Source organism: Haliotis asinina, chromosome 9 (genome assembly GCF_037392515.1).
Source record: "Haliotis asinina isolate JCU_RB_2024 chromosome 9, JCU_Hal_asi_v2, whole genome shotgun sequence".
NCBI classification, from domain to species: domain Eukaryota; kingdom Metazoa; phylum Mollusca; class Gastropoda; order Lepetellida; family Haliotidae; genus Haliotis; species Haliotis asinina.
This window is the reverse complement of record NC_090288.1, coordinates 46338542-46476267: the sequence shown is the minus strand read 5'-3', so window position 1 is coordinate 46476267 and position 137726 is coordinate 46338542. Positions and strand designations below refer to the sequence as shown.

General features: G+C 39.4%; 4 protein-coding genes and 1 pseudogene across 4 annotated transcripts; 2 read left to right on the top strand and 3 right to left on the bottom strand.

Moving 5' to 3' along the window:
- Nucleotides 1-18050: 18050 nt before the first annotated feature.
- On the bottom strand, nt 18051-37954 carry LOC137297292 (receptor-type tyrosine-protein phosphatase epsilon-like). Its single transcript, XM_067829303.1, has 26 exons — nt 37900-37954; nt 37620-37739; nt 37319-37540; nt 34180-34365; nt 33571-33708; nt 32473-32610; nt 31322-31459; nt 29672-29809; nt 29418-29486; nt 28183-28323; nt 24864-25096; nt 24299-24386; nt 23880-23941; nt 23575-23614; nt 22930-23027; nt 22685-22810; nt 22443-22582; nt 22088-22223; nt 21709-21855; nt 21458-21557; nt 21059-21132; nt 20738-20860; nt 20436-20567; nt 19568-19704; nt 18985-19120; nt 18051-18713 (listed from the first exon to the last, which is right to left on the bottom strand). Exons 1-26 carry the CDS (start codon nt 37952-37954, stop codon nt 18642-18644), a joined length of 3189 nt encoding a protein of 1062 aa, XP_067685404.1. The 3' UTR covers nt 18051-18641.
- On the top strand, nt 30470-31106 carry LOC137296452 (uncharacterized; annotated as a pseudogene).
- A 31681-nt stretch (nt 37955-69635) lies between the features above and the next one.
- LOC137296863 (receptor-type tyrosine-protein phosphatase epsilon-like) lies at nt 69636-91020 on the bottom strand. Its single transcript, XM_067828740.1, has 24 exons — nt 90812-91020; nt 90201-90338; nt 82782-82919; nt 82454-82594; nt 81277-81417; nt 78830-78976; nt 77729-77828; nt 77401-77471; nt 77000-77232; nt 76501-76588; nt 76081-76142; nt 75781-75823; nt 75123-75220; nt 74878-75003; nt 74636-74775; nt 74275-74410; nt 73887-74033; nt 73636-73735; nt 73215-73288; nt 72892-73014; nt 72590-72721; nt 71613-71749; nt 71049-71184; nt 69636-70797 (listed from the first exon to the last, which is right to left on the bottom strand). Exons 1-24 carry the CDS (start codon nt 90975-90977, stop codon nt 70726-70728), a joined length of 2889 nt encoding a protein of 962 aa, XP_067684841.1. The 5' UTR covers nt 90978-91020; the 3' UTR covers nt 69636-70725.
- A 14317-nt stretch (nt 91021-105337) lies between these two features.
- LOC137297291 (nuclear apoptosis-inducing factor 1-like) lies at nt 105338-107015 on the top strand. The gene is made up of 4 exons (XM_067829301.1): nt 105338-105490; nt 106011-106143; nt 106554-106704; nt 106901-107015. The coding sequence occupies exons 1-4, from the start codon at nt 105338-105340 to the stop codon at nt 107013-107015; spliced, it is 552 nt and encodes a 183-aa protein (XP_067685402.1).
- On the bottom strand, nt 106887-137315 carry LOC137296868 (putative nuclease HARBI1). The gene is made up of 8 exons (XM_067828745.1): nt 137307-137315; nt 133967-134030; nt 133684-133803; nt 133371-133598; nt 116597-116816; nt 109132-109240; nt 108811-108991; nt 106887-107019 (listed from the first exon to the last, which is right to left on the bottom strand). Coding segments are annotated over exons 1-8 (927 nt in total). The 5' UTR covers nt 137310-137315; the 3' UTR covers nt 106887-107017.
- Nucleotides 137316-137726: the final 411 nt, after the last annotated feature.

The window sequence follows — 137726 nt, the reverse complement described above, 5'->3', positions numbered from 1 at the left end:
TTCTCATGTTCCTTTTGTTGCTGGAACCTTTGTCTTCTCGTGCAGTTTCATCATGAAGATGGTTGACTGCATTGTAGTAGGGCGTGGCACTGTCGATATGTTCGTATGTACTTTCCATTGCTGTTGTCTTTGTCTTCTCATCAAGTGTCACATAGTGTTCCTCTCTCATCTTGGTCTTCAAGATCTCCAGTTGTTTCAGCAATCTGACGTGAAAATAGTTTTTGTTATCTTGTAGAGTACAACTGAAAGATTGCTGTAAAGTAAACGCAGCGTTTGGACTTGGTGAACAAAATGGTTATTTGATGATTATTACACGGGAGTTTGTAAGGCGGACATCTGCTATCAAGGCTTGTACTATCTTGGCATTGTATAAATGGAAAAGGGATGCGTAATCATGTCATCACACCAAGTTTGTTTAATCATGTTTACTCTCTTAATCCCGACATGCAACATAAAAATCGAAGCAGTATTTTGGGAGCTATGGTCTGCGGATGCTCGAAAAATGGTGATATTTTTTTTTCTATTTCGAGCCACTATCCCAGCTTCTAATTTGGATCGCTAATATTACCATACACACAAACGATGTTCACCAAAACATGTTGGCACCCGTTAGCGTGAACATGATTTAATTCGTCTTTAAAAGAACTTGCTGCGTGGACCTCGTTACACACATATCCTTTTATATAGTGGCAAGACCCCGTTAGTGACAGTACATACCTTGACGGCAAATTATTAGTGAATGATATCAAATCATCAACATGCCTGAAGCTGAAGTCAAACGTCCTGATACATACTACGATTTAAGAAAGAATATGAAATCATAACACAATCAGTAATCAGGTAATTACCTTCCCGTTAAAATTCTATTTGCACATACAACGTGAAGAGAACTTATGTTTACTGAATAACTGGCGGATAAAGAATGAAAAAAACATTCGTCAGTGTTAAAAAACCTACGACTATTGGTAAAAGGAGATAAAATGTGCAACCGTCTGATGTATAGTGTTCCCTCAGTCACTGTGCAGATCAGCAACACACCAAGGACAGATGCCACTGGGATTCCCCAGTTGGAACCCTCCTCTATAGGGAACAACAGACAGAATGTGAACCCCATCATGCACATAGACACTGCATGCACATCTGCTGGAAGCCCGGAGATACATTGTGCATCTTATACTTTCAGCGCTAATGTGCATTTGCACTTTTATGACATAAATCTAATACAAATAGTGTTAAATTGACCATCGTTCCAAACCCATGAAATACAAAGGAAGTACAGCTTGGTAGGTCGAATCGTTCCATTGAGTATCGATCATACTGTATCGTCTCACCACTATCAGTGTCACTGAACTTGCAGTCCTTACATCCACAATCTGTTGTACAGTTAATCCTGTACGTTCCTATAGCACATTCTGGAGGAAACGATAAGATATCGTTTTAAGTACAAATCTCGTGTCTCATATGAGATGTCTGTACATCAGGTGTCCATCATATCATTGTTTGAATCCAAGAATTTCACGACAGTATATTAAATTATACCTTTCATGTATTAATAAATGCCTGTTTTTTCATGCCAATGTCCTAGGATAAAAGCGTATTTCTCAATATGGCTCTCGAATGCCGTTGACTTTGCTTCATGCTATGGGTTGTAATAGTCGTAATAAGTCTGGCACTAGTTGCCAAACGACCATTGTGTCTCGTAATGTGAAGTGATTATCAAGTTTGACAGCAGTCAGTTCCAACAATGCAATGTTAACTATATCAAAAACAAAGTTAATGGTCTGTGAACAATGCTTGTCACACACTGACGTTTCCCGTAACTTATTTAACAGTACAAAGGCTAACATGAATCTTGAAGATAAACTCCATCTGGACATATTACCACAGTATGAAACGCCCATACAAGGCAGGTAATGGATTTAATGTTTATCACTGAACAGTTCATGAACTGATTGAAATGAAAGCAAAAAGTAGCTAACAAGTTGAATTTCCCTTCATTAACCTAATTGACAACATGTCTCTATATCTAATTTTATGAAGAATGAAAACTTAAAAGACGACGTACTGTTTATAGTGGTGTGTTCTTACCTTAATATTTAAAAGTGTCTTCGCTCAATATACTGATATACCAGGTACACGTCCTATAACAGTATAGTGCAATATAGTAACTATAACTCATATATTATACATGTATTAGAGCATACATGTCGTTGCAAACAAGGTCAGATATGTCATTGTTTGATGTGTTATGTCAACATCCAGTTAATGATGATAAAATGCTCCCGGTAACCATGCAGGTAAAACAAGTCACGTATGTACCACTCAAATACTGCCATGAACACAGCATATGAAATAATTTGTGCCTGTATATTTACGCAATTTCCGCATATGAGCACGGATCAAACACACTTCACGTGGTATAAAATGTATTTGTCAGGTGTGGTGCTGAACAACAGTATACCAGATAACAACTCTTTCATTTGTGTGTACAGTGGAGGGTTTTTGTAGTTCTCTATGGAACATAAGTTGTCAGGGACGATTCTAGACATGTCACTGCCATCTACTTTGAAATACACTGGTTATAGCCACCCAGACCAATGTTAGACCACCCCGCTGGGGACCATGGGGACGAACGGGTGGGTCACCAGTTATTGACAAATGCAAAAATCGTTTCAGTATTGATCTTAACCATGTGACTGAAACTTTCTTGATTGGCATTGATGAATATATTACACTGAAACGTGAAATATACTTGTATGTATTATGGAAAAAATACAAACTATAAATCGGACTATAACGAGTGCTTAAAGAAATATAGTCAGTTAAACCAGGTAAAAAAACAGAAAAAGCACATGTGACTCCATTTACGTATAATTTAACAATGTCAGTTAAGTAAGTTGATATACAGTAGTCCCAAACACAGAAGAAATATTCCTTCATTTTTGTTCAAATTGCTTGTAAGGTAAGCATTCACTATTCGAAAAATAAGCAGAAACGAAATCTACAGGAAATTCCGTGAAATTTTTAATATGATTACGTGATTGATGTTTAGTTGCAAATACAGTTCTTATATTCACTTGTAAATCATATAAATGCCAGGTATCAAACAGGTATTCCTGAACAGTGTCTCTGTACAAATTTGTTCCTGTATGCATCTATTTATCAGGTATTTCAATTGTAGATCACTTATTTAAACATTATTTCAGTAAATGTATATATATTATGGAGAAAACTGAACTGTTTTGAATGTACAGCGACTTCATCACATATGTGCATTACTACACACAATGTCAATGACACTTTCTATTATTTCACGCCTGAATACAAAGACATGAGGCATACTGAAGATGATAATGCAGGAAAAAATTATTTATTCGAAGCCGCACTATTAAATGCATGATTAACGTGTATGTATTTTGTGATATGTGAGACCAAGTTAACTGACCATGGAAAGTAATGGAATTACGTATTTCGAATGCTGATGATTACGAATGTGCGCTAGATATAACATCATTGTTTTTTGTAAAATGTGTTTAATTTTGTCAGTTGCACTTCATAGCAAGAAACATTATGACTCATAAACTTCTTCATGGCGCACGTTCATGATGTTCGTAATCATCGGCACGACTTCGATGTTCAGATGTAAACAATCTCCAGGGGCATGACTTCTGACACTCTTCTAGAGTGACAATCTTTTCCTAAAAACATAAGCTGTTGCCCCGACACCACTTCAAACCTAAACGCATTCAACACGGATGGTCAAAGATGGATAAGTATAAAAATGTAATAGTAGGAACTAAAACAAAACTCACCGAGACGGGTGCTTCTTCCAACGACGCCAATGTTTTGCTGCGTGACTTTCCGCTCGCGACCGAAAAATCTCCGAAGATGGCCGAACGTGTTTCCAGTATTACCGACATTGCTTCCGATAGGGCCGATGTGTTTCTGTTATTACCGCTAAACTACCGATATCGTTGCAATTGTTTCGCGAGTGGGCTGCGTTTGTTTACATTTGAGATGCAATTCCTTCAAATTTGCTGTAATTCCTTCAATTACTTAGGGGGGCCTGAATAAGTTCAATTCTAACACGTACGGCTAGAGAATAGAGACAGGTACAAATATCTTGTTTTGTGTCTGTCTTGACTCTTTATCAACCAGATGGAGTAATTAAAACCGTTCATTACTATCAACAAATAAGCGACGCCCTTAGGTATATAGCTGAGTAGCGAAAATTGCTGAGGTCTGTGGCGCTTGTTCGATAAAGGACGACAGGTTTGGACAATGAAGGGTTAGTGTTGATCGGACGGTACTGTCCATATATGGCTAACAAAGCTTTGCATTATGGTTTGGAACTGCGTAATGCACTTAAGTAGAAATGGTGCTATATTTAGGATGGGGTATCCCAGTTTTCATCAAGACCTGTTGGCTTAGCCATCTCATCGACAGTATACGTACAACGTTTAAGGATGTGATGCCACTTGCTTCTCTTTTCGTGAGTTTTAATCTCCGCGTCCTTTGAAATATATTTAAGGAGCAGACACTTGTTTTTCCAGTAGAAGAAGTTCCCATTTCAATGCATGCGGGTGAAAATTGCTGTAGCGATCGGCAAATTGAGTAAACAATACGGAAATGGAAATGTTCGGTAATATCCGCTTGTTCTGTAATACCCGACACACCGTTCTATGACTTCTAAAGATGAATCTGGCATATGTTTAAAGTGTTCGTAGCACGATTCAGCGACACCAGGAGATGTATTCATGCCTTTTGACATTGCAGATTTTAATTCTCCCAGGTGGAAGGATAAATCATATTCAGGAAAAGGTTGTAATAAAGAATCTGAAATTTTAGGGATAATCTCATTCTCTAAATATGTGACTTCGTTTTTTAAATTGATTAGAAAAGTTTTCATAGCTGCTAACAGCATCAAACTGATCTGCTAAAAGAGTAGGTTTCTCTTCACGTGAAATAGCACTTTGCTCCAAAACAGGAATGGGGAATCTATTGTGGTTCCCACTAATCCTTTTAACTTTGGCCCAAATAGAAGACAAGGAAGTATGCCTATTTATTGAAGACATATATGAACGCCAACTGCAGCGCTTTAAAGATAGTACAAGACGTTGGAATTCAGCCCGTTTTGCCGAAAATCATCTAAGTCAGCCGGGAAAGGGGGTCCTGCGAAGTCGGTTATAGGCCTTTTGTCGATCTTTATCAGCTTTGTCACAATCCTTATTCCATTAATACTGAGTATTTCGAGTATTTGACTTTCCGGAAGTTTTACCAATAGCTCTTGCGGACATTTTAATCAGACAGAAAGTTTGATTATAATTTGAACTTTCAATGTCATCTGTAAGCAGGTCACACGTTATTTCATTTGAACAAAGTTCAACAAATTTATGCCAATTTGCAAATATAAATCTCCATCTAGAAATTCCTAGTACAGGTGTTCGAGGAGGTTTAAATGATATTTCAGTGAAAACTGGAAAGTGATCACTCCCCAGACTGTCATTTTGATAAACACCCCATTGACATTTGTGTGATAATATAGGCGAAACAAGGGTAAGATCCAATGCTGAGAAAGTAAAGTTACCAGTATTTACACGGGTCATTTCGCCAGAGTTTAGCACTATCAAACCTGTGTCATCCAAAAGATTTTCTACAACCTGACCAGCATGATTTGTATGCCTGCTGCACCACAGTGCATTATGACTATTAAAATCACCACATATCAAAACTGGTGTAGTTACAGAAGTTGTCAGCATTTTATAATCATCTAAAGATGTCGTACCATTGCTGTACATATTAACAGTGGTTAGGTATTGTCTCTCGTCTGAGACAATTTCCACAGCATTTGCCTCAAAATTAAGTTTCGGCAAAGTATGGCTATTACATGCTAAAATTAACAAAGAATAGGACAACCGCCACGTTTGGGATTTCTAGTCTTAGGATCATATTCAATGCGGCCTTTCCGCATGCAAACATAATCATTAACTTTGAACTGACACTCAGGCCACAGAAACGTTTCTTGAATGCATATTACATCCAGTTTGAATTTTAGTTTTCCAAGAAACGCCTTGAGATGAGGACCGTGTGCTTCTAAACTCTCTGCATTCCACCGCAGAATAGTTAGTAGCAAGATGGTGCTATCCATCATGATTTATCAGTGGAAAAGGAACGGAAGATATCTTGAGATATATCAATGTGAAGATGATGCACCGGACATAATACGATATATTTGGTCATCACGGTTTGTAGCACCACAACTGACTGTGATAACATCCAACAGGAATGCAACGAGATTTTCAGTTGAATGTTCAAGTCGGGATGTGCTGCGTTCGCCAGATAGATGTGTAGCCTGTGAATGATCCAACGATCTATCACCATTGATAGGACACTGACAAGAGCATTTATTTGCTCTGTTCGAACCCTAAGTGGCCTTTATATGCAATATTAATGCAATCTTCGAACGCGTGCAACCTCATGTCAAGAATCAACCCCAAGACAATCAACATCCCCGCTGTGTTTCACAACTTGTGAGATACGACTCTCACTTGATCATGCACGCTATTTCGAAGGTAGACGGTAACTTGACGTACATACCCAGCAACATGGAGAGATACTGAACGGCTTGAGGTTCATCGATTCGGCACAGTTCCTCCTGTCGTCACACGACAATCTGGTCAAAGCTAACGACACCTTCCCTTTCACCGATCGATACACAAACGTCGAGACACGACCACTGCTGACGAGGAAGGGTGTGTACCCCTACGAGTACATGGATAGCTGGTCCAAATTCGCCGACACGTGGTTACCTCCAATTGACCGATTTTACAGCAAGCTGTCTGACGCGTCTGTCCCGCATGACGATTACTCGCACGCGATTAACGTATTGAATAAACTGGGCTGTAAGAATCTGGGCGAATACCACGATGTATATTTGAAAACGGACTTGTTATTGCTGGCTGACGTATTCGAGATATTCAGAAATGCGTGTTCGAAGCAATATGGCCTGGATCCAACATGGTATAATTCATCATCTGGTCTTGTGTTCACCGATGACATGCATCTGTTTATCGAGAAAAGGTTACACGGTGTTACTTCCATGGCCTCCAAACGTGCCAATAACATATATATGGACGGCTAGGACTCTAGTAAACCTACCAAACACCTACTCTATCTTAATGTTAATAACCTGTATGGCTGGAAAATGAGTCAGTATCTACCGACGGGCAGATTTGAATGGTGTCTTCCAGGCGGGAAATTAGGCTGTCCGGATGAGGTCATGAGCATCGCGCCGGATTCGAACAAAGGCTTTATTCTCGAAGTGGATTTGCAATACCACAAGGAGTTACACGATTCTCACAACAGCTACTCCCTGACTTCCGAACGTTTCAGGGTTAACTCAGATTGGATGTTTGAGTACCAACATAACTTGCTGAGGGGTGAGCGGCTGGTAATCGTTGAAAACCTGGTGCCGAATCTGATGAACAAAACAAAGTATATCGTTCACTCTCGTAATTTGCAGCTGTATCTATCGCTGGGTATGAAGCTGACTAAAGTACATAAAATGTTGAAGTTCAATCAAAACCCGTGGATGGACCCATGCATCTGAATGAACACTGATAGCAAGATATTCACCGACGACACTGGTGGCCCTGCACGTGAACAAAAGTCACATCAAATTCAACCGGCCTGTTTATGTGGGGATGAGTATCCCCGATCTATCCAAACACCTGATGTACGACACTTACTACAACGAACTTAAGAGGCAATATAGTGATAGATGCGAGGTGTTGTACACTGACATGGATTCCTGCTGGTGGAGATTCGAACCGAGGACGTGTACGAGGACATGAAAAACCGTATACATCTGTATGACACCAGCGACTACCCCAAGGGCCATGCCATGCACAGCACTGTAAACGAAAAAGTGCTTCGGCAAGATGGAGGACGAATGTGCCGGCGCGCCAATAGCTGAGAACGTCGGACTGAGGCCCAAGATGTACACCGTCCTGAAGGCCGATAACGGGGAGATACGAAAGGCGAAGGGTGTCAAGAAGTATGTGGTGAAACAACACATCAAACACACCATATTCAAGGAAGCACTGTTCAAGTCCCGCACCTTCAGGAATCAAAAGAAAAACATTCTAATTAGCGACGGGCACATGATATACGGACTGAAGATAAACAAGACGTCCCTGTTGCCAGTGGACACTAAACGTTGGATAGCCATGAACGGGATAAACACCTACTCGTACGGACATGAGAAAATTGAACGAGGAACATAAGTATCTCTATACGATTTGAAAATTTGAGGCTATGAACTACATCCCGCGCGGGTACTGGAAAGGAGCTAGCGCCGTACATAAGCTGGCCACAATAGCGCGAGTACGTTTGGACGAGGCCAAACCTTGGTTACAAAAACAAGCGATATTGCACATCTACCTGCCGGCACCCAAATATATACCGAGGAGAAAATTCGGCATTCATACGCCTTATCAAGTTCACCAGGCCGACCTGTTGCTGCTACCGCACGACAGTGTGAGAGGTAAAACATACAAGTACGCTCTGACCGTCGGGCCATTATTTGTGAAATAAAGCTTTCCATCGGGCTTTCTTGAACAGGGTCCCAAACCGCTACCGCATATATACTATTCCACATGATAATTGTGCGCTACTTATTGCCTACACCTGTTTCGAGAGTGTCTGTTTGTCTGTCATAAACGTTCCTGAAGGCACCATGTGATGAACTGTTCGTGGCGTGTAGTCGACCTCTCGTACCGACCATAAACAGCTGTCAGTGTAAACATTTGGTGTTGGCGATGACCTTACAGTTGCAATGGTGATATCGGAGCATAATTGCCGTCTTAAGGATGCTGTGATGCTTTGAGACATTCACATTTGCAATATCCAAGCTTTCTGACACAACAGAAGGACGACTGCTAGTATCCAAAACACGAATCAATTGTCACGAATCAATTGTTTACACGGTTCACAGCGTGGCTCATCTCCGCCTTACTTCAACGATTTGTCTTCATCAAAGTCCATATACTAGTTCTGTGTTACCTTAGTAGAGTTATAGGTTCCAGTCCTAACTCTGTAACAAGTACTCTCCACATATTGACTGCCTATCGTTCAATACAATTCTACTTTGTCCATGGCTCTGTAACCAAATGGAAATTTACGAAAAACACTATTTCTTTACTAAAGTCAGTATTAATGTAGATTTGATAGGGAATGAAACACATGTCAGTCTATCTCGCCCCGAACAGAACATTTTAATTTTCTCAAGCCAAGAGCATGTGATGTATAACTACGCATTTGTGCACTTTTTCATTGTAATACAGAAATGCAAATGTAGTCACAGTACTAACCAAAAACCTATCAAGTGTAAATGAATCGATCAGCAAACTTGCATGACCATGTTGTGTAAAATAATGGCCTAGAATCCAACGCGATGCTGTTCTCTGGCGTTACAGTATTACCCTGACGGAATTTTACTTTTAAAGCTGCTACTAAAGGTCCTTGCATCCACTTCTAAGGTACCCATTTTTAAACCAGCTGGGTGGGCTGAGTGCCTTGCCCTGGGACAAAACACAGTAAGAGGCCCAGGTCACAACAAATGTTTTGTGTTTCCACTGGGATTCGACCCCGGGCCTTTGGTGTGAGAGGTCAGCATGCTAACCACTACACCACTGTGCTCCAAAATGTCATTCTATATCATGCAAGGAAAAGTTAATTGGCGATAAAGAAATCCTTGTTTGACTCCAACATTACAATCACATTTCCAACACATCCGTTTTGATACCATTAGTCACATAATTCGCAAGTATATTTACACATACACTTATCGAACAACAAGTGATATCAAGCAACGTTCTGCATGGTATTAAAGTCTATTTTGAATACCTGGAAAACATAACACTGATTTCAGATGAGTGAAGAGGAAAGTTGAAGTCTTACCTGAGCGTCTCCGGCGTGTCTATCAGTGTCTACTACACCGGTAACCAGTGGCTAGCTTACGAATGGGCTTCTCGGGGAAAGCTTTTCATTTCCCGGAAATTCAAACTCTAGACGGATTGTATCATACATGGGAAGTTCATGCAAAAATGCCACCCCAGTGTGAGCACAAACAGGGTGGTAGTACAATGTACAGTGCTCTGACCCGTTAGTCACGTGCACAATTTACATCCTGATGACAAACGATTTACAATTCAAAATGCGTTGAGGCTTTTCAGTCGGTCATGTCGAAATGACTTTTGCTATCTAACCTCATATGCAGGATAAAACTGAAATAGTGAATATTACATCCAAATGAAAGCGGCAATATTTCAGCCATATCGTGACGAGCACAAGTAATACATAATAATCAATAGTACATTATGAAAAAAAAGTGTCAACGAAGTACAGTAAAATAACTAGATTATCAAACATACGTAATTTAAAACTAGTAATTAAATCTAAAACGATTTAACTAGAAGTGGCTATACAATATAAGAACAGGCTGCAACAACTGAAGATATATTAGAACTGATGACACGTCGGTTATTAACGTAAACATTTAGGTTCTGGATATTCTGTGCGCACATGTGTCCGTTACGTACGCAAGCGTATTGGGGCTACGGTGAAACATTTTGGGGTGTGACTATCTCCTACGTAATACTTAATATCTCCTATGTAGGAGATACTATCTGCCACGTGGTACTTAATATATCCTTTTAAATGTTCGGATTATGAAATGTGGTTATTAAATCGAGAAATGTTTGGTTATGAAGGATGCTAGATGGTAGATATACACGTCAATGCATATTTATGACAGTAACGCAGTGGCAGTGTTACTACGCAGTACTACTAGTGTTGTTGTGTGTGTGAACCTTGATCTGATTGCAGTTATGGGTAGTCTCTCTCTCACTCTGTCTCCCCCTCCTCCCCCTACACACACGCACTCACGCACGCACACACACACAGAGGAGGGGGGAAGTTACTGATAATATGAACTTCTCGTCATGACACGTCCTCCTAAAGTTTCGCTTGTCTTCATATGAGGCTAGGTTGGATTACATATAACGCTCGTTGACTTGACTCGGGTGGAAAAGTGTTGAATGCGGCGTAAAGGAATACGGAATTAAAGATTTCCGTATAAATGTAAGGACATAAGTACGCACAGATTGCCACCGATAGACACGTCTGTGCACGCAGATTAAGACTAAAGTGCCACGACCTCTGAAATATCAAGCACATAATAGAAAAATGTAACGAAGTGCATTATGTAACAATGAACTAACTGCAACGCGCAACAATATGGCAAGTAGGTAGTAAAGTACAACAGTCGGTCCAACACATGAAAGTAATATGCAACAAATATACTACCCATCAAAAGTCTAGACTCACTTAAAACACCCGCTATATGTTAAATATGTGTGTATACATGGTTCAACGAAGATGAATTTCTCCATCAGCTTGGGGGAAACAGCTGCAAACCCTATGCAGAATAATTGCACGAGGATGATTCATCAAGTTGCTGAGAAGCATGTGCAAGTATCGTGCGTGTGAACTGCTGCGTTTTGGTGTAAAGTTTAGATAAGAATTTGCCACCAAGTTTAATCATTTGTTGAACACATGATAATAATCTTGTCAACGTTACGAATTTGTTTTATTATACATCTGTTCATGTATAAACAGTACCTCTAAACAGTATGGAATATTTTGCGAAATCTGTTTTAGAGCAGTTGCTTGGACTATGCGGCTACATTTACACTAGTGAGCCTACACTTGTGATGGGTAGTGTAGTTGAACACACGAGTCTAATGATGAAGGAAATAGTAGATTCTTAGATTAAATGAAACCCATGATAGAATACTCCAATGGTAAATATAACACATAACTTTAGACTCTAAACGTAAATGAAACACATGGCTAGTTGTTAACTCTAAAACAGTGATTAAACAGTCACAAAGGAAATGGTTTCCGTGTCTGGGGAACTAGGATGACCATTTCAGATTAATGTATATTAAGATATATCGAGCATCTCCAATAGGAGGTACTAAGTCCTACGTAGGTGTTAGTAAGTCCTACGTAGGAGATAGTAAGTTCTAAGTAGGTGATAATAAGTACTACGTAGGAGATAGTAAGAATTGATAAGTCATACGGATGACTTAGTTCTACGTAGGAGATAGTAAGTGCTACGTAGGATATATGAGATACTAAGTCCCACGTAGGGGATACTAAGTAGTAAGTCCTACACAGGAGATACTAACTCCTACGTAGAAGTTATTATCCCCTGCGTAGTACTTAGTATCTCCTACGTAGACAATAATGAGATTAAAATTATTTTTCACCGTGGCCCTAATACGCTTCCGTAGTTAAAATACAACAAACATGAAAGACATGTATCCTACTTGGGTTTACACTTTCTCGGCAAGGTGAGTCCTATCTGAGATTCGATTCCACACTCTCAAAGTCCGGCACCCTAATCGTCAGCGCACAATGGGAAAGTGTCATTCTATATATCTAACATAAGTTGCATTGAACCAAAATGCATTATTACATATTCAGGAACATGGTCGTTTCTCCAAACCGGTAATTCTAACACATTATTTTGGAAAGTATGGTTGTTGTTTTATCTCACATTGCCGTAGACATTTGAAGCACAGTTGGGTTCCTTCAGCACCTTATAGCACAGTTTGAATTGAACCTGCAGAGAATGCCAATCTTTGAGATATATTATAGTATGTGTTTCAAACCTTAGAGTAGCAATTAATACGATATGGACAGTCTGTTTGGATGTTTGGTGTGATGAAGATGTAAATGGGCACCCAAATAGATTATCCGTACATCTATTGATCATGGTCATGTACAAGAACTGCCTTATATTAATAATGTGAGAATGAATTGGGTGCTAATCAGATCCACATTTCTTATGTTTCATTGATCCATTGATGTAATTGATGAACACACGGCTTGAAACGTTTGCGTACTTTGAAATCCAAAAGGTCAATTGCAAAACCAACTTTTATCCATAGTCGTTACGTCTAAAGCGAAACAGTTGCACTCAAAAGTGACAGACCCAGAGGACTAAGTAACTGTGGTCTGAAACGCTGCAGTTCCCTGATAGTGAGGAAGACGTCCAGCCTCAGTCTACTGATGATGTTCAGGACAGAACACATCGCTCACTCCAGCACTGTCACTTGTTCGTAGAAACCATCATGTCATCCACATTGCATATCGCACAACGTCAAACGTCACTGAATCTTATCTTACCTCACACCTAAAGGTTGTTTTCTGATTGGCTAAGCGCTCTTCTATTATTTTCAGTGTTCCTTGCTTACAATCCACGCTTGCCATAAAAGTTGACTATGCTTGTCGTAAGTGGCGACTAACGGGATCGGGTGGTCAGGCTCGCTGCCTTGGTTGACACATCTCATCGGTTCCCAATTTCGCAGATCGATGCCCATTCTGTTGATCATTGGATTGTCTGGTCCAGACTCGATTATTTACAGACCACCGCCGTATAGCTGGAATATTACTGAGTGCGGCGAGAAACTGAACTCACGCACTCACTTTCATAAGATTGTTTTGTTTAGGTTTGCTTTAAAGTTGGGAAAGCTGGTTAAGAAGGACGAACATATTAGAGCATTGTGTAGATACAGAATGACTTGAAAAAACAATGATACATGGATAATCTCTGGTCACGAGGGAACATAGGTTGATGTACCCTGTTTATTTTTGTTCATGTTATCTGAGCCCGAAAGGTGCATCAACTCATGGACTCCGAGGGACCAGTGAACAATGCATTTGTCTTACCGAGCATCTCAATGTTAAATTTGAACTGTTTGAAGCATGACTTTTTGTGCATCTGAACGTACACTTCAGCCAGCTTTTCTACACTGCCCAGAACATTTGACATCATAAGAACTTACTACACTACTTACAATATGTACAACCGGAAAATATATATCTAGGAAAACAGTAACCTAGATTCCTATACAAGGAAGTGGAATCATTTATCTGCTTTATCTGCTGCTCTACGACTAAGCACTGAAGCGCTCTTATAATATCAGCTGATGTTTTCATTCTCCTCCCAATCCATTCCAACTAGTCAGCCTTGTTTCTTCAATCTTATACACCCTCTATAGAAACTGTCATGATATATATGCCGTTCATGCCATAGGTAATATATCTGAGAGTGGAGAGAGAACAAATACAGTTTCAGTGTCATTTCATTATGATGTCATAGAAACCGACGATGCCAGAATATTCTACAGAGCATTTACTGCGATTTCTATATCCTTGGTGTCAGACAACCAATTAAAATCATACGTTAATAGTACGGGCCGACAGTACATTTACCGATACAGATTCCACTGGGTGTAAAAGCTTGAATAATTGTGAATATTATACCAAACTGACTACCAGAACCTCCATTACAAAAGACGTATTATAGGAGGTAGTATATTAAAATGGAGATACATAGACCAGACCTGTACGACCCTCATGGGAAAGGAAAATGAAATGATTTTGTGCTATGTGATATATGACATATGACATATGAGTTGCCATATCGCTATAAGCAATCTCACAAGGTTGTGTCTAAGCTGAAGAACTTAAGAACATAGGTTTTCCTACGGTCAATACAGCTGCAAATGAATTATTTCATCAGGAAGGCGTACAGATCAAGCTTTAGCTTTGAGAAAACCGTAACACACGTTATGAACATCACGGCGTGTTTTGTACCTCTACGCCAGGCTTTTACAGGCTTGTGTGCTCACATATTTTCTGTAAGCATTCGGGTGTTATGGGTCAGTGTGTGAAAAGAAGGCTTTACGAATATAAGCGATCTTTCATGATATAATATAATATAGATATAACATGAAGCCGTTGATTCTTATATACCGTCATTTAGCTGGAATATTAGTGCGTGCGGCTTTAAACATGCTTTTTAACATGTTTCAATGACCCATTTACTGAACTTAGCCTTTTTCATGTGACACGACTTAAATGCGCGATTCATTATGCATTATGAACCAGTATATTGCCCTTGCATTGGCATCATCAAATATTCATTAAAACATGTAACGAGTAACAACTGTCAACACTCCTAGATAAATGCACGTTTGGATTGCAATTTAACTTTAGTTCCAAATCTTTGAATTGAATATTTGTAGCATTCTGTCATATTTGTATGTCTTTTTTGTCAAAACGTGTACACGAGTAACAATTGTCATCACATATTTTTATGTTCATATGGTGCATATTTGTATGTTCTTTTTCTATTATATTTGTATGTGTCTGGTGAGAGTTCGTGTGTTTGATGGTTTGTTTTGCGTAGCAATAACTATTGCAGGGGAGTATAAGGCCCCCACACAGGACATGTATTACATCTGTTAAGTACTACACTTTATAGCCACCATCGTACCCCTTAAAGGAATATCTGTTTTGGTCGTGATTGTGTCACTTTGCTTGACAAAACAGATGATACAATTGTAGAAGCGCCTACAAAAGTCCCTGTCTTCCGTGTTATGATGTTTGTCTTTCTTTTCAGTGCAGTATAAGGAAAAACGTGAACATCGCATCTAGTCTGTGTACATGGCTTGTCCTGTATGACAATGAATGTCAATAAATAATATAATGCGATCATGGACACGAACGTTACATGCAGGATGTTTATAAAGGGCTCAGAGTGTAAACATAGCCCTGTTTGCAGACAGTATTTACATTTCGCAAGCCTGTTTGACAAGTACGCAAATACCATTATGTATATACCACAATTTGTTTGAAACATGAGATGATTAACCATCCATCAGTAAAAAGTATCTGTTCCCGGTGGACTTCAACAAGGAAGATGGCGATGGTAAGACGTGTTCAGTCTCATGTGATAATAACTTGGTGCACTTAGTGTCTTAAATTATTGAACAGACATGTCCCTGGCTCCATTATGCAAGAGGCGAGTTAGAAATTGTGTACGTTTTGATGATCACATCAGCCTTCTGTGGTGAGTTAATATCAGCAGTATTTCATATTGGCAGTATTTCAGCCATATCGTGACGAAGAAAATTGCAAATTTATAAATTAATAAAAAAAACAAAGCTAAATATTCTAGCTGCCTGTCTGCTAAGGACAGTAAAATAACTACATTATTACACTAATACATTTAAAACTTGTAATTAAAGAGCTACCAGTCATCAAGAAATATTTCCGTTACAAGTCACCATTGCCCACAACACACATGGTCTGAAAAGCCACCGGCCCATGAAGGTCCCGGGATAGAATAGACCTTTAGCAACCATGCTTGCCATAAAAGGCGACTATGCTTATCGTAAGAGGCAATTAACGGGATCGGGTGGTCAGGCTCGCTGACTTAGTTGACACATGTCATCGGTTCACAACTTCGCAGATCGATGCTCCTGTTGTTGATCATTGGATTGTCTGGAGCAGACTCGATTATTTACAGACCACCGCCATATAGCTGGAATAATGTTGAGTGCGGTGTAAAATAACTCACTCACTCACTGACAATCACTCACTGAACCATCCTGTCAATATCTGTTTTCTTGTTTTTAGTCGCGAAAATATAATAGATAACAAACACACACATAGATGTGTGTGTGTGTGTGTATTTGCGTATTTGTGCCTGCGTGGGTGGGTGCGTGCGTGTACTTGTAAATGTCTGTGTGTTTGTCCATGTGCTGTTATACTGTTCGAGACATACACATGTACTTTTCTGGGTCGAGTAACGCTCGGCGGCAGGCCATATATTTTGCAAATCATCTATAAAAAGTCACCCCTCCACATAAAATATTGTCGTTGAGCGTATGGGTCACTTGTGTACTCCCAGACATCAACAGAAAGTTAAACCATGGTACATCTGGAGTGAGTTAAAATTTTACGAGACACTGGCAATATTTTATATCGTGACGACAAAACTTACTTACTCAGAATAAATGTAGTTATACATTTTTACAAACCTGTCAGCGAAAGACATTCTAACGACTAGATTATCCCAAATTAATTAAAACTGGTTTGAGTTCAAGGAAAAATGCTAATTTATATCATTTGAACACAACACAATATAAAATGAATATAGATCGCCACCAATTGTACGTACGTAGTTGTACATCAGCTTGTAAGAGACCATGGGAACTTACATTACTCTTGCTACCTTCATGGACACTAGCTGGATTAGTACAAGTCATGCATAGTCTTGCATGTGGAGGGATAGTAAGTGTGAAATATTTGTCGACATTTAGCAAATGAAAACTGTAAATTTCTGATAATGATATGACCCAGTTAAACTGTTGGACAAACTACACCGATTTGTTGTTAAACAATCTTTGTTTAGAAAGGTGAATAGATATCTTCACATTGTCTACACATTGTGTCGATCACACACATCCAAATCTGAATTAAACCGTCTGAGCGTATTTAATATAGTTACCAGCGACGAGAGTGTTCCTGTGATCTGAATATTAAACAGCCTTACGTGAGGTGGTCTGTGGGTACCAGTCTGTGATATCCAGATGCATCATCGTACACAATACTTGATAGCCCTTCTGCACGTAAAGCATTTAGATAAGACATAATTTCTGACTAAGGCTTTGTCCTTCAAGAAGAGTTTGATAGGCTACCACCAATGCCTACGTGACGGTTGGGGACCGTGTTCTTTTATATAATGTATCCTTTCACCTTTTATGAACTATTGTTAAAGGGCGGGTATATACACATATGTATTTGATAGGTCTTCATTAATCCATGCTTGTCGTAAGACGCAACTAACAAAATCGGGCGGTCAGGCTTTCTGACTTGGCTGACACATGTCACAGTATCTCAGTTGCGTAAATCGGTGCTCATGTTGTTGGTCATTGGATTGTCTGGACCAGACTCAATCATTTACAGGCCGCCATATAGCTAGAATAATGCAGACTGCGGCGTAAACTAACTCACTCACTTAAAGCCTATACATGCTTTACCTTCCCAACCATTCGAACACTGTTTGCTGAGTCTGCTGGCAAATTACTAAGTTTCCGCAGCATATGTTGGAAAGAAGAAAAAATGTCTTAGATTCGTCTTTATTAGAAGCTAATGGCAGTAAACTGTAAGCAGCAATGCAACATACGATGACACTTAAGCAATCGAATTTTCCACAAATGGCATAAACAAAAACTATGGAGTTAAGAAACAGACAAAACCATGTGATTATATATTGTTGGTGCAAAAGAATACCTACTCTTACTACAGAGTAAAAGTAAATTTAAAATTAGTTAAAATTGGTTAAAATTAGTCTACCTGAGATTGACATCCAGTGATCGAGTGAAGAATACCTGCGCCTTGAGCATGCACTAGTGCATGGATGTGTAATCTGGTCTATCTATCTATCTATCTATCTATCTATCTATCTATCTCTGACGTCATTCTAAGCCTCGAACAGACACCCATTGGATATAAGGTGGCAATCATAATGAATTTACAAGTTAAATGTTGATGTACATTGGTTTCAGTCGTACAAATTCAGTTTCGAGTCCGAGAAAGTTTTTTCGAATATATGCTTCATCAAGTCACCACGAACAAGAACGTTTCTCAAATTAGGAATATTTCGGACATTATCCGTGGACCATATCTGACCACAGTACTTGGTTGCTATTTCTTTATCACATATTAGCATAGACGTTTGAAGTACGGTTATACTCCTTCACCATTTTGTAGCAAAGCTTGAACTGATCCTGAAAGAAACAAAAACAAATGTCCAATGTTTACGATATAAAAATATCAGAAAAAACAGAGATAAAAACTTTAAGATTAATATCTACCATATATCAGTGAATACATATATGTTTTACACATTTAACAATGCTTTCCGCACCTTTCAGACGTAAACTTAGACTAAATGCATGACAGGTTAAGGGTTAGGGTTAAATCTATTACAACGTGGACAACCAAACCGTTATTTCGTTTGGTTACTTGCTTGGTAAACGAAACTGCCTTAGAACTCACATAGGACTGTATAAACTGTGGTCTGATACGCTGTAGTTCCCTGATGGTGAGGAAGATGTCCACTTCTCTGTCCAGCCTCTGTCTGCTGATGATGTTCAGGACACTGCAGAACACGCCGCTCACATTGGCTCCGTCACTGATTCATAGAAATGCATTACTACGTATGCAAGCTGTACATCACTCAAGCATCAGCGTCTCTGGATGTCATATACACGTGTTTCAGTTTGTAAATGAATTGTTTCAATCATAAATTACTTGTTTTGAAATAGATATAACTGTCCAAATGAAATGTTCATTTGGTACTGGAGTCGTACGGGTTTCAGTTTGAACATGCTTTGTCATACATTACAGGTAACATATTATTTATAGAAATCATTTCTATCCTAAGCATCGTCAAGACGTCGTGAGAACCTTCTTCAAACCACGACACCGCCACCATGTGGATTTAATTATTATTAATAATGTAATACATGTATTGCCAACGTACGGCGTTGAACAATAAACAACGCCTTCACATGGCTCTTACCTTTGGTTTTCGTTTCATATTTTGTTGATTTTTAAAGAAAAAAAACAAAGAACATACTGGCAGTGAATGAGGATCTGCTGGTCACCAGAGCTGATGATACTCTCCACCTCGTTGACCAGCTTCAGCAGTGATGAAGTGTTGGAGATCAAGCTTGGTGATCGGATGTGGAAAACTGTGACTGAAAGCTCACTGTCCTGTAGAGAATTGAAACACGCCCAAAATTCTTATGATCAGCAGATATCCAATGTACACAATGTGCCTACATATATGTTTCACGATTTATCACAATTCAAAGTTTTATCAATACTAGTCATGCTTTCTCAGTTTTTCAGTTTCAACCTTTTATTTGAAACAATATCACTAAAGGACTTTCCGTCGTGATAAACTGAAGTACTAATCATGTACGCTTGTTTCTCACGGTCAGGACATCTCTAATAAACAGCACTTCTTCAGCGTAATCAACCAAGCATTCGGTTTCCAATCCAATTCTAATCAAATTGTCAGAACATAATGACAGATCTTCTGTCGAGATTAGTAAGAGTTGTTATAATCAGTGAGTGTGTGAATGAGTTAATATTCAACGCCACATCGGCGATGTTTCAGCCATATCGTGATAAGTGCAATTTTGACGTTGATAAAGAATATGTTTAGATTATAAAACCTGTCGTCAAAGGACACAAAAGCAACTAGACTATCGCAGTTAAAATTACAACTAGTAAGTTACGTTAAAACAAAGGATACTTTGGGACAATTCAGCACAGAAAAAGCGGGCTATAGATCGGGAGCAACTGAAGGTGGAACAGTTGTTACATTTCAACATAAGGTAAAGCCGGGCGTTACGGGTCATCCGATCACAGTTAACGTTAACCAATTGCTTAACCTACAGGCTAGTCAAAATCAACTGAAAATGAAGGAAAGAACCAACCTCCTTGTCATATACAAGCCTTAACTTCCTCTCGCTGTAGCATGTCCCATTCGATTTGGTTTCCTCATGTATTACACTGAATGGTCCAATTTGTAATGTCTTGCTATCTTTGGGGTACACTTCTTCTGTCTCCTGGATTGAAATGAAATGCCCATGCATTTTGATGACAAAACAGGATAACAATAACATATTTCTTAGTGACAGTATATGGTCTGATCATTCTAGTATGTGAATCTTGAGAACAGATAGAAAATCCTTGTCGTCATTCATATGCGTCTGTCTGTGAGTAAAAAACATTTCACCTGGGAGTCATCCAGACAGACGATTGTGAAGCAGTCATGGTCGTAGACCAATCGCCAGAAGTCTACCACAGTGTCTGGTAGAGGGGTCTGGGTGACTATCATGGTCGATGGTCGAAGGATGGACTGAAACATTTGAAGGTAATCATTTAGGTAGCTACACGTCCTCTGTCTGAATCACATAGTTATGTCATTTTAAAGTTTGGCAATATTTCTACCAATCTTTAGTTCCACAAGATATGACAAAAGGAGGATTTAAATGATACAGCGTAACTGTCATTCATTTCTGATTTTGCGGTTTGACCTTACATCAAACCACCTTACCGGCAGGCACACTGCATTGATGTAGTCATTCCGACTCGCAACTGGGGTACACAGGTAGGGTCTGGACCTGTTTCCTACAACGAAGAATAACGTGATGCTGTATCATATTGAGTTCATTGCATCGCACGAGGTGAGTTGATCATCTTGGCCATTGTGCCAATAGACAAAAATCTCTGTAATGTGAAAATAAAAACTATATTTATTGTTCTTTACTTGCAAATGAAATCGGTTTCTATTTTTACTGCATAGAGTGAGTAAATTTAATTTTATGCCTCACTAAGCAATATTTTAGCTATATGGCGGCAGTCTGTAAACAAGCGACTAACAACATGATGATTGCACTGAAGTTGTGCTTTTATCACTTCAGCTTGACTGTACATTTTTTCAAGACGTTTATACCCGGGAGAATAAGCTGGTTTCTATTTTTGCTCGAGTTCTCTGGCAGCAATGCTTGTGAGGTGACATCTTCTTCCAGACGTGATGTTTGTTGTTGGAGTAACTGAAGAAAACAAAGCAACCGTTACGCATATGTGTTTATCAAACATTGTTCGCATCACGAATATTGTTTTATTGTTTCATAAGCAACACAGGAAAGAAAATAATCAACATTTCCAGGAAAAGTTCCTTGGAAAGACGTCAAAGCCACTTACCTTAAACTGCTCTTTCAGCATATTCTCTTGGGACGTTGTTAACGTGTCGCCATCACCAAACGTTTTGTCAAACTCGGACGAGGTGTACAATGTCCTTCGACTATTGAAAGCCTCCATGACCACATCATGCACAAACTCGTACTGTCTCTGAATCGAACAAAACGTATGTCCAATCACATCATTATTCACACGTCAGATATTATTCTTTGTACTTATAGGATATATTATATTCAGTAGTTCAGACATCTTTTCTGATTCAATAATGAGATCAGTCTACTGATATAAGGTGGAAAATAACTATACATGAAGTTGAGGACCGATTGTTACGTTGACTGCTGGAATCTAAGAAATAAGATACACTTCAGATTCAAGAACTCACCACTGTCTGGACCATGTTCATCCTGTTCAGTCTCATTTTGCCAACACACATGTAGACGTTGATGCTGTGTTTACTCTCAGCTTCATCCATCAAGCAGTCCAGGGCAATGAATGCCCCTGTTCGGCCAACACCCGCGCTACAATACCACCAAAGGAAAACACCCGTCAGTCAGAAATCCGTGTGAGTTGTTTTAGTTTTCGTGTACAAATCAGTATATTCGCTTTCATGGTTAATTTATCTATTTGTACGACTGGGGAGGTGCATAGGTCTACAGGTAATTTCCAACTTTAGGCATTGTTTTGCCCAGTAATTTGAAAAATAGGGCACTCCGAACATGTATAAACTTCTACGTTACCTGCAGTGCACCATCATGGGTCCTCTCTGCTTGTCTCCTTGTTTGACCAGTCTCCAGAAGCTGACTAGGGCAGGAGCAGAAGGAACGCCATGGTCAGGCCAAGATGTGAAGTGGTAGTGCGTCACAGTTCTCTCGACACCCTGTAAACACCGGACTTACAACTGTAACAGTATAAGTTGTCATACGTTCAGGTAGTCAAATGTGGTTTACGAAATACTTTGACTTCATGAATATTTACTTACCGAGTTTTCTACAAGAAACGTTGAGACTGTGTAGTCAGCCCTAGTTGACACATTTTTATTAGTAACTTTACAGCTTCCGTAGGTTTCAGATTTACCTCCATCGGGCCAGTATTGTTCACACTTTTTCTGAAAACATACACAAATTATGTACTTTTAGGACGAAATAATTCTCAGTTGAATGTGCTAACGAAGCAGAATGTATTAATCTTTTCCACAGCAATTTAATTACCCCTGACTGATCCTACCTTGTTCATCTCCATCAGCCTCGTCAGCATGACTATCTGTGTGACGTCCTCCTGCCACACCATCCGCCAGAAGTCAAGGACGGTACCCGGCTTGGGTCCTTGGTGCAAACAATACGCATTACACACTGCTCCTCATACTGTTCATTCAACATAATCATTTTATGAACACACTTATTATAGATATATAACATATGTAATAATGCATATTGTAAACCAAAAGTCATTGTGTTCTGTAAATTGATTGGTTGAAAAACATGATCAAATGGTAGTAGATTCCCGGAAACTGCAACACTATTCACTGCGTAGTAACACGTAGAAACACTGCAAACAATTGATTTGTTGTCATCAACAGTGGTGGCGTCATTCAAATCATATTGTGACGTAAAGTTAGAATGACGTCACAAATGAGAAACTCCAAATGCTACAATGGGAACCAGCTGTAACGGCCTGCTGATGACACTTCACTGCTATACCCGTACTCGATGTAAACGAGTGTGGAAGGTAAAACCCTTTGGTTTATTTTTTTGTTGACAATGTCGATAAACATCACGTGTTGGCCAGTTTCCGGGTATGATTGAGCATTTGAAGCAAGGGAATATTTCAGGAAACTAGTCAACAGATGGTGTTTATCTCCTTAGTACCTACCTTGTGTTGCTATGTACTGTGCATCATCATCATCATATCCCTGCGATAAAATACACAGTGCTGATACCAGTAACTAGAACATGTGACCGTATGAAAATTGTATGGATGTGATATTTATCTAAATTTATATAAAACAGTTAATCTGTAGCTAAATACTACTCCATTTATTGAACATTAATTGATCTCAACTTTAATGTTAAAGATGATCAGATAAAAAATAAATATTGGATAGTTGATACCAATATTTTCGTTATTGCTATTTCGCCATTGTGTAGAAGCAGTTAACAAAGATTTATCCAACTCACCGCGATATAATTAGCATTAATGTAATCCTCTCCATTCGCTAGCACAACCCTCGAAGCATCATCTGATTCAAGATATAAACGTTATGGGAATATGACATGATTTCTGACTTCCTAACATATCCAATTTGCAGAAGTGAGATCATTTGTCTCAAGAGGGTATAAACTTTGATGACAGTATTATTTTTATGACTTCATTTCCGACCTGAATGTGTTCACGCAAGCGTCACCATAGTACTGGATTGTTTCAAAGGAATAGGTTATATCCGTAACTTATTACTTTATTGCTTAGTTTCAAACAAGGATCAAACAGAAATTTGCTTGGATCAATTAGCCTAGTTTTAATTAATGTCTTCATTAAGGAATATAAACTATCCTAGAGAAAATGTTTATCTTTTTAGTAATGTCATCAGTGTACTTACATGCATACAGAGCCAGGAAACGATTCTTTGGTATGTTCTCAGGTTTGATTGCGACTACATGCGGGTGTCGTGCGCCATATGGGATTGTCTGTGGTACATATGAGTATACATATGTAGTACAAGATAATTCAGGGGACATGCACAAAGAACGGATTCACACTCGGAATTACACATTGTACCGTACTGTTTACTGTACATGTCTTGCCGTTTCTGTTCTTTGGTGAATACAACCACATATTGCTGTGTTCCCTGCATCTGTCGGCACAGAGAAAATGACAGTCAAATGGACCAAGCGTACGGACGATTCATTTGTAGAAACTATTGCTAAATGACTCCTAGCTGTGCTGGTACGCTGCCATGTTGTTAAAAATACCTTTTATTTGTACTGTTTGTCCATTTTTTTGTCTGGGAAGTTAAAAAAATAAAATGACAATTTGAAAATAGATAAAGAAAATTCCTGACGAATTCTTAAGAATCACACTTGAATCCCGTTTTCTGAATACTAAAAGAAGGCTTAACACGTCATCCATATTAGCATGGCAAAACTATGAATTGACATACAAACCTGAAATTCGCTTTCAAATGAGGCCTTTTTCTTTTTCTCAGATATACACTGTTTCAGGTTATCCAACCGCATGTGAGGTGGCACCCAGTTGTAGTAGGTGGCGGCAGCATCGTTGCTTCCGTCAATTTCAGCCTCAACAGAAAACACAGCATCCTCATCTTCCTCCAGTGCAGATGGTGGCTTCGGGGCAGATTTACTGGATGATGGCTTATCTGAAAGGTGCCTATGGTTTTCTGAAAAAAGAAGTATGAATGTGAATGAAATAAAAGCAAACAGGCAGCATTGTCAAGTTACTAATGGTTGTCCCTTTCTCAATAACGTTTTTCGTTAAATAATAATTACGTATTGGAAACGTCATCTCCGTTATCGAACAACAACAACGACAACAACAACAACAACGACAACAGCAACAACAACAACAACAAATAAACATATTACCAAACCATGTTTCTCTAAACACAACCAAAGGTGGTTAGCTTGCTTTACCTCTATTTTCTGGAATTTCGTCCAGTTGAACGGGTTCGCTCTCGTTTTCGTCTTTCCGTCTACTTCTACAAAAAAGGATTTTATTAACCCTCGTGCGGGTTAAATTATCAAATGTGTGTGTGGTATTAGGAATATACACCATCCGAAAACATAAGAACAGCAAACAAAATTTATTAATACCTAACATAAATGTTATTTCAGTGAATACACTGTTCTTTGATCAAAAGAACTGCAAACACAAAGAACGATTATTGGGCATGAAATCTTATTTCTAGCAATTCATGAGCGTCAGCAGACTTCATGAACGTCACTGAGCAGTTACCGTTTCCTGAAAATGAGAATGGCCACGGCAACTGCTACTACTACCACAGCTGCAATGACGCCTCCAACGATTCCTGCTGGGGACCCGTCATCAGCAAGACCTTTCAAGAACAAGAAGTAATCGTTAACCAAGATATTGTAACACACTGTAAGTTCATAACGAATGATCTACGAACTGTTCTGAGAGTATTAAACCTTATACTTCAAGAAGGCGAAATTAAAGCTGCTCAGGCATAAGGTGTCAGTTTATAAAAGCAAAGACAAGAGACGGAATGTCTGTTACGACGCAAATTGTAATAACGTGGTAAAATGTAATAAACTGCGGCAAATTTTAATATCACCGCGGCAAATTGTGTAATAAAAAGTGGGGAAAAATATAATAACTGCCCAGTGGTAAATTGTAATAAAAAATCACTTTGTATTTCATACGTATTGTCATTTGCTGTTATGTGCAAATGTCTGCAGAAATAATATTTAATGCAGTATGTATGTTGTTTATGTGACAGGGTAAGAAAGAAAAATGCAGAATCAAGCATGATCATGTATGCAAATGAACCGCGTTTTCAGCTGACATTGACTATTGGGCATCTTGGGATAGTAGTTTAGATCTCATACACACTTTAAACTAAATGTATGAAATATATTTGAAAGGGGTGGAAGCGGGAAGCCAAAACCACAGCTCCTATCACAGAATGTCTAAATTCCTAAACAAAACCAAACCTTAACCAAACAATACGATGATTGCTTGACATTAGCTGTGAACTATACCCGATGTCATTTCCAATGGTGATATACTATCTAATATCCCCTGTGTGTATTTGCCTTAAAAGCTGTTACAAGGTTTGTCTACATAATGTTAAACATTCAGTAGCGTTTGTCTTCGGTTACACTTGGTCATTGGTACAAAAAGAGCCACTTCTATCAGTTGACAGATAAACAGTAAACAAAGTCACAGCGCATTTATGGCTTGACCATTCAGTCTTCCTTTCCGCATGCATTATTCCTATATCATATTAGATACAACATTTAGCACTCCGTGCCGAGAATGTTGTTGTTGCCTAATGACAAAATATTAGTTTCGTATGCCAAATCTCACTTTGACCTGGCAATTGCAAATATTTGATAATAGCGGAAGTTTTACCTTTAGATAATAAACATAGGAGAATACCCATATATGAAAACATGTTGTCAAATACATATTAAATATTCATCTTAACTTTCAAAATTTCATTACGTACGTTGTACACATAACAACAACAACAACAGAATACTCATATATGAGAACATATTGCCAAATACACTCGGTAACCATTTGTCTTTCAAAACTTTCAAAACTTAGGATCTCTAAGTACGTTGTACACACAACATTGTGTCATCATTCATCCATCCTGCTGCACATCCTTTAGGGCATGTTCCATTTGTTTTTGCACAGATGGCACCATCTAGACAGTTTCCACAGAGAGCGGCGCAGTTGTCACCGTGGAAACCGTTTGGACATGCTGAAAATGTTATGTAGTAATAACATCAACTTGTGTACAGAAGGAATACGATTAGATTTCAAGATCGACTTCTTTGATACTCCCTGATAGGCCATGAGGATCTAATACTTGATTCTAATATTTACATTGTCTGCAAGTGTTACGTTCATTGGATATTCGAAATGACGTATTCTCTTGCGTAGACGTTTTGCATGAATAGTTTTGTTATGTGATAAGGTGCACGGCTAGGTACTGAACAATAGTAAAAATGAAATATAGGTATATTAATAAAAACTACTACTAGAGTAGCATAATTACTTACGTTGAAGACATAACGCTTTTGCTTTATAATTTGCTAATTACGTATTAATTTTGTGTGAATATTTACTGATTAGCTTGATTTGAGTCAAATTTTGTAATAATGGATACAGTTTCAACTCGTAACACAGTCTCAGAAAGACATTTGACTTTAACTTTCAGAAAGAGATTTGACTTTATTATCACTCGTATATATATATATATATATATATATATATATATATATATATATATATATATATATATATATATACGAGTGATAATATATATATATATATATATATATATATACAGTGTGAGGACTCTCAGCTTTCAGCGAGTGAAGCAAGGTCTAGTAAAATTGCGACATCGGCATTAGCATTGTGACGTCACAACGTTAAACCATTTTGACGTTATACGTCAAGCGGTATTACACTAGTCCAATATTGCCTTAAAAATATTACACTACAGTGTCTTCAACGGGCGAGTAATAAATATCATGATCACTCATCCATCCTGCTGTACACACTCAGGACAGGACAGCTCACCCCGTCAAGACAGTTTCCACACTGGTGGGAACAGTTCATGCCATAAGAACCATTTTGACATGCTGCACAAACAAATACAGAAGTTTGGGTCATAGAATAGCATCATAACTTACGCTGGAGACACAGCACTGGGTTGGACATGTTCTGTTTGTCGTATCATTAGATTCATATACCCTCATACATATTCACCTTGATTACATTTGTCGTCATTAACCCATCCTGCTGCACATCCATCAGGGCATGTCCCCGTGGCCTTATCGCAGCTGACGCCATACATACAGTTTCCACACTCGGAGGAGCAGTTAATACCATATGAACCATTGTTGCATGCTGCATAAACAAAGGCGGATATAGAGAATACAGCACGATATTTGTATGTATTAAACTGACAAAATAGCATATATTTGCAATTTTATGGTTTCCTACCGAAACCGGTTTCAGAAAGACGTTGCAGAAGAATGTTCTACTGTTGTACACTTTTAACATGACGTCACACTGTAGTATAATGACGTTATTACGTCTGCCGATCGAAAAACCGTCGTAACGATTCATGTCAGTGGTCATCGCCTCGTACAGCCTTCTACTCTAAACTACGCTTTTGCACCCCGTTTCTTTGTTTGCAGTTGCTTCATTCAGCTAACATCAGTGGTGGAAACATTGCGTTTATGTTTTTCGACGGATATAGAGTCTCAATTCGATTCACAATTAAACAGCGACACGGCAATGTTCACAATGTTTGCATATAAGTTGTAGAAAGAATGGATTCACGTGTTTGCTATGAATGGGAAAATCGTTCAGTCACAACGTAACTGAGAAGTCATTGGTTATCCAACCAAATCGTTAGAATCGAGATTAGTATGCAACTACCAATACGTTGACCTTGTGGGTAATATGAATCAATATCACACAATATTTAATGAATATGTTGACTTTACAAATACGTGTTGCTTTTGAGTGTGTTAACAATATTATTGTACCACCTGATATTCATTTCATATGATTGCGACTCATGTTTAAGACACATCCAAAAAGATATAATTGCCTTCCACAGATGTCAGTTTACACATTAGGAGGTACAGTCGCTGCTATAGAGACCATCTGACATGGTGAATAGCTACCGGCCAAAAGACAAACATGACCTTCTTTCTGCACCATTCATTCATACGATGACATCAGCACTCACTTTGTTTGTGCCGCCATTCAGCCATTATGCTGTACATCCGTGTGTGGACAAGTTCCATTTTCCTTAACACGACTGTCACAAATTAGGTAATTTCCACACTTGTACGTTTGACACACTGCCTATATATTAAAGACGTATATCACTCGTGGACATCAACATATTGACTCACGTTGCAGACAAAAGATATCATTTATCCATCCTGGTGCACATCCGTTAAGACAGATTCCGTTTGTCTTCTCACAGCTTACACTATCCAGACATTTTCCACACTGTAAGGAACAGTTAGTGCCATAGGAACCATCTGGACATGCTGCAAACACATGAACATAAAGAACGCACGTCGTCATCACTTACCCCATCCAATGATTTATGATCACATACTAGTCAATTGATGTCATGACACGTAGTCACTCGCACTGTAGACAAATATCCTCTTTGTGTAAACGTATTTTATACGACTTTTCACTTATCATACTTAAATTCATACAAACCTACCCTGCATACATGTACTGTTCATCCACCCTGCTTCACATCCTCCAGGACAGGTTCCGTTTGTCTTGTCACAGATGTCCTCACTGAGACAGTTGCCGCATTTGGAGGAACAGTTGTTACCATATGTACCATTAGGACACACTGCACAAAGAAACGTACAATTTAATACAGCTTTCGGAACAAGATATCGTCAACTGCCAGCAGACAAACGTGACCTTTTTTCTGCACCTTTCAGTCATATGATGGCATCAGCACACACGTTCCTCACTTGAGGTTTTGTTGCCATTCAGCCATTATAACACGCTCCGTGAAGAAAGTCGTCAAGAATGGAGTTAAGGAAGGTAAGAATATAAAAAATAGGTGTATGTAATAATCATACGAGTTCTAATCTTCTTTTGTATCGTCTGCTAGCTGATGATGTTTGTCAACATTACATCACGTGACTTCTGACGTGGGATGTCGCTCGATTAAAAACTACGGACACATTATTAGAGCCATCCTTATCCAATTGTCAGTAACGTTAAAGAATTTCTTACACGTTTTCCCTGCATCCTTTCAAACAAATATAACCGTGCGTGGTCCGCTTAGATCAAATTACAACACAGATGACCTATACACTGTTTATCGACTGGTGGTAGAAGAAACTGTGTCCGAACAGACAGCAGCAGCTAGGTGGGGGTTCCGGTTTCTACTCTTACGGATCTTTTGTTGTTCAATATCAGCGTAGATACAGTAAAGTCGGGTCCCATGCCGCTGTTTTCCTCGCAAGAAGACTCCATTCTAGTGAACCATATCGGAGTTATGGGGGAGATTGTCTATGGTTATACCCATCAGGAGACCATTAATCTTGGTCAATCACTGACGTAGAGACTGAGATCATCCTTTACGTCTCCGATAGCTCTACAGTTTCTAAGATAGATGGCCGGAACTTAAAGTACAGAAACCGAGGAAACTTGTAGCAGCAAGGGCGAGATCAAAGTTCACCTCTGGCTAATTTCTTCATCGATGTAAAGGGACTATCGACTGATGTAACACCACCCAAAGTCGTCGCCGGGATACATTGCAAACCAAAGACAGTGACATCTTTGAAATCACAAACGGTAAAGATGGTTGCCGCTGTTAATGCAACTGGTGGCAGTGTCCAGTGTCCTTCTCCCCCTGCTTTGTATTTTCTGGTCATCGTATGAGAGATGAGCTATTATCAGGAGCCAAAGCCGGTACAGGTGGCACAGTTTCAGAGACAGGGTGGTCTAATACGGAAGTACTCAGCATGTACATGAAAATGCACCTGGCCGGACATTTACCATCACGCAGTGCCGAGTCTCACGTTCTAATCCGCTACGACATTACGATCATTGCGGCCTTACTCAACCGTCGAAGCAGAGAGAATCATGAAAACATTTTGACTAACGTACTTTGTCTTGAATGTAAAAATTAGAATTAATTATATTATTTTCATGGTTACATATGCAACGCGATTCTGTGCTACGTCGCCGAAAACAGGTGAAACTGGGATACATTTATCATCATATCCAAGTCAATTGATGTCATGATACGAAGTCACTCACACTGTAGACAAATATTGGCTTTGTGTAAACGTGTTTTATACGAGTTTTTTAATATTCTTTTTCACTAAGATTCATACAAACCTACCCTGCATACATGTACTGTTCAGCCACCCTGCTTCACATCCTCCAGGACAGGTTCCGTTTGTCTTGTCACAGATGTCCTCACTGAGACAGTTGCCGCACTTGGAGGAACAGTTGTTACCATATGTACCATTAGGACACACTGCACAAAGAAACGTACAATTTAATACAGCTTTCGGAACAAGATATCGTCAACTGCCAGCAGACAAACGTGACCTTTTTTCTGCACCTTTCAGTCATATGATGGCATCAACACTCGCATTGTTCCCTTGAGTTTTTGTCTCCATTCAACCATTATAACACGCTCCGTGAAGAAAGTCGTCAAGAATGGAGTTAAGGAAGGTAAGAATAACCAAAAATAGGTGTATGTAATAATCACATGAATCTTCTTAATACTTTATTTTACCTCATTGGAAAAGCTATGTACACAAGGTAAATGAACCGAGTTTCCATCTTCGTTTGCATCATCTGCTAGACCATTAATCTTGGTCAATCACTGACATAGAGACTGAGATCATCCCTTAAGTCTCCGATAGCTCTACAGTTTCTTAGATAGATGGCCAGAACTTAAAGTACAGAAACCGAGGAAACGTGAAGCAGCAAGGGCGAGATGAAAGTTCACCCTAGGTTATTTTCAACATCGATGAAAAAGGACTATCGACTGATGTAACACCACCCAAAGTCGTCGCCGGGATACATTGCAAACCAAAGACAGTGACATCTTTGAAATTACAAATGGTAATGACGATTGCCGTTGTTAACACAGCTGGTGGCAGTGTGCCTATCACCTCACTTTGCATTTTCTGGTCATCGTATGAGAGATGGGCTGTTGTCAGGAGCTACACACGGTACAGGTGGCACAGTTTCTGAGACAGGGTGGTCTAATACGGAAGTATTCAGCATGTGCATGAAAACGCACCTGGCCCGACATTTACCATCACGCAGTGCCGACTCTCACGTTCTAATCCGCAATGACATTACCGTCGAAGCCGAAAGAATCATGAGAAAGTACAAGGAAACATCTTGACTAACGTACTGGGATTCATTTATCATCATATCCAAGTCAATTGAAGTCATGACTCACAGTCACTCACACTGTAGACAAATATCCTCTTTGTGTAAACGTTGTTTGCACTGAGAATCATACAGACCCACCCTGCGTACATGTACTGTTCAGCCACCCTGCTTCACATCCTCCAGGACAGGTTCCGTTTTTCTTGTCACAGATGTCTCCATTGAGACAGTTGCCGCACTTGGAGGAACAGTTGTTACCATATGTACCATTAGGACACACTGCACAAAGAAACGTACAATTTAATACAGCTTTCATAATCAGATATCGTCATCTGACTAGTTTACAGGTTGTAATGAAAACATGTTACACCTCACACCATAAGACTAAAGTCCTCCACGAAGTAAGTAACTGTTTCCTATTGTAGAGAATAGTGGACAAAGAGGCAGGATACAAGCACGAACCACAGATGTATCTCGCGTACAAACAACACAATTGTAATTACATTATGTATGACAAGTTGAAGGGCATCGCCGATTAACTGCTCATGGCAATGGTACATATACGAATATCAATGTTAGATATCTACGTAGAGTGTTTAAGCGGGAATGCAACAGTCGATATCTGTGCATTAAGAATATCTTAACATCAAATCAATTTCTTTTTGTGACATTTTACAATTTACCATTTCGTCAAGAATTATGTAAATTTGTTTTCGAATGTCACCATCGGAAAACCTTATATCCTGAATGAAAGATACACGCATGCCCATGTGCAAGAGTAAATATTTCGTTTATATTCCTCTCCGCAAAGGCTAACCAAGCACAATCATTGTACTCTCAATCTTGGGTCTCTAGTCAGGTGTCCCCAATTGACATATCATGGCGTAAAATTGGGATTTACACCGCGTTATTGTCTCATTTGCGACATGTGCATACTACCGTTATGTCTGTCATTGTCTTATCACCTAACTAAACAAGCAAGATCCCTAATGCCGTTAGATCAGGGCTCGGGTAAGTGACACCTCTCCACTATAAAGAAAGTGTAGTGTCAGTGCTTTTAGCACTCAGATGTTATGGCTAAAGACCAGTGTCCTGCTGGTATTGATCATACTTGTGTCTTTCAGTTTTTAACACAGTATTCACAACAAGTATGGCGTCAATTCACTGATGTGCATATACAGAAATAATACCTATTTACCTGTTATGTGTGCGGTCCTCATACAAAGTTTCATGCCATACCTGTTTGGCAGTCGGTACCATTGTATCCGGGAAAACATCCACTAGAACAGTGACCGGTGATCTTGTCACACACATCAGTACTGTTAAGGCACCGGCACTGTTTGTCACATTCTTCAGAAAACCACCCGTTACTGCAAACTGAACAGCATTGAACAATAGTCATCATTATTTCATAATATAAATAAAAACTGCTATTGTTGTAAAACTTTACTGGTGGTTGAGTGTGTAAAAATAATAAAGTAAATAACTCCTGGAGATCCGGGGTAGAATAGGCCATCAGCAACCCATGCTCACCATAAGGGGCGACTAAGCTTGTCGTAGGAAGCGACTAACGGGATCAGGTGGTCAGGCTCGCTGACTTTGCTGACACAAGTCATCGGTTCCCAATTGCGCACATCGATGTTCATGCTATTGATCACAGGATTGTCTGGTCCAGACTCGATTGTTACAGGCCGCCGCCACATAGCTGAAATATTGCTGAGCGAGGCGTAAAACTAAATTCACTCACTCACTCAAAATCTATACTTGGGGTTGAATAGTAAAATCTCTGCGTCACTATCAGTTGATAGACTTTCCAAATATCAACAATCAGCTACTTTGATAGCATACCAAATATCTGCACCTCACACAAGGTCAGATATTTCTGTTGACCAGGTATCCGTATAGTAACGGTGGTTCCTGTCAGTGGCTGGCGGCAGGTGACGTTAGCTATAGGAGGAGGATGTTCAGTTGATGACCAGTTGTAGCACATCTGGTTGCCCACAATTATCTCCATGCCGTTACTCCTCTCTTGGACTGTACACAAATAGATGCAGAACGTGATGAGTACTTATTGTTTTCTGTCTGTTAAATGTTACATGGATAAAACTCTCGGTATGAAACATTATCTACTCATATTCTGTTGAACTAGTCTTGGTATGAACCATGGTAAAGCGAACATATGACTTTAAATCCTTACGAATAAAAAAAGTATCGTGTACAGAATAAAAACATATAAAGAGAATCGCATGTGGCTGTCAGTTAATATAGCAAACATCAACACAAATGCATGTTTTAAAGTATGAAGCTTGGCATCAGATGCATCACTATGAGTGACAAATGTGCTTGTCAAAGGCTGTGATCAATCGACTCGTTGTTATGTATGGCATTATCAGGTCCTCAGTTTTGATTCCAGCGAAACGATACACATATAATTTCATGTTACATTGTCAGTAACATTTGTTTTGTTGGACTCTCAGAAATTATTTTGTGGATAGATCTCCCGTTTAACCTACTTGAGCTATTTGTAACAATATTGAATACATTACAAATAACTGGACGTACGACAAAGGGAGTACACTTTCAATGGCGGAATGTAATATACCAGCATTGGTAACATAGTAAGTGGTGATAATTTGTCACAATGGGCTTGCTCCAAAGTAGGCCCAGTTTTAATCTGCTTAGACCTATGATCTCCACACCCATTGTGATGTAACGTAAAGGCATGTGTTAGCCCACTTACGTAGTCCTAGCATTTGGAATTGCCTGTACCATAATGGATTACCCTAGGCTACTTAAGAGCATCCAACATTGTTTTGAAACTTCTACATATCTGCTGATATAAGACAGTAATTCCAGCTGGGGCCCATGCTGTAAATCTTATACAGAATCTGTGGAATCACGGCGCTTTCACTGTACTTCGATGACAGGTTTATATGGTATATATTTATTTTGACTTGATTTATAGATTGTTCTCGCCACGATATGGCTGAAATACTGCCGATGTGACTTTAAATATTACCTCACGCACTCAGACAGACATACATTCCTGACAACCAATGTTGGTTGTCAGAAACAATGTCATTAAATCTTGATAGAAAGAATGTTATACAATTACGACATCACCTTAACAGGAATTTTATATGGAAATATTAACTTCTGCTTAACTATTGAATGGGACTGCAAGAAAATAATCAGGGAATATGTCAGTACTTGCAGAGGAGAGCGTCCAACAACAGTAGTTTTAAATGCATGTGTCATAATGGGTGGGTCACCTTTAACCATTTAAGGCTCTCTTGATTACACAGTCTACCTGAAAAGAGACAGGCCCACTCTGATATGCTATCTTCTTTAAATAGTTACTAGTGCAGCATGTCTCAGTGGAAACAGAAGCGAGAAAACGATGGCCACATCTATGGGAAATCTCTGCTGAAGGCACAATCGACTGTACAATCACGACTGTATCATAAGATTATGATTACAGAATATAGCAAGCGCCCAACAATTAACAGTACACTTTAATTTGAAATTGTTGTGCCTATTGATGCACGTGCAAGATGCACTGGAGTTTATGTTATCACATCCAATACTTAACATTAAAGAGTGTAATTTAAAGATGTTTGAAATGTACAAAACGATCGCAATTTCAGTGATCTCTCAGAAATCTGCTTTATCCCCATGATATATGTACGTTGTCATGTTGGAATAAATTACGTTGTAGGTAAATGACTTCACTGATTATAGCAAGCGCCCAATAAATAACAGCACACTTTAATTTGAAATTGCTACGCCTGTTGATGTACGAGTAAAGTGCACTTTATGTAGAGTTTATTATTTAGTTTATTAGCCCTTATTTAGAGTTAATGTTATCACATTCAATACTTAACATTAAAGAGTTCGTGTTTAATTTAAAAATGTTTGAATTGTACAAAACGGTCACAATGTCAGTGATCTCTACATTAACTTTGTAGGTTACTGACCTTTACTGAAAACGTGAAGTAATTCTACATCGTATGTAAAATACCCTGTTTCAGCTCATTTCATCGAAATCAATGGCCTCTGTTAAATCTCAGCACTATTGATAACACAATCGATTAGCATGCCCTGTATATAATCAGCGTAAGGAAGATAGAAGAGGATCTAGAAATTGCTTTACTCTTCCTTCCACTTACATAAACCGCTCTTACTTTGGATACAGATCTTTCTGGACAGGATTCGTATCAGTGAACATGTAATTATTCACTTTGATTTTGAAGTGTGTCGTTAACTGTTTGACAATTACTACACTGATTATCTGTATTACAAGATATGTTGGCACGTTGATCGATAATCAGTTATAGTGTGAATGAAGACGGAAAATGTTACCATTTGTTCTTGATCCTGTTCACATTTCAACATAGGAACGAACTGTTTTAGACTTCATTTTATATTACTGACGCATTATTGTATGATTTGAATAAATTTGCAGTACCCATGTAGCCTTATACACTTAGCTGTAACTACACCTAAACATCTGTTAGCTTGTTTTGCCAAACCTCAAATTATATTTGCAGTCCCAACATTGAAGTTAGTAAGTCATTCGGCTGCACTTTGCGTTCGTCTCACACAGTCTCATATATATTAGGCTGTCAGAGATGCAGTAAATATTATCATTCCCTCAACGTTCCATTTCTGACAGCAACACATTTGCAATTCAGCAAAATACCTTCCTGTATTGTCCCCTCTGTCGCTCATTCTGAGACCCATACATATAGTTTTTCCCTGTAGTAAGACAGTTGTGAGTTGATATTTAACGTCACCTCGGCAATAAGTATGATAGTAGATACCGCAGGTAAGACCATTCAGTTTTCGAAAATTATTTCACAGGTATCTCGGCTTAAGGCTTAAGGCCATCTCGCTTAATGAAAGAAGGATGGTACCAAGATTATTCTAGAGTTAATCGGAACAACAACGTGACATCAGCCCATCATGAAACAGTGTATGTACTCACCCAGTTCACGAATATAGAGTCTGATGTGTTGTATCTTCTCTGGGACTGAAGTGTTCAGGTTCACAGTCCAGGTGGGATTTGACTCATTCATTGTATGAGCACATGGCTGGTTCACGGCATCTGTGGTGACAATGCCGTCTACACCAACTCCGGCTCCATGCCGGGCTACATTATTCCACAATGTGCTAGTCTCATTACAAGGTCTCCTCAGTGCGATGTTTTCTGAAATATAGATACATAATCACAAATATCGCTGACTTGTTAACATGACACTACTTCTACCACTGTAAATTATACTCACGTTTCTGACAGTAAGAACCGAACCATCCTTCCTGACATCTGTCTGGATCATCGACTTGGCTACAGGGAGTAGAGGGGAACACGGCACAGGCAGCAACGGTGTTACAATGACACTCCGCATCTGTTTAAAAAGAGGTACCTCCCTTTGGCTGATAATTATTACTACTTCAAACATGTTCTATTTCAGTGAAAATACTTATGGGGTTTGTAGATGAAAATATTTGTTAATCCAGATAGAATATTAAATCACACGTTTTACATCGTCTGAATAAAGTTCCTACCAGTTACGGTCGCGGTGACACAGACAACAAGTAGTCCCATCCAGAATGAACACATGTCGGATACCTGAATGAAAAGACAAGGAATAACAACCTTTCATTATTTCAATCACATAAACAGCGAATCTGAATGTATCTTACAGTATATGTATTTAAGCACGCGTCGAACTCGGTATGACTTGACAGACTGAAAACCGAACTTCTTTTGGTGAATGATGCTCTATGCTTTAAGTAAAGGATTCAAAATACTTCCACCATGAAAAGTCATTTTATACCATTATACTGCCATACTGCAATGGATAGAGTGGGGCTAGATTGACGTATACGCGATAACGTTCCCCGTTATTTGTGAGCGGAATGAGTGAGCTCCATTCTTCATGTGAGATTTTATTTTTTTCACCACCAGTCTTAGCTGTATTCTGGATCTGAACCCTCTTATACGGTGGTTGTGCCACAGGTGCTCAGCACATTAGAAGCGACGGACTTTAAGGCGAGTTGTGCTCAATACCTAATTTGAAAAAAAAAGGAACACGAAATATTTCCATAATAAATATAATTTTACCACACATACCAGAATGTAAATTACAGTTTGAATGAATGGGGCTCCGTTGCAGCACTTGTGATACACATCGACAATTATGTAAGATGTTTCCGTGAAATCGTTGCAATGGAACAGTTTTTAAGCTGTTTCAAATTTGGTAGAGGTTAAGGAAGTTGTCCCACAGAGAAACCATTATGCAAAAATGTTAAAAATACCTGCCGTAATTAGTTGATATTTCCCTTACAACGGTTAAAAAGGGCTTAGTGTCTGTTTAAGTCGCTCAAAGGGAACAGCATGTTATTACTGAGCTTTCGTGTTTTAATAATTGGTTGACTGCTATGTTTGTATGATGTTTACGTTCGTGTTTAATCATATTCAGGTATATTCTGATAATGTATAACTAAGTTGGAAAATATGTGGACAGTATGATATGAACTGTATGTACATATTTTACACATTTGAATGAAGGTTTAAACATTCCTTAAAGACATGATTGACAAATCTTATATTGTTTAAAATCCTACACCTACTGTAGTCATCTCCAAAATCAACACCTTTGTGATGTAATAATGTTTCTACCGGTGTGTGTGTGTGTGTGTGTGTGTGTGTGTGTGTGTGTGCTACTAACGAGGATGTGAATGCACTTCGTGAAATAGCTGACATCAGCTAGGGAAAGACTGAAATCAGTATTATGTTACAGCCCTTAGTACGTGCATGACTAATTACGATTCTTGTATCATCTTACTAATCTGTTACTTGTCGCTTAAGATGACATCTGTGGAAGCAAAGCGGCCAGTTTATCCAGACTTATGGAAAAGTAAAATGATGAATAATGTAACACCTGTTGCATATCTTACTTTGTATAGCAGTGTTTTATACATAAAAGTGAATGTTTCAAATACGCTACGTTAGGCACCTGATATAGTATAGACGTTAAGACATTAAGTTTTCAATAGTGCGCGCTCTAGGGTTGGTGCATGCATTTCCATCAAAGGATTCAAACCCCTGTTGCATAATCCCAAGCAATATATTTTTAATAAAACATCTTGCAGTTAAACACAAACCATACTGTTTAGAGTGCTCTCGATTACTCTGGGAACAGACTGCGAGAAAGTAAGTGTTAAAGATTTACAACCAAGGTTGGTAATGGGAATTTACATCAGACATACGCATCAGACACTCTATTCATGTGTGGAATCGAAGACGTATCGTCAGTGCGACCGGTCATGGGGCTACTGAATCTCCAGAAATGTAGAAAGGATGCGGTTACAGGACGGATATATCGCCATTACTGCCACCTCCTTCTCATTAGAGGGGAGCAAGATGCTGTGTATAAATATTCGCCGTATTGGCCAAGACACAAATGGTATACATCGTTCTGATTACTGTGATCCTTCAATGAGGAGTCTTGTAATCTCCGCAAGGATGATTAACAGGGTACACAATCAGATTCCATCAGGACTATAGAATAAGGAAACATCGAAAGTGATGACAAAACTGCGATATGAATGAATAGATTTGATATGTTGTTTCCACTCAACCGTACTGACAATACATGTAAATACCTCTGTTCACTCCTTAACGCTCATTGTTTAATTTAAGAGAGGATAAACCCCTAGAGCTACATCAAAACCGAATGCAGAGGAGGATCACATTTTAAACCTCACTAAAACTGAATCATGGAAGAACACCCTTTAACGGTCAATAAAAATATAATCATGAGTCAACACTTTTCTACATTCACTACAAATTAAATCGTGGATAGAATCACTTCTTAACGTTCAATACAAATAAGTGTTTAATCATTGATTTTCGGTGTGTCAGTTTGTCGCTGTGATACTTATCTATGGGGATACACATACTAGAATACTTAGTAGTCACAACTGGCATGATTTCATAAACTTGTACAGCTCGGCAATGATAACTGTAACGACTGCGTATGAGTCCTTTGTAAGTGTTCTGCGTATGCTTTCACAACTGCATCACTGGTAACATCACGTCTCACTCACTCACTCACTCAAACCTAAAGAGAGGCTTCAAGTACAAGTAGCAACATTACGCACAGAGACGTTTGACGAAAGAGCCCATGAATATGCCGGACCATGCTTGATGAATGCCCTGCCAATCCATATGAAATCCCTGACCACTGTCAATGGATTCAAATCAAACCTCAAGACACCTTTGTCTTTTCAACTTAGCACTAGATAAGCGAAATTCTTTTTCTCAGACAGCGCTTTGCAGCAGCATTCTCCTTGATATCAGCGCTTTACAAGATAGACAGATGGATAGATAGATAGACAGATAGATAGATGGACAGATGGATAGATAGACAAGAAGCACTGAATTGACATTTAATTTTGCCTGTCAGTCTGAGGTCAGAATTACTTCACTTTGCATTTAACGTTTTAAATACGTTGTGTTGACTCACCATGTGGTATAATAATTGTCATCCCTAAACACACAATTTTGTCAGTCTCTCCATCATATAACGATGTTTTGTACTTCTCACGTCAGAGGACCTGTACTCATCTATCACAACCATTAACTACACATAGTGATTCATTGATTTTGGCTAACTTACCCAACTGAATATTTACAATGGAGTGAAATGAACACGCTGTCTATATTCGTAGAAGCATAGTCGTACAATCGCAAGTAAGTTTCATTCCTACACAATACAGTGGTAAAAATGCCCCTTTACAAAGCTGGAAAAATACATAATTGAAAACGTAAGGTGAACGGCATGTATTCGTCCCCTCACTTAAAATATAGTCAATGGTGTTTCTGGGAAGCGCACATAGTAATGAATGGGAGTTTTCCAAACGCATAACATGTTTACGTCTAAATTGATATATTTCGACACGATCAAGTGTCATTGAAAGGAGATCGTGCTGTGTGCAATAGCTGTCCATAAGTCTGCGCGGTTAAGTAGGACACTTAAGAAAGCAGTGACAAAAACGATGTGCGGTTACCGTTAAATTATATATGTTTTTCCTCCCAAATACACAAGGGATTACAACAAATAGAGCAAACATTTGTCCGTACTTACCTTTTACATGAAGACCTCACAATTCTATAGTACCGTGTCTGTACACTTACACTGCACAGTAGTCGGTCGCCAGGAAGTAAAAATGCTGACACAAGGAAAGGGTCATGTGACCGATGCATTGTTTACTTCACTACGCTAATATATTATCTGTGCGAACAATGTTTGCTGATAGTACGATTGCAGAGTGTAGACAGAGAGACAGACAGAGAGACAGACAGAAAGATGAGAGAGTGAGTTAATATTTATCGGCTATATTTTAGCAATAATGTGACGAGAACAACTGATAAGTATAGTATTAATCCTTATAGTTAGATATTAAAAGTCGGTTCAACTTGTAACGGTAAACTACTAGTATATCACAGATGATAAAGTAAACTTCGCATGCTATACAAAACGATTTTATTAAATAGAACAAAACAATATAAACACAGACTATAGGACGCCAACAACTGAAGGTACCATGGACCATGGGAACTTGCACTACTTTTGCTACCTGCATGGACCCAAGCTGGATTTACATCTCATTAGCTGTTGCCAATTTAAACACACTTTAACATTACTTTAAAGGAACACTTTAAAATGTGGCGAGATAAGATGTATACTTAAAATTCATGGAATAACATACCCTCTCGGGGGTCCAATAAGTTTACAATACCTTAACTCCCGTTGACGATACAGCCACTGAAATCTGAGTTAGGAATTTACCATCGTATATTTATATAATCACAATGTGACGAATAATTCAGCTTCTTAAAACAAACAGTACTGAAATGAAAATAAGCAGCAGTAAAATACGCTTAACAGATTGTACATTGAAATACATATCCCATGTGATGGAAAAAAATATAGTTTTATGACTTGTACTGATGTTTTATTACAATGGACTGCTAGAAATGGGCAGCTTCCGACATTGTGCCTGTGTTGAGAATAGAGTCCGGGTCTTCAGCGTGACCCTTTAAAAGGTGTACCCTTTAAATACAAAACCTGCCTTGACTTGATACAAATTTTCCTTGCTTGTGTAAGTACGTATGCATGAGGGTGTGTTTTTTGTAAGTTGTATAATCATTGATTTGGTGATAGTTTTATGGGTGGCATTTCGCAACATACATGGTCAATGCCAATAGTATTTTAGTGGGACGCCTTTCTTGATAGGGCTCCTGACTTGTCTCCCTTGACTGGTTGTTTAACTTGTTGACTTCCGGTTATCGTTAAAGTTCTAAATGAATGGCGATACAGTCACGCTTTGCTCGAATGTTTCCGACAGTGTGTTAGTATGCATAAAAGATGGTTGCTGTATTGAACACATGAACTCTTACATGGACACACACGGACTTTCAATGGATACCTCTTTCTGCCCCTTCACGTGTCTGTCAACGTCATCTGACTTGCATTTAAAATTGAAACATTTTGCCTGACTACTCTCATGTAAACTACCTCCAGGTAGCATATATCTGCTCACACTGTAACTACCAAGACTTTGGTGAGTTGATATTTTATACTTGTGACCCATTACCACAGATTTGTGACTCAGTTGCATTGTACTAGAAATCTATATTGTGATTCGTTGCAGCTAGCTCATTGTTTTCTAAATAAGTTACTGAATATTTTAGACTTGTCTGTGTTGTATTTTGCTGGTTCAAAGGGGACTCTTATACATTTTGTCACAATACTTTACTAACCGTAAGAATGAAGTCCCATGTGAAGTCTTAACCTAGAGCATTTTCAGTCGAGGAATCTATGAGACACATTTCTTGTTCGGGAGGTACTTAAATATACTGATAGGTGTCATAGGCTGGTGATGGGCAGGTATGACCTTCAAAACGCACTACTACAATGACTGATTGTTACACCCTGGTTACATGAGAGACGGGCACAACTTGGATTAAGGATGACAGTTGTAAACATACCAGGAATGTTCATTAAAAATTTGCCCTGATCCTCTTCTGGTTTTCACGTTCTGGTTTTCTAATGGCCGCACCCCGTATTGTCAATAATCGGTTTATTTTTTTTTCAATCTTCAAAGATGTCTATAATATACCCGGAAAAGAGTGTAAAGAGGCACACGCCCCAAGGATAAATATGATAACATGATACTTTATCCTCGTCAACATCGTCCTTGTGTTAAGGATCTCTAACATATCCTCCTTTGCACACGGGTATCTTGTAACTTGGTTTCAGTCCGTTTGTGATCGTCGTCTCAGTATTGGTAGCAATTCAACTGAACTTCTTATGCACAAAGTACCACCATGATGGACTTTTAGAATGAACACACATGAAATTCATTCCCAGTAGCTAGACGTCTATATTCACACCAAGCAGACATGACACACTGAGTGAGTCCGGTTAATGAGACCTCATGACAGCATAATTAAAAGCTTCGGTTGTCTGGCCTACTCGTACTTCGTTCACGCTACCAAGTGTCAGAGGTCTTCATGTACCTTTGAGATACTGACTGGTTGTCATGTGATGAAGATGCTTGATCATGTTACTTTTATGGAACTGGTTAAGATGAAGACGCTTGATATAACTTACCTTTTTGTTATTTTTGTGAGCTTTATACAGCTCGATTGTCAAATGACAGTGACGTAGGCATACCTAAAGCTGAATGTGGATGTTGTCGTTGAGACGAAATTGACACTCTTGATGAGGACGTGGAGTTAATGTATTCAACTGACTGACAGATACAAAAGCTTATTTATATTCATGCATTGGATATTTTGAAATGGTTGTCAGAGCATTTAGTATCACTTAAGAGAAAGTAAATACCTAAATGTTAGGTCAGTTATTCTTCAAAACAACAGTGAGAAGGAACTTTAACTAGATGAAATAAGTATATCGCCAGTGATTTGCTAATGGTAAAACACACTCAGAGACACTCGCAGATAAATGCATCACAAAAATCATTTTACTTGTACCTAAACGCATACACCAATATGTGTAATAATGAACGCAGGAATGGACAGTCCTGCGTTTGTTTGTTTTTTTTCTAAATCGCGTGTTGTTTATTAATCATGGTAATTCCAAACGCACTAAGTGATAAACTGTAAGTTCCAAGAACGAAACTAACCAGCTATTGATCATGCGTTCCATGATTTTGTAAGCACAGCTAGAGGCCGTTTGATATCATTATAGACGGATCAATTGTCCACGAACACAAGGTCTATTAATTTCAACAAAATCGAATATTGTACAGTCCCATGAAATTGACAGTCCAAGTCTGATGATTTGTATCATACGTTTGGATGACTGAATAAAACGTTTCTTTTAAAGACGATTATCTTTTGCAGGACAGTTTGATTATAATCATGTGTGTGTAGTGAGATTTCAGTTTTACATGTGTGCAACTCGCGCACGTGAGTGTTCTGCGAGCGCAAGTGGTCCCCTCGTAAGAAATAGCGTAAAGTGAACTGGGGATACCCTCCAGTGAAAATATTTCTGTGAAACGTGGCATCATTTACGAAGTGCATGATCATGTTGACACGCTCTAAGTGAACTCAAGTGCACGCTAACCTATAACATTAAACGATTCAATGATTCTGGAACTGCCAGTACAGACAAAAGACAAAATGCCCAGTTTGTAGAAAACTCAAAATTGCTTATTCATTAGAATATACGTAATTTTAACAATTACAAAAGGAGGATGGACAAAACATAAAAAGTAAGTACAAGTAAATCTGGGAAGTCACCAACATTATGAACAGACGTTTTAATAAGTGAGTAATTATTGCTAGAAAGAGAAAAGAGGGAAACAATTCGAACAGAAAGAAACTTGCGTGTCGGTGCAAACTGCACATGATCTTGTTTCTAACGTCATTTCGGTACGCAGCAGAGATATTTATCATGTCAAGGCAGTTAGTAACAGACGTAATCAACTGAATCAGTTGAAAACTTATTTCCAGAGACGGAATGCATTCCTTTTCGATGATTATATGTCGTGAAAAATCCTTTAAAAAAGGACGCAATGGAACCTGATATACTAGTAATTTCATTTGCCTAAACAGACAGCTGACCATTTTGTCTCATACATTTTATTGCGATCTAATGAACAATGGGTCATTCTGACTTTGACAGTGTAATACAGTTTCAAGTTGAATTTATTAAAAGATTGCACAAATGAAATATGATCTAAGTCTCATTTTCCCACAACTGTCGTCACCACATCAATCATTATAGGGATTGCGAAGCTGCCAGAAACTACCGGGTGACAGTCGAAGACAGTCATTCACTGAATATATCCTACGGTATAAATGATCGAGTTACATCCAGACTCAAACTCTCCACCAAATATCTGCAACAATTATTCATGGACACTTTATTGGTGCTTTTGTGCTGGCAAATCAATCCCAGATGTTAGATACAAGGCAATCGTTCATTTAAGTCCGTAGTTGGAAAAGCCTCTTCCTAGTATTTGTCAATAGTCCCAAAGTAAGGCAGTCATATGATTGGTCTTCTCAAAGTTAAACTATGTGTTGCATGTGTCGAGTAAGGTTTGGTGAAGTCAGCATGAAAAACAGTACCCTCATATAATAATTTAGACAGAAATAGATGTACGGCGTTAACAGAGAACAAAGATAAAATACATTCACGAAATAAATAAAATTTAAACTAATGGTGTCATTCATAAGGTAAGTAGAGGCGTCAGTACATAGTTATACTTTTTATAATAGTATGTGATTGTCACATGTGCACAAATCGCATCATACGTTTCTACCAGAACTGCGTAAACAGTATTTGATGGTATAATAACCACACATGGTTTGAGCAGAATACGACATCGGTGTTTTGTATGATCAAACTCAAAAGAGCCTCTTGTTGCATTCGATACCCTCCATTTGTAATCTGCAACATTCTGATCACTTACTATACCTGTAACCACAGTACACAGGGTCAACGTTTATTTTCATATTTTCATCAGGATTCTCCCTTTACGCATCTTGTTCCTGTCGTCCCTACAACACCCGAAGCTAACTCATGTATAGAAGATATATATTATGCCACGTCATGCTATGCTTACGACACAAGTGCATAAATGTTGGCATTTCCCGCGCGCGTGTGAGGGATACACCGCTTGGTGGATTAGCTGTAATGAGTGTCACAAACATGTATATTTACTCAATTACTCAATTCATTAGACGGCTTTGAATAAAAGGAATCAATGGCGCAATAAAAAACTGACATTTACACTTAACATATCAACATGGCGAATGTCAATGTTGAGATACTATTTTTTTAAACATATAATGGTATCTATAAAATAATGCCATTTATGTAAATACAGCTATAGTGTCCATTGAAAATAATGATGTGTATGCTTTCTGCATATTACAAATGTGCTGTTATTACAAATGTTACAAATAACTTGTCTATTTAAGCCAAGAAATGTTGATTGAAATGTTGAGCATAAAATAGCGCTATTTATCTAATGTTAGTAAAAGTGTCCATTGAATTATGTTGGAAATGATATTACAATGTTTTTTTAAAAAAGATGAAAAAGACGTTCACAGAAAGTCAATTATTACAAATGATGCAAATAAACAGTGGTGCGGGGAATTAATTTTCATCTTATTACTGCCTCTGTCAGAACTACAGTCACGGGTAGTGAAACCGGTCCCGTGCAGCCCAATGGTACATACCTTGATACAGACTTTAACTACCCTCTTTAGAAATTCCATTTAAAAGTAATACTGTGTTGCACAATCCATGGGCATGGATATAATATTCTGTTTATTACCGAAGTCGTGAAATTGAGGGAAATAAACAGAAATCTGCTTTCAAACATAGGATGGTTGGTTATGCTCATGTATAACGCAACGGGATTGAAGAAACGTGACGTCACAGCATTGTACATGATGTCACGTCACATGACAAGATGATGTTTTGTCCTAGGGATCGTACGAAAAATGAACCTAGATATTTTGGCCATCGTAGTTAACAAGTACTATGACAAGTATTTATTATGTGATAGGCATTGTTATTACTTACGTTGCATGTACATACTCGTATATTTCGTTACTCGCTAAAGATCAACAATAATGTGTCACTTAGTGATGGTACGTATGTAAAAAATACTTATTTGCGCAGTGTGGTATCGTCCTCTCTATCATTGGTGATAAAATCATCCAATTTCATCATGAAGATGATCGACGACATAGTAATATGTAATACAACTGTCAAAATGTTCTCATGTTCTTTTTGTTGCTGGAACCTTTGTCTTCTCATCCAGTTTCATCGTGAAGATGGTTGACTGTATTGTAGTAGGGCGTGGCATTGTCGATATGTTCGTATGTACTCTCTGTTGCTGCTTTCTTCTCATCAAGTTTTACATAATGTTCCTCTCTCATCTTGGTCTTTAAGATTTCCAGTTGTTTCAGTAATCTGGCGTGTAAATAGGTTTTGTAGAGTACAGGTAAAAGATTGCTATTGTTAATGCGTTTTGACTGGGTGAACAGATTAGCTATTTGATGGTTATTACACAGGGGTTTGTAACTCTGCCATCTGCTATCAAGGTACGTACTATCAATAACGGGGTCATTGTATAAATGGAAAAAGGATGTAATCATGTCAACAAACCAAGTTCGTTACATCCTGTTCACTGTCTTAATCCCGTTACAAGTATGCACACATTTCACGCCATCTAAAATTACCTATAAAATGATACATGCAACACAAAAATCGAAGCAGTATTTTGGGAGCTGTGGTCTGCTGATTCTCGAAAAATCGTGATTTTTTATTTCGAAGAACTATCCCAGCTTCTAATTTGTACCGCTAACTTTACGATTTCTTGATTATTTCACCGTATACACAAACGATGTTCACCAAAACATGTTGAATAGATGGCACCCGTTAGCGTGAACATGATTTGATTCGTCTTTAAAAGAACTTGGTGTGTGGACCTCGTTACACACATATCCTTTTATATAGTGGCAAGACTCCGTTAGTGACAGTACATATCTTGACCGCAAATGGCTTAGTGAATGATATCAAATCATCAACATGCCTGAAGCCGAAGTCAAACGTCCTGATTCATATTACGATTTAAGTAAGAATATGAAATCATAACACATAAGTAATCAGGTAATCACCTTCCCGTTAAGATTCTATTTACACATACAATGTGAAGAGAACATTATGTTTACTGAATAAGTGGCGGATAAGGAATGAAAAAGACATTCGTCAATGTTCAAAAACCTACGACTATTGGTAAAAGGAGATAAAATCTGCTACCGTCTGATGTATAGTGTTCCACCAGTCACTGTGCAGATCAGTAGCACACCAAGGACAGATGCCACTGGGATTCCCCAGTTGGAACCCTCCTCTATAGGGAACAACAGACAGAATGTGAACCCCATCATGCACATAGACACTACATGCACATCTGCTGGAAGCCCGAGATATATCGTGTATCTTATACTTTCAACGCTAATGTGCTTTTGCACTTTCATGACAAAAGTCTAATACATGTAGTGTTAAATGACCATCGTTCCAAACCGATGCAATACAAAGAAACTACAGCTTGGTAGGTCGAATCGTTTCGTTGCGTGTGATCATACTGTATCGTCTCACCACTATCAGTGTCACTGAACTTGAAGTCCTTACATCCACAATCTGTTGTGCAGTTAACCCTGTACGTTCCTATAGCACATCCTGGAAGACACGATAAGACATCGTTCTAAGTACAAGTCTCGTGTTTCCTATGAGATGTCTGTACATCAGGTGTCCATCATATCATTGTTTGAATCCAAGAATTTCACGACAGTATATTAAATCATACCTTTCATGTAATAATAAATGCCTGTTTTTTCCATGCCAGTGTCCTAGGATAAAAGCGTGTTTCTCAATATGGCTCTTATTACGAATGCCGTTGACTTTGCTTCATGTCATGGATTGTAATGGTCGTAATCACTCTGGCACTATTTGCCAAACGACCATTGTGTCTCGTAATGTGAAGTGATTGTCAAGTTTGACAGCAGTCAGATCCAACAATGCAGTGTCAGCTACATCAAAAACACAGTCAATGGTCTGTGAACAATGCTTGTCACACCTTGACGTTTCCCGTAACTTATTTACCAGTACAAAGGCTAACATGAATCTTGAAGATAAACTCCATCTGGACATATTATCACAGTATGAAACGCCCATACAAGGCAGGTAATGGATTTAATGTTTATCCCTGAACAGTTCATGAACTGATTGAAATGAAAGCAAAGAGGAGCTTACAGGTTGAAGTTCCCTTCATTAACCTAATTGACAACACTTCTCTATATCTAATTTTATGAAGAATGAAAACTTAAAAGACGACGTACTGTTTATAGTGGTGTGTTCTTACCTTAATATTTAAATGTGTCTTCGCTCAATATACTGATATACCAGGTACACGTCCTATAACAGTATAGTGCAATATAGCAACTATAACTCATATATTATACATGTATTAGAGCATACATGTCGTTGCAAACAAGGTCAGATATGTCATTGTTTTATGTGTTATCTCAACATCCAGTTAATGATGATAAAATCACACAATGTCACAATGCACACAATGTCAATGACACTTTCTATTATTTCAAGTCTGAATAAAGAAAAACATGAGGCATACGGAAGATGATAATGCAGGAAAAATGATTTATTCGAAGCCACAATTTTAAATGCATGATTAACGTACATGTATTTTGTGATATGTGAGACCAAGTTAACTGACCATGGAAAGTAATGGAATTACGTATTTCAACAGGGACAAAGGTGAAAATGATGAAATGACGTGCAAGGTGCCCGTCAGTTAGTAATAGTGCACAGTCTAAGATAAAACCACTCTCAACAAAGTCGTGAAATTAACTGCCCTTGATATTTCTATAAGGTCACGGTCGAATATTCCAAACGTTTATGTTACAAATATGTTCCTGATGTAAAAGTAAGTTGTTCCCCGCACTAATGTTTGGAGATTGTCTGATTTTTAAATATTTGGTTTGAGAGAATGCAATAGCTTATACAGTAACACCGATTCCTTTATGAACGATCATCGTGTTTTTGTCAGCAGGGCACGTTTCCAAAGGTAACGATTATTTATGTACACAGAATAAGTTCAATTCTAACACGTACGGCTAGAGAATGGAGACAGGTACAAATATCTTGTTTTGTGTTTGTCTTGACTCTTTATAAACCAGATGGAGTAATCAAAACCGTTCACTACTATCAACAAATAAGCGACACAAGCGCCCTTAGGTATATAGTTGAGTAGCGAAAATTGCTGAGGTCAGTGGCGCTTGTTCGGTAAAGGACGGCAGGGTTGCATAATGAAGGGTTAGTGTTGATCGGACGGTACTGTCCATATATGGCTAACAAAGCTTTGCATTATGGTTTGGAACTGCGTAATTCACTTAAATAGACATGGTGCTATATTTAGGATGGGGCATCCCAGTTTTCATCAAGACTTGTTGGCTTAGCCATCTCATCGACAGTATACGTACAACGTCTAAGGATGTGATACCACTTGCTTGTCTTCTTGTGAGTTTTAATCCCCGCGTCCTTTGAAATATATTTAAGGAGCAGACACTTGTTTTCCAGTAGAGGAACTTCCCATTTTAATGAATGCGGGTGAATGGGTGAGTGAGTGAGTTAAATTTTATCGTCACATCGGCAATATTGCAGCCATATCGTGACGGGAACAAGTAAGAATAACATTGTAGAATGAAAGAATATGAGAAACTAAAACCCTGTTGACGGAGAACAGTAAAACCACTAGAATATATCACAGATATCCATCTAAGACTAGTAACTAGTTATAAAACAGTTTAATTATAGAGGACAATACAACATAAAAATGGACTATAGATTGCCAACAACTGAAGGTAGATCACCACACTAGGGGCCATGGGGACTTACATTACTTTAGCTACCTGCATGGTTCCTAGCTGGATTTACACCATCCCCTCAGTTGTTATCAATTTAGGCACGTCTAGCCATGCATTTAAAAGGACACATATATTACGATTAAAATAGCAGAGAGTTTGAATTTACTTGGAATGTTTGTGGACTTACGTACCCTCTCAGGAGGACAATAATTTTACACTACTTTAACCCCCCTCGAGGATAGAGCCACTAACAATCTTTGTTATCAATTTAAACCTCCGATCATAAAATATTTATCTATTTACAAATCCGTTAGCAAATCCAATTCTTTTAAAAATGAAAAAATTAAACGAGAACTTATGTTACTAAAAAGATCTTTCATAGTTGGTGATTTGAAATATTTATCCCTTGTGATGGAATATTCGACACAGTCAAGCAAGACATGCTTGACTGTGATTATTTCATCACAAGGGATACAAAATGGAGGATCCTCACCTTTCAATAAATATTCATGTGTATATCTCGTATGGCCAATACGACATCGCCTCATGACGACCTCTTCAAATCTTGACTGGCAACCCAAATAGGTATAACCAATAGAAGGTTTTATTGCATGTAATTTATTAATGCCCACTTGGGTGTCCCACTTCTTCTGCATCAGATCATGGATATAAGATCTAATGGAAGCTTTATAATCAGTGTATGGAATAAGAAGTGGTGTCACAGATTTGTTGAGAGCTGCCTTGGCAGCAAGATCAGCCATTGTGTTCCCGGAAATGCCTACGTGGCTGGGTAACCAACAAAAGACGATGTCGTATTGGCCAGTAGCAAGATCATTATGTAATTCAATAATGGATGTTTGCACCAAATATTTTGAAGAGCCTGAAGGCAAGAAACAGAATCTGAATAGATTATATACTGTTTATGTTTATAGTGTCTTTTAACATACTTAAGAGCCATTAAGATGGCGTTAGCTTCAGCAGTAAAAATAGAGCTGTTATCTGGCAATCTAGAAGAGATTGTTCTGGATCCAGTGACAGTGGCACAAGCAACTGCCAAGGAGGAGAAGAAAGAAGGTGGGAAGGAGCTATAGTATCCAGATCAATGCCGGCAGCAACAATAAGTGGTTTTATTCTTAAAACAAGAGGTGGAACAAGAGATTTCTTATTGTATAAATCCTCATACAGAGGATTGAAAACACAGTTATATGCAGGGTTTGACTCATTGGAATGTAGTTTTGTTATATACTGTAAGGCTAATTTTATACGGCGCTGCTCAAGAGATGGTTCATCAGCCTCGACATACAGGCTGTCAACAGGTGAAGTACGAAAGGAGCCAAGACAAAGTCTTAGACCTTGATGATGGACGGAATCTAATAATTTTAAGTTGCTATTGCAGGCTCCACCATATACAATTGAGCCATAATCAAGCTTCGAACGGATAAGTGATCTATATAGATGTAGAAGGGTAGCTTGATCACCTCCCCACTTTGAATTAGACACGACCTTCAATAAATCGAGTGCCTTCAGGCATTTAGTTCAGAGGGATTTGATATGCGGCAGAAAAGTTAAATGTGAGTCGAAAATCAGACCTAAGAACTTGGCCTCCTTGACAACTTTGATGGGAGTGCCATTTAAGAAGAGTTCTGGGTCCTTGTGTGGTTTATATTTGCGGCAGAAATGTATACAATTGGTGTTTGATTTAGAAAATTTAAAGCCGTTTTCAAGACACCATTTGTTTATTTTGTTTAAGCACAGTTGCAATTGCCGTTCAATAGTATGCATATTTTTACCACGACAAGAAATATTAAAATCATCCGCAAAAAGTGAACCATCAACTGAATCATTTAAAACTTTAGCTAAGCTATTGATCTTGATACTAAATAAAGTGACAGACAAAATATTACCTTGCTGGACACCCTGATCCTGATGGTAATGATCAGACAGGGTAGAATCCACTCGGACTTGAAACTGCCTGTCAGTTAAAAACTGTGATATAAACTGAGGCATACGGCCCCGTAAACCAAAGTCATGTAAGTCTTTTAAGATGCCGTGCTTCCAGGTGGTATCATAAGCCTTTTCTAAATCGAAAAAGATCGACACTGCATGTTGCTTGCTGATAAGGGCATTCTTGACAAATGACTCCAGTCGAACTAAATGGTCAACGGTACTGCGAATTTTACGAAAACCACATTGGATATTTGTGATTAAATTATTAGATTCCAGGTACCAAGTAAATCTGTTATTAACCATGCGTTCCATGGTTTTGCAAACACAGCTAGTCAAAGAAATGGGCCTATGATTTGATGGATCGGTATGGTCACGTCCAGGTTTGGGAATAGATATAACTATGGCATCACGCCAGGATGGAGGAAATTTACCTGATGTCCAAATGTCATCGAAAATATTCAATAGTGTCTCTAAACAGGATTCTGGTAAGTGTTTTAGGAGCTGATAATGTATACCATCAGTTCCTATAGCAGTATTATGGGATTGGTCAAGAGCAGTATGAAGCTCATGAATAGAAAAGATTTCGTTATAATCTTCCCCATTATCTGAATGAAAATTGAGAATTGTCTTTTCCTGCTGTTTCTGGTATGTTTGAAATTGAGGAATTTAGTTAGCTGAGGAAGAATGTTTCGCAAGTGTTTCACCCAGTTTATTTGCGATATCAGATTTATCCGTCAGCAGTTCATCTCCGCATTTGAGATGGTGTATGCTTGATTTGCTACCCTTACCTTTAATTTTCTGGATCATGTTCCATACCTTTGACATTGGCGTTCGTGAATTTATCTTTGAGACATAATTTCGCCATGATTGGCGCTTGTTTTGCTTAAAAGTACGCCGGGCTTTTGCATTGAGTATTTTAAGTTTATTCAAATTATGGACCATTGGATGACGACGGAAATATTGCTCAGCCTTCTTCCGTGCCTTCCTAGCTTGTTTGCAGTCTGCAGTAAACCAAAGTTTACGTATGTGGGGAATGATAGAGGATTTCGGAATACATTCATCAGCTATTTTGTGAAGCCTATCGGAAAAGAGCTGTATGGAGTCGGGAACATCAATGAAAACATCTGGTGTTAGCTTTTCTGAACAAAGAGTTTCATAGCGAGCCCAGTCTGCTTTAGCAAAATTCCATCTTGAAGACGGAGGAACATCAGATGGTGTAACTGACTTTAATACAGTAGGAAAATGATCGCTACCACAGAGGTCATCATGGACTGACCATTCGAATTCATTTAGTAAATTGGAATCAACAGCTGATAGGTCCAAGCAGGAATACGAGCCAGTACCAGGGTGTAGATAGGTTTTAGTACCATCGTTAAAAAGGCATAAATTGTTATTTGAGAAAAAATCTTCAAGTAATTTTCCTTTTGCATTAGTGTCATTACCGCCCCAAAGTGGGTTATGACCGTTCAAATCACCCATTATTACACAGGGTTTGGGAAGTTGGTCATAAAGTGCCTGAAGATCAGACTGGTGAAGAGAATAGGACGGTGGGATATACAAAGAACATAAGGTGAAAACAATATTCAGTGTAAAACGTACTGCAACAGCTTGGAGAGGGGTGTTCAGAGAAACTGGACTGTGAATTACACCCTGTCGTACCAGAACAGAAGCACCTCCGGTTGCTTTGTCACCTGCAGGTGAAAAGTAATGGTACGAGTCGTACTGTCTTAAATTTAATGTATCAGTTGTTTTGAGGAAGGTTTCTTGTAAACAAAAAGCTGATGGTTTGTAATCCTGGATTAATAGCTGGAGGTCATTATAATTGTTCCGAAGTTTTCTAACATTCCATTGTAATAAACAGGTGGAGGAAGTCATGGTGGTTTAACAGGAGATCGTGAATGAGGGGAAGGTCCTCTGCACTGTACTGGAGAGGTTTCCATATCCAGAGGTTCAAAGCTGTTACGAACCTCGACAGAATTGTTCAAAGATACGTCAAGGTGCTTAAGAGCTTTTGCTTCTTTTCTTTTATGTTGTTTTCTTTCTGCTTTGGAAAGGACAGTTTTGTTTGGTTCAGTTTTTTTCCCAGTATGGGGTTCTGGCACAGATTCTGGTCTACGATCAACTGTTTGAGACTGGGGGGTAGATGGTGCATCAGTCTGCGAGTCAGTTGTTGAAGTTACTGCACTGAGCGAGTAGAGGAGTGTTTGCTGATCGGTGACCCAGCTAATGGCTGTCTGGCACACACTATCCACTTTTTGGATAGAAGAAGAAACTGCAACAGAATATGGCTTTGTTAAATTGTTGTTTTGTGTCTGGTCGGCAACTAATTTTTTGGCCTCAGAGAAAGAAATGTTGTTTGAATATTTGATTTTAATAATCCTAGATTCTTTCTCAAACACTGGACATTGCTTAGAGTAAGACATATGCTCACCACTGCAGTTTGCACATTTCATGGCATTTGTACAATCAGTGTTCTCGTGATTTCCACTGCAGCGGGAACAAATTGGGGAGTTGTTACAAGAACTTGCCCCATGACCAAAATGCTGACATTTAAAACAACGGAGTGGATTTGGGATATATGTATCCACACCGATGTTAAGATATCCAGCTTTGATGGATTTGGGTAGTTTTGCTCGCGCAAAGGTAAAGAGATAGGTGGTAGTAGGGATAACCCTGTCACTAACTTTTCTAGTGAAACGTTTCACGGATGTCACCCCTTGAGTCTTGAGTTCTGCCACAATCTCCTCTTCTGACATGTCAGACAAACATTTTGAACGATCTCGAGCAATGCCTCGACACGAATTTAATGTCTTGTGGACAGATACAACAATCTCAGTATCAGCAAAATGGGCTGCTTTGAGCAAATTTAGAGACTGCTGCCTTTTAGCACATTCAATCAACAAAGAGCCAGAACGGAGACGAGTAATATTTTGCACAGTGCCACATATTCCTTCCACAGCCTTAGAGACAACAAAAGGGTTTATCTTAAGCGGGAGACCCTTAGCACCTTCCACAACCAGAAATCGGGGCCATGACTCTACATTTAAACCAGAACTTTCATCATCAGAAGACGAAATAGTGTCTATATCAATATGACGTCTTTTAGTTGAGTACCGAGAACCAGTGTGGGGAAGCCATGTTGAAGGTAAACATTCGACATCCCTGCTCCCCACCCGCCATCGAGTGTCAACGAGGACAGTGCTGTAGTGGAAACCAACGACAAACACTAGGGCTACAAGGATGTTATACTCAAGCAATATCAACACAGGTAGCAAATTTTGCCAAACAGAATAAAAGTCAGGTTGGTTCAGACCCTACATTTATTTGATGACAATTTGAACCTGGAGGTCAATAGTGCCAGATTGGCCCATAAGCCACCGCCTTCTGGCATAGGACTCTAGGCAGTTCAATCAATAAATAGTGTATATATTTGACATAGAAACGGCGAATACCCAATAATAGTTAAATGTGCAAAATACAGTCACCATGCACAGAGCTTGGCGTGACCAGCCGATTCTACCACCCGTCTAGGTGAAGTAAGGGCCGAAGTGGTGTGTAGAGCAATAGGAGCGCGGTTCCAGGCTCCTGCTGCCCTCAACCACCAGACTACCGTCCTCCACCGACACGGGACGCAACCCACGGCAAACGGGTTGGTGGACCAAATATCCCCCCGGGTCCACAACGGGGGTGTCGGCGAGCTCTTGGCGTTACCCAGCACCCACCACGAGGAGGTGGCTCGCCACGGGTGCCGAATGCGGGTGAAAATTGCTGTAGCGATCGGCAAATTGAGAAAACAATACGGAAATGGAATTTCGTTCGGTAATAGCCGCTTGTTCGGTAATACCCGACACCGCTCTATGACTATGTTTAAAGTGTTCGTAGCACAATTCAGCGACACCAGGAGATGTATTCATGCCTTTTGATATTGCAGATTTTAATTCTCCCAGGTGGAAGGATAAATTATATTCAGGAAAAGGTCGTAATGAAGAATCTGAAATTTTAGGGATTATCTCATTCTCTAAATATGTGACTTCGTTTTTAAATTGAGTAGAAAATTGTGATAGCTGCTAACAGCATCAAACTGATCTGCTAAAAGAGTAGGTTTCTCTTCACGTGAAATAGCACTTTGAACCAAAACAGGAATAGGAGATCTATTGTGGTTCCCACAAATCCTTTTAGTGGATATATTTATTGAAGACAAATATGAACGCCAACTGCAGCGCTTTAAAGATCGTACAAGACGTTGGAATTCAGCCCGTTTTCCCGAAAGTCTTCTAAGTCAGCCGGGAAAGGGGGTCCTGCGAAGTCGGTTATAGGCCTTTTGTCGAGCTTTATCAGCTTTGTCACAATCCTTATTCCCTTACTACTGAGTATTTCGAGTATTTGACTTTCCAGAAGTTTTACCAATAGCTCTTGCTGAGATTTTAATCAGAGAGAAAGTTAGATTATAATTTGAACTTTCAATGTTATCTGTAAGCAGATCACACGTTATTTCATTTGAACAAAGTTCAACAAATTTATGCCAATTTGCAGATTTAAATCTCCATCTAGAAATTCCTAGTCCAGGTGTTCGAAGAGGTTTAAATGATATTTCAGTGAAAACTGGAAAGTGATCACTCCCCAGACTGTCATTTTGATAAACACCCCATTGACATTTGTGTGATAATATAGGCGAAACAAGGGTAAGATCCAATGCTGAGAAAGTAAAGTTACCAGTATTTATATGGGTCATTTCGCCCGAGTTTAGCACTATCAAACCTGTGTCATCCAAAAGATTTTCTGCAACTTGACCAGCATGATTTGTATGCCTGCTGCCCCACAGTACATTATGACTATCACCACATATCAAAACTGGCGTAGTTACAGAAGTTGTCAGCATTTTATAATCATCTAAAGATGGCGTACCATTGCTGTATGTATTAACAGTGGCTAGGTATTGCCTCTCGTCTGAGACAATTTCCACAGCATTTGCCTCAAAATTAAGTTTCGACAAAGTACGGCTATTATATGTTAAATTGAACAAAATAGCACAACCGCCACGTTTGGGATTTCGAGTCTTAGGATCATATTCAATGCGGTCTTTCCGCAAGCAAACATTACCATTAACTTTGAACTGACACTCAGGCCAGAGAAACGTTCCTTGAATGCATATTACATCCGGTTTGAATTTTAGTTTTCCAAGAAACGCCTTGAGATGAGGACCGTGTGCTTCTAAACTCTCTGCATTCCACCGGAGAAAAGTTAGTAGCAAGATGGTGCTATCCATCCTGATTTATCAGTGGAAAAGGAACGGAAGATATCTTGAGATATATCAATGTGAAGATGAGACTTTGCAGCGGACAAAATACGATATATTTGGTCATCACGGTTTGTAGCACCACAACTGACTGTGATAACATCTAACAGGAATGCAACAAGATTTTCAGTTGAATGTTCAACTCGGGATGTGCTGCGTTCGCCAGATAGATGTGTAGCCCGTGAATGATCCAACGATCTATCACCACTGATAGGACACTGGCAGGAGCATTTATTTGCTCTGTTCGCACCCTAAGTGGCCTTTATTTGCAATATAAAAGCAATCTTCAAACGTAAAGCTAATTATTTGCACGAGACTGGCACCATCCTGAACGCCATTTTACTACTGACAGCAATGATCTTACCAATTGTAAGTTTTGATTGTAATTTACAATGATCTTAGCCTAAGGTCGTTTTGTGCAAGTGGATGGCGATTGTAGCCGAAGCCTAAATCTTAAGGATTTCCAATAATTCTAGCCCTAAGATCGTTTTGTGCAAGTGGGCCCAGGTCAGCCTTGTTTCCAGCTGACACTCATTCGGAGAGACCCTCTAGCTATCCACGAGACGATGGACTACACTGGAATAGTATAGAGTAACCAACCCCCATATCCCAGATCGATAAAATAGAAAAACAGAACCCCCACATAGCTATCAACGTATTGGGTCACGAAGGCAAAACAGTCGTCGTGCACAGGATAAGTCCTTTCGCGTATATAAATATAATAGTAAAACGATCAACATATTCATGATCCAGCGAGGTGAAAAATATCACTACACGTGGATAAAACACTTCAGCAGGTTGCTGCACGACCACTCGAAATACGATGGTGAAAAACACTTTTGCGCACGATGCCTGCACGTTTAGAATCACACAGTGAGGATTGCCAAGGTTTAGGGCATACGAACCGACATGCCTAAGGAAGGTGACAATATCCAAAAATTTGACAACCACAACAATCAGATGCCAGTGTCTTACGTCATTTACGCCGACTTCAAAGCCTTGATAAAAAATGTGGGGGATAGCCTCCCACACCCACTACGCTAACAGGGGGATACCCCTCTCACACAATTAAAAAACTAAACGGAGGAGCACGAGGTCTGCGGATTCGGATATGTGGTCGTTCAGTGTGACGGGAAAATGAAACATCCAGTAGTGTACAGGGGTCCCGACGCGGCTGAAAAGTTTGTAACGTGTTTGCAGGCGGAAGAGAAAATGCACTGCGCGCACAGGCGCCCCCATGCGTATGACTCAAGCCGACCGGAGAGCTCACGGCAGCAGCACTCACTTTCACGTGTGCGATGGTCCGCTGAGATCCGGTAAGAGATCACTGCCACATCACGTTAGTAACGAGGCACCGCTCAGAACGCGTGCAACCTCATGGCAAGAATCAACCCCAAGACAATCAACATCCCCGCTGTGTTTCACAACTTGTAAGGTACGACTCTCACTTGATCATGCACGCTATTTCGGAGGTAGACGGTAACCTGACGTGCATACCCAGCAACATGGAGAGATACTGAACGGCTTGAGGTTCATCGATTCGGCAAAGTTCCTCCTGTCGTCACACGACAATCTGGTCAAAGCCTTCCCCATCACCGATTGATACACAGACGTCGAGACACGACCACTGCTGACGAGGAAGGGTGTGTACCCCTACGAATACATGGATAGCTGGTCCAAGTTCGCCGAGACGTGGTTACCTCCAATTGACCGATTTTACAGCAAGCTGTCTGACGCGTCTGTCCCGCAGGACGATTACTCGCACGCGATTAACGTATTGAATAAACTGGGCTGTAAGAATCTGGGTGAATACCACGATTTATATTTGAAAACGGACGTGTTATTGCTGGCTGATGTATTCGAGATATTCAGAAATACGTGTTCGCCATGTTGGCCTGGATCCAACATGGTATAATTCATAATGTGGTCTTTCGTGGGATGCTCTACTGAAAATGACTGGTGTGAAATTAGAACTGTTCACCGATGACATGCATCTGTTTATCGAGAAAAGGTTACTCGGTGTTATTTCCATGGCCTCCAAATGTGCCAATAACATGTATGTGGAAGGCTAGGGCTCTAGTAAACCTACCAAACACCTACTCTATCTCAAAGTTAATACCTTGTATGTGTCAGTATCTACCGACGGGCAGATTTGAATGGTGTCTTCCAGGCGGGAAATTAGGCTGTCCGGATGAGGTGATGAGCATCGCGCCAGATTCGAACGAAGGCTTTATCCTCGAAGTGGATTTGGAATACCACAAGGAGTTACACGATTCTCACAACAGCTACTCCCTGGCTCCGAACGTTTCAGAGTTAACCCAGATTGGATGTTTGAGTACCAAGATAACTTGCTGGGGGGTGAGCGGCTGGTAATCGTTGAAAACTTGGTGCCGAATCTGATCAACAAAACAACGTATATCGTTCACTATCGTAATTTGCAACTGTATCGATATCTGTGGCTGAGTATGAAGCTGACTAAAGTACATAGAATGCTGAAGTTCAGTCAAAAGCCCTGGATGGACCCATACATCTGAATGAACACTGACCTGCGAAAGTTTGCCACCAAGGACTTCTAGAAAAAAACTGTACAAGCTCATGAACAACTCGGTGTTCGGTAAATCTACGGAGATCTTGAGGAAACGCGTTACAGTGAAGCTGGTTCCATCGATGTGAGGAAGACAAACTCCGAAAACTGAAAGCCAATCTGGCGTTCAGCTGGAGCAAGATATTCACCGACGACCTGGTGGCCCTGCACATGAACAAAAGTCACATCAAATTCAACCGGCTTGTGTATGTGGGGATGAGTATCCTCGATCTATCCAAACACCTGATATACGACACTTACTACAACGAACTTAAGAAGCAATATAGTGATAGATGCGAGGTGCTGCACACTGACATGGATTCCCTGCTGAAGGAGATTCGAACCGAGGACGTGTACGAGGACATGAAAAACCCTATACATCTGTATGACACCAGCGACTACCCCAAGGGCCATGCCATGCTCTACACTGTAAACAAAAAAGTGCTTCGGCAAGATGGAGGACGAATGTGCCGGCACGCCAATAGCTGAGAACGTCGGACTGAGGCCCAAGATGTACACCATCCTGAAGGCCGATAACGGGGAGATACGAAAGGCGAAGGGTGTCAAGAAGTATGTGGTGAAACAACACATCCATATTCAAGGAAGCACTGTTCAAGTCCCGCACCTTCAGGCATCAAAAGAAAAATATTCTGATTAGCGACGGGTACAGGATATACGGACTGAAGATAAACAAGACGTCCCTGTTGCCAGTGGACACTAAACGTTGGATAGCCATGGACGGGATAAACACGTACTCGTACGGACATGAGAAAATTGAACGAAGAACATAAGTATGTATATACGATGTCAAAATTTGAGGCTATCAACTACAGCCCGCGCGGGTACTGGAAAGGAGCCAGCGCCGTACATAGGCTGGCCAAAATAACGCGAGTACCCCCGGACGAGGCCAGACCTTGGTTACGAAAACAAGCGATATTGCACATCTACCTGCCTGCAACCAAATATATACCGAGGAGAAAATTCGGCATTCACACGCCTAATCAAGTTCACTAGGCCGACCTGTTGCTTCTACCGACAGTGTGAAAGGTAAAACATACATTATGTAGTCATAGCACTAATTAAAAACCTATCAAGTGTAAATGAATCGATCAGCAAACCTGCATGACCATGCTGTGTAAAATAATGGCCTAGGATCCAACGCGATGCTTTTCTCAGGCGTTACACTATTACCCTGACGAAATTTTACTTTTAAAGCTGCTACTAAAGGTCCTTGCATCCGCTTCTAAGGTACCCATTTTTAAAACATCTGGATGGGTTGAGTGCCTTTCCCAGGGACAAAACACAGTAAGAGACCCAAGTCACAAATGTTTTGTGTCTCCACTGGAAACGTTCGGATTATGAAATGTGGTTATTAAATCGAGAAATGTTTGGTTATGCAGGACGCTAGATGGTAGATATACACGTCAATGCATATTTATGACAATAACGCAGTGGCAGTGTTACTACACAGTACTACTAGTGTTATTGTGTGTGTGGACCTTGATGTGATTGCAGTTATGGGTATTCTCTCTCTCACTCTGTCTCCCCCCTCCCCTCCCCCTACACACACACATACACACACGCACTCACGCACGCACACACACACAAGCAGAGGAGGGGGGAAGTTACTGATAATATGAACTTCTTGTCATGACACGTCATCCTAAAGTTTCTCTTGTCTTCATATGAGGCTAGGTTGGATTAGATATAACACTCGCGGACTTGACTCGGGTGGAAATGTGTTGAATGCGGCGTAAAGAAATACGGAATTAAAGATTTCGGACATATGTACGCACAGATTGCCACCGATAGACACGTCTGTGAACGCAGATTAAGACTAAAGTGCAACGACCTCTGAAATATCAAGCGCATAATAGAAAAATGTAACGAAGTGCATTATGTAACAGTGAACTAACTGCAATGCGCAACAATATGGCAAGGAGGTAGTAAAGTACAACAGTCGGTCCAACACATGAAAGTAATATGCAACAAATATACTACCCATCAAAAGTCTAGACTCACTTAAAACACCCGCTATATGTTAAATATGTATGTATACATGGTTCAACGAAGATGAATTTCTCCATCAGCTTGGGGGAGCTGCAAACCCTATGCAGATTAATTGCACGAGGATGATTCATCAAGTTGGTAAAAAGCATGTGCAAGTATCATGCGTGTGAACTGCTGCGTTTTGGTGTAAAGTGTAGATAAGAATATGCCACCAAGTTTAATGATTTGTTGAACACATGATAATAATCTTGTCAACGTTACGAATTTGTTCTATTATACATCTGTTCATGTATAAACAGTACCTTTAAACAGTGTGCAATATTTTGCAAAATCTGGTTTAGAGCAATTGTTTGGAGTATGCGGCTACATTTACTCTAGTGAGCCTAAACTTTTGATGGGTAGTATAGTTGAACACACGAGTCTAATGATGAAGGAAATAGTAGACTCTTAGAGTAAATGAAACCCATGATAGCATACTCCAGTGGTAAATATAACACATAACTGTAGACTCTAAACGTAAATGAAACACATGGCTAGCTGTTAACTCTAAAACATTGACTAAACAGTCAAAAAGGAAACGGTTTCCGTGTCTGGGGAACTAAGATGACCATTTCAGATTAATGCATATTAAGATATATCGAGCATCTCCAATAGGAGGTACTAAGTCCTACGTAGGTGATAGTAAGTCCTACGTAGGAGATAGTAAGTCCTACGTAGCTGATAATAAGTACTACGTAGGAGATAGTAAGAATTGATAACTCCTACGGATGACTTAGTCCTATGTAGGGATACTAAGTAGTAAGTCCTACATAGGAGACACTAACTCCTACGTAGAACTTATTATCTCCTGCGTAGTACTTAGTATCTCCTACGTAGACAATAATGAGACTAAAATTATTTTTCACCGTGGCCCTAATACGCTTCCGTAGTTAAGGCACAACAAACACGAAAGACGTGTATTCTACTTGGGTTTACACTTTCTCGGCAAGGTGAGTCCTATCTAAGATTCGATTCCACACTCTCAGAGTCCGGCACCCTAGTCGTCAGGGGAAAGTGTGATTCTATATATCTAACATATGTTGCATTGAACCAAAATGCATTATTACATATTCAGGAACATGGTCGTTTCTCCAAACCGGTAATTCTAACACATTGGAATGTATGGTTGTTGTTTTATCTCAGATTGCCGTAGACATTTGAAGCACAGTTGGGTTCCTTCAGCACCTTATAGCACAGTTTGAACTGAACCTGCAGACAATGCCAATCTTTGAGATATATTATAGTATGTTTCAAACCCTAGAGTAGCAATTAATACGATATGGACAGTCTGTTTGGATGTTTGGTGTGATGAAGATTTCACAGTAAATGGGCACCCAAATAGATTATCCGTACATCTATTGATCATGGTCATGTACAAGAACTGCCTTATATTCATAATGTGAGAATGAATTAGGTGCTAATCAGATCCACATTTCTTGTGTTTCATTGATCCCTTGATGTCATTGATGAACACACGGCTTGAAACGTTTGCGTACTTTGAAATCCAAAAGGTCAATTGCAAAACCAACTTTTATCCATAGTCGTTACGTCTAAAGCGAAACAGTTGCACTCAAATGTGACAGATCCAGAGGACTAAGTAAACTGTGGTCTGAAACGCTGCAGTTCCCTGATGGTGAGGAAGACGTCCAGCCTCAGTCTACTGCTGATGTTCAGGACAGAACACACCGCTCACTCCAGCACTGTCACTTGTTCGTAGAAACCATCATGTCATCCACATTGCATATCGCACAACGTCAAACGTCACTAAATCTTATCTTACCTCACACATAAAGGTCGTTTTCTGATTGGCTAAGCGCTCTCCTATTATTTTCAATGTACCCTGCTTACAATCCATGCTTGCCGTAAAAGTTGACTATGCTTGTCGTAAGTGGCCACTAACGGGATCGGGTGGTCAGGCTCGCTGCCTTGGTTGACACATCTCATCGGTTCCCAATGTCGCAGATCGATGCCCATTCTGATGATCATTGGATTGTCTGGTCCAGACTCGATTATTTACAGACCGCCGCCATATAGCTGGAATATTGCTGAGTGCGGCGAGAAACTGAACTCATTCACTCACTTCCATAAGATTGTTTTGTTTAGGTTTGCTTTAAAGTTGGGAAAGCTGGTTAAAAAGGACGAACATATTAGAGCATTGTGTAGATACAGAACGACTTGAAGAAACAATGATACATGGATAATCTCATGAGGGAACATGGGTTGATGTACCCTGTTTATTTTTGTTCATGTTACCTGAGCCCGAAGGGTGCATCAACTCGTGGACCCCGAGGGACCAGTGAACAATGCATTCATCTTACCGAGCATCTCAATGTTAATTTTGAACTGTTTGAAGCATGACTTTTTGTGCATCTGAACGTACACTTCAGACAGCTTTTCTACACTGCCCAGAACTTCTGACATCATAGGAACTTACTACACTACTTACAATATGTACAACCGGAAAATATATATCTAGGAAAACAGTAACCTAGATTCCTATATAAGGAAGTGGAATCATTTATCTGCTTTATCTGCTGCACTACGACTAAGCACTGAAGCGCTCTTATAATATCAGCTGATGTTTTCATTCTCCTCCCAATCCATTCAAACTAGTCAGCCTTGTTTCTTCAATCTTAAAGACCCTCTACAGAAACTGTCATGATATATATGCCTTTCATGCTATAGGTAATATATCTGAGAGTGGAAAGAGAATAAATACAGTTTCTGTGTCATTTCATTATGATGTCATGGAAACCGACGATGCCAGAATATTCTACAGAGTATTTACTGCGATTTCTATATCCTTGGTGTCAGGCAACCAATTAAAATCATACGTTAATAGTACGGGCCGATAGTACATTTACCGATACAGATTCCACTGGGTGTAAAAGCTGGAATAATTGTGAATATTATACCAAAATTGACTACCAGAATCTCTATTACAAAAGAAGTATTATAGGGGGTAGTATTTTAAAATGGAGATATATAGACCAGACCTGTACGACCCTCATGGGAAAGGAAAATGAAATGATTTTGTGCTATGTGATATATGACATATGACATATGACATATGACATATGAGTTGACATATCGCTATAAGCAAGCTCACAAGGTTGTGTCTAAACTGAAGGAACCTAAGAACATATAGGTTTACCTACGGTCAATACAACTGCAAATGAATTATTTCATCAGGAAGGCGTACAGATCAAGCTTTAGCTTTGAGAAAACCGTAACACACGTTATGAACATCACGGCGTGTTTTGTACCTCTACGTCAGGCTTTTAACAGGCTTGTGTGCTCACATATTTTCTGTAAGCATTCGGGTGTTATGGTTCGGTGTGTGAAAGGAAGGCTTTACGAATATAAGCGATCTTTCATGAAGCCGTTGACTCATATAATGTCATTTAGCTGGAATATTGGTGCGTGCGGCGTTAAACAGCAGGCCAAACAAATCATTCTTGCATGCTTCAATGACCCATTTATTGAACTTAGCCTCTTTCATGTGACACGACTTAAATGCGCGATTTATTATGCATTATGAACCAGTATATTGCCCTTGCATTGGCATCATCAAATATTCATTAAAACATGTAACGAGTAACAACTGTCAACACTCCTAGATAAATACACCTTTGGATTGTTTAACTTTAGTTTCAAATATATGAATTGAATATTTGTAGCATTCTGTCATATTTGTATGTCTCGTTTTGTCACAACGTGTACACGGGTAACAATTGTCATCACTCCTTGGTATATGCACGTTTGGATTGTAGTTGATCTTTAGTTCCAAATATTTGAATTGAATATTTCATTCTGTCATATTTGTATGTTCTGTTTTTCATTATATTTGTATGTGTCTGGTGTGAGTTCGTGTGTTTGTTGTTTTGTCTTGCGTAGCAATAACTATTGCAGTGGAGTATATGCCCCCACACAGGACATGTATTACATCTGTTAAGTGTTACACTTTATAGCCACCATCGTACCCCTTAAAGGAGTATCTGTTTTGATCGTCATTGTGTCACTTTGCTTGACAAAACAGATGATACAATTGTAGAAGCGCCTACAAAAGTCCCTGTCTTCCGTGTTATGATGTTTGTCTTTCTTTTCAGTGCAGTATAAGGAAAAACGCGAACTTCACATCTAGTCTGTGTACATGGCTTGTCCTGTCTGACAATGAATGTCAATAAATAATATAATGCAATCATGGACACGAACGTTGCATGCAGGATGTTTATAAGAGGCTTAGAGTGTAAACATAGCCCTGTTTGCAGACAGAATTTACATATTTACAAGCCTGTTTGACAAGTACACAACTATCATTATGTATATACCACAATGTGTTTGAAATATGAGATTATGAAATACTTGTAAAACTAAACTCACTCACTCACTGACATTCACTCACTGAAGAGCCACCAGTCATTGTTGCCCACAACACATATGACCTTTTGTTTTGAAGAGCTTCCACTCATTACGACAAGAAAACGAAGAACAAAATGTCGGCAATCACCCGTCACACCAACACCTCACACATGTCGTTACTAGGACACATAAAAGGATACAAGGAAGTGAATTGAGTGAGGAACATTAGAAACGCGTGATTGAATCATAACTCGTTCTGCTTCTGGCTTGTAAATACCGGTTTCTAGCATTCATTCTACAAGTGTGTCACCACGGCAGTTCATGTAAATAGGGATATTGCTCAGCGAAGTCTATTATACACATCGGTTATAGTGGGTGCATCATAAGTCCCATACAAATACATACAAACACATGAATGGATGCAGAAAACACGTAGTTTTCTACACGCCCCAGAACATATAACAATACATTTGGGGATACATCCTGTCAATATCTGTTTTTAGTCGCGAAAGTATAATAGATAACAAACACGCACACAGACACACGTGCATGTATGTATGTATGTGTGTGTATGTGTGAGTGAGTGTGTGTGTATGTGTGTGTGTGTGTGTATGTGTTTGCGTATTTGTGACTGCGTGTACTCGTAATTGTCTGTGTGTTTGTCCACGTGCTGTTATACTGTTGGAGACATACACATGTACTTTTCTGGGTCGAGTAACGCTCGGCGGCAGGCCATATATTTTGCAATTCATCTTTAAAAAGTCACCACTCCACATAAAATATTGTCGTTGAGGGTATGGGTCACTTGTTTACTCCAAGACATCAACAGAAAGTTAAGACATGGGACATTTGGAGTGAGTTAAAATTTTACGAGACACTGGCAATATTTTATATCGTGACGACAAAACTTACATACTCAGAATACATGTATTTATACATTTTTATAAACTTGTCAGCGAAAAACATTCTAACGACTAGATTATCCCAAATTAATTAAAACTGGTTTAAGTTCAAGGTAAACTGCTAATTTATATCATTTGAACACAACACAATATAAAATCAATATAGATCGCCACATATAGTACTTACGGCGTTGTGCATCAGCTTGCTAGAGACCATGGGAACTTACATTACTTTTGGTACCTACATGGACACTAGCTGGATTAGTACAAGTCATGCATAGTCTTGCATGTGGAGGGATAGTGAGTGTGCAATATTTGTCGACATTTAGCAAATGAACATTATAAATTTCTGACAATGATATGACCCAGTTAAACTGTTGGACAAACTACACCGATTTGTTGTTAAACAATCTTTGTTTAGAAAGGTGAATAGATATCTTCATATTGTCTACACATTGTGTCGATCACACACATCCAAATCTGAATTAAACCGTCTGAGCATATTTGATATAGTTACCAGCGACGAGAGTGTTCCTGTGATCTGAATATTAAACAGCCTTACGTGAGGTAGTCTGTGGGTACTAGTCTGTGATATCCAGATGCATCATCGTACACAATACTTGATAGCCCTTCTGCACATAAATCATTTAGATAAGACATCATTTCCGACTAAGGCTTTGCCCTTCAAGAAGAATTTGATAGGCTACTACCAATGCCTACGTGACCGTTGGGGACTGTGTTCTTTTATATAGTGTATCCTTTCACCTTTTATGAACTATTGATAAAGGACGGGTATGTACACATATGTATTTGATACGTCTTCATTAGTCTATGCTCCTCGTAAGAAGCGACCAACAAAGTCGGGCGGTCAGGCTTTCTGACTTGGCTGACACATGTCACAGTATCTCAGTTGCGTAAATTGGTGCTCCTCTTGTTGGTCATTGGATTGCCTGGACCAGACTCAATGATTTACAAGCCGCCATATAGCTAGAATAATGCAGACTGCGGCGTAAACTAACTCACTCACTTAAAGCGCATACATGCTTCAACCATTACCTTCCCAAACATTCGAAACGCCCAAACTGTTTGTTGAGTCTACTGGCAAAACTACTCCGTTTCGGCAACATATGTTGGAAAGATGAAAAATGTCTTAGATTTGTGTTTATTAGAAGCTATCAGCAGTGAACTGTAAGCAGCAAAGCAATATACGTTGACACTTAAGCAATAGAAATTTACACAAATTGTATAACCCAGAAACTATGAAGTAAAGAAACAGACAAAACCATGTGATTATATATTGTCGGTGTAAAAGAATACCTACTCTTACTACAGAGTAAAAGTGAATACAATTAAATTTAGAATTAGTTCAAATTGATTACAATTAGTCTTCAGTAACCCATGCTTGTGGTAAGAGGCGGTTAAAGGCGTAAACTCACCTAGACACTGACTATATTCAAGAACATATTCCATTTTGGTGTAGATGACAAACAACGATTCAAATTTGATGCATTCTTCACAATAAAATAGTCATTCATTAAAAAGTATTAAGTACTAAAATGTTGATTTAGGTTACCCTATTTCACAACTTCGACAAACGTGCATACACACCTAGTTGCAGGTACAGCAACGTGCAGTAAACTTGGACAAAGTGCTGTGACTATGTGCCCTAGTCCACCCAGCTGTCAAATGGGTACCTCGTTAGGGTGAGAGAGCCTCAATAAACCCGGTGCGCCTAGTGGAAGCAAGAGTTGTATACTCCCCAAGGAGTTGAGACTGAAATACGATGTCCTGTTGAGATTGACATCCAGTGATCGAGGGAAAAATACCAGCGCATTGCGCATGCACTAGTGCATGGATGTGTGCGCTATTTAAATATCCTATCTATCTATCTATCTATCTATCTGTCTGTCTGTCTGTCTGTCTGTCTGTTCGTCCGTCCGTCCGTCCGTCCGTCTGTCTATCTATCTATCTATCTATCTATCTATCTTTGTAATGACATAAATTCCTGAGCATTCTAAGCATCGAAAATACACCCAGTGGATATAAGGTGGCAATGGTAATGAATTTACAAGTTTTAAATGTTGATGTACATTGGTTTCAGTCGTACAAATTCAGTTTCGAGTCCGAGAAAGTTTTTTCGAATATATGCTTTATCAAGACACAACAAGCAAGAACGTTTCTCAAATTAGGAATATTTCGGACATTATCTGTGGACCATATCTGACCACAGTACTTGGTTGCTATTTCTTTATCACATATTAGCATAGACGTTTGAAGTACGGTTACATTCCTTCGCCATTTTGTAGCAAAACCTGAACTGATCCTGCAAGAGACAAAAAGAAATGTCCACTGATTACGATATAAAAAATATCAGAAAGATCAATATCTACCATATATCAGTGAATACATATATGTTTTACACATTTAACAATGCTTTCCGCACCTTTCAGACGTAAACTTAGACTAAATGCATGACAGGTTAAAGGTTAGGGTTAAATCTATTACAACGTGAACAACCAAACCGTTATTGTTTTTGGTTACTTGCTTGGAAAACGAAACTGCCTTAGAACTCACATAGGACTGTATAAACTGTGGTCTGATACGCTGTAGTTCCCTGATGGTGAGGAAGATGTCCACTTCTCTGTCCAGCCTCAGTCTGCTGATGATGTTCAGGACACTGCAGAACACGCCGCTTACGTTGGCACCGTCACTGATTCATAGAAATGCATGACTACATATGCAATCTGTATATCACTCAAGCATCAGCGTCTCTGGATGTCATCTACACGCGTTTCAGTTTGTAAATGAATTGTTTCAATCATAAATTACTTGTTTTGAAATAGATATAACCGTCCATATGAAATGTTCATTTGGTATTGGCGTTGTACAGGTTTCAATTTGAACATGCTTTGTCATACATTACAGGTAACATATTATTTATATGAATCATTTCTATACTAAGCATCGTCAAGACGTCGTGAAATCCTTCTACAAACCACGACACTTCCGCCATTTATTATTTATAATGTAATATTGCCAACGTGCGGCGTTGAACAATAAACAACGCCTTCACATGGTTCTTACCTTTGGTTTTCGTTTCATATTTGGTTGATTGTAAAGAAAAAACAAAGAACATACTGGCAGTGAATGAGGATCTGCTGGTCACCAGAGCTGATGATACTCTCCACCTCGTTGACCAGCTCCAGCATTGATGAAGTGTTGGAGATCAAGCTTGGTGATCGGATGTGGAAAATTGTGACTGACAGCTCACTGTCCTGTAGAGAATTGAAACACGCCCAAAATTCTTATGATCAGCAGATCTCCAGTGTACACAATGTGCCTACGTATGTTTCACGATTTATCACAATTCACAGTTTTCTCAATACTAGTCATGCTTTCACAGTTTTTCAGTTTCAACCTTTTATTTGAAACAATATCACTAAAGGACTTGCCGTCGTGATAAACTGAGGTACTAATCATGTACGCTTGTTTCTCACGGGCAGGGCATCTCTACTAAACAGCACTTCTTCAGGGTCACGAACCAAGCATTCGGTTTCCAATCCAATTCTAATCAAATTGTCAGTACATAATGACAGATCTTCTGTCGAGATTAGTAAGAGTTGTTATAGTCAGTGAGTGAGTGAATGAGTTAGTATTCAACGCCACATCGGCGATGTTTCAGCAATATCGTGATGAGTACAATTTTGACGTTGATAAAGAATATGTTTAGATTATAACACCTGTCGTCAAAGGACACAAAAGCAGCTAGACTATCGCAGTTAATATTACAACTAGTAAGTTACGTTAAAACAAAGGACACTTTTGGACAATTCAGCACAGTAAAAGCAGGCTATAGATCGGGAGCAACTGAAGGTGGAACAGTTGGTACATTTCAGCATAAGGTAAAGCCGGGTGTTACGGGTCATCCGATCACAGTTCACGTTAACCAATTACTTAATAGTAAGGAATGAAAGAGACGGCCTCCTTCCTGCATACAAGCGTTATCCTTTCTTATATAGAATGTGTGTGTATGTTTAATTTTTTAAATTAAATATGTCATCACTAAGAACCTACAGGCTAGTCAAAATCAACTGAAAATGAAGGAAAGAACCAACCTCCTTGTCATATACAAGCGTTAACTTCCTCTCGCTGTAGCATGTCCCATTCGATTTTGTTTCCTCGTGTATTACACTGAATGGTCCAATTTGTAATGTCTTGCTATCTCTGGGGTACACTTCTTCTGTCTCCTGGATTGAAATGAAATGCCCATGCATTTTGATGACAAAACGGGATAACAATAACATATTTCTTAGTGACAGTATATGGTCTGATCATGCTAGTATGTGAATCTTGAGAACAGATGCAAAATCCTTGTCATCATTCATATGCGTCTGTCTGTGAGTAAAAAACATTTCACCTGGGAGTCATCCAGACAGACGATTGTGAAGCAGTCATGGTCGTAGACCAATCTCCAGAAGTCTACCACAGTGTCTGGTAGAGGGGTCTGGGTGACTATCATGGTCGATGGTCGAAGGATGGACTGAAACATTTGAAGGTAATCATTTAGGTAGCTACACGTCCTCTGTCTGAATCACATAGTTATGTCATTCTGAAGTTTGGCAATATTTCTACCAATCTTTAGTTCCACAACATATGACAAAAGGAGGATTTAAATGATACAGCTTAACTGTCATTCATTCCTGATTTTGCGGTTTGACCTTACCGGCCTTACCAACTTACCGGCAGACACACTGCATTGATGTAGTCATTCCGACCCTCAACTCGGGTACACAGGTAGGCTCTGGACCTGTTTCCTACAACGAAGAATAACGTGATGCTGTATCATAATGAGTTCATTGCATCACATGAGGTGAGTTGATCATCTTGGCCATTGTGCCAATACACAAAAATCTCTGTAATGTGAAAATAAAAACAATATTTATTGTTATTTACTTCCAAATGAAATCGGTTTCGTTTGTACTGCATAGAGTGAGTAAATTTAATTTTATGCCTCACTAAGCAATATTCCAGCTATATGGCGGCAGTCTGTAAACAAACGACTCTGGACCAGACAGTCAAGTGATGAACAACATGATGATTGCACTGAAGTTGTGGTTTTATCACTTCAGCTTTACTGTACATTTTTTCAAGACGTTTATACCCGGGAGAATAAGCTGGTTTCTATTTTTGCTGGAGTTCTCTGGCAGCAGTGCTTGTGAGGTGACATCTTCTTCCAGACGTGATGTTTGTTGTTGGAGTAACTGAAGAAAACAAAGCAACCGTTACGCATATGTGTTTATCAAACATTGTTCACATCACGAATATTGTTTCATTGTTTCATAAGCAACATAGGAAAGAAAATAATCATCATTTCCAGGAAATGTTCCCTGGAAAGACGTCAAAGCCACTTACCTTAAACTGCTCTTTCAGCATATTCTCTTGGGACGTTGTTAACGTGTCGCCATCACCAAACGTTTTGTCAAACTCAGACGAGGTGTACAATGTTCTTCGACTATTGAAAGCCTCCATGACAACATCATGCACAAACTGGTACTGTCTCTGAATCGAACAAAACGTATATACAATCACAGCATTATTCACACTTCAAATATTAATCTTTGTACTCATAGCATATATTATATTCAGTATTAGGTCCGAACTTCAGACATCTTCTGATTCAATAATGAGAGCAGTCTACTGATATAAGGAGGAAAATAACTATACATGAAGTTGAGGACCGATTTGTACGTTGACTGCTGGAATCCAAGAAATTAGATACACTTCAGATTCAAGAACTCACAACTGTTTGAACCATGTTCATCCTGTTGAGTCTCATTTTGCCAACACACATGTAGACGTTGATGCTGTGTTTACTCTCAGCTTCATCCATCAAGTAGTCCAGGGCAATGAATGTACCTGTTCGGCCAACACCCGCGCTACAATACCATAAAGGAAAACACCCGTCAGTCAGAAATCCGTGTGAGTTGTTTTCGTTGAAAAATCAGTATAACCGCTCTCATGGTGCAACTTATCCATATCGTATTTGTACGACTGGTGAGGTGAATAGGTCCACAGGCCATTTCCATCTTTAGGCATTTTTTTTGCCCAGTAATTTGACCGATAGGACATTTACTCCGAACATGTGTAAACTTCTACGTTACCTGCAGTGCACCAGCATGGGTCCCCTCTGCTTGTGTCCTCGTTTGACCAGTCTCCAGAAGCTGACTAGGGCAGAAGCAGAAGGAACGTCATGGTCAGGCCAAGATGTGAAGTGGTAGTGCGTCACAGTTCTCTCGACACCCTGTAAACACCGGACTTACAAGTGTAACAGTATAAGTTGTCATACGTTCAGGTAGTCAAATGTGGTTTACGAAATACTTTGACTTCATGAATATTTACTTACCGAGTTTTCTACAAGAAACTTTGAGACTGTGTAGTCAGCCCTAGTTGACACATTTTTGTTAGTGACTTTACAGCTTCCGTAGGTTTTAGATTCACCTCCATCGGGCCAGTATTGTTCACACTTTTTCTGAAAACATACACAAATTATGTACTTTTAGGATAGAATAATTCTCGGTTGAATGTGATACGAAGCAGAATGTATTAATCTTTTTCCACAGCAATTTAATTACCCCTGACTGATCCTACCTTGTTCATCTCCATCAGCCTCGTCAGCATGACTATCTGTGTGACGTCCTCCTGCCACACCATCCGCCAGAAGTCAGGGACTGTACCCGGCTTGGGTCCTTGGTGCAAACAATACGTATTACACACTGCTCCCCGAAGCAACATCTCACACTGTTCATCCGACATAATCAATCTATGAATACATTTATCATACATATATAACATATGTAGTTGCATATTGTAAACTAAAAGTCAGTGTGTTCTGTAATCTGACTGGTTGAAAACCATGATCAAATAGTATTAGATTTACGGAAACTGCAAGATTATTCACTGCGGATTGAAACGTAGAAACGTCGCAAACAAATGATTTGTTGTGTCATCAACAGTGGTGACGTCATTCAAATCGTATTGTGACGTAAAGTTAGAATGACGTCACAAGTGAGCAACTCCAGCTGCTACCATGGGAACCAGCTGTAACGGCCAGCTGAAGACACTTCACTGCTATACCCGTACTCGATGTAAACGAGTGCAGAGAGTAAAACCCTTTGGTTTACTTTTTTGTTGACAATGTCGATAAACATCACGTGTTGGCCAGTTTCCGGGTATGATTGAGCATTTGAAGCAAGGGAATATTTCAGGAAACTAGTCAACAGATGGTGTTTATCTCCTTAGTGCCTACCTTGTGTTGCTATGTACTGTGCATCATCATCATCATCATATCCCTGCGATAAAATACACAGTGCTGATACCAGTAACTAGAACATGTGACCGTATGAAAATGATATGGATGTGATATTTATCTAAGTTATACAAAACAGTTAAGCTGAAGGTAAACACTACTCCATTTATTAATTGATCTCAACTTTGATGTTAAAGATGATCAGATAAAAAAGATATATTGGATAGTTGGTACCAATATTTTCCTTATTGCTATTTCGCCATTGTGTTGAAGTAGTTAACAAAGATTTATCCAACTCACCGCGATATAATTAGCATTAATGTAGTCCTCTCCATTCGCTAGCACTACCCTCGAAGCATCATCTGATATAAAAATATAAACGTTATGGGAATATGACATGACCTATGACTTTCTAAGATGTCGTATTTGGTGAAGTGAGATCATTTGTCTCAAGAGGGCATAAACTTTGATGAGAGTATTGGTTTTATGACTCCATATCCGACTGGTATGTGTTCACGCAAGCGTCACCATAGTACGGGAATGTTTCAAGGGAATAGGTTATATACGTAACTTATTACTTTATGACCAAATTTCAAACAAGAATCAAACAAAAATTTGTTTGGATCAATTAGCCCAGTTTTAATTAATGTCTTCATTAAGGAAAATAATCTATCCTAGAAAACTTATTTATCGTGTTAGAAATGTCATCAGTGTACTTACATGCATACAGAGCAAGGAAACGATTCTTTGGTATGTTCTCAGGTTTGATTGCGGCTACATGCGGATGTCGTGCACCATATGGGATTGTCTGTGGCACATATGGGTATATATATGTAGTACAAGATAATTCAGGGGACATGCACAAAGAACGGATTCACACTCGGAATGACACATTGTACCGTGCTGTTTACTGTATATGTCTTGTTGTTTCCGTTTTCTGGGGGAATACAGCCACACATTGCAGTGTTTCCTACATCTATCTGGACGGCACAGAATAAGAGAAAATTTCAGTCCAATGGAGAAAGCGATCGGACGACCCATTTGTAGAAACTATTGATACATGACTCCCAGCTGTACTGGTACGCAGCCTTGTTGTTAAAATAAAAAGTTTAAATAAAGAAAATTGCTAACGAATTCTTAAGAAGCACATTTGAATCCTGGTTTCGTGTAAGTACGTCATCCATATTTGCATGTGAAAATAATATATTGACATACAAACCTGAAATTCGCTTTGAAATGATCCCTTTTCCTTCTTCTCAGATATACACTCTTTCAGGTTACCCAGTCGAATGTGAGGTGGCACCCAGTTGTAGTAGGTGGCGTCAGCATCGTTGTCTCTGTCAACTTCAGTCTCGACCAAAAACACAGCATCCTCATCTTCCTCCACTTCAGGTGGTGGCTGCGGGGCAGGTTTACTAGATGATGGCTTATCTGAAAGGTGTCTATGGCTTTCTGGAAAAAGGTGTGAATGTGAAAGCAATAAAAGCATAGCGTTTTTCGTTAAATAATAATAATTACATAATGGATATGTCATCTCGGTTATCGAATAACAACAGCAATAAATAAACATACCAAAGCATGTTTCTCCAAACACAACCAAAGGTGGTTAGCTTGCTTTACCTCTATTTTCTGTCTTGGGAATTTCGTCCAGTTGAACGGGGTCGCTCTCGTTTTCGTCTTTCCGTTTTCTTCTGCGAAAAAAGATTTTATTAACCCTAGTGCGGGTTAGATTACCAAATGTGTATGTGATATTAGGAATATACACATTCCGAAAACATTTGAACAGCATACAGAATTAACTAATACCCAACATACATGTTATTTCAGTGAATACACTGTTCCTTGATCAAAACAACTGCAAACACAAAGAACGATTATTCGGCATAAGATCTTATTTCTAGCAATCCATGAGCGTCAGAAGACTTCATGAATGTTATTGAGCAGTTACCGTTTCCTGAAAATGAGAATGGCCACGATAACTGCTATTACTACCACAGCTGCAATGACGCCTCCAACGATTCCGGCTGGGGACCCTTCATCAGGAAGACCTTTCAAGAACAAGGAGTAATCGTTAAACAATATATTGTACCACACTGTAAGTTCATAACGAATGATCTACGAACTGTTCTGAAAGTATAAAACCTCAAACTAAAATACTGCAAGAAGGCGAAATTAAAGCTGCATAGGCATAAGGCGTCAGGTTATAACAGTAAAGACAAGAGACGGAATGCCACTTTGTATTTCATACGTATCGTCATTTGCTGTTATGTGCAAAGACCTGCAGATAATATATATTTAAGTATGTTTATATGACAGTAAGAAAGACAAGTGCAGAATCAAGCATGAATATGTACGCAAATGAACCGCGTTTTCAGCTGACATTGACTATGGGCGTCTTGTGATAGTAGTTTAGATCGCATACGCACTTTAAGCTAAATGTATGAAATATATTTGAAAGGGGTGGGAGTGGGAAGCCAAAACCACAGCTCCTATCACAGAATGTCTAAATTCCTAAACAAAACCAAACATTAACCAAACAATACGATGATTGATTGACATTAGCAATAACCTTTACCCGATGTCATTTCCTATGGTGATATACTATCTAATATCTTCTGTGTATATTTGTTTTAAAAAGCAGTTAAAAAGTTTGTCTACATAGTATAAAGTTTTCAGTAGCTTTTGTCCGCTTGCTCATTGGTACAATAAAAACCACTTATATCAGTGGACAGATAAAATGTAAACAAATTCCCAGTCCATATATGGTTTGACCATTCAGTCTTCCTCTCCGCAAGTATTAGTCGAATCATATTTCATATTACATACAACATTTAGAACTCCGTGCCGAGAGTGTTGTTGTTGCCTCCTGTCAAAATATTAGTTTCGTATGCCAAATCTCACTTTGACCTGGCATTTGCAAAAATATACTTGATAACAGCGGAAGTTTTACCTTGAGATAGTAAACATAGTAGAATACCCATATATGAAAACATGTTGTCAAATACACACTGTAAATATTTATCTTAACTTTCAAAATTTCATTACGTACGTTGTACACATAACATTGTGTCATCATTCATCCATCCTGCTGCACATCCATTTGGACAGGTTCCATTTGTTTTTGCACAGATGGCACCATCTAGACAGTTTCCACAGAGAACGGCGCAGTTATTACCGTGGGATCCATTTGGACATGCTGAAAATGTTATGTGGTAACAATATCAACTTGTGTACAGAAGGAATACGATTAGATTTCAAGATCGACTTCTTTGATAGTCCCTGATAGGCCATGTGGATCTAATTCTGGATTCTAATATTTATATTGTCCGCACGTGTTACGTTAAGTGGATATTCGAAATGACGTATTCTCTTGCGTAGACGTTATATACACCTGGAAATTAATCAAGCAACACCCCAATTTTTTCTATTGGAGCAACTTTGAAGTGTTCTGACAATCAAAATATGCCGGGTTGATATAGTTTGACACTTTTTTATTCAACAGACGATCTCTGACAAACAACTTAAAGGGAAAAAGTATCAAGACTTTGCTTTATTGCAACGAAATCCAAATTCTTAAAACTGTCTTAAATTCATGAAAAAATGGACACAATTTACTATTCATCCACAGACGTTGTTGTCAGGTGTATTAACACAAATGTCACATGGAAAGAAAGAACAGTCATCTGAGAGTCTGCACACCGACTTTCATCAATATCTAGTGTGTCCTCCCTGCGCACGCACCACCGATTCCAGACGCCTCCTCATTCCTTGGATGAGTCTCCGGATCTGATTCTGGGGGATCCTGTTCCACTCCTCATGCAGGGCAGCCGTCAATTCGTTGAGATTATGGACTGGTGGGTCTCTCTGCCTCACACGACGGCCAATAAAGTCCCACAAATGTTCAATGGGGTTGAGGTCAGGGCTCATGGCAGGCCATGGAATTCTGTCAATTGCATTTTGCCGCAAAAAATCATTTACAGCATGCGCCCTGTGAGGTCTAGCATTGTCGTCCGTAAATATGGGTCTCGTTGCCAGAGGATGGTTCTCAAAATGAGGTACCACAGCCCTGTCAAGAACCTCCTGTTGGTAACGAACACCGTTAAGGTTGCCACGGATGGTAATGATATCCAACTTGCAGTTCATGGAAATGCACCCCCATACCATAACGGAACCTCCCCCAAAGGCCACAGTCTCCTGGATGTTCCGTGGAGCCATTGCTGTGTTCCTCTGCCTCCAGACCCGAGTACGACCGTCCACCATGTGCAGCAAGAACCGGCTCTCATCTGAGAAATGGACCTTCCTCCAAGAGGCAATGTTCCAGTGCAAACGGTCATTACACCAGGCCAGTCGGGCTGCCTTATGGGCTGGAGACAGTCTGGGTCGCTTGATTGGCCTCCTTGCCCGGTATCCTGCAGCTTTCAGACGATTCCGAACAGTCCTGTTCGAGATGGGTCTCCCTGGAAGCCACTCCTGTCTCAACCGAGAGCTCGAGTCGAAGGACCTGCGCCGTACAAGTCTCAGTAAAGCTCTGTCCTCCCGGACTGTGGTCTTCCTGGGTCTTCCTGGTCTAGGCAGGTCTTTAACTTCATTAGTGGCCCGGTATTTTTTCAAAAGTTTTGAAATTATGGAATGATGTCGTCCGATTTGAGTCCCGATTTGTCTTAGAGACATACCAGCATTCCTCATGCCGATTATTTGCCAACGAGTGGCCTCTGATAATTTCCTACGTGCCATGACATTGAAATGAATGAAAAACCGAATGCAATCGACAACCTGCGCTTGTAAACACCCCAGGGAAAAAGTGCATTTTTCGAAAGTTGAGGTTAAAGCAATGCACGTGCGCTGTGCAAGCTTCACGCGCGTCATATCAACCCATGAAAAGCTCATGCTGTATGTCAATACATCAAAATTGAATAATCAATCATCAAAATTACTTCGTTAAACTTTGTTAAGTTTTTATGTGTCTTTGAATTTGGTGTTGCTTAATTAATTTCCATATGTATATATGTCGATGAATAGTTTTGTTATGTGATAAGGTGAACGTATTGGTACTGAACACTAGTAAAGATGAAATATAGGTATATTAATAAAAACTACTACTAGAGTAGATTCATTACTTACGTTGAAGACATAACGCTTTTGCATTATAATTTGCTAATTATGTATTATTTTCGTGTGGATATGTACTGATTTACTGATAAGCTTGATTTGAGTCAAATTTTGTAATGACGTATACAGTTTCAACTCGTAACACAGTCTCAGAAAGAGATGTGACTCTCTCTATATATATAACATATATGATATCATGATCACACGTCATTCACCTATCCTGCTGCACACACCCTGGACAGGACAGCTCACACAAACAAATAGTACATAGTTATTTAGCTTATGTCGTATAGAGTAGCATCATAACTTACGCTGGAGACACAACACTGAGTTGGACATGTTCTGTTTGTCGTATCATTAGATGCATATACCCTCAGACATATTCACCTTGATGACATTTGTCGTCATTAACCCATCCTGCTGCACATCCGTCAGGGCATGTCCCCGTGGCCTTATCGCAGCTGACGCCATACATACAGTTTCCACACTCGGAGGAGCAGTTAATACCATATGAACCATTGTTGCATGCTGCATAAACAAAGGCGGATATAGAGAATACTGCACGATATTTGAATGTATTAAACTGACAAAATAGCATATTTTTGCAATTGTATGGTTTCCCACCGAAACTGGTTTCAGAAAGACGTTGCAGAAGAATGTTCTACTGTTGTCCACGTCACACTGTGGTATAATGACGTCACTACGTCTGCCGATCGAAAAACCGGAGTAACGATTCATGTCAGTGGTCATCGCCTCGTACAGCCTTCTACTCTAAACTACTCTTTTGCACCCCGTTTCTTCGTTTGCAGTTGCTTCATTCAGCTAACATCAGTGGGTTTTTTGACGGATATAGAGTTTCAGTTCGATTCACAATTAAACAGCGACACGGCAATGTTCACAATGTTTGCATATAAGTTGTAGAATGAATGGATTCACGTGTTTGCTATGAATGGAAAAATAGGTCAGTCACAACGTAACTGAGAGTTCATTGGTTATCCAATCAAATCGTTAGAATCTCAGGTCAAGTTGTGACGAACAGGATTAGTATGCAACTACCAACTCGTTGACCACGTGGGTAATATGAATCAATATCACACAATATTGAATGAATATGTTGACTTTACAAATACGTGTTGCTTTTGAGTATGTTAACAATATTATTGCACCACCTGATATCCATTTCATATGATTGCGACTCATGTTTAAGACACATCCAAAAGATATAATTGCCTTTCACAGATGTCAGTTTCCACATTCGGAGGTACAGTCGCTGCTATAGAGACCATCTGACTTGGTGAATAGCTACCAGCCAGAAGACAAACATGACCTTCTTTCTGCACCATTCATTCATAAGATGACATCAGCACTCACTTTGTTTGTGCCGCCATTCAACCATTATGCCGTACATCCGTGTGTGGACATGTTCCATTTTCCTTAACACGACTGTCACCAATTACGTAATTTCCACGCTTGTACGTTTGACACACTGCCTATATATTAAAGGCGTATATGAGTTTTGACAAGAAATATACACAAACTCGTGAACATCAACATCGTGACTCACGTTGCAGACAAAAGGTATCATTTATCCATCCTGGCACACATCCGTTGGAACAGATTCCGTTTGTCTTGTCACAGTTGGGACCACCCAGACAGTTTCCACACTGTAAGGAACAGTTAGTGCCATAGGAACCATCTGGACATGCTGCAAACACATGAACATAATGAACGCACGCCGTAATCACTTACCCCATCCAATATACATTTATCATCATATACTAGTCAATTTATGTCATCGTACCTAGTCACTGACACTGTAGACAAATATCCTCTTTGTGTAAACGTATTTATACGAACTTTCACTTTTCATACTTAGATTCATACAAACCTACCCTGCATACATGTACCGTTCATCCACCCTGCTTCACATCCTCCAGGACAGGTTCCGTTTGTCTTGTCACAGACGTCCTCACTGAGGCAGTTGCCGCACTTGGAGGAACAGTTGTTACCATATGTACCATTAGGACACACTGCACAAAGAAACGTACAATCTAACACAGTTTCGTAATCAGATATCGTCATCTGCAAGCTGACAAACATGACCTTCTTTCCTGCACCTTTCAGTCATATGATGGCATCAACACTCACATTGGTCCCTTGAGTTTTTGTCTCCATTCAACCATTATAACACGCTCCGTGAAGAAAGATGTCAAGAATGGAGTTAAGGAAGGTAAGAATAACCAAAAATAGGTGTATGTAATAATCACATGAATCTTCTTAATACTTTATTTTACGCCATAATAAAGCTATGTCTCTATGTACACAAGGTAAATGAGCCGAGTTTCAATCTTCGTTTGTATCGTCTGCTAGCTGATGATGTTTGTCAACATTATATCACGTGACTTGTGACGTAGGATGTCGCTCGATTAAAAACTACGGACACATTATTAGAACCATCCGTATCCAGTTGTCAGTAAAGTTAAACAATTTCTCACACGTTTCCCCTGCATCCTTTCAGACAACTGTAACCGTGCGTGGTCCGCTTAGATCAAATTAAACCACAGATGACCTATACACTGCTTATCGACTGGTGGTAGAAGAAACTGTGTCCGAACAGCAGCTAGGTGGGGGCTCCGGTTTCTACTCCTACGGATCTTTTGTGAGTGAGTGAGGTAATATTTAACGTCACATCGGCAATATCCCAGCCATATAGTGACGAGAACATTTAATACTGAAGTGAAGTATATGCCTATTATAAAACCTGTCAACGAAGGACAGTAAAACAAATAGAATATCACAAATGAGAATATAAAACTAGTAACTATACCTAAAACAATTTATCTATAGAGGACAATACAAGATAAAAATGGGCTATAGATTGCTAACAGTGAGTGAGTGAGTTAATACTTAACGTCACATCGGCAATATCTCAACCATATCGTGACGAGAACATTCAACAATGAAAAAGAGCATATATACATTATGAAAACCCGTCAACGAAGGACAGTAAAACAACTAGAATATCACAGTTTCAATTAAAACTAGCATGGAAAGTTAAAACTAATAGCACTATTTAGACAATACAATACAAAAACAGACTATACATCGCCAACAACAGAAGGTAGATCACCACACTAGGAACCGTGGGGACTTACAGTACTTTTGCTACCTACATGGACCCTAGTTGGATTTACACCATCCCTTCAGCTGACGCAATTGTACGAAAAGTTAGCCGAAATTAAAATCACATGAATACTACGATTAAAATCCTGGTAGACTTAAATTTATTGTGAATGTTTGTGGACTTACGTACCCTCTCAGGAGGACAATAATTTTACAATACTTCAACCCCCTTTGAGGATACAGCCACCAACAATTCAAGTTACTAATCCAAACTACCAATCATTAAAATACATCTATTTACACAACATAATATTCAAAATTCAATCACAAACTCAATTTCTTTTTAAAAACCAATAATTAAATGTGAATTAATGCTGGTAAAAAGACCCTTCATTGTTTTAACTGTAAAATACTTATCCCTTGTGATGGAGAATTCAACACAGTCAAGCAGGATATGCTTGACCGTGACTCTCTCATCACAAGGGATACAAAACGGAGGATCCTCACCTTTCAAAAGGTGCACATGAGTGTGTCTAGTATGGCCAATACGACATCGTCTAAAAATAACCTCTTCAAATCTGGACTGACAACCCAATATACGGTTTTATTTCATGTAATTTATTTGCCTACTTGGGTGTCCCACTTTTTCTGCATCAGATCACGGATGTAGGTTCTAATGCTAGCTTTATAATCAGAGTATGGAATAAGAAGTGGTGTCACAGATTTGTTGAGTGCTGCCTTGGCAGCAAGATCGGCCATTGCGTTACCGGAAATACCTACGTGGCTGGGTAACCAACAAAAGACGATGTCGTATTGGCTAGTAGCAAGATTATTATACAATTCAATAATTTCAATTAAAAGTGGATGTTTACAAGAGATGTTTTAATAGCCTGATGGCAAGAAAGAGAGTCTGAATAGATTATATATTGTTTACGTTTAGGGTGTCTTTGAATATATTTAAGAGCTGTTAGTATGGCGTTAGGTTCTGCTGTAAAATAGAACTGTTGTCTGGTAATCTAGAAGATATTGTTCTGGATCCAATGACAGTGGCACAAGCCACAGCGCCACCGTTCTTGGACCCATCTGTAAATAAGGGTTTGTAATTGCTATATTTATGTTTTAATTGATGATATTCTTGTTTATATTGTATGTCATTTGTTTCTGATTTTTTAAATGATGTTCATGTTAGACATAACCAATTGCAAAGGAGGAGAAGAAAGAAGACGGGAAGGAGCTATGTTTTCCAGCTTAATGCTGGCAGCAGAAATAAGTGGTTTTATTCTTAAACCAAGAGGCGGAACAAGAGAAGATTTGTTATTGTATAAATCGTCATACAGAGGATTGAAGACACAGTTATATGCAGGGTTTGACTCATTTGAATATAGCTTTGTTACATACTGTAAAGCTAATTTTATACGTCGCTGCTCAAGAGATGGTTCATCAGCCTCGACATACAGGCTGTCAACAGGTGAAGTTCTAAAGGAGCCAAGACAAAGTCTTAGACCTTGATGATGGACTGAATCTAATAGTTTTAAGTTGCTTTTGCAGGCTCCACCATAGACAATGGAGCCATAGTCAAGTTTTGAACGCACAAGAGATCGATATAGATGGAGAAGGGTAGCTTGATCCCCTCCCCATTTAGAATTTGAAACCACTTTCAACAGATCAAGTGCTTTCAGGCATTTAGTTTTAAGTGATTTAATATGTGGTAAAAACGTTAAATGTGAATCAAAGATAAGACCCAAGAACTTGGCTTCCTTCACAACTTTAATGGCCGTCCCATCTAGAGATAGTTCAGGGTCTTTATGTGGTTTGTATTTTCGACAAAAATGTATGCAGTTAGTTTTCGATTTAGAAAATTTAAAGCCGTTTTCAAGACACCATTTATTAATCTTGTTTAAACACAACTGCAATTGCCGTTCAATGGTATGCATATTTTTACCACGACAAGAAATATTAAAATCATCCACAAATAACGATCCATCAATTGAATCGTTTACAACTTTAGATGAACTGTTGATCTTGATGCTAAAAAGAGTGACAGACAAAATACTGCCTTGTGGAACACCCTAATCCTGATTGTAATGATCAGACAGGGTAGAACCCACACGGACCTGGAATTGTCTGTTATTTAAAAAATTGACTATAAATTCAGGCAAACGACCTCGCAAACCGAAGTCATGTAAATCTCGTAAAATGCCATATTTCCAAGTAGTGTCATATGCTTTTTCAAGATCAAAAAGGATAGACACAGTGTGTTGCTTGTTAATTAATGCGTTTTTTACAAATGATTCCAAACGAACTAAGTGATCGACTGTACTTCTGTGTTTCCGGAAACCACATTGTATATCGGTGATAAGGTTATCAGTTTCCAAATACCAAACAAGTCGATTATTTATCATGCGTTCCATGGTCTTGCAAAACAGCTTGTCAATGAAATCGGACGATAATTGGACTGATCCGTATGATCACGTCCAGGTTTAGGTATGGGTACTACTATGGCGTCACGCCATGATGGAGCAAAGTTACCCAATGTCCAAATATCATCAAAAATATTTAGTAGAGTTTCTAGGCAGGATTCAGGTAAGTTCTGGTAAGAGTTGATAATGTATGTTATCACCTCCTGTAGCTGTATCATGAGCTTGATCAAGAACAGTATGGAGTTCATGAATAGAAAAAAATTCATTATAATCTTCCCCATTATCTGAGTTGAAATTAATAGTTTTCTTTTCTTGTTGGTTTTGATACTGCTGGAATTTAGGTAAATAGTTAGAAGAGGAAGAGTGTTTAGCAAGCGATATCTGATTTATCGGTAAGTACTTGATCTCCATGTTTAAGATGATGGACCGTAGATTTAGTACCTTTACCATGTTCCATATCTTGGACACAGGTGTCCGAGAGTTTATTTTGGGTACATAATTTTGCCAAGACTGGCGTTTGTTCTGTTTGAATGTACGCTTTGCTTTAGCATTTAAAATTATAAATTTATTTAAATCATGCACCACAGGATGGCGACGGAAATAATGTTCTGCTTTTTTCCTTGCCTTCCTAGCTTGTTTGCAGTCATCGTTGAACCATGGTTTTCGAATATGTGGAACTGCAGAGGACTTTGGTATACACTCATCAGCTATGGAATTCCGTTCATCAGAAAAGCATTTAATAGAATCAGGAACGTCAATAAAACGTTCAGGATTAAGATTTTCAGCACAAATTGTTTCATATAAAGCCCAGTTAGCCTTTTTAAAATTTCGTCTTGATGATGGAGGAACATCAGATGGAGTTACAGCTTTTAATATAGTAGGAAAATGGTCACTTCCACAGAGGTCATCGTGGACTGACCATTCGAATTCACTAAGTAGTTCTGAATTTGTGAGTGACAAGTCGAGAGCAGAATAAGTCCCTGTCCCGGGGTGTAAATATGTGTTGGAACCATCATTATAAATACATAAATCGTTGTCAGAACAAAAGTCCTCCAACAACTTACCTTTAGTGTTTGTAGTTACACTACCCCAGAGTGGGTTGTGGCCATATAAATCTCCCATTATAATACAGGGCTTCGGGAGTTGGTCATATAAGGCTTGAAAATCAGTTTTGGCAAACGTCGAAGACGGTGAAATATAGAGCATAGAAATATAGAGCATAGCGTAAACGCTACATGTAAAGTAATTCTCACAGCAACAGCCTGCATATTAGTATTAAGTGGAACAGGTCTTTGAATAACGTTTTGTCTGACTAGAATGGATGACACGCCAGTGGCTCTATCACCCGGAGGTGAAAAAGTATGATATGCATTAAAATGACGAAGGTCAAATATATCTGTTTGTTTTAAATATGTCTCTTGGAGACATATCGCCGAAGGTGTAAAATGTTGGACTAATAGCTGTATTTCATGTAAATTAGTCCTCAATCCTCGGCAGTTCCACTGTACAATATTATTGCAATAAACTATCTTCTGGGAGGATTTGTTGGGGATCTACCCCGCCCTCTTTTGGAGGGCGACAAGCTATGTGCCCTAGAAAGGACGTTTCCAGAAACGTCCGTCTTCAAGTGACCCATATTTATTAAACAACTGAATTTTGTTCTGTGACCCTTTCGGGGCTCTGCCACTTAGTTGTTTCAAAGGATCTGGCCTTTTAGATTTAGTTTTAACGGTTTCCGAAGCTTTTGGAGTTGACTGAGAAGATGCCTCATGATCAGAGGATGCTAGTGATTGGATTTGAAACGAATGTGACTCTGGCGTTCGAGTAGATGAAGAAGGTGAAGGTGAAGAAATCAGAGGAGCTTCTGATGTAATCCACGTCAAGTCAGTTTGACAGCTTGTGGTTGATTTTGTTATACTTGCTTATGACGGTGTTTAAGTTATAGAACCATAGCTTTCTTTAGGTTCAGAACTTTGGACCAGTTTTTTGGCATCTGCAAAACTAATGTTTCGGGTGAATTTTAGTTTGTTGATCTCCATGTGATACTTCCAGACAGGACATTGTTTAGAAAAGGATGAATGGGCACCAGTGCAGTTTGTACATTTCTTAACGTTACTGTCACAATCTTCTGTTGTATGTGTCTTTTCACCACAGTGAGCACAAACAACAGACAATGTGCAGTTATTAACCCCATGGCCGAACTTTTGGCATTTGAAACATCGAAGAGGGTTTGGAATGTACATTTCAACGTTGATGATCCTGCTTTCAGTGATTTTGGAACATTTGGAGAAGAGAAAGAAAACAAAATTAAAATGTGCTTGTGTTGACAGTAGCATTATTTCTACGGGTTGTAAAACGTTTGACAAAAAGGACACCTTGCTCCTTCATCTCTGAGGCGATGTCAAGTTCTGACATGTCAGCAAACACACGTTCACGGTCCCTGACAAATACCTTTGCTCGTGTTAAGTGTTTTGTGAGCCGAGATCGTAACTGGAATGCCGACAAAAGATTTAGTGCTCACAAGATTGGTGGCTTGCTGCCTTTTTGCACACTCAACCAGAAGGGCACCGGAACGTAATCCTTCACCGACACAGGGCCGCAACCCACGGCAAACGGGTTGGTGGACCAAATGTCCCCCCGGGTCCACAACGGGGGTGTCGGGATCTTTTGTTGTTCAATTTCAGCGTAGATACTGGAAACTTGGGTCCCGTGCCGCTGTTTTCCTCGCAAGAAGAATCATTTCTAGTCAGTCATATCCGAGTTATTGAGGAGATTGGCTATGGTTATACCCGTCAGGACACCATTAATCTTGGTCAGTCACTGACATAGAGACTGAGGTCATCCCTTAAGTTTCCGATAGCTCTACAGATTCTTAGATAGATGGCCGGAACTTTAAGAACTTTAAGCGAGATCAAAGTTCACCCCTGGCTACTTTCAACATCGATGAAAAGGGAACACCACCCAAAATCGTCGCCGGGATACCTTGCAAACCAAAGACTGTGACATCTTTGAAATCACAAACGGTAACGATGATTGCCGCTGTTAACACAGCTGGTGGCAGTGTGCCTCTCACCTTACTTTGTACTTTCTGGTCATCGTATGAGAGATGACCTGTTGTCAGGAGCAATTTCTCAAATCAATTTCTTTTCTGACACTTTAAGGTTGGTTTCATTTGATATACCTTACAATTTATAATTTCGTCAAGAATTATGTAAATTTGTTTTCGAATGTTATCATCGGAAAACCTTATATCCAGAATGCAAGATACACGTATGCCCATGTGCAAGAGTAAATATTTCGTTTAATCTATATATTCCACTACGCAAAGGCTAATCAAGCGCAATCACTGTACTCTTAATCTTGGGTCTCTAGTCAGGTGTCCCCAATTGACAAATCATGGGGTAAAATTGGGAATAACACCGCGTTATTGTCTCATTTGCGACATGTGCATACTAAAGTTATGTCTGTCATTGTCTTATCACCTAACTAAACCAGCGAGATCCTAATGCCTTTAGATCAGTGTTCGGGTAAGTGACACCTCTCCACTATAAAGAAAGTGTAGTGTTAGTGCTTTCTCATTAGCATTTTAGCACTCAGATGTTATGTCTAAAGACCAGTGTCCTGCTGGTATTGATCATACTTGTGTCTTTCAGTTTTTAACACAGTATTCACAACATGCATGGCGTCAATTCACTGATATGCATATACAGAAATAATACCAATTTACCTGTTATGTGTGCGGTCCTTATACAAAGTTTCATGCCATACCTGTTTGGCAGTCGGTACCATTGTATCCGGGAAAACATCCACTAGAACAGTGACCGGTGATCTTGTCACACACATCAGTACTGTTAAGGCACCGGCACTGTTTGTCACATTCTTCAGAAAACCACCCGTTACTACAAACTGAACAGCATTGAACAATAGCCATCATTATTCCATAATATAGAAAAAAACTGCTATTGTTGTAAACATTTACTGGTAAAATAAGAGTGTGTAAAATAATAAAGTAAATAACTCCTGAAGATCCGGGGTAGAATAGGTCATCAGCAACCCATGCTCACCATAAGGGGCGACTATGATAGTCGTAAGAAGCGACTAACGGGATCAGGTGGTCAGGCTCGCTGACTTTGCTGACACAAGTCATCGGTTCCCAATTGCGCACATCGATGTTCATGCTATTGACCACATGATTGTCTGGTCCAGACTCGATTTTTACAGGCCGCCGCCACATTGCTGAAATATTGCTTAGTGCGGCATAAAACTAAACCCACTCCCTCACTCAGAATCTATACTTGGGGTTGAATTGTAAATTCTCTGTGTCACTATCAATTGATAAACATTCCCAATATCAACAATCAGCTACTTCGATAGCATACCAAATATCTGCACCTCACACAAGGTAAGGAATTTCTGTTGTCCAGGTATCCGTATAGTGACGTTGGTTCCTGTCAGAGGCTGGCGGCAGACGACGTTAGCTATAGGAGGAGGATGTTGAGTTGATGACCAGTTGTAGCACATCTGGTTGCCCACAAGTATCTCCATGCCGTTACTCCTCTTTTGAACTGTTTACAAATAGATGCAGAATGTGATGAGTAGTTATTGTTTTCTGTTAAATATTACATGGATATAGATCTCGATATGAAAGATCATCTACTCAAATTCTGTTGAACTCGTCTGGATAAGAACCTATGCCTTTAAATCCTTACGAATAATAACAAACGTGTACAGAATACAACATATTAAAAGAATCGCATGTGGCTGTTATTTAATATATAGTGAGTGAGTGAGTTAATATTTTACGTCACATCCGCAATATCTCAGCCATATCGTGACGAGAACATTTAAATGAAATGTATGCATGTGGAAAAATCTGTCAACGAAGGACAGTAAAACAACTGGAATATCACAATTTTAATTAAAAATAGTATGGAAAGTTAAAACTAGTATCACTATTTAGACAATACAAGATAAAAACAGACTATAGATCGCCAACAACAGAAGGTAGATCACCACACTAGGGACCATGGGGACTTACAGTACTTTTGCTACCTACAGAACACGAATACTACGATTAAAAACCTGGTAGACTTAAATTTACTGTGGATGTTTGTGGACTTACATACCCTCTCAGGAGGACAATAATTTTACAATATTTCAACCCCCTTTGACGGTACAGCCACCAACAATTCAAGTCACTAATTCAAACTACCAATCATTAAAATACATCTATTTACAGAAACATAATATTCAAAATTCAACCAAAAAATCAATTTCTTTTAAGAAACCTATAATAAAATGAGAATTAACGCTGGTTAAAAGATCCGTCATTGTTTTAACTGTAAAATACTTATCCCTTGTGATGGAGAATTCAACACAGTCAAGCAGAAGCATCACAGGGGATGCAAAATGGAGGATCCTCACCTTTCAACGGGTACGCATGAGTATATCTAGTGTGGCCAATACGACATCGTCGTAAATTAACCTCTTCAAATCTGGACTGACAACCCAATTGGGTATAACCAACTTGGGTGTCCCACTTCTTTTGCATCAGATCACGGATATAAGATCTAATGGCGGCTTTGTAATCACTGTAAGGAATAAGAAGTGGTGTCACAGATTTCTTGAGTGCTGCCTTGGCAGCAAGATCGGCCATTGTGTTACCAGAAATGCCTACGTGGCTTGGTAACCAACAGAAGACGATGTCGTATTGGCCAGTGGTAAGATTACTATACAATTCAGTAATATCAATTAAAAGTGGATGTTTACATGATAAATTTTTAATCGCCTGAAGACAAGAAAGAGAATCTGAATAGATTGTATATTGTTTATGTTTAGGGTGTCTTTGAATATATTTGAGAGCTGTTAATATGGCGTTAGCTTCAGCTGTAAAAATAGAATTATTATCTGGTAATCTAGAAGATATTGTTCTGGATCCAATGACAGTGGCACAAGCCGCTGCGCCACCATCCTTGAAGGATATATAATTGCTATATTTATCTTTTAGTTGATTATATTCTTGTTTATATTGTAATTCATTAGTTTCTGATTTTTTAAATGTGGTCAATGTTAGGTCTACTTGAGGCCTGACCAAATGCAAAGAAGGAGGAGAAGAAAGAAGACGGGAGGGAGCTATGTTTTCCTGCTCAATGCCGGCCGAAGAAAGAAAGGGTTTAATTCTGTGTCCTAGAGGAGGGACAAGAGAAGATTTTTATTGTATAAATCCTCGTAAAGGGGATTTAAAACACAGTTATAGGCAGGGTTTGATTCATTAGAGTATAATTTAGAAATGTACTGCAAAGCTAACTTAATACGGCGCTGCTCAAGAGATGGTTCATCAGCCTCCACATAGAGACTGTCAATAGGTTTCAGGTTTCTTTTGCAGGCTCCACCATATACGATAGAGCCATAATCAAGTTTTGAGCGGACGAGTGATCTATATAAGTGAAGGAGGGTAGTCTGATCCCCCCCCCCCCACCCCCTCTTTGAATTAGAAACGACCTTTAATAAATCGAATGCCTTCAGGAATTTGGCTTTTAGGGATTTAATATGGGGTAGAAAGGTCAAATGTGAATCAAATATGAGTCCCAAGAACTTAGCCTCCTTGACAACTTTGACAGGAGTGCCACTCAGAAATAGTTCTGGGTCTTTATGAGGTTTATATTTATGACAGAAGTGCATACATTTGGCTTTTGATTTTGAAAATTTGAAGCCGTTTTCAAGACACCATTTATTTATTTTGTTTAAACACAACTGTAGTTGCCGTTAAATAGTATGCATAGTTTTACCACGGCAAGAAATATTAAAATCATCCACAAATAACGATCCATCTATTAAATCGTCTAAAACTTTTGATAAACTATTGATCTTGATGCTAAAACGTGTAACAGACAAATACTGCCTTGTAGAACACCCTGGTCCTGATTGTAATGATCAGACAGGGTAGAACCCACGCGGACTTGAAATTGTCTGTTATTTAAAAACTTGGCTATGAATTGAGGTAAACGACCTGGCAACCCGAAATCATGTAAATCTCTTAAAATACCATATTTCAAGGTTGTGTCATATGCTTTCTCAAGATCAAAAAAGATAGACACAGCAAGCTGTTTATTAGTCAGTGCGTTTTTCACAAATGATTCTAAACGCACTAAGTGATCGACAGTACTTCTGTTCTTCCGGAAACCATACTGTATATCTGTGATAAGGTTATTTGTTTCAAAGTACCAAACAAGTCGATTATTTATCATGCGCTCCATGGTCTTGCAAACACAGCTAGTTAATGAAATAGGTCGATAATTGAACTGATCCGTATGATCACGTCCAGGTTTAGGTATTGGTACTACTATAGCGTCACGCCATGAGGGATGAAAGTTACCCGATGTCCAAATATCATCAAAAATATTTAGACCATAGGATGGCGACGGAAATAATGTTCTGCTTTTTTCCTTGCCTTCCTAGCTTGTTTGCAGTCATTGGTAAACCATGGTTTTCGAATATGTGGAACTGCAGAGGACTTTGGTATACACTCATCAGCTATGGAATTCTGTTAATCAGAAAAGCATTTAATAGAATCAGGAACGTCAATAAAACGTTCAGGATTAAGATTTTCAGCACAAATTGTTTCATATAAAGCCCAGTTAGCCTTTTTAAAATTTCGTCTTGATGATGGAGGAACATCAGATGGAGTTACAGTTATAGTAGGAAAATGGTCACTTCCACAGAGGTCATCGTGGACTGACCATTCGAATTCATTAAGTAGTTCTGAATTTGTGAGTGACAAGTCGACAGCAGAATAAGTCCCTGTACCAGGGTGTAAATATGTGTTGGAACCATCATTATAAATACATAAATCATTGTCAGAACAAACATCCTCCAACAATTTACCTTTAGCGTTTGTAGTTACACTACCCCAGAGTGGGCTGTGCCCATTTAAATCTCCCATTATAATACAGGGCTTTGGGAGTTGGTCATATAGAGCTTGAAGATCAGTTTTGGCAAACATTGAAGACGGCGAAATATGAAGAGAGCATAGTGAGTGAGTGAGTGAGTTTAGTTTTACGTCGCACTCAGCAATTTTCCAGCTATATGGCGACGGTCTGTAAATAATCGAGTCTGGACCAGACAATCCAGTGATCAACAACATAAGCATAGATCTGCGCAATGGGGAACCGATGACATGTGTCAACCAAGTCAGCTAGTCTGACCACCCGATCCCATTAGTCGCCTCTTACGACAAGCATAGTCACCTTTTATGGCAAGCATGGGTTGCTGAAGGCCTATTCTACCCCGGGACCTTCACGGGTCGAAGAGAGCATAGCGTAAACGCTACATGTAAAGTAATTCTCACAGCAACAGCCTGCATATTAGTATTAAGCGAAACGGGGCTTTGAATAACAATGATACGCATTAAATTGCCGAAGGTCAAATATATCTGTTTGTTTTAAATATGTCTCTTGGAGACATAACGCTGAAGGTGTAAAATCTTGGACTAATAGCTGTAAAGTCATGTAAATTAGTCCTCAATCCTCGGCAGTTCCACTGTACAGTATTATTGGAATAAACTATCTCTTGGCGGGATTTATTGGGGATCTACCCCGCACTCTTTTGGAGGGCGACAAGCTATGTGCCCTAGAAAGGACGTTTTCAGAAACGTCCATGTCTTCAAGAGACAGGTATTTATTGATCAATTGAATTTTGTTCTGTGACCCTTTCGGAGCTCTGCCACTTTGTTGTTTTGAAGCATCAGGCTTTGGCTTCGGTTTACTTTTCACTGTTTGCTGACTATCAGCTGTCGACTGAAAGTTTGAGTGTGACTGAGATGATGATGATTTGTGATCAGAAGAAGACTTTGAGGTACTAGGAAGTGATTCCTCAGTCTGTGATGATATAGCAGGGTACACAAGCTGTGGAGAATCGCAATTTACCCAAGTCAAGGTAGTTTGACAGCCTGTGGTTGATGTTGTTTTAGAACTAGCTACTGTAGCATAACTTTCTGGAAGATCAGATCTCTTTACTAGTTTTTTGCCCTCAGAAAAAGAGATATTTTGAGTGAATTTTGTTTTGTTGATGTCCATTTGCTCTTTCCAAATAGGACACTGTTTAAAAAATGAAGAATGGTCGCTTGAGCAATTGGTGCATTTTTTACAATCACTGTCACAATCTTCTGTTGTGTGTGATTTCTCACCACAGTGAGCACACACAACAGACAATGTGCAGGTATTCGACTAATCTCTCTCGTGGACGAAAATATTTTCGTTTGCTCGTTTTCTTTATTTTGCAAACATATGGTTTAAAAATAGATGAAATTCTAATAAAAAATTCAGTTTAATTTCGTGAGTGTAGTTTTATGTCGCACTCAGCAATATCCCAGCAATATGGCGGCGGCTTGTAGATAATCGAGTTTGGATCAGACAATCCAGTGATTAACAGCATGAGCATCTACCTGCACAAATGGGAACTGATGACATGTGTCAGCAAAAGTCAGCGAGCCTGACCACCCGATCCCGTTAGTCACCTCTTACGACAAGCATAGTCGCCTTTTATGGCAAGCATGGGTTGTTGAAGCCCTCTTCTACTCCAGATCTTCACGGGTCCCGAACACAGAGCTTTACTTCCAGCAACATATACAATACACTTAGAATACTAAGCCTTGAGATTCTTTTGAATTTAGGTATTCTTTAAATATACCAAAATTTAACCTATATCTATGAAGTTGAAGTTATTTGTGAAAGCCCTAATCAAGAGTGACCAAACTCCAGTGACTATCCTGGGACACATTAATCAACGGTGTTGTGAGATCTTTAAACTGTATTGAAATATGTCTTGTCAATTCCACTGACATTCGCCAAATGTACCTACCTAGTAGTTTTAAGTGTACCTACCCAGTTTAGCATGTTTCGTTTTAATAGTGTGGTCTCTATTTTTAGTAATTCCCGTTTGCCCGTCCCGGCTTTTCTTCGTCCGAGGTTTTATGGGGTATTCTCCTATTTGTCAGACCAGAAATAATCTACAACAGGGGTAGGTCACTCGCTTGTTTTCTTTTCCATTTGTACTAATTAGTATGCGCCTCCTCATGCTCCAATGCACACAGTGACCTGATTCGTCTCCATCGCAACTTAGGCTGCGTGTAACAGTACTTCAGCCAGTTTACTGTATCAGTCGAAATCTTTGAATGAATGAATGAATGAATGAATGAATGAATGAAGAGCAAGAAGTATATGTGAATGTGGTCATCATAGACCACAGTGAGAAAAGGTCGATCTTCAAGCAGTAAGGAAGACCATGATAGCGTGTGGAGTACGTGTGTCTTGGTCACCTCCTCCGTTACCCCCTCCCCGAATCCACACGCCACCAGGGCGTGTAGGACTTGTCTCGGTGGATAAAAAGGGACTCCTATAACCCCATATACCCCTAATCACAATGCTATAATTTGTCGTTTTTGTGTATCCGGTTTTGTGTATTCTGTAATATTGTTTAGTACTGGTGAAGTGTTAATCAAAGTAATATTTTGCTTGCTAAACGAACCACATTCTTTGAGAATCAAAATATGTTTTAAGCACATTTCCAAAATTGAAATGCAGCATGCACACAATAACTAAATTGGAAGGAATATCGTGCCGGACAAGGTTTTCCAGAGCACCTGCACATAAATGTCAATGTCTTTCAAAGACTAATATGTGCAGGTCTTGCAAAAGGACAAAGCAGGTATGCTTGACAAAGTTCTTGCAAAGGAGGTTTATACACAACACCAAAACCAACCGGCCAGCTCGACGCCTTATAAAACAATCAATTCGAGATTTCCTTTGAATGTGAGATATTTGGCTACTCGTCTTGCGCAATCAGTCTTTTTCATCCATATACACTCACGAACACCTGTTCATTTCAAAGCTGGTGTCCCCTAATGACCTAATGTGATCCATGGATGAATTCTGTATATGACAAGTAAAATACACTTGAAAGCGGCAGCTGTTATACTCCAATAAACAAGACCAGTGGACGAGACATGACTTTTTCGGCGCAAATTGTCGTAGGCGCTTTGCGGAAATTACGTAAGTGAACGCGGACGAAACAGAAAGCGTCATCGTTCCGCTCAGTTTCCATTGTCTTTGCGAGTTATGCTGAGATACTCAACAAACTGAGATAAAAGTCAGAATGATGAAAAAGTGGAAATCAGTGTGTGGATTAGAACTTGAAAATCACTCATGAAGTCTCTGACAAAGTATCTGTTCAGGTCATGATCATTTGGAAAAAAATACGAAAGTTCTATGGATATACAACTTCTTATAAGGTAAGCAGCATTTCGGCGTAGCTGTTAAACTCGTATCAAGAAAGGGATATCTTACAGGTAGTCCTGTAAGTTAAACCTTTGTTTTGGGTCGAGGTTAAAATCGTTTGGTGTAGTGACAACGGTGTTGTTTTATGGGATTAGACACGGATTTTCTATAAAAAAGTAAAATGTGTGTCCTCGGGAAACGAAATAAGACACGTGTACCAGAATGTAAGTGAATCGATGTTAGCGAGTTCAATCAGTGACTTCAGTTAATAAAATGGGCTTTCAGTTCACTCCTTCCAGTAGTCATGAGTTATTTAGTTTCTTGGTAAAATTGCTTGCAAGGTGAATGTTGAAAATGACAGTTTTCCGGATCATTTTAACAACTTCAGTTATGGCTTCAGTAAAGCTACTATGCTTCACGTTTCGTCCTACTTATTTTATCGGAAGGTACCTTTGTGTAAACAGCGATATGTTCATTTTGAGAACTGGTAAAAAGGAAGAATATATCTCGTGAAAATGAATTTTGAAAGACTTCAGATCAACAGTTCCAGTTGTCTCAACAACATACTTTCTAAAATACTTAGAGACCACAATCACGGAAGCCAAAGTAAATCTGTTCGAGTGTAGCAAAAATAGTGAAAATTTATTTAAAAAATAGAAAGTAAACGCAAAGTCAATCTTGATTACATTACGTATTCCTCATAGCCCGATATAATGATTACACATTAATAGTATGGATACGTTAATCTATAGTTTAAACTAATCTCCTCAAGTAATCGGGACTGGATTGGCAAGCATAAACATACATATCAATGCCGCTCCATACCAATAATATAATTACATAACATACATGATAACAACACTTCATGTTCCGCTCGTCAAACGTCAGAATAAACTTACAGTTATCAAAGCAGACTAACAGGCCCACTAGCAGTAAAAAACAAATAAATTAATAAATCCAAATGAATAGATGGAATACTAAAAACCACCAAAATATGCACGCCCTCTTTAAAAAGGTAGAGTGCAAAAGTGGCAAACCGGTAAAATATGCCAAGATTCAAACTCAAAACTATACAATCGTATTTTACTCGATAAATCAGAATGGTCTCAATGTCATAATGTGGGTAGTTACAGAATCGAAGCAAAATATTGTACATATATGTATCATGAAATAATAATTTATCAACTGAATAACACATAACAAATACTCTTATGATATGTATAACATCACATTTGAGTAAAAAAATGCATGCGTTGAGCTTGTTAGATGGTTTAAAGATTAATGGAATAGGTAGAAAAGGACACCCCCACTTGGGAACTTGGGAGCAGAGAGACGCCACGGTTCAGTGGTTACAGCTGTAGGGCCTTCTGTGCTCTGCTCAATATATTAAGGGTGGTGATGTAGATGAAGGTTACGCAGGAAAAGTAGGTGATGTGGGTATACTACGTCAACAGGCAGCTGTGCAGTCAACCAGATAGTTTGTTGTTTTAACCTGTCTGACAATTGTTACGCCTGACCAGGGAGACAATAACAAGCTGATGTTAACACATGTGATCTAACGATAGTTTTGCGTTCTTTAGCATGTTTTGGAAGGGATGGCCGTGGTGTATCATTTATTCTTTCATTCATTCACATATGTACTTCTTTCTTTTATTATATCTTTCTCATTCATTCACATATGCACTTCTTTCTTTTATTATTTCTTTCATTCATTCACATATACTTCTTGCTCTTCATTCATTCATTCATTCATTCAAAGATTTCGACTGATACAGTAAACTGGCTGAAGTACTGTTACACGCAGCCTAAGTTGCGATGGAGACGAATCAGGTCACTGTGTGCATTGGAGCATGAGGAGGCGCATACTAATTAGTACAAATGGTAAAGAAAACGAGCGAGTGACCTACCCCTGTTGTAGATAATTCTGGTCACTTAAAACTACTAGGTAGGTACATTTGGTGAATGTCAGCGGAATTGGCAAGACATATTTCAATACAGTTTAAAGATCTCACAACACCGTTTATTATTGTGTCCCAGCATAGTCACTGGAGTTTGGTCACTCTTGATTAGACCGGAATGATTTCATTTTTTTTTGTCGTGATAATTATAAACACACTTTCATTCATATATTTACAACCTCCAAGACAATAAAAAAAAGCTATGAAAATTTAAGTGGAAGTCCAGATTCTTGTACTTGTTACAAATTAGCAGAATTAAGTCAAAATGAGTTGGATTTTGTGCCATGATACATATAAATATATCCTCATTCATTTACAAAATCCGAAACACAGGAAAAGATGTATTTTGAGTAAAAGTGATTATTCTGGCATATTTTTTAAAAATCTTCCTGAATTCGCAAAATTAAGTCAAAATCAGTTGAATTTTGTGTCATGATACTCATAATGGCACTGATACTCATATATATATCCTCATTTATTTACACCTCCAAACCACAGGAAAAGATGTATTTTGAGTGAAGGCAAATATTCTCGCCCATGGGCCAAAATGTCTTTCTCCCATGGGCGAGAGTTTTCAAAATTCCTCTCATTTAGAGGAATTAAGTCAAAATGAGTTGAAATTTCTGTCACGATACTCATAAATGTACTTTCATTCATTTACATCCTCCAAATACTGGAAAAGATGTGTTTGGGGTAAAAGGAAATATTCTCGCCCATGGGCCAAAATGTTTTTCGCCCATGGGTGAGATTTTGTTAAATAGCTCTAAATTATCGGAATTAATTCAAAATGAGTTGAATTTTGTGACATGATACTTATGAACATACTTTCATCCATTCACATCCTCCAAAACATGGGAAAAGGTGTATTTTGAGTAAAAGTAAATATTCTCACCCATGGGCCAAATGGTTTTCGCCCATGGGCGAGGCGTTTTGAAAAATCACTTTAAATTAGCCGAATTAAGTCAAAATAAGCTTAATTTCGTGTCAAGACACTAATAAATAGACGTTCATTTATTGAAAAGCTGCAAAACCTGGGAAAAAAACATGTAGTTTCAATGAAATTAATTATTCTCGTCCATGGGCCAATATGTTTTTCACCCATGGGCGAGATTTTTAAAAATCGCTGTCGGTTAGTAGAGTCAAGTCACAACAAACTGAAATTTGTGTCATGATACTTATCAACATTTTTTCATTCATTTTCAACCTCCAAAACATTTATTCTGGATGAAATGAAACACTTTCGCCCATGGGCCTGCCTCTGAGTTTTCGAAAAAACTTTTTTTCATTTTTTCATCCTTAGCACACATACATAACAGCTGCCTGTTTAATTTTGCGAAATCCCTTGTGCGAGAGTGGCCACAGTGCTGAGAGTTTCTGGACTTTTGTGAGTCCAGAATTAAATTGTGACGTGTTGTAGAAACTGCGACATTGCCTACAGTGTGAGGACTGTCAGCTTTCAAGTCAAGCAAGGTCTAGTAAAATCGCGACATCAACATTAGCATTGTGACGTCATACGTCAAGCGGTATTACACTAGTGTAATATTGAAGTTAAAATATTACACTGCAGTATCTTCAACGGGCGAGCAATAAAGCAAACATCAACACAAATGCATATTTAAAAGTATGAGACTTGACATCAGATGCACTATGAGTGACGAATGTTTGAAAATCAGCTTCTAGTCAACGGTTGTGATTAATCGACTCGCTGTTATGTATGGCATTATCAGACACTCACTTCAGCTTCGAGGGAAATGATACACAGATAATTTCATGTTACAGTTGTAAGTTGGACTCTCAGAAAATCATTTTGAGGATAGATCTTCGGTTTCACCTATTTGGTCAATTTGTAACAATATTGAATACATTACAAATAATTGGAAGAACGATAAAGGGAATACACTTTCAATGGCCAAATGTAATATACCAGCATTCGTAACGCAGTAAATGGGGATAAATTGTCGCAAACATCTACAACGGGCACGAACCAAATATAGGTCCAGCCTTAGTAAACCTATGATCTTCACATCCATTTTGGTGTAACGTGAAAGCATGCTTTAGTCTCATATGTAGTCATACACATCAGAAATTTCTGTACCATAATGCATTACCCTTGGCTGTTTAAGAGCATCCCAGATTGTTACGTAACTGCCACATATCTGCTGACATCAGACAGTAATTCCAGCTGTGGTCCACGCAGGAAGCATGATGACTGTAAATTTTCATGGTCCCTCACATGTTGATCTAAGTTGCTGGCGATCAGTAGAATGTTTTTACTTTTTTTATTGTCTTCTGCAGTAAGTCTAAAACCGAATCTGTGGAATCCTTGCTCTTTCAGTGTCCTTGGACGACAGGTCTATATGGTATATATCTATTTTGGCTCGTTTTACAGATTGGTCCCGTCACGATATGGCTGAAAACTGCCGATGTGACTAAATCTTAACTCACGCACTCAGACAGCAATACGTTCCTGACAACCAACTGCTGGATGTTAGAAAACGATGTCACTGAATCTTGATAGAAAGAATGTTATACAATTAAGACATCACCTTATTATGAATTTTATATGGAAATGTCAACTTCTGCTTAACTATTGAACGGGGCAGCAAGAAAATTATCAGGGACCATGTAAGTACTTGCAGAGGAAAGCATCCGTCAGCAGTAGATGTAAATACATAGGTCATAATGGGTCGGTCACTTGTAGTCATTTAAAATTCAAGGCAATATAATACTTGCTTGATAACACAGTCAACCTGAAAAGACCCACTCTACTATCTTCTTTAAAGACAACGACAAAACAACGACAAAACAATGTTCACATCCATGGGAAATCTCTGCTGAAAGTATAGTCAATTGTACAGTCCCGACTATATCATGAGCTAATGATTAAAGTCAAGAAGACTGTAGCAAAAGTCCAACAATTAACAATACACTTTAATTTGAAATTGCTGTGCCTGTTGATGCACGAGTAAACTAGAGTGTACTAGAGTTTATGTTATCACATTCAATACTTAACATTAAAGAGTTCGCGTTTAATTTAACGAGTACTTTTTTCGGTTGAGTCCCATCCGGGATTCGAACCCGCACCCTCAGAGTCAGGCACCTAATCGCCAGCACACAAAGTCAGCCGCCTACTTTACTAAGAAAGTGAAATCCCAAATATGACATATGTTGCATTTGACCACTTTCTAAATGGCATCGTGTAATCATAGCTTTCGGCCATGGGAGCCGTGCCAATTTACTCTCATCAGAGGGGTACACAAAGTACGCAGTCTAGACTACCAGTTGTCCGACTTTCATATTTGTGGAAGTCGCGGTGGCTGAGCGGGCTAGGCGGCTGACTTTGTGTGCTGGCGATTAGGTGCCTGACTCTGAGGGTGCGGGTTCGAATCCCGGATGGGACTCAACCGAAAAAAGTACTAGAATTTGTACTTTACTAAGAAAGTGAAATCCCAAATATGACATATGTTACTTTCAGTAAGTCAAGTGCCTTCAGCCATTTACGTTTTAAGTATTTAATGTGTGGTAGGAAAGTCAGATGAGAATGAGTCCCAAGAACTTCCTTTACGACTTTGATGGGCGTGCCATTTAAACATAATTCTGGGTCCCTATATGCGGTTTATATATTAAATTTAAAACCGTTTTCAAGACACCATTTATTGATTTTATTTAGGCATAAATGTACATGTAACTGCCTCTCTATGGTATGCATATTTTTACCACGACAAGAAACATTAAAATCACCCACAAAATGTGATCCATCAATTGAATCATTGAAAACTTTAGACAGACTATTTATTTTAATACTAAATAAAGTAACAGACAAAATACTCCCTTGTGGGGCACCCTGATCCTGGTCGTAATGGTCAGACAGGGTTGAACCCACTCAGACTTGAAAATGCCTGTCTTTTAAAAAATGTGAGATAAAACGAGGTAAACGACCTCTCAAACCGAAATCATATCAGTCCTTCAAAAATGCCACACTTCCATGTAGTATCATATACTTTATCCAGATTGAAGAAAATTGATACAACGTGTTGTTTATTTACAATAGCATTATTAACATAGCATTCTAATCGTACTAAATGAGCAATAGTACTTCGTTTTTTTCCCGGAAACCACATTGAATATCTGTGATAAGATTGTTCATTTTCAAAATCCAGACTAATCTATTGTTCACCATTCGTTCCATGGTTTTACAAACGCAACTGGTTAACGATATAGGGCGGTAATTTGAGGTATCTGTATGATCCCGGACAGGCTTTGGTATGGGGATTACAATGGCATTGTGGCACGATTTAGGAAAATTTCCTGAAATCCAAATATGGTCAAATATTTCCAAAAGTGTCAAAAGATATGTCTCAGGCAAATGTTTCAGTAATTGGTAATGAATGTTGTCATCACCAGCGGCAGTCTCATGAGCTTGCTCGAGAGCAGTATGTAGCTCATGTAATGAAACTAATTCATTATAATCTTCAACCTTTATTTGAGTCAAAATTAATTCTTTGTTTTTCTTGTCGATTTTTATATTACTGAAATTCAGTTATATAATTTGATGATGAAGAATTTCTGGAAAGAGTTTCACCGATTTTATTGGCAATATCATTCTTACCAGTTATCAATTAATCACCTTCTTTAAGGTCTTTAACAGAAGATTTGGAACCTGTGCCTTACATTCCACACCTTAGACATGGGTGTGCGCGAATTAATGTTGGAAATATATTTCCTCCAAGACTGGCGCTTATTTTGTTTATAAGTTCGTCGTGCCTTGGCACTTGTAAATTTAATATTATGTTTTACAGAGTAAGATTAAAATGCAGCAGAGAGGGTTCGGGTGATCCTGGCACAGTCAGGCTGGTCAAGCTCATCATCAGCTCAGGGCCCTCGCCCCCTCTACACGCAGCCCAGACAGCGAATGGGACTTCTCCCAGGAAACACTGCCTAGTCGAACCCACCAAGAACTCTCAGGAGAATATGAAGGCTCCCCAACACTGCAGCCTTCTGCACTACCCAGATTGTCAGAAGGGCTGTGCTCCCGGTGGAGAACCCGGGCACTCTCCTGATCTGCGCCAAGAGATCAGGAGGTACCAAACCAAGGGCACCGAGGACAATGGGGAGCCTGACGACAGTGTACTTGGGATGCAAGCGAGACATTTCAAAGGCGAGGTCCGCATATTTATCATGCTTTTCCTGAATCTTGCCAATCACATTGCTGTCAAAAGGGACAGAAAATTCAATGATATAAATAATTTCATTGGCTTTATGAAAAAGGACAAGATCAGGTTTGTTGGCTGGAATTCGTCTCAGGCTGTATATTGGCCTCTTCCAGAGAAGCTTAAAAGCATCATTTTCCAGGACGCCCTGGACATGTTCAGGGGCGGTATTCTAAAAAAGTCTAAGATTTCTCTTAAGTTTTGTCTTAAGTTTTCAAAAATTGACTTAGCTAAGTCAGAAACTTAAGTTCGTATTCATAAAGTGACTTAGTCAAAAACTTAGCTGAGTCGGAGGTTAAGTCGATCATAAACTTAAGTTCTTGGCCGCGGTGCGTGCGCATCGTTGCTAGTGGGAAAATACCAGCAACGGAAAACTTCCGGTGGAACTTTTTAATGCAAGAAAATAAAAAGTGACGTCAAGCGGGGATTCCCTTCTGTCATCGGAACGCAGACGACAAGAAATCATGGCCGAGACCGATGCTAGCAAGAAAAGAAAACCCAACTGGCATAAAGAAGAATGTCTGCTGTTAGCAGAATTAGTGAAGGAGAGGAAGACTGTAATAGAGGGGAGATTCGAACCGGGTGTGACTTCGGCAAACCGACATGAGGCGTGGCAGGTGAGTGCATTCAACACGTTAAAGAACGTCTTATCAGGATAAATTTGATAACACGTAATTATGTATAATTACCTCATGAATTGATGGTACATTGTACAATAGGAAATATATACGAACCTTCAACATCATCAATTAGTATAAAAATTTACGAGCACCATTTAATGCATTTTATCAATTTTTGTGAAAACTGATTTTTTAAAAAATGGTTGATTTGCACCAATTCCCTCCTTGTAATATAAAGTATTATGCTGTCAGTAATGATTGTTTATTTACAGAAATATTCCGTACATTCTTTTCTACAGACCAAAAGTCGTTTGCTTCAACTTATAATGTCCCTGAGTAATGGTACACAAATACTAAATCAGAGAAATCATTAATCATAATGAAAAATTACTTTTACATTAATTTGAAAATTGTCATGTTCTCTCCTGAAACAGAGGAATGCCAAAACCAAATTTGTTATTTTCAAACCAAGGATCCAGGTAATATTCATCCAAATGTGAACCAATTTTTGTCTTAGAAAATCACAGACACCCTCAATGCAAATGGTCACCAACAAAGAAGCAAAGAGGAGGTCATTAAGAAATGGAAGAATCTGAAGAGTGCCGGAAAAAGTGCTTACAGCACATTCAAGAATTCAACAACTGCAACCGGTAATTTTTAGATTTTATTTCCTACAAAGAGTAATATATCTGGGATAAGGCCTAAAAAAATTCTTGCGGTTCCCATGTCTCTACTGACCCAAAATTTTCCCACTGACCATAACAATTTTACTCACCATAATAAATCCGACTTTCTTTCAGTTATGTAAGTATTTTAAAAGCACAGGAGAAAACCTTAAGTAGTATCATATCACACCATTGTTTATGAATTATAAAATCACAAAAACACCAACTTTTAGTTTTGTGTGAGGTAAATCTGTTCATTGCCATGAATAAAATTGATCATCTATATATCATATGAGCAGATGACTATGGGTTGATTGTGTAATATTTTTAATCTCACCAATGCGGTATGTTATAGTAGTATAATTAATTCAAAGTAAGTCTGACTATATTTTCAGGCGGTGGACCACCCCCAACACCTATAAGCCCTGTCACAGAGGCGGTGGTGGACTGTATTGGCAGGGATAACACTGTCCTAACCGGGATTGGGCCAATGTCAATGGATTCAAGCTTCATACAGCTCCTACAGCTAGACCAATCCTTCGAAAAGTAGGTAATAAGTTATTGATAGTATTATATGAGTTCCCCAGGCTACATGCATGACTGACTGTGTGAAGTCATAATTTAAAATTAGAAATTAGTTAAACCTTCTTTCAAGATATAAAATAAGAACAGAAAATAGGAATTGAAAAGCATATGTATTAAAATGAATACAAGATTGATGATATACGTTTATGTTTCAGAGAGTTAGAGCCATCATTGGCATCACCATCAACATCAGCATCAGCCTGCACATCAGTCTCCACATCAGCTACTTCCTCAGCAGTTTTGGAAAAAGAGAAGTTGTTACTGGAAATTGAGGTTCTGAAATTACAGAAAATTTATCTTCAGTCAAAAATCAGGAAATTGGAAGAATAGCTTTTCACATATCCCACATCAGTGTATTTTACTAGTTCCAAATATACAGAACAATCTTTAACAAGCACAAGTATTGCTGTTATGAAATTGTTGTTGCGTGTGACTTATCCCTAAAATACAAAATTGTGTATGTTATCATTGTTATGTCAAAGGTAGACATCTCTTGTGTAATTTTAAGAGCTAATGACAACCGATGAATACAAACTTAATGAACAGTCAGAATATTGGAAAACAACACCTTGGATTTTCTTTCACTTGAATTGTTGGTACAAGACATTATCTTACTCTGAAATTATGGCATATTTCTTGACTTGGATCTGACATTTTTGCATATTTGGAGGCTTTACTTTTAATGTTATCCAATATTGCTACGACTGATATGACCAAATGTTATCTGTACACTTGAAAGATGATGCCCACTGATAATCTACTTCAGTTTTGGAATAAATTGCATCTTATTTCCGGTACATGATTTTCAGGGCCAGGGGGAATTGTGATCTTCGTAAGACTGGTGTTGATGTTTAAGATGATATACATGTATGTGGTTAAATTAACCATGGGATGAGGTTGAGCCCCTTTTTTTATATCAAACGTTTCAAATTTTTATAGTTTTATGGCTTGTTATGATGCTGCTATTTAAAGAATGTACATATGGAATATGTTTGAAATCGAATAACTTGAGGCTTAAACATGGGTAATATTAGCATAATTCTAAAGTGCTAGAACTCAGTCTGATCCACTTTACACTTGATGCCATTTTGCACAGAAAAATGAAAACAAGTCAACCTTGACTGTTAACATAGGAAATTTTGCTTTTACCTACATGAATCATCTGGATGAATCCTAGAATGTATTGCAATGCAAACAATTATATTGAGTTTTTCAATGGATGATATTTATTAACCCTTTGAATGAATTCTTCTTATGATGCCATAATCGTAATCTGTTAAACTATTTCACATCAAAGGAATTATTTATTAATTGTAAAGTAATTGCATGATCTTATGACAGACTTTAATAGTCTGATGTTTAGGGTGTAAATTATACCCGCTCTACAGAGTAAGGGGGGTATATAGAGTTCACTCTGTCCGTCCATCCTTCCATCCCAAAATTTGGACCTGAGCATATCTCTGAAAGTTTACATGTTAGGTTCACCAAACTTCACATACATGTTAATCATTACCAATAGATGTGCCTTTTGCTATTTGGAAGTTGGGTTTTTTTTTCAAAATTTGGGGTATTTTTTACTGTTTCCACGGAAACATGACTATTTACTGGCAAAGTGTGTGCAACATGAGACAGTCTATTTCAATTTTATGTCAGGTTTCCACAGGAAAAATAATGTTTCCATAAATTGTTAGTCTAATTAGTACATGGGAAGTAGGGGTATGTAAGCTTTGTTCAATTCTACACTTGTTTCAATTATACTTATGATTACATAGCTCTGTCAATAAGCATTGATTTATACACTTTACTGTAGTGTGTGAACAGTGCTCATTGTTCTCATGTTACCATGTTGGTTATTTATAAACTGCTATATGTAATATAACTCAACACTGCAATTAGTATATTGATAGAATATACCGGGATGCATCATGTGTTCTGTTCTTATTGATACTGTATTGTAGAAAATTGGGTTGGTTTCAGAAACTAATCCTTTCTACCAGTCCTAATAAATGTTGGAAATAATTTTGATAGCTGCTTCAGTCAATCAGTAATGTATGTCATCAGACTTACATGGAAAGTGAGTCCTTGCAAACTGCTCCCTGTACCGAACTCCCATCAAACCTTGTGGAGGCAGGACTGCTGGTGCTGCGGCTGCATTGCGCTGTTGTTGCTGTGGTATACCATCAGCTGGTGGAATTGGAATATTACGTTCCTTGCAAATATTATGCAAAACAGCGCCGGCCATAATGATCTGAAACACATGAAATGACACAATGACAAAATCTCCAATGAACATGGCACATCTTATTACAGCCACTTACAAGATATTACTAAACTGAGTGATTTCTCAATGACATATTTGTATCCCTTCATTTAGCTTCTCATTTTTACCTTGCAAGTTCTCTCTGGGGATTGTCTGATTTCACCATGAAGGACTCCAAATCTGCGCTTCAGTTGGCCAATTCCACGCTCAACACAACTCCTTGTGATCTTGTGTGCTCTGAAAATAATTGTTTCAATATCAAAATATATCAAAATAACTTTGGTTCACACCAGTTTAAAAAAAAACAAAAAAAAAACAAAACATGATAATAATGATATTATTGTATTTATTTAGTGCCTAATATGCTCCATAGATATGCTCAGTGGCACTGTAGCAACATTGGGAAAGGAAATAGTTCACACAGCTTTACAGAAGAGAAGCATGAATTGATAGGTGTTAAGTAGATATTTAAGAGTTTGGGTTCCTTAATCTTCTTATGTTATTTGAATTCAATTTTACTGAAAAAAATTCAGGTATATTATTGTTAGAATGTGCATTATCATAAAAAAACTAAAAAAAACTAGAAAAACTTGAAGATAGATACAAATTACTTTGATGTGATCTGATCAGTGTTTTGTGTCAGTGCCAAATTAATGTTCTTACATTGAAACACATTATTATCAAATCATTGAATTTATATTATTATTATTATTATTATTATTTACAGATTAGAATGAAAATACAGCAGAGACGGTTCGGGTGATCCTGGCACAGTCAGGCTGGTCAAGCTCATCATCAGCTCAGGGCCCTCGCCCCCTTTTCACGCAGCCCAGACAGCGAATGGGACTTCTCCCAGGAAACACTGCCTAGTCGAACCCACCAAGAACTTTCCGGAGAATATGGAGGCTCCCCAACACTGCAGCCTTCTGCATTACCCAGATTGTCAGAAGGGCTGTGCTCCCGGTGGAGAACCCGGGCACTCTCCTGATCTGCATCAAGAGATCAGGAGGTACCAAACCAAGGGCACCGAGGACAATGGGGAGCCTGACGACAGTGTACTTGGGATGCAAGCGAGACATTTCAAAGGCGAGGTCCGCATATTTATCATGCTTTTCCTGAATCTTGCCAATCACATTGCTGTCAAAAGGGACAGAAAATTCAATGATATAAATAATTTCATTGGTTTTATCAAAAAGGACAAGATCAGGTTTGTTGGCTGGAATTCGTCTCAGGCTGTATATTGGCCTATTCCAGAGAAGTTTGTAGGTGGAATTTTCCAGGACGCCCTGGACATGTTCAGGGTCGTACCATGGATGTACCTCGGAGTCAAAGCCACAGGCATGGCGGAGACGATAATAAAAGCAGCGAGCCATGCCATCATGTCTTTTAAGATATGCTGTTTGTGCCAAGGAAGGGCATCCACTGACAAGGTGTTGGACAGTCTCTGTAAATTTATTGCAAAGACGACATTTCATATTGATATTCTCTTTAAGAATCACATTCTGGCGATTGCGAGTGGGAAGTGACTGGTCCTGAGCAGCAAAAAGGAAGCCCTCAGTTTCACATTTGAGACCAGCCGACTTCATCCAGGCGAAGGAGTCGGTTGGATTGCTGTTCTGTTCCACACACTGCATGTACACTCGATGCAATGATTTCTCAGAAAGCTTCTCCACAAAGGACCGACTCTGGGCAGACTTGGTGAAAGACTTCACCTGGTTTACTCCCATCACTGTACCGTCCAGCAGTACATCGCCATCAACAAAATCAACTTCAAATTTCAAATTGTGTCCAACAACCTTGGCACGCTTAAAGTAGCTGTGGAATTCCTTGCTTTCATCATGAATCTTGACGTGCATCACCAGAGGATCATCTGACAAATAAATATGTGCAAAAGTACACAATAACATTCTGTCATGAAGAGCTTCCACATTAATCAAACCCCGACCTCCCGAATTGATTGGCATATATAAACGATTAAGAGAGGAACGAGGGTGGTGTGCTCTGTTATCAGACATGATCCTTCTGGTCAGACGGTCAAGACTCTGGATGTCTTGTTTTGTCCAATCAACTACTCCAAAGGAGTAGGAGAGGACTGGCACAGCAAAAGTATTGGTGGCTTTGATCTTGTTTCGAGCATTTCACTCAGAGCTCCAGATTTTCTTTAAACGAGATTTATACTCGGCCCGAAGTTTATCTTGAATCAGGGCATTCTGGAGCTTGTCTCGAACTTGCATTCCAAGATAGGTGTAGGCCTGATCTTCCACGAGATGCTCAATAACTCCTCCCCCTTGTAACTTGACCGATCCATCACTAGTTACCTTGCCACGTTTCAAATGAAGAGTATTACATTTGTCGAGTCCAAATGTCATGCCAATATCATTAGAGAAGGACTCGACAAGGAGAACCTGTTCTTTCAAATTGGTATCTCCTTTGGCAAGGAGCTCGATGTCATCCATGTAGAGGAGATGAGTAAGAGGTGTTGGGGATCTGTGCTGAGGAGGTCCGGGATGGTAACCTTCCTCCCTGTTGAGCAGGAAACTCAAAGGATTTAGAGACAGACAAAAAAGCAAAGGACTGAAGGAGTCCCCCTGGAAAATTCCCCTTCTGATTGGAATAGATTCCGAAGTCTGCACCTCTCCTTGCGAGTACATCTCAAGTTGAGTCGACCAGCAACTCATTAAAGACTTGAGTAAATCAAGTAGTCGCTCAGGGAGGTCAATACACTGAAGAGACTTCAGAATCCATTCGTGAGGGACAGAGTCATATGCCTTTTTGTAGTCTATCCAGCACATGGAGAGGTTGCGGTGGTATGTCTTAGCCTCTTCCAAAATCATTTTCTGTACAAGAAGTTGATCCTTGCACCCCCAACATCCCTTCCTCGCCCCCTTCTGCTCTCTGTAAATTATCTCATTGGACGAGCAGTAAGATGACACGAGGTTTGTCAAACACCCTGTGAATAATTTATATTGAGTATTCAAACACGTGATAGGGCGGAAGTTTTTGGGATCAGACAAGTCTCCCTTTTTGGGGAGGAGTATAGTGCGACCTTTGCAGAACCATGGAGGAACATCACCTGTGTCCACAAGAGAATTGAAACAGTGAAGTAATGGTGCTTGGACACAGGGAAACAGTTTCCAATACCGGTTTCGAATGCCATCAGGCCCTGGAGCTGTATTAGATTTGGACTTCTTTATAACAGTCTTCAGGCAATCTGGTGAGATGTAACAGACAAACGACCTGATTAATTTCTCATGCATTGCATGGTCATAATCACTGACCCATGGTGCCTCCAGGTTACAGTTGCCGGGTACAGACCACAACTGTTTCCAGAACCTTTCATTGGCAGCCATGGGAGGCCGTTTATCATGCTCATCAACACCACTTGTCTTGAGTTGCCTGTAAAATTGCTTTTCATTATTTCTAAATTGTTTATTTTCTTTGATAAATTTGTTTCTCTTTTCCCATTTTTTCTTTCTTTCAGTCCAGATTTTTATTTTTGCCTTAAGGGAATCGACAATTTGGAGAAGTACCTTTTCTTTTGTTGTTTTGTACTGTAATTTTATTTTTCTCCAAATTGTCTTTTGTCGTTTAGACATGGGATTCCCTGATGATCTTAATTTCAGGCACAGCTCTATCCAGGAAATATATTTTCTAGTTTCTCTTAATTTTACTTGAAACCGGCTTTTTCTTGGTTTATTGTTTTTAGTATTAGAAGACTTTTCTTTAGGAACTGTGTGAAGTTCCTCCAAGGTTCGAGCAGCAGCATAGACACAACAATTTACTTCATGTAATGAACAGTCCGCAGAAAGTTTCATAGAAATAATGTCATTTAATAAATCAATTTCAGTTTTGGGAAAAGACTGACTGGTTTGTTTGATTGGCCTCCGTTTTTCCAAAGGTACAACAGATATTTCATCACAAATAGAGTGAAACAAAATATACACAGGGTTTTCTGAAAGGTCAGCAATTGAGGAAGAGGAAGAGTGAGGGTCCAAAATTTCGGGGCCAGTTGGCTCTACGCCGGAAGAGTTTGTTTCGGGAAGAGGAAAGAGGTTCACGCGGACGTCCATAAGAAGTTTGGGATCTGCTGCCACTTGAGCATCCTGCTCATGCAAAGGTTCCTGACGGGCACCAGTTGTGGGTTGAACTGGCTCACTGGGCATAAGATGTTTTAGCCGCCGGAGTTGATCTCGGAGATTTTGCTCCGTCAGGTAAGCATACATGGGCATGGCATTGTCCCAATGCAGCTTAAGCGACTTGCCATTTATGCGTGGATTATCAGGCCATCCTGTCGCTGTCGCACACTCTAGTAGTGTGGATTTGAGATGGTTTGACCAAGATATTCTTGGTCGGGTTCTGTGCCTTCCCCTGGGGCAAGTCCCATCTCCAGTATGGTTTGTGGCATTACCAGAGGAAGGCTGACTGGGCTGCGGAGTTGAAAGATTATATTCTTCTTGTCTGTTGGTAACCCAGTGTGAAACCAGCTTCGGGGGCTCAGCCCTAACTGGGTGATGTACGTTTGGTTCAGGGAATAAAATTCCCCTATCTAGGCCCACCACGGAGAGGCGTACATCATCAGGCCCTATTATTATTATTATTTTTTACAGATTAGAATGAAAATGCAGCAGAGAGGGTTCGTTATTATTATTATGTTTTACAGATTAAAAATTGAAATGCAGCAGAGAGGGTTCGGGTGATCCTGGCACAGTCAGGCTGGTCAAGCTCATCATCAGCTCAGGGCCCTCGCCCCCTCTACACGCAGCCCAGACAGCGAATGGGACTTCTCCCAGGAAACACTGCCTAGTCGAACCCACCAAGAACTTTCCGAAGAATATGAAGGCTCCCCAACACTGCAGCCTTCTGCATTACCCAGATTGTCAGAAGGGCTGTGCTCCCGGTGGAGAACCCGGGCACTCTCCTCATCTGCGCCAAGAGATCAGGAGGTACCAAACCAAGGGCACCGAGAACAATGGGGAGCCTGACGACAGTGTACTTGGGATGTAAGCGAGACATTTCAAAGGCGAGGTCCGCATATTTATCATGCTTTTCCTGAATCTTGCCAATCACATTGCTGTCAAAAGGGACAGAAAATTCAATGATATAAATAATTTCATTGGCTTTATCAAAAAGGACAAGATCAGGTTTGTTGGCTGGAATTCGTCTCAGGCTGTATATTGGCCTATTCCAGAGAAGTTTGTAGCTGTCATTTTCCTGGACGCCCTGGACATGCTCAGGGTCGTACCATGGATGGACCTCGGAGTCAAAGCCACAGGCATGGCGGAGACGATAATAAAAGCAGCGAGCCATGCCATCATGTCTTTTAAGATATGCTGTTTGTGCCAAGGAAGGGCATCCACTAACAAGGTGTTGGACAGTCTCTGTAAATTGATTGCAAAGACGACATTTCATATTGATATTTTCTTTAAGAATCACATTCTGGCGATTGCGAGTGGGAAGTGACTGGTCCTGAGCAGCAAAAAGGAAGCCCTCAGTTTCACATTTGAGACCAGACGACTTCATCCAGGCAAAGGAGTCGCTTGGATTGCTGTTCTGTTCCACACACTGCATATACACACGATGCAATGGCTTCTCAGACAGCTTCTCCACAAAGGACCGACTCTGGGCAGACTTGGTGAAAGACTTCACCTGGTTTACTCCCATCACTGTACCGTCCAGCAGTACATCGCCATCAACAAAATCAACTTCAAATTTCAAATTGTGTCCAACAACCTTGGCACGCTTAAAGTAGCTGTGGAATTCCTTGCTTTCATCATGAATCTTGACGTGCATCACCAGAGGATCATCTGACAAATAAATATGTGCAAAAGTACACAATAACATTCTGTCATGAAGAGCTTCCACATTAATCAAACCCCGACCTCCAGAATTGATTGGCATATATAAACGATTAAGAGAGGAACGAGGGTGGTGTGCTCTGTTATCAGACATGATCCTTCTGGTCAGGCGGTCAAGATTCTGGATGTCTTGTTTTGTCCAATCAACTACTCCAAAGGAATAGGAGAGGACTGGCACAGCAAAGGTATTGGTGGCTTTGACTTTGTTTCGAGCATTTAGCTCTGAACTCCAGATTTTCTTTAAACGAGATTTATACTCGGCCCGAAGTTTATCTTGAATCTGGGCATTCTGGAGCGTGTCTCGAACTTGCATTCCAAGATAGGTGTAGGCCTGATCTTCCACAAGATGCTCAATAACTCCTCCCCCTTGTAACTTGACCGATCCATCATTAGTTACCTTGCCACGTTTCAGATGAAGAGTATTACATTTGTCGAGTCCAAATGTCATGCCAATATCATTAGAGAAGGACTCGACAAGGAGAACCTGTTCTTTCAAATTGGTCTCTCCTTTGGCAAGGAGCTCGATGTCATCCATATAGAGGAGATGAGTAAGAGGTGTTGGGGATCTGTGCTGAGGAGGTCCGGGATGGTAACCTTCCTCCCTGTTGAGCAGGAAACTCAAAGGATTCAGAGACAGACAAAAAAGCAAAGGACTGAAGGAGTCCCCCTGGAAAATTCCCCTTCTGATTGGAATAGATTCCGAAGTCTGCACCTCTCCTTGCGAGTACATCTCAAGTTGAGTCGACCAGCAGCTCATTAAAGACTTGAGTAAATCAAGTAGTCGCTCAGGGAGGTCAATACACTGAAGAGACTTCAGAATCCATTCGTGAGGGACAGAGTCATATGCCTTTTTGTAGTCTATCCAGCACATGGAGAGGTTGCGGTGGTATGTTTTAGCCTCTTCCAAAATCATTTTCTGTACAAGAAGTTGATCCTTGCACCCCCAACATCCCTTTCTCGCCCCCTTCTGCTCTCTGTAAATTATCTCATTGGACGAGCAGTAAGATGACACGAGGTTTGTTAAACACCCTGTGAATAATTTATATTGAGTATTCAAACACGTGATAGGGCGGAAGTTTTTGGGATCAGTCAAGTCTCCCTTTTTGGGAAGGAGTATTGTGCGACCTTTGCAGAACCATGGAGGAACATCACCTGTGTCCACAAGAGAATTGAAACAGTGAAGCAATGGTGTTTGGACACAGGGAAACAGTTTCCAATACCGGTTTCGAATGCCATCAGGCCCTGGAGCTGTATTAGATTTGGACTTTTTAATGACACTTTTCAGGCAATCTGGGGAGATGTAACAGACAAACGACCTAGTTACTTTCTCATGCATTGCATGGTCATAATCACTTACCCATGGTGCCTCCAGGTTACAGTTGCCGGGTACAGACCACAACTGTTTCCAGAACCTTTCATTGGCAGCCATGGGAGGCCGTTTATCATGCTCACCATCACCACCTGTTTTAAGTTGCTTACGTTATTATTATTATTTTTTACAGATTAGAATGAAAATGCAGCAGAGAGGGTTCGGGTATTATTATTATTATTATTATTATTATTATTATTATTCAAATGATTATGATAATAAATATGATCATCTGTTGGATATATATATGCATGTAACGCAAGGTTTAATTTGGTTATGTTTTTCCGTATTATGTGTATCCAATTATGATCGCAAGTTTTTACAAACTAGCAAGAGAGGTTACTCCAACATTTTGTGGATAGTTCTTACCGGTTGTAGCGTGCCTGACTGCCGGGTTCTGGGCGAAGGAATGGAGTAAGCAGCCAACGTTTAGACGGATAACCACTATCACCGAGAAGGTGACACCCAGCTGGCAAGTTGTTGCTCTCCATTAAACGGAAGAGGCCACTCTGAGAGAGGATTCTTGAGTCGTGTGTGGACCTAGGCCAGCGTGCCACAATGTCAATGATACGGTCGAAGGGATCGAACACTACCTGACAAATACAAATCCACAGCAACAAGTTTACAAATTTCTTACAACCAATCGACGATTCAAAATTTTGTGAGATTATTTGGATATAAGCTTTGAGAACACAAATATATGAATCTGTGAAGAAAATACCTGTGTGTTTATGCTGTGGTAGTGATGTCGATTGAGGTAAACATCCTCATTTACAGTTGGTGCCTGTATTTGTATATGCGTGCCGTCAATGACGCCGATCACCCCTGGGAAGTTCGCCGTCCGGTGAAACTCCACCTTGTTGCGTTGACACTCTGCGGGACTGGGAAAATGTATAAACCGTGCCACCATGGCAGGGGCGGACAAGGCTTCAACAGTCGTGTATATCGCACGTGAAACGCTCGGTTGACTCAACCCGTTATCATCCCCATTACACAATTGAAACTTGCCTGTTGCCAGAAACCTCAAAGTTACTAAGAGCTTTGTTGTTGCATCAATAGCATGATTCCGTCCAGTCAGTGGCTGTATTTGTGCTCCAATAAGTTGCAATAAAAACCTAATACCTTGTTGATTCAGTCTGTATCTTCTAAGTAGTTCCTCGTCATTCATATCATTGAATCTGTTGGATCTTGGTAAATATACACGCTGTGCGGCTGCCATTTTGGTTAGACTTAAGTTGAAATCCTATATTTAAGCCTACATGGGTGCAGGCTTAAGAACTAAGTCAAAAAACAACAAGACTTAAGTCTAAAACTTTTATTGAATATGACTAAGAATAAAGAAGTGATTTAAGACAAAACTTAAGTTTTTCAAAAAAAACTTAAGTCATTTTTATAGACTTAAGTTTTTTTTAGGACTTAAGACTTTTTTAGAATACCGCCCCAGGGTGGTACCATTGATGGATTATTATTATTATTATTATTATTTACAGATTGAGATAGAAATGCAGCAGAGAGGGTTCGGGTGATCCTGGCACAGTCAGGCTGGTCAAGCTCATCATCAGCTCAGGGCCCTCGCCCCCTCTACACGCAGCCCAGACAGCGAATGGGACTTCTCCCAGGAAACACTGCCTAGTCGAACCCACCAAGAACTTTCCGGAGAATATGGAGGCTCCCCAACACTGCAGCCTTCTGCATTACCCAGATTGTCAGAAGGGCTGTGCTCCCGGTGGAGAACCCGGGCACTCTCCTGATCTGCGCCAAGAAATCTGGAGGTACCAAACCAAGGGCACCGAGAACAATGGGGAGCCTGACGACAGTGTACTTGGGATGCAAGCGAGACATTTCAAAGGCGAGGTTCGCATATTTATCATGCTTTTCCTGAATCTTGCCAATCACATTGCTGTCAAAAGGGACAGAAAATTCAATGATATAAATAATTTCATTGGCTTTATCAAAAAGGACAAGATCAGGTTTGTTGGCTGGAATTCGTCTCAGGCTGTATATTGGCCTATTCCAGAGAAGTTTGTAGCTGTCATTTTCCAGGACGCCCTGGACATGCTCAGGGTCGTACCATGGATGGACCTCGGAGTCAAAGCCACAGGCATGGCGGAGACGATAATAAAAGCAGCGAGCCATGCCATCATGTCTTTTAAGATATGCTGTTTGTGCCAAGGAAGGGCATCCACTAACAAGGTGTTGGACAGTCTCTGTAAATTGATTGCAAAGACGACATTTCATATTGATATTTTCTTTAAGAATCACATTCTGGCGATTGCGAGTGGGAAGTGACTGGTCCTGAGCAGCAAAAAGGAAGCCCTCAGTTTCACATTTGAGACCAGCCGACTTCATCCAGGCGAAGGAGTCGGTTGGATTGCTGTTCTGTTCCACACACTGCATATACACACGATGCAATGGCTTCTCAGACAGCTTCTCCACAAAGGACCGACTCTGGGCAGACTTGGTGAAAGACTTCACCTGGTTTACTCCCATCACTGTACCGTCCAGCAGTACATCGCCATCAACAAAATCAACTTCAAATTTCAAATTGTGTCCAACAACCTTGGCACGCTTAAAGTAGCTGTGGAATTCCTTGCTTTCATCATGAATCTTGACGTGCATCACCAGAGGATCATCTGACAAATAAATATGTGCGAAAGTACACAATAACATTCTGTCATGAAGAGCTTCCACATTAATCAAACCCCGACCTCCCGAATTGATTGGCATATATAAACGATTAAGAGAGGAGCGAGGGTGGTGTGCTCTGTTATCAGACATGATCCTTCTGGTCAGGCGGTCAAGACTCTGGATGTCTTGTTTTGTCCAATCAACTACTCCAAAGGAGTAGGAGAGGACTGGCACAGCAAAAGTATTGGTGGCTTTGACTTTGTTTCGAGCATTTAGCTCTGAACTCCAGATTTTCTTTAAACGAGATTTATACTCGGCCCGAAGTTTATCTTGAATCAGGGCATTCTGGAGCTTGTCTCGAACTTGCATTCCAAGATAGGTGTAGGCCTGATCTTCCACAAGATGCTCAATAACTCCTCCCCCTTGTAACTTGACCGATCCATCATTAGTTACCTTGCCACGTTTCAGGTGAAGAGTATTACATTTGTCGAGTCCAAATGTCATGCCAATATCATTAGAGAAGGACTCGACAAGGAGAACCTGTTCTTTCAAATTGGTCTCTCCTTTGGCAAGGAGCTCGATGTCATCCATATAGAGGAGATGAGTAAGAGGTGTTGGGGATCTGTGCTGAGGAGGTCCGGGATGGTACCCTTTCTCCCCGTTGAGCAGGAAACTCAAAGGATTTAGAGACAGACAAAAGAGCAATGGACTGAAGGAGTCCCCCTGAAATATTCCCCTTCTGATTGGAATAGATTCCGATGTCTGCACCTCTCCTTGCGAGTACATCTCAAGTTGAGTCGACCAGCAACTCATTAAAGACTTGAGTAAATCAAGTAGTCGCTCAGGGAGGTCAATACACTGAAGAGACTTCAGAATCCATTCGTGAGGGACAGAGTCGTATGCCTTTTTGTAGTCTATCCAGCACATGGAGAGGTTGCGGTGGTATGTTTTAGCCTCTTCCAAAATCATTTTCTGTACAAGAAGTTGATCCTTGCACCCCCAACATCCCTTTCTCGCCCCCTTCTGCTCTCTGTAAATTATCTCATTGGAAGAGCAGTAACATGACACGAGGTTTGACAAACACCCTGTGAATAATTTATATTGAGTATTTAGACATGTGATAGGGCGGAAGTTTTTGGGATCCGTCAAGTCTCCTTTCTTGGGAAGGAGTATTGTGCGACCTTTGCAGAACCACGGAGGAACATCACCTGTATCCACAAGAGAATTGAAACAGTGAAGGAGTGGTGCTTGGACACAGGGAAACAGTTTCCAATACCGGTTTCGAATGCCATCAGGCCCTGGAGCTGTATTAGATTTGAACTTTTTAATGACACTTTTCAGGCAATCTGGTGAGATGTAACAGACAAACGACCTAGTTACTTTCTCATGCATTGCATGGTCATAATCACTGACCCATGGTGCCTCCAGGTTACAGTTGCCGGGTACACACCACAACTGTTTCCAGAACCTTTCATTGGCAGCCATGGGAGGCCGTTTATGATGCTCACCATCACCACTTGTTTTAAGTTGCCTATAGAATTGCTTTTCATTATTTTTGAAAAGTTTATTTTGTTTGATAAATTTGTTTCTCTTTTCCCATTTTTTCTTTCTTTCAGTCCAAATTTTTATTTTTGCCTTAAGGGAATCGACAATTTGGAGAAGTACCTTTTCTTTTGTTGTTTTGTACTGTAATTTTAATTTTCTCCAAATTGCCTTTTGTCGTTTAGACATGGGATTCCCTGATGATCTTAATTTCAGGCACAGCTCTATCCAGGAAATATATTTTCTAGTTTCTGTTAATTTCACTTGAAACCGGTTTTTTCTTGGTTTATTGTTAGTAGTATTAGAAGACTTTTCTTTGGAAACTGTGTGAATTTCCTCCAAGGTTCGAGCGGCAGCATAGATACAACAATTTACTTCATGTAATGAACAGTCCACAGGAAGTTTTGAAGAGATAATTTCATTAAGTAAATCAATTTCATTTTTGGGAAAAGACATGTTAAGTTGTTTAATTGGCCTCCGTTTCTCTAAAGGTAAATCACAAATTTCCTCATAAATAGAAGTAAACAAAATATAAACAGGATTTTCGGTAAGGTCTGCAACTGAAGAAGAGGAAGAGTGAGGGTCCAAAATTTCGGGGCCAACTGGCTCTTTCTTGGAAGAGTTTCCACCAGGAAGAGGAAAGAGGTTGACGCGGACGTCCATAAGAAGTTTTGGGTCTGCTGCCACTTGAGCATTTTGCTCTTGCAAAGGTTCCTGACGGGCACCAGTTGTGGGTTGAACTGGCTCACGGGGCATAAGATGTTTTAGCCGCCGGAGTTGATCTCGGAGATTTTGCTCCGTCAGGTAAGCATACATGGGCATGGCATTGTCCCAATGCAGCTTAAGCGACTTGCCGTTAATTCGTGGATTTTCAGGCCATCCAGTCGCTTTCGCACACTCTAGTAGTGTGGATTTTAGATGTTGTGACCAAGATATTCTTGGTCGGGTTCTTTGCCTTCCCCTGGGGCAAGTCCCATCTCCAGTGTGGTTGGTGTCACTACCGGAGGAAGGCTGACTGGGCTGCGGAGTTGTAAGATGTTTTTCTCCTTGTTTGTCTGTAACCCAGTAAAAACCAGCTTCGGGGGGTCAGCCCTAAGTGGGTGATGTACGTTCAGTTCAGGGAATAAAATTCCCCTATCTAGGCCCACCACGGAGAGGCGTACATCATCAGGCCCATATTATTATTATTATTATTATTATTATTATTATACTTAGGAATTGACTGCTCAGCGATATCATTTAACATAGCTGAAAACAACTCTATCGGATCTGATACATTCATAAAGTTTTCCAGTATTAATTTTTCCATACAAAACATTTCATATAAAGAGCAATTGGTCTTATTAAAGTTCCACCGTGATAAAGGTGGATCACCATCAGGTTTGACAGCTCTTAGGAAGTGGTCACTTCCGCAAAGGTCATCTTGAACAGACAAGTCAAATTCGTTGTAAACATTTGAATCAGCGAGGGACAGATCACGAGCAGAATAGGTTCCTGTTCCAGGATGTAAATAGGTGTTTGATTCGTCATTAAAAACCCACAAGCTATTATCAGATATAAAATCCTCAATAATCTGGCCTTTGTGGCTTGTGCTTGTACTTCTCCATAAAGGGTTGTGCCCGTTCAAATCGCCCATGATGATACAGGGCTTTGGTAATTGATCACAGAAATTTTGGAGATCAGTTTGCTGGAGAACAGATGAAGGTGGAATGTACAAAGAACACAGAGTAACTACAATGTGCATGCTGTGGCGAAGAGCTACAGCTTGGAGATTTGTATTCAGGTGAAGTGAACATCATTATGAATGATGTTATGTCGAACTAATATAGTTGAACCTCCAGTTGCTTTATCCCCTGGAGGAGAAAGTGAATGATAAGAACAATACTGCCTTAAATCAGATGTATCAGTATGTTCGAGATACGTCTCTTGGAGACATAGTGCTGACGGTTTAAGGTCCTGTACTAATAACTGCACTTCATGAAAGTTATGTTTAAGTCCTCTGCAATTCCACTGTACTAGATTAGCTGAATGGCTCATGGAGGGTTAAGCATCTAAGGAACGGTAACGGGAGATACTGTTCTACCTTTCTTTTTGGGCGAGTGACCATTTGAATGACCACCAGCGCTCACATGGGTGGATACTTCAGTATCCATATCTTCGAGCAATCCATATTTATTATGAAATTGCACTGTATCTTTTAGTGCTTTTGGCAATCTGTCAGACTGAATCTTTTTTTATTGTATCCACTTGGTAGATTTGGACGATTTGATTTGATTTGGGTCTGTCTGTGTAGAAGATCTGTGACCGGTTTGGAATTTACGGTATTTTGTGATTGATCTGAAAGGGATGGTCGGAATGTACCCAGGAAAGATCTGTCTGACAGGATATAGACACCGTGACCTTTTTAGTTACTGAAGCATATGATGGACTTACTGAATCAGGTGCAAGAAGCTTGGCTTCTGTTCTTGGCTTGAGTAACTGAGTCGTTTTTCTCTTTTTAACCTCTGCACAGTGGCCTCTTATTTCCACAGAGGACAGTCTTGAGAAGATGCCATATGGTCACCAGTGCAATTTAAACACTTGATGGTGTTGGTACATGTTTTCCCATTATGGTCAGGTTCTCCACATCTACAGCAAGCTAACTGATTCCTACAAGAAATTTGCCCATGGCCGAACTTCTGACAGTTAAAAGAACGAGAGGGTGGCAGAAATGGGGTGTCAGAAGTCAAAAGATATGTATTGGACGGGAATACACGGTCATCATTACGATGTGTGAATCTTTTTGCCTCGATGACACCTTGACTTCTGAGCTGAGACCCAATGTCTTCAACAGATATGTGAGCGAGACTTCGGTCTCTGTCACGGATTAGTCCTTTGGAAAAGTTAAGTGTCTTCTGTCCTGAACATGTAATTGGAATGTCAGCTAGTTTGGTTGACGTCATGGGGTTAATTGCCTGTGACTTCCTGATACATTCAACCAGAAGACCCCCAGACCGTAAACATTTTTCAACTCACCAGCTTTACCTCGTAGGCCCTTTTCTAACAGAAATGGGGGATAAGAAACAAGGGTTCGTTCACCCTATGCTTCCAAAACAAGAAAGCGTGGCCAAGTATCCCCTTCAGAACATAACAATTTCGTCACAACGTCATCATCATCAGAGTCAACCCCAGAATCAGATTCTGAAAGTTGCCGTTTTGGTTTTTTATGATTTTGCTCACTCACAATGAGTAGCATAATGGTTCATCAAATCTGTTCCCTGCCCTCCATGGAGCGCCAACAGGGGAGATGTCATACGTAAGCAGGGTTCCAGCAAACTGACACCAGAGGGTTACAGAAATGATATACTCCAGTATACTCCAGGTGGTCCACGAGCCACCGCCTTCTGGGAAAAAGCTCTAGGCAAGAATATAAAATAAATTCATGAACGTTCTGAGTATTCAGAATGAAGGTACAGAGTCAAGATATAACAAAAGTACATACCACAAGGCTCGGCGTGACCAGCCGATTGATAGAATCGGGCCCATTCTACCACCCGTCCAGGTAAAGTTAGAGCCAAAGTAGCGTGTTGGCCACTGCTCCCATGCCCTCAGCCACCAGGATCCCCTCCTCCACCAACACAGGGGCGCAACCCATGGCAAACAGGTTGCCCAATTCAGTCGCGTCTTACGACCAGCAATGCGGTGCTGTGGACACATGCTGTCTCGTGTCCACACGGGAGAAGAGCGCTTAGTGTTACCCAGGAGGTGGCTTTTCATAGGCGCCCGTTTCATCATAATCAATGGCCACTCATAAATGTCAGCAGCACTGATAACATAATCAATTAGCGTACCCTGAAAACAATCAGCTTAAGGAAGATAGAAGATGATCTAGATCTTGCTTTACTCTTCATTCCACTTACAAAATCTGCAGTCTACTTTTCAGTCTACTGTACTCATTCACACTGATATTGAAGAATATTGTTAATTGTAGTATAAATTGAATAAATTTACAGTACCCATGTAGCCTGATACAGTTAGTTGTAACTACACCTGAGCATCTGTTAGCCTATTTTGCCCTGCCTCAAATTATATTTGCTATCCCAACATTGACGTTAGCAAGTCATTGCAGCTGCAATTTGCGTTCGTCTCGCACAATCACATATAGTTTAGGCTGTGAGTGACAGGGTAAAAAATTATCATTCCGTCAATGTTTCATTTCTGATGGTAACACATTCGTAATTCAGCAAAGTGCCTTCCTGCATTGTTCCCTCTGTCCCTCGCGCTGAGAACCAAACCAATAGTTTTGCCCTGGCGCATTACAGTAAATATTGCAAGTAAGACCGTTCAATTTTAGAAAATTATTATACAGATACATGGTGAGGTAGCAAGGTTATCTCGCTTAATGAAACAAGAGTCATCAAAGATGGGAGTGAGTGAGTGAGTGAGTTAATATTTAACGTCACATCGGCAATATCTCAGCCATATCGTGACGAGAACGTTAAATACTGAAATGAAATATATGGATACTATAAAAACCTGTCAACGAGGGACAGTAAAACAACTAGAATATCACAATTGGGATTAAAACTAGTGTGGAAAATTAAAACTAATATCACTATTCGGACAATACAACATAAAAACAGGCTATAGATCGCCAACAACTGAAGGTAGATCACCATACTAGGGGCCATGGGGACTTACAGTACCTTTGCTACCTGCATGGACCCTAGCTGGATTTACATCATCCCCTCAGCTGTTAGCAATTTAGTCACATCTAGCCAAAAATTAAAAAGACACATATATTACGATTATGAACAGTGGAAAGTTTAAATTTACTGTGAATGCTTTTGGACTTACGTACCCTCTCAGGAGGACAATAATTTTACGGTACTTCAACCCCTTTTGAGGGCACAGCCACCAACAATTCAAGTTACTAATTCAAACTTCCAATAATTAAAATACATCTATTTACACAACAAGTTTTCAAAATTCAACCAAAAAATCAATGTATTTTAAAAAACCAATAATTAAATGAGACCTAATGCTGGTAAAAAGATCCGTGATTGTTTTAACTGTATAATACTTATCCCTTGTGATGGAGAATTGAACACAGTCAAGCAGGATATGCTTGACCGTGACTCTCTCATCACAAGGGATACAAAACGGAGGATCCTCACCTTTCAATAGGTATGCATGTGTATATCGTGTATGGCCAATACGACATCGTCTTAAAATAACCTCTTCAAATCTGAACTGACAGCCCAAGTAGGTGTAACCAATATACGGTTTTATTTCGTGTAATTTATTTATACCTACTTGGGTGTCCCACTTTTTCTGCATCAGATCACGGATGTAGGTTCTAATGCTAGCTTTGTAATCACAGTAGGAGATAAGAAGTGTTGTTACAGATTTGTTGAGTGCTGCCTTGGCAGCAAGATCGGCCATTGTGTTACCAGAAATGCCTACGTGGCTTGGTAACCAACAGAAGACGATGTCGTATTGGCCAGTGGCAAGATCATTATACAATTCAATAATATCAATTAAAAGTGGATGTTTACATGATAAAGTTTTAATCGCCTGAAGACAAGAAAGAGAGTCTGAATAGATTATATATTGTTTATGTTTAGGGTGTCTTTGAATATATTGAAGAGCTGTTAATGTGGCGTTAGCTTCAGCTGTAAAATAGAACTATTATGTGGTAATCTAGAAGATATTGTTCTGGATCCAATGACAGTGACACAAGCTACTGCGCCACCATCCTTGGACCCATCTGTAAATAAGGATTTATAATCGCTATATTTATGTTGTAATTGATTATATTCGTGCTTATATTGTAATTCATTAGTTTCTGATTTTTTAAATGTGGTCAGTGTCAGGTCTACTTGGGGCCTGACCAACTGCCAATGAGGAGAAGAAATAGTGAGTGAGTGCGTGAGTTAATATTTATCGTCACATCGGCAATATCTCAGCCATATCGTGACGAGAACATTTAATACTGAAATGAAATATATATATCTATTATAAAACCTGTCAACGAGAGACAGTAAAACAACTAGAATATCACAGATGAGAATATAAAACTAATAACTATACCTAAAACAATTGATCTATAGAGGACAATACAAGATAAAAACAGGCTATAGATTGCTAACAACTGAAAGTAGATCACCATACTAGGGACCATGGGGACTTACTGTACCTTTGCTACCTGCATGGACCCTAGCTGGATTTACATCATCCCCTCAGCCGTCAGCAATTTGGGAAACCTAGCCATGCAAATAAAAAGACACTTATGCTACGATTAAAAACATGAAAGTTTGAATTTACTTTGAATGTTTGTGGACTTACGTACCCTCTCAGGGGGACAGTAGTTTTACAGTGCTTCAACCCCCTTTGAGGATACAGCCATTAACAAGCACAGTCCTGAATTTAAACTTCCAATAATAAAATATTTATCTATTTACAATTCAGACAATAAATCTAATTCTTTTAAAAATGCAATGATTAAATGAGAGCTTGTGTTATTAAAAAGTTCCTTCAGAGTTCCTGAATTAAAATACTGATCCCTTGTGATGGAATACTCGACACAGTCAAGCAGGATATGCTTGACTGTGATTCTTCCATCACAAGGGATACAAAACGGAGGATCCTCACCTTTAAGCAAATATTTATGTGTATATCTTGTGTGGCCAATACGACATCGTCGCATGACGACCTCAAATCTGGACTGACAACCCAAGTAGGTGTAACCAATATACGATTTTATTTCATGTAAGTTATTGATACCTACTTGAGTGTCCCACTTCTTCTGCATCAGATCACGGATATACGTTCTAATGCAAACTTTGTAATCTGAATATGGAAGAAAAAGTGGTGTCACAGATTTGTTGAGTGCCGCCTTAGCAGCAAGATCGGCCATCACATTTCCAGAAATACCTACGTGACTGGGTAACGAACAAAAGACGATGTCGTATTGGCCAGCAGCAAGAGTATTATACAATTCAATAATTTCAATTAAAAGTGGATGTTTACAAGAAATATTTTTAATAGCCTGAAGACAAGAAAGAGAGTCTGAATAGATTATATACTGTTTACATTTAGGGTGTCTTTGAATATATTTAAGAGCTGTTAATATGGCGTTAGCTTCAGCTGTAAAAATAGTACTATTATCTGGTAATCTAGAAGATATTGTTCTGGATCCAATGACAGTAGCACAAGCAACTGCACCACCGTCCTTGGAACCATCTGTAAATAAGGATTTGTAATTGTTATATGTATGTTTCAATTGATTATATTGTTGTTTATACTGTAATTCATTAGTTTCTAATTTTTTAAATGTAGTTAATGTTAGGTCAACCTGTGGCCTAACCAACTGCCATGGGGGAGAGGAAAGAAGACGGGAAGGAGCTATATTGTTCAGTTCAATACCAACAGCAGCAATAAACGGCTTTATTCTGAGCCCAAGAGGTGGAACAAGAGAAGACTTTTTGCTATACAAATCCTCACAAAGGGGATTGAAGACACAATTATATGCAGGGTTAGATATTGTAAAGATAATTTGATACGGCGTTGTGCAAGAGATGGTTCATCGGCCTCAACGTAAAGACTGTCAATAGGTGAAGTTCTGAAGGACCCAAGACAAAGTCTTAGACCTTGGTGATGGACAGGATCAAGAAGTTTAAGATTGCTTTTGCAGGCTCCACCATAAACGATGGATCCATAATCAAGTTTAGAACGAACGAGTGATTGATATAAATGGAGAAGGGTAGCTTGATCCCCTCCCCATTTTGAATTTGAAACCACTTTCAACAAGTCAAGAGCTTTCAGGCATTTAGTTTTAAGTGATTTAATATGTGGTAAAAACGTTAAGTGTGAATCAAAGATTAGACCCAAGAATTTGGCTTCCTTCACAACTTTAATGGGTGTCCCACCTAGAGACAGTTCAGGGTCTTTATGTGGTTTGTATTTACGACAAAAATGTATGCAGTTAGTTTTCGATTTAGAAAATTTAAAGCCGTTTTCAAGACACCATTTATTAATCATGTTTAAACATAACTGCAATTGCCGTTCAATGGTATGCATATTTTTATCACGACAAGAAATACTAAAATCATCCACAAATAACGATCCATCAATTGAATCGTTTAAAACTTTAGATAAACTGTTGATCTTGATGCTAAAAAGAGTGACTGACAAAATACTGCCTTGTGGAACACCCTGATCCTGATTGTAATTATCAGACAGGGTAGAGCCCACGCGGACCTGAAATTGTCTGTTATTTAAAAACCTGGCAATAAATTCAGGCAAACGACCTCGCAACCCGAAGTCATGTAAATCTCGTAAAATGCCATATTTCCAAGTAGCGTCATATGCTTTTTCAAGATCGAAAAAGATAGACACAGCGTGTTGGTTGTTAATCAGTGCTTTTTTAACAAATGATTCTAAACGCACTAAGTGATCGACAGTACTTCTGTTTTTCCGGAAACCACATTGTATATCTGTGATAAGGTTATTAGTTTCCAAGTACCAAACAAGTCGATTATTTATCATGCGTTCCATGGTCTTGCAAACACAGCTTGTTAATGAAATCGGACGATAATTGGACGGATCCGTATGATCACGTCCAGGTTTAGGTATTGGTACTACTATGGCGTCACGCCATGACGGAGGAAAGTTACCCGATGTCCAAATATCATCAAAAATATTTAGGAGAGTTTCTAGGCAGGATTCCGGTACGTGCTTCAGGAGTTGATAACGTATGTTATCAGCTCCAGTAGCAGTGTCATGAGCCTGATCAAGAGCAGTGTGGAGTTCATGAATAGAAAACGTTTCATTATAATCTTCCCCGTTATCAGAATTGAAATTAATAGTTTTCTTTTCTTGTTGTTTTTGATACTGCTGGAATTGAGGTAAATAATTAGAAGAGGAAGAGTGTTTAGCGAGGGTTTCGCCCAGTTTATTTGCGATATCTGATTTATCAGTAAGTAATTAATCTCCATGTTTAAGATGATGGACAGTAGATTTAGTACCTTTACCTTTGATTTTCTGGACCATGTTCCATACCTTGGTCATGGGTGTCCGAGAATTTATTTTAGATACATAATTTTGCCAAGATTGGCGTTTGTTCTGTTTAAAAGTACGCCGTGCTTTAGTATTTAAAATTTTAAATTTATTTAAATTATGCACCATAGGATGGCGACGGAAATAATGTTCTGCTTTTTTCCTTGCCTTCCTAGCTTGTTTGCACTCATCGTTGAACCATTGGTTTTCTTATGTGTGGAACTACAGAGGACTTTGGTATACACTCATCAGCTATGGAATTCAGTTCATCCAAAAAGCATTTAATAGCCTCGGGAACGTCAATAAAACGTTCAGGTTTACGTTTTTCAGAACACAGTGTTTCATATAAAGCTATGTTAGCCTTTTTAAAATTTCGTCTTGATGATGGAGGAACATCGGATGGAGTTACAGCTTTTAATACAGTAGGAAAATGGTTACTTCCACAGAGGTCATCGTGGACTGACCATTCGAATTCATTTAGTAGTTCTGAATTTGTCAATGACAAGTCAAGAGCAGAATAGGTCCCTGTCCCAGGGTGTAAATATGTGTTGGAACCATCATTATAAATACATGAATCATTGCCAGAACAAAAGTCCTCCAACAATTTACCTTTAGCGTTTGTAGTTACACTACCCCACAGTGGGTTGTGCCCATTTAAATCTCCCATTATAATACAGGGCTTCGGGAGTTGGTCATACAGAGTTTGAAGATCGGTTTTGGCAAACGTCAAAGACGGAGAGATATAGAGTGAGCATAATGTAAAGGCAACGTGCAAAGTTAGTCGTACTGCAAGGGCCTAAAGATTAGTATTAAGTGAAACGGGGCTATGGATAATGTTTTCTTTAATTGGAATGGAAGATCCTCCCGTGGCCTTATCACCTGGAGGTGAAAAGCAATGATATACATTGTAATGACGAAGATCCAAAGTATCTGTCCGTTTTAAATAAGTCTCCTGCAGACAGATCGCTGAAGGTGTAAAATCTTGGACTAATAGCTGTAATTCATGTAAGTTAGTCCTCAGTCTTCAGCAGTTCCACTGTACAATATTGTTGGAATAAACTATCTTTTGGGGTGATTTATTGGGGATCTACCCCGCACTCTTTTGGAGGGCGACAAGCTATGTGCCCTAGAATGGACGTTTTCAGAAACGTCCATGTCTTCAAGAGACTCATATTTGTTGAACAATTGAATTTTATTTTGTGACCCTTTAGGAGCTCTGCCACTTTGTTGTTTTGAAGCATCAGGCTTAGGCTTAGGTTTACTTTTAACAGTGTGTTGAGTATCAGCTGTTGGTTGAGAGTTTGAGTGTGACTGAGATGATGATGATTTGTGATCAGAAGAAGACTTTGAGGTACTAGGAAGTGATTCCTCAGTCTGTGATGATATAGCAGGGTATAGCATCTGTGGAGAGTCGCAACTGACCCAAGTCAAGGTAGTTTGGCAGCCTGTGGATGATTTTGTTCTTTTAGTGCTAGACTCAGGTGGTGTTTTTGCTACTGTAGCATAGCTTTCTTGAAGATCAGATCTCTTTACCAGTTGTTTTGCCTCAGAAAAAGAAGATAGTCTGAGTAAACTTTATTCTGTATATCTCCATTTGCTCTTTCCAAATGGGACACTGTTTAGAAAATGACGAATGATCGCCTGAGCAGTTGGTGCATTTTTTAAAAATCACTGTCACAATATTCTGTTGTGTGTGTTTTCTCACCACAGTGAGCACACACAACAGACAATGTGCAAGTGTTCACACCATGTCCACATTTCTGGCATTTAAAACACCGCAAAGGATTGGGGATGTACAAATCAACGTTGACTTTGCAGTAACATGCTCTGATTGATTTGGGCGCATTTGGTGCAGAGAACGAAAACAGGTACGTGTTAGTTGGAACAACCTCATTATTCTTCCGGCTTGAAAATCGTTTTGCATCTATCACTCCTTGATTCTTCATTTCCGACACAATGTCAAACTCAGTCATATCTGCAAATAGACTGTCTCGATCTCTTACAATACCTTTACTGGTGTTCAGAGTTCTATGTGCAGACACCTTACCGGAACTCCAACAAACATTTCAGTGGACAGCAGATTGGTTGCTTGTTGTTTTCTATTATATTCAAGCAACAGAGATCCTGAACGCAAGCGTTTCACATCTTTAATTTCTCCTGCTATTCCGTGGATACCTTTTGATATAGCAAACGGATTCAGCTTTAATGGATTTTGATCAAGAGTCTCAAGAAGTAGGAAACGAGGCCAATAGTCAACAGATTTCGAAGGTCGCTGTTCATCATAATCGATGTCAAGTGGACGTTTCGTTTTTTTGTTTGGGGTTTGGTATTCCATGCTAAGTGGTAATGATTCGTCATGCGAGCTCCCCACCCACCACGGAGTATCACAAGGACAATGCTAAAAACAAGCGGATCTCCAGCTTGCAGCACCAAGGATACCCGGATGATATACTCCAGCAGAAAAATTAAAAGATTAATAGTTCCACCAGATTGGCCCATGAGCCACCGCCTTCTGGGCATACGACTCTAGGCAAAAACATACATAAAATGATGGGTTTGAACGAACAATTTCAAAATAGCCAAGGATGAAAAATCAAATCAACAGTTTTATAAATTTTGAGCATTACATAGTTGTAGCTCAGGGCTTGGCGTGACCAGCCGATTGATAGAACTGGGCCAGTTCTACCACTCGTCTAGGTGAAGTAAGGGCCAAAGTGGTGTGTTGAGCAATAAAAGCAAAATGGTTCAGTCTCCTGCTGCCCTCAACTATCGTCCTCCACCGACACGGGACGCAACCCACGGCAAACAGGTTGCCCAATTTAGTCGCCTCTTACGACAAGCAATGGGGTGCTGTGGACACATTCTGTCCCGGATCCAAACAGGAGAAGAGCACTTAGCGTTACCCAGCACCCACCACGAGGAGGTGGCTCTTCAGAAGATGACATATCACCCCGACCCCCACATATTTGAAAGGACAAATCATCTGACAGTTACTTGATGATTTTGTGGATTAAGTTTGAATCGTTTCCATGGAAATCATGGACAATATAAATGCCCTGTATCTGTAAACAGCAAAAGGCACCACTTCAAGACCTGTCTCATATATCCAAGATCTGTTGAATGATATGAAGTGGTTTTTGAGTTGTGCTCCGGAAACGAAGCCCATCCACCCATTTTGAGACTAAGTCTGAATCGTTTCTATGGAAACCCAGAAAATGATAAGACACAAAACCTTGTAAATACCAAAAGGCACCATGTTGGGGTCTGCCACGTATATCTATCAAGTTTTGCTGACATATATTAGGCCCTTTTTAAGTTGTGCTCCGGAAAAGAAACACAACTCTCGGTTTTGAGACTAAGTCCGAAACGTTTCCAGGGAAACCGAGAAAATAATGAAATAAAAAAAAAACACCTGTATATGGCAAAAACCACCACGTTAGGGTCTGCTACACATATCTAGCAAGTTTTGCGGAAACGTATTGAACGGTTTTTGAGTTCTGCTCCGGAAAAGTTCTTCCCACCCCACCATTAGACTAAAACGAAAACGTTTCACGGAAAAACAAACAAACAAACAACAACAATAAAACAACAAAAACTTAAAAAAAACCAAATAAATATATAAAATAATTGAAAAATAAAGAACAAAAAAATGAAAATGCCAACAATCTGTAAATAGCAAAAGGCACAACCATAGGTTCAGTTTATTATATCTACCACTTTGAGTTTAAAAATATTGAACGGTTTTTTTTTTAGTTATGCTCCGGAAACAAAATGATTACGGACAAACGGACGGAAGGACGATTCGTCGACTATATCCCCCGCATTTCTATGCCGGGGGATAGAAAGGATGATACCAAGGGCATTTAGATTGCTTGGGAGGCAATCGGAACAACAGCGTGACATCAGCCCATCGTGAAACGATGTATGTACTCACGCCTTTCACGGATATACAGTCTGACGTGTTGTATCTTCTCTGGAACTGAAGTGTTTAGGTACACAGTCCAGGTGGGATTTGCCTCATTTTCTGTATGAGCACATGTCCATGGCTGGCTAGTGGCATTTGTGGTGGCTCTGCCGTCTACACCAAGAGCTGCTCCATACCATTCTCTGTTATTGCCCAATGAGCTACTCTGGTTGCTCGTTCTCCGCAAAGCTACGTTTTCTGAAATACACATACACATTCATTATCACAAATATCACTGACTTGTTAACATGACACTACGTCTGCCAATGTAAATTATTCTCACGTTTCTGACAGGAAGAACCGAACCATCCTTCCTGACATCTGTCTGGATCACCGCTCCGGCTGCAGGGAGTAGAGGGGAACGCGGCACAGGCAGCAGTGGTGTTGCAGTGACACTCCGCATCTATTTAAAAAGAGGTACCTCCGTTTGGCTGATTTTTATTACTACTTGAAACACATTTTATGACTGTGCAAAACAAGTATGAGGTTTGTAGTTTAGAATGTTTGTTAATCCTCATAGAATGATAGTACATCAAATGTTTCACATTGTCTGAATAAATTCCTACCGGCGAGCGCCACGGAGACACAGCCAACAAGCAGTCCCATCCAGAAAGAGCACATGTTCGATACCTAAATGAAAAGACAAAGAGAAGCGAACTTCCATTATTCCAATCACATAAACAGCGATTCTTAAAGTATCTTATAGAATGTTTATTTAAGCACGCGTCGAACTCGGCATTACAATTGACAGGCTGAAATGCTTAAGCTCTTTCGGTGCTTGACGCTCTATGCCTTAATCAGAGGATTCGAAATACTTCCACGATGGACAATCATGTTATACCGATATACTGCACTATTGCAATGGTTCGTGATAGAGTGGGGCTAGATTGCTGTATACGTGATAACTTTCACTGTTTTTTGTGACTGGAATAAGTGAGCTCCTTTCTTCGTGAAGGGGTTTTAATTTAATCACCAGTCTCGTTGTCCCACACGCGCTCAGCACCACATTACAAGCGAAATCGTTTCAATTTAACAGTTTGTTCGCTTTTCATAAGCCATTTTCGCGAATTTGGCACAGGTTAAAAGGAAGTCCAACAGAGGAAACATTATGCAAAAATGTTTAAAAAACCTATCGTAATTAGTTGATATTCCCCTGTACAAAGATAAAAAAGTACTTAAGTAACTCAAGGGGAACTTACTGTCCTTTCATTTTCTAGTAAATGGTTGACTGCCATGTTTATGTGATGTTTAGGTTCGTTTTTAATCATATGTAGGTATATTCTGATAAAGTATAATTAAGTTTGAAAATATGTGGTCAGCATGGTATGAACTGTGTTTATACATATTGTACACATTTGAATGAACGAAGACTTATCATATATATGTTGAAATATGTTATATTGTACCCTATACCTACTGCAGTCTTCTCCAAATTAACACATTTCTGACGCAATAATGTTTCTACCGGTGCATGTGTTACTAATGTTACGAGTGTGTATTTTCTGTATATTTTCTTATTAATTAAGTAATAGTTATTATTGGGTCACAATATTTAATGTTTTCAATATTAAATATGATGGGTCACATTTCGTTTTAATAGCTGGTCAACACTTTTAGCATTCTGGTTTTCCGGAATTTATCTGCTCCTAGTTTTCTATGTGTTTACTTCCAGGAGACTTATTCTATGGCAGTCTGCAGTGTTGACGACGTTCGTTTGTGCCCGAACTTTCGGGAAATGACTTAGTTAATATATATAAATCCTGGTTGCCGTGCGGAGGGTGACACACACTCATTCATATTTGCTAGAGTTACATCACTGCCACGCTTGATCATCAAAACCCGTCAACGCCTGACCTACATTATGTGCTGTCACACCGATCGCTGTGTTGACATTCTGCATAGTTGATTACCTCTCGTACTGAGACTTTGGTGAGTTTACTATATTGTATTTTGTGACCCATTGACTTAGATTTTGAATTGTATTTGTAATCAGCATTGTTATATTGACTTGTGACTTTGTATACCTTGCTCTCGTTGCATAATAATACAGAATTTTAATGTAAACGACTTGTCTTTGGTCAATTTTGCTGGTTCACAAGGGATTTCTGAAATTGTTGTCACGGTAAATTCTTAACCGTAACACTAGGGAGGACGTAAGTGCACTTTGTGAAATAGCAGACATCAGCTAGGGAAAGACTGAATATGAATTATGAGATAAACAGTGAGTGATACGGCTGCGATACGTTTAAAGTCCTTAGTACCTGTTTGACGAATTACGATTCTTGTATCGTCTTACTAATCTGCTTCGTTTTGCTCAAAATGACATCTGTATAAACAAAACGACCAGTTTTCCCGACTCATGGGAAGTAAGAAAATGAATACCGTAACACCTGTTGAATATCTTAGTTTGTATCGCATCGGTTTATATAGGACAGTGAATTTTTGCTTATATGGTACACTTACACACCTGATATCGAGTAGACTCGAAATATGACATTACATGAGATAATATAGCTTGTTGTCAGCAGTTCACGCTCTTGAGTTGATGAATGCTGCATCAAAGCACCCCTCTTTAGCAATACATCTGGCATTTGGAGACATACCATATTGTTGAGAGTGTTTTCGATTACTGTGAGAACAGTTTGAGAGAGAGAATGCTCCAGATTTTCAGGCAAGGTAGGTAACTTGAATTTCCACCAGACATACGCTTCAGACACTGTATTTATGTGTGCAATGGAACCCGTGTCAGTGCGACCAGTTATGGGGCTACTGATACTCCAGAACTGCAGAAAGGTTCAGGTTAGTTAGTTAGCCATCGTGCGACCACCGAAAGTGTAGTATATGCAATCCAGAAATAGTGGTCTGTACACAATAGCATTGCAGAAATTTCAGACATATTGCAGATGCGCCAGTAAAAGCGCCTCATGGGTACTATCAAGAACAGTATTACTCTTGGTAATATAACTCCTGTTACTGTGAAGTGTTCAATTAAAGGTCTTGTAAGCTCAACAAGGATAATTAACGGAGTACACAATCAGATTCTTATAGGATATCTTATACGATATGTATATAACGTACATATCCATGCAACTATTGCTTGCTCTAAGCGCTGGTATTTGTTTTACCTCGATCATTGGTCGTCCGTCTCAGCGTCACATCGTATTATCAATCTCAACTCCCTGGGGATTATACAATTCTTGCTGCCATTAGGCGCATCGAGTTTATTGTGGCTGTCTCATCCTAACGAGGTACCAATTAACAGTTGGGTGGACTGGGACACATAGTCTCAGTGCTTTGTCCAAGTTCACTGTACGTTGCAGTACCCGCAGCTAGGTGTATGCACGTATTCATCTGGTCATATACCAACGGATTCGTGGGTTCTTTTAATTGCACAGGGTTGTGTACTGCACACCAGTGGTTGTGAAAACACGGAAAGAGTCTGCACACAAAGGTTTTACACCCGATCAGGGGTGGTCTCAATCCCGACACCTCAGCCTCGCTGGATCGCTAGCCTTGCGCTTTAACCATCTTGCCCAGCGCACCACCGCGATTCCATGAGGGTTGTAGAATAAGGAGACATTAAAAGTGATGTCAAAATTGTGATATGAATGAATAGATATGACACGTTGTTTAAACTCACACGTACTGAAAATAAAGAGCTCTGTTCATTTGTTAACGCTCATTGCTTAATATAGGAGAGGTTCAACCTTTAGAGCTAGATCCAAACTAAACGCAGAAGAGCATCACGTCTTAAATCTCACAGGAGGATCATCTCTTTACTCTTTTACCTCTCACCACAACACAAATCATGGGGGATGAGGTGGGGTGGGGGGTGTGTGCACTCCGTAACGTTCACTACGTATATAACTTTGCATTTAACGACTTGAATACGTTGTGTTTACTCACCATGTGGTATAATGGTTGCCATCCGCAAACACGCAGTTGTGTTATCCTCTATTAAATAAATATATTTTGTACGTCTCACGTCGAAGGACCTGTACTCATCTATCACAACCATTGACTACACACTGTGAGTTTTTGACATTGGCTAACTTACCTAACTGAACTTTAAAAGGGGACTGTAATTAACACGTTTTCTACATCCGTACAAGCACAGTCATACAATCGGAACTGAGTTTCATTCAGACAAATTACAGTGATTGTAAGGTCTTTTTACAAAGCTGGAAAAATACATAATTGAAATCTTAAGGTAAACAACTTGTATTCGCAACTTCAGGTAAAACTTATTGAAAGATGTTTCTGGGAAGCGTACATAGCGTTTGTCCAACGCTTGACATGTTTACATAGGAGACACTCGAATAAGAT

Bases quoted from the DNA above. Each gene is read 5' to 3' on its own strand.
- LOC137297292 (XM_067829303.1), bottom strand. From the start codon at position 37,954: ATGTGTTCATTCTGGATGGGACTACTTGTTGTCTGTGTCACCGCGACC. The intron at 37,740-37,899 runs GTAGGAACTTTA...CTTTTTAAACAG, and splicing joins TGTCACCGCGACCGTAACTG to ATGCGGAGTGTCATTGTAAC. The intron at 19,121-19,567 runs GTATGTTCTTTG...TCTATGAATCAG, and splicing joins CAGATCCTCATTCACTGCCA to TGACGGAGCCAATGTGAGCG.
- LOC137296863 (XM_067828740.1), bottom strand. From the start codon at position 90,977: ATGGAGATACTTGTGGGCAACCAGATGTGCTACAACTGGTCATCAACT. The intron at 77,829-78,829 runs GTACGTAATGAA...TGTTCTTGAAAG, and splicing joins CACAATGTTATGTGTACAAC to GTCTTCCTGATGAAGGGTCC. The intron at 71,750-72,589 runs GTTGGTTCTTTC...AATTCTCTACAG, and splicing joins CGCTTGTATATGACAAGGAG to GACAGTGAGCTGTCAGTCAC.
- LOC137297291 (XM_067829301.1), top strand. From the start codon at position 105,338: ATGGCCGAGACCGATGCTAGCAAGAAAAGAAAACCCAACTGGCATAAA. The intron at 105,491-106,010 runs GTGAGTGCATTC...TTTTTGTCTTAG, and splicing joins ACCGACATGAGGCGTGGCAG to AAAATCACAGACACCCTCAA. The intron at 106,705-106,900 runs GTAGGTAATAAG...TATGTTTCAGAG, and splicing joins CTAGACCAATCCTTCGAAAA to AGTTAGAGCCATCATTGGCA.
- LOC137296868 (XM_067828745.1), bottom strand. The intron at 109,241-116,596 runs GTAAGAACTATC...AATTATTTTCAG, and splicing joins AGTCAGGCACGCTACAACCG to AGCACACAAGATCACAAGGA. The intron at 108,992-109,131 runs GTAAAAATGAGA...CATGTGTTTCAG, and splicing joins CCCCAGAGAGAACTTGCAAG to ATCATTATGGCCGGCGCTGT.